The sequence below is a fragment of the Sciurus carolinensis genome, chromosome 6 (assembly GCF_902686445.1).
Source record: "Sciurus carolinensis chromosome 6, mSciCar1.2, whole genome shotgun sequence".
NCBI classification, from domain to species: Eukaryota; Metazoa; Chordata; class Mammalia; order Rodentia; family Sciuridae; genus Sciurus; species Sciurus carolinensis.
In genome coordinates this window covers 62,234,368-62,378,546 of record NC_062218.1, presented here as the reverse complement: position 1 = coordinate 62,378,546, position 144,179 = coordinate 62,234,368, and the positions used below count along the sequence as shown (strand labels likewise).

Below are 144,179 nucleotides of genomic sequence, written 5' to 3'. Positions count from 1 at the left end.
GCTGCAGTTTTTCCCAAGAGGTTCATTCATCATCTCCCTTTCCCTCCACCATGTGTAGCTCCCCCTCCTCCTTGGCCAGCACTTCTGCTTATTTAGGGTTCTTGCCTTGGTGGAGTAACCCAGATCACTATCTCTGAGAGGTCTAAATCTTAGACTATGATGGTTCTTTTTTTTTTTTTTTTGGTGTGCAATCCTATGACTTGGTGGATTTGGTGATATCCTACTCACGAAAGGCAGTGCTGGTGCATGGTCACTGTACAAAACTCAGGTGCTTGGTTGCTCTCTGGCCCAGTGGCATTCAGGGGCAGCCTTCTGAGTGGTGAAGAACTCTCTGAGGCAGATGGCATGGTCTGGCTCCAGACCTCTAGGTGTCTGCTTGTGATTCTTACATGGAGCCTTGTCACTGATTCTGAACTCTGGCACCATGGAATCTTCTGGGTCACATAGTGTGGTAGGGCTGCCCTCACAAAATACCACAGACTGTTAGGTTTGAATAATCAAAGTGTGTTTTCTCATAGGTTTGGAGGCTGGACATCCAAGTCAAGGTGCTGGCAGAGCTGGTTTCTGGTATGAGCTCTCCATCTGACCTGTAGACTGCTGTCTTCTCCCTGGGTATCCACATGGCCTTTCCTCTTTGCATGAGTGTCTCTGGTATTTCTTTGTGTGTCCAAATTTCCTCTTCTTATGAGGGTAGGAGTCAATGGATTTGGGACCACTCTAGTGGCCTCATATTAATTAAATCACTTCTTAAAGATGTTAACTTCTAATATAGCCACATTCTGAGGTGCTGGGGCTTAGAACTTTAACATGTGAATTTCAGGGAGAGACCTGTGGCTCACAACACCTGCACAAAATGGGAAACCTTCTGACTCACTGCTGCATGAACTTGAGCAGTATTCACAAGTGTGGCAGGTGCAGTCTCCAAAATGGGAAGAGGTCTAGCAGATATTTTGCCATTTTCTGAGTGGTAGGAAGTGCCAAGTATGCTGATTTGTTTGTTCCTTGGAGGAGTGGCCTGGCATGTCCCCAAATACTGGACCCCTTGATTACTTGAGATTTCTGTCCTCCTCTGATGCATGTATGTCTGACTAGTGCATCCAGAGTACTGATGGCTTCTTGTCCCCATACACAGGTATGACTAAGATGCCAGCAGAACAGTGAAGCCACAAGACCTTGTATAGAGTATCCAGATGATCCAGATGCTGTTAAATGGTAGGGCAGGGCAGTGGAGGTATATTTCCATTTGTTCTAAGTGAGAGCAAACTGCTTTTGAATCTCCTATCTAGCAGGGGTTGAAAAGAATGCATTTCCCAATTCAATAACCTGGTACCAAGTGCCAGCGGCCATGAGGATATGTTGAAGTAAAAACACTCCATCATGAACAGTAGCCATGGCTGGGGTTAATACTTGGTTAAATTTAGAGTAGTGCACCATCAGCAGCATGTTCTGACTGGCTTTTTCTAGGGGACAGACTGGTGAACTAAAGGGGTCGTGCTGGGGACTGCCATCTCATCCTCCTTTAAGCCTTTGGGATGGCCCCAAACCCTGCTATTCCTCCTAATTTCTGATTTTCCTGTCAAAGGCAGAGGAGGGCAATTTCAAGGTTTTCATCTGGCTTTTCCTATAATGTGTCAGTCAGGAGATAGACACCACACATTATTTTAACAGAGACAACATAATGAAAAGAATTGCTAAGTAGTTTATTGACCTGGAAAGGCAAAGAGAGAGAACCGGAAGGTATCTCAGCGATAGAACCTGCGGCCAGCACACTTAGGGCTGGGGGACAAGGGAGGAAGTTGGGATTGTTGATAGCAGAAGCTTGGATAGGAGTAGAAACTCAGACCTCTGAAAGGGGTCTGAAAGGGGTCCTCCCAAGCTCAGAGGAGGAGCCCCCTGGGCTGTGAGGAAGCTGAGGAGGAGGAGACCCTGGCTGAGGGGTGCTGGTGCTTCTGGTGCCCACTATGAGATGTGTCCCCTGGTTACTGCAGCAAACTGCCAACGCCAAAGTGAGAAGTGACTGAGGTGATGCTGACAGAAGCGTGAAGCGAATGGGAAGCACGCATCTTCCTATCCCTCTAGCTTCCCCTGTTGGCAGAGTCAAATATAGAGGCAGCTGGCAAAGCAGAAATGTGGTTTGCAGAGCCTGAGTCCAAGCATCCCAAAGCAGAACATGCAAGCCTGTGTGGGGAGGTAGAAGAGGTGGCGATGGCTGAAGCTGAGAGACAATAGCTTAGTCACTAGCACGAGGCTCTTGTTTCAGAAGCCAGGCAACTGAGATGAGATTCTAGCAGTTCACAATCATCAAGAGGGTGCACTCAAGAGCTAGAGAAATGATTTTAGGGTAGGTCTGTTAATAAGCTGAATCTATAATACGACAGACTGGGACCCAGACTCCTTATCACCTGACTTCCAATGTCCTCTCTGTAACAGGGATGCCCTAGTGGTGTTGTGTCTCCAGGGTCATGGTCAACTCAGATCCTGTATCCAGTAACCCTTGGGAAGTCATATGGATGTTCTCCTTTCTCCAGTGCGCTATCACACTGGTAAATGGTGCTGTCATTTGGGGAAGGACTGGTGGAATTGGTACTGTGCAACCTGGACACTCCTTTACTTGATCCATTCTAGATCCGAGAATTTGTTCAGACGGAAACTGGCTGAGCCTCCATGACTGTCCACTGGAGTAGTTTGTGTCCATTTTCTGCTCATCTGATATTATTATTTTGGTACTGGGGATTGAACCCAGGTTCTCACTCATGCTAGGAAAGTACTCTACCACTGAGCTACACCCCCAGCTCTTTTTTGTTTTTTTCATTTTATTTTGACAAAGGGTCTTGTTAAGTTGCCCTGGTTGGCCTTTGAACTTGTGATCCTTCTGTCTCAGCCCTCCAAGTAGCTGGGATGACAGGTGTGGGCTACCACACATGGCTGCTCATCTACTTTTTTTTGTTGTTGTTGTGGTATTGGCTATTGAACCCAGGGTCTAGCACTGAGTTACATCCCCAGACCTGCACATCTACCTTTTTTTCTGTGTCTCACTCATTTATTTGTTTCTGGTTGGTTCTTTGTATATACACATAAAGTGAAATTTACTGTGGTTTATTTATACATACATACAGAATGATTTTGTTAAATTTATTACACCTTTCCTCCCCTTTCCTGTTCCTTCTCCTTGCCTCTCACTTTCCTTCTTCTACTCCACTGATCTTCTTTATATCTTTATGATATCTGATCACCCCCTCCCCTTATTTTGCTATAGCTTCCACATATGAGAGAAAATATTTGACCCTTGATTTTCTGAGTCTGTCATATTTCACTTAGAATGATGTTTTCCAGTTCCATCCATTTGCCAGCAAATGCCAAAATTTCATTTCTTCTTTATTTCCGAGAAAAACTCCATTGCGTATATATATGCCACAAGTCCTTAATTCATCCATCTACTGACAGGCATCTGGGATGATTCCACAATTTGGCTATCATGAATTTGCTGCTATAAACATTGATGTGGCTGTATCACTATAGTAGGCTGATTTTAATCCTTTTGGATAAATACTAAGGAGTGGGATAGCTAGGTCTTATTAAGGTGGTTCATTCTTAGTTTTTTGAGAAATTTCCATACTGCTTTTTAGCCTTCTCATCTACTTTTAATATCTCAAGATCATATGAATCAAGCAACACACTTGTTGGCTGACATTTCTTGGGAACACAATGGCAGCCCCAGCTTCTGTTGTGACCTTGCTACCCTTTATGATAACTATGCTCCACCCTTGCCTCCAATGGTTGAGTACACCATGACTTCTGCTCTCCTGGAACCTCATCCCCACTGACACTGGAGAACCCCATGATGGCTATCCTCTGTAGACTAGCATTGACAGTCTGAGATGCTAGATAGACTGCTGAGGCCATAGAACTCCTTCAATCTGTTTCCTATTCCAGTACATGACCAGAAAGAGTCATAATCAGGTCATCAATACCCTGCTTGTCAGAATGCCTGTATTTGAATCTTGGTTCTGCCCGGAACTTGCAGTATGACTTTGCACAAGTTACTTAGTATCTCTCTGTCTCTGTTTCTCTCCCTATAAAATGAAAATAAAAACAGTATTTTACATAAAAGGACAGTTGGCTACATTTAATGGGTTCATTCCTAAATTCTCGGAACAGAGCTTCACACTGTTAAAGTGTTTAAACACTTAAAGAATATTAGCTATTATCTTTCTTATTAAAGTAAGAAGCTAGCAAGATAACTAACCATTATTGTTCTGGAAATGATAAAAAGCAATTGGTCCTTGAAAAAAATAAGTAAAGTTAAATAATAGAAAATAAGAGACAAAATTGTTTGTGGATTATATAATTGACCACCTAGAAAAATCTAAATATATCGATAAAAAACTCTTCAAAATTAAAAAGAATTCAGTAAAATGCCTTAAGTCAATAGTTTGCTTAAAATTTACAATGCAAAATAATGGGGGAAAATCTTACAATAGTCGAAATACTTAAATAAGAAAAACTGCAAAACTTTAAAAGTAGCTAGACAAATGGAGGACTGTGCTTCTGGATGATAAATCTCACTATTTTAGAGAAAGTAATTGTTCCAAAATTAAACATTCACTACACAGTTCTAATCAAAATCCAAACATTATTTTAAAATTACAAATGAGTGTCCAGTTTGGGTGAATAAACAATGATAACGGTAAATGTTGAAATAATAATAACAGGATATCTATCACTACCAGATGTCAAAACATACTTATAAAATCAACATAGCTTCAATATTTATACTGGTGCATGAAGAGACAAAAGAAAGAAATTAGAAAAGCTTAAAATGTACATAAATAAATCTTACATATATATTTAAAAACTGGTATGTAGCAAAGCTTCCATCACATTGGAGTGGAAAATGTAGCTAATTCCATAAATAACTTTTCAGGGATGGGTTAACTACCTGAGAAATGGTTAAATGAGCTTCCCTCATTTCCTTGAGTTTCCCTACCTTAAAACTTACTCCAAAACAAATTCTCAACAGTTTAGTAATTAAGCACAGAAATATGAAATTGTAATTATGTTGGTCAGCTTTCTGTTGCTATGACAAAATACCTGAGAGAATAAATATACCAGGAGGAAAGATTTATTTTGGCCCACAGTTTCAGAGGTTTCATGGTCAGTTGGCTCTGTTGCTTTTGTGTCTGTGGCATCATGGTGGAGAGCATGTTTGCCTCATGGAGGCCAAGAAACAGAGAAAGGAAGGGGTCAGAGTCTCAATAGCTCCTTCAAGGGCACACCTGCAGCGTTCTGACTTCCTTCCACTAGACCCCACCTTCTACAGTTTCACCAGTTCCCAATAGTTAGCCCAGGCTGACATTGGAACCATTAACACATGAACCTTTGGGAAAGATATAAACAGTTAAGTATGAAAATGGCAAATAGAACACATGAACTACTCATAAAAGAAAAATATTAATAATACATACAATAAAACATGTGTAAGAATAAAAAGTGTGGGTGCTGGAGAGATAGCTCAGTTGGTAGACTGCTTGCCTTGCAAACACAAGGCCCTGGGTTCAATCCTCAGCACTGCCAAAAAAAAAAAAAAAAAAAAAAGAATAAATAAATAAATAAAAAGGGTAGACTGGAATATAGCTCGGGGGAGATGTGCAAGACCCTGGCTCAATTCTGTCACCAAACAGCAATAACAAAAAAAAGTGCAAATGAAAGCAATAGGACACTATTTTCATTTTTTTCTTTTTTGGTATTAAGTCAACAAAGGCTCATTTTAAAATTAAAATATCCATGGTGGTGAGGGTACTGGCAACACAGGCACTTTAAATACATAGGGGAAGGTTAGCTGCTATGTAATTTCTGATAAGTCTATGATCAAAAGCTTAGACAATGGAATATTATTCAGTCATAAAGAATAATAATATTATGGCATTTGCAGATAAATGGATGGAATTGGAAAATATCATGCTAAGTAAAATAACCCAATCCCAAAAAAGCCAAAGGTCGAATGTTTTCTCTGATAAGTGGATGATGATATATAATGGGGTGGGGGGTGGAGGGTGAGAGAAGAATGGAGGAAATTTAGATTACATAGAGGGAAATGAGAGGGAGGGGATATGAAAAATGGTGGAATGAGACAGACATCATTACCTTATGTACATGTATGATTACAGGAATGGTATGAATCTACATCATGCACAAACATAGAAGCGAAAAGATGTACCCCATTTGTGTACAATGAATCAAAATGCAGTCTGTAAAAATTTTAAAAAATTAAAAATAAGTAAATAAATAAATAACAATGAAGCATTAAAAAAAAGCCATTTCATACAATTCGCTGAAGGTATTTTTAGCTTGTTCATAGGTCTCCATGGGAATTTAATGAAAATTAATGACCCCGAAACCTTACACTTGTTTTGATTTGTTTCTGATTTTAGCAAATTCTTTTTTACACACACAAAAAGAAATTATGCCTTATGAAATTCATCCTAAAGAAATTAGCACAGTTACAGTCAAATACATAGGTAAAAAGATGTGTAACAGAATTTTTGTAATAGCAAAACAGCCTAATGTAGAGATATAATAGTTTCGTTAAGTAAGTTGTGATACATCCATGTGATGGCATGTTATACAGCTATTAAAAGTCAAATTTACTCTCTTAGAAAAGTATTTATGATAATTTTCTAAGTGTAAAAATAAAATATAGTGCATCAGTTTTTTAAAGCATATATATGCATGCAGTCATCCCACAGTATTCATAGGGGATTGGTTCCAGGACCCCTCTGGGTCCCCAAACCTGCAGATGCTCAAGAACTTTATTTAGAATGGTGTAGTCTTTACATAAAAACTATTACACTCTCCCATATACTTTATATCATCTCTAGATTACTTAAAATACCTAACACAGTGTAAATGGTATGTACATTGTTATTATATGGTATTGGTTAGGGAATACTGACAGGGATAAAACTGTACAAGTTCAGTGCAGGCACAATCATTATAACCTAACGACTTAGCATGTGATCCCCAGTTGACTGAATCCATGAATGTGTAACCTGTAGGCATGAAGGGCTGTTGTATATGGATAAATGTGCAAAGAAAAGAGACTAGATGGATATACAATGCTAACAGCGGTTACCCCGGATGTGATAGTTTTTTCATCACATTTTTTTGTTTTCCAAATTTTCTGCATTGTCATATCTCAGTTTTGTAATTTGAAAGGGGAAAAAAAGAGGGAGAAATAAAGAAAATCTAAGGGCTCCATGACTCAGCCAGCCTCTACTCTTATGTTCTGGGTTTAAGTTAACATAAATTTGGATAAACACAATATCAAGTAAGTAGTATAGCCCAATATTGTGGCAGTGCCTTATAATAAAGTATTTAAAATCATGAGATTCTAGATCACTTTAAAAAAAATTTTTTTAATGAAACAACTTTTAAAAATTATTTGTTCTAATTAGTTATTTGAAGTTGCTTTTCAGTATGATATATACTTGCTATTAAATTTATTTTGGACAGGCATGGTGGCACAGCTCTGTAGTCCCAGCCCAGGAGGTTGAGGTGGGAGAATCACTTGAACCCAGGAGTTCTAGACCAGCCTGGGTATCGTAGCAAGTCCCCATCTCAAAAATTAAATTAAATTAAATTTAAAAAGTGCATTTGGGGGCTGGGAATGTAGCTCAGTGGTAAATCATGTGCTTAGCGTGCTTGAGGTGCTGGCTTTGATCCTCAGCTCTGAAAAAATGTCTTTTTGGTGTTAATTGGATGACTTTTTGATTGCCCACCAAAGTTGATATTAAATTTTTATTTTATGTAGCCATAAGGAAAAAAACTGAGGACAACTACTTTTCCCCAACCAAATTCGTCCTAGTGCAAGATAAGCCCCAAGAAAGGTGATTTAAGGTTCTCTGCATCTCAATCCCATAAGTTCTCCGTCTCCATTTCCTTGGTTTTGGGTGACAACCTGAAGCTAGGCTAGCAAGCTCATACGTTCTCACCATATAAAGGCACACTCCTTACCAGGGTCTAGGGCTGGCAGTTGGAGCTGTTTTCTTAATAGTGTGAGTCTCTGGAAAACAATTTAAGCAGGCTGCAGTATTTCATCAGAACTGTTCAATATCAGTGACTGGAGGGCCTCAGTGATGGCACATCCATCATTCACAAGGCCATCTAAATTGAAGAAAGGAGACACTATAATCTCAGAATTTTTATTTAGGAAAAAGAGGAATCTTAAAACATACTTAAAGCAAGTACAGCAGAAGCTATCATTGCAGTCAGATTTTATCTTTCCTGGGTATGGAAAAGGCTCCATCAGTAAAAACAGATCTTCTACAATACAAAGGAAAGCAATAGATAACCAAACTGACTAATTTATTTTACTCAATGGAGTAAACAATGATGACTAATATTGTTTTAATCTATGCATCCAGTGAGACCCAGGACAGTGATATGTAAAAGCACTTAAACACACACTTATTATGGCCCAGGGCAGTCAAGAGCTGTTTTGAATTAGAAAGAGCTGGAAATATCCCCTTCAGAAAAGATCTGCCCACCAGTCCAACACTATAAATAGTCCTGAGTGAGCCCTGCTTGTTCCTGGGGTTGGCCCAAGGCCAAGCCTCCTCCTGGGGGACCTCTGCTTGGGAGGAATAAGGCAGAAGTGGAACCTGGTGTCTGCCTTGCTGCCTCCCCAATCACTGAGGCTTTCCCAGGAAAAACCTACTTGCTCTCTGTAAATATTTCATCTCCCCTTTTTCTTTTCTTCCTCTCTCCCTTCCTATCAAACACAGCACAACACATAAATAAATAAAATACCCAAACGCAAAAATAAATAAAGCAAATCTTTACTGGTCACTTTCTGGGTGTTGGTTACGAAGCGCGGGGCATGTATGGCCTCCCTGTGGGTAACTTAAGTTCCTGTTTCAGCAGTCCCGCAAAGCGATGGGCAAAACAATGCTTGATGGAGGAGCAGTTCTTAGTTTCTTACTGTTTTATCTAGTCCTCATGTGACACCTATGTGACGGGTGAGGGAAGCGAAGCCCAGAGGAGTGCAGTGACTGGGAGGGCCTGTGATTCTGTTATGAGACCCAGCCAAGGGACTCTTCCATTATGCAATGATCTGTCAGTTATGAGCAGCTCCAGCTTTTACTACCTGTATCTTTTACTCATATGATATACATACCCAAGTGCTCACCCAGAAATTGTGCCAACTTCTTTTAAATCACTGTAGTTTTCCAACATTCCCCTTCATTTTGACCCACCTGCTTCACATCCTGGAGACCAGGTGGCCCAATGGGTCAGCATGAGGTGCCTGTGGGGTCCAGGCTACAGACTTCACCATCAACACCTGTCAATCTTTATGAATGAAGGGGGTTGGGATATGCCATTTCAACACCTGCCACTTTGACATAAGGATTATTTTGAGTTAAAAGCAGGAAGAGCTCTCTGGTCTCCCTTTAGCTGCCTAAAACAGGGCATGAATTTCTTCTGTGAAGGTGGCATCAAATCTCTCCTGTACCAGGATGAGGAATATGACCCTCATCACTGGAGACAGAGAACTGGCACCAAGATTCATCTGTGAAAGTAAGCTCATTAAAATATCACCTTCCGTTAGTTCCCCCATATATTTCTGAATCATTTTCATACAATCCTTCCTCTTTGAAGGTCAAGCTTTCTCTCTCCTTTGTCAAGAAGCTCCTAGTAGAACACTTCTGGGAACCACCAAGCATGTAAAATTAAAAAAATCAAGATATTTTATATTCCTTTTCTTCTGTTAATCTGTGTTTTGTCTGTTAAATTTGCAGGTCTCCATTTACTAAACCCAAGAGGGTAGAGGAAAAGGTTTTCCCTTCCAGCAATACACCTACATCCACCCTTGGTCACAATGGAGAGATGACTGTAGCTTCTGTGTACTAGGAATAAAGTACTGTGCTAAGCACTTAAATCTCTTTCAAACTTTCCAACATCTCTATGTGGTAGCTACTATTTTCTCTGTTGTAGGAATAAGGAAACTGAGGTTGAGAGAGATTGCGTGACTTGTCTGAGGTCCTGCAGTTTACAAGAGGAGAGGCAGGGTTGCCAGTCAGGCGGTGACTCTAGCATGCTTGCTTTCTTCTCTGCAGTACCACAGTGCCTCCAATACAGGCGGTGGATTCACCCCCTACCTGAACCTATCCCTAGGCTGAGTAGTTCCTAAACTGAGTTGAGACCAGGAACGACTCAGCTCATGGCCTTTTCCTGCTCCTCCAGACAACCTTGCTCATCCCCACGTGGGCCTCTCTGGGCTCAGGTCTTAAGTCTACTTAGGAACTACCCAGTGTACGACAACATTGAACCAATGGTTCCCAAGCTTGTTTGGGCATGAAAAGCATTGGAGGAACTTCTGAAAATGCAAATTTCAAGGCCTGTAACCTCTGATGTATTAACAATGGCCAGGTACCACCAGGCACAATGGTGATTGGGGTGGGAGTGTAAAAGCCTTTTAAAACCTGACTGAACACAATTTAGCTGATCTCTTTCCCTAAAGATAGAAAGTAACCTATAAAAGCCTTTGAAAGACTTCTGTGGCTTTCAAAGAGTCAACTTTGGTACCCTGACACCTGAAAAATATCTGACTGTCCTACATTTAGGTGTTTGAAATGAACGTGTTCTTGGTCTGTGACACCTTTTATGATATGTTAGTACTTGGAAGGAGATTGAAATGGTACTAAGTGCATAGCTGCTACTAATGATGTAGTGCTGTTAGAAATCACACACACTTAATTAGCTAGTCCTCCAGAGGACTCTATCAAACTAGGTAATTAAACAATTTTAACAAATTTTAAAGATCAGTCATTTCAGAATGAATAAATTCTGGAGATCTATTGTACAGCATGGTGGCTATAGTTAATGTACATTTGAAATTGCTAAGAGAGCAGATCTTAAATGTTCTCATCACAAAAAATCAAGTATGTGAGAAGATGGCTGTGTTGATTGGCTTGATTGAATTATTTCACAATGTGTACACACATTAAAACATCACATCATATGCCACAAATATGTACAATTTTTATGTGTCAATTAAAAAACTAGAATTATTGAAGGCCTTGTTTCCCCCTTTAAATGTCTCTTGTTTTTTCAGCAAGGAAGTTAAGAGAGGCATCCTCTATTTTGGAATAATGCAACTGCCCTCAAAGCCAGATTTGCTGCTGCTTCTGATAAAGGTAATTCTGGTGATTCCTGGAATACTTTTTCAGAGACAAATGAATTCTCTAGGGTTTCTTTAAGTCTTTTTACTCAAAGTTTGGATGTTATGTTAACTTTTTCGATTTTGATCAGTCTGGGCCATGAATCACAGGCCATAAGGAGTAGAAACTGTTTATTCATAAGACAAGAGTGTCATTGGCACTTTGTGGTGGTATAAATGTCACGCTGTCTTCCATTTTGACTGTGATGCTTAGCAATGAAACTGAAGCCACCTGAATATGCAGAGAAGATGGAGATTACCTACCAATGTAGGTCTCTTCCAAATTACTTGTAGAAAAAAAAAATCACCTTCCTTTCTGTGGAAATCACACACACACACACACACACTCGGTCAGCAATCTTCAACTATCTGAAAAAAATAGGAAGCATCTGCTCTGCTTTCCCTCAACACCAAATAAGGGAGAGTGGGCACACATTGCAAGGGGAGGCATTAAAATTAGACTTTTTAGGAAGAGCTTGCCCAGAGGAGGGGTTGGGAAACACCAAGGATGCATGAGAAACAGAGTTTGTAGAATACAGTTGATTAAAAGATGAAGAAAAGAATGTGAATATTTTACACATTCAAAAATATTTGTTAAATTGCATGGAAAGACAGATAGCATTCATGTGAAAAGAACCAACACATTGACAAGAACACAGTTGCCTTTGTTGCAAGGACCCTGTGGGGTAGCAGCAACGCCTGTTTAAATTTCACCTTTGCCACTGATTTTGATGAGTTATTTAACCTCTCTCAAGCTTGATTTACACTTTGGTAAACTGGGAATAATAATACTCCCTGGAGTAGTTCCAATGCACATAAAGTACTTAATGCAACATAAGGCACTTTTCTTTTATATATATTATCCGTAGTTGTGGGTGTGGATTAGATATGACTGCTATCCTAAATAACCTGCATACATTTCTGTCTAGAGGCGGGGGAATGGATTGACTAATATTGAGATTCCACTGAGCTCTAAGATTCCACAGACCTGTGAAGAGACCTTAATGATTATTCAGTGTTAAGCAAAGGTAAAGCTAGGTTGTCTCCTAGATTGTCCAGAAGGGGGCTGAATAGGGAGACACTTGTGCATAGCTACGTAATCATATTAGATCACTTGACATTTTTGGATGAGCAATAAGTTGATAAATGAGGAGGGCTGGTCATTGTCATGGTTATTAATGAGAAAAACTACTGTCCTCATGGTAATGAATTTTGATGAGGGAAAAGAAATCACCTCTGGGCAAAACCTGCGAATGTGCAGTCACTAGCTGATCATTGCCTCTGCATTTTCCTGGGCTGGTGTCAAACAGGAGACTCAAGACTTAAACCTGGATAAGCATCATGTAAAGATGAGCCCTGCAGCCAAAGCATCTGGGAGTCCAGCTTGGGGCAGAACACGTCAGTGCCACAGCGCTCATTGTTGGGATGCCTTTCAGAAAGAGGCCTCCAGAGACAAATTAAAAGGGAAAAAACAAACATATGCCTGGTCTTGCAAGGTTTTCGTAGAAAAATCCTGCAAGTAAAAGCCCCACCTCTGACAGTCTTTTGGCATGAATTTCATGTGACTGGAAAAGGCGGTTAGATTTTCTGCCCATGGAAGGTCTCTGACATGTCTAGTCATGTGACTGAGGAAGAAGAGTGCAGCTTCCTTGTTGTTAAAGACAAGGAATAAACCTCTAGCTTTACCTGACACATATTCTAGTCAGGGGGAAAGGAATTCCATGATCAGTATCTCGAGTTTCTTGCCTTCAGGCAAATCTGGCTTCAGACTGGGCCAAATAGACAATGCTCAATTCTGCTTCTTGGTCATCTTCCCTGATGGCCCAATAAAAGTGGGTGCTCTGTCCGACCTCTCACAGTTGCTCTTTTCATTTCTGAGATTCACTTTATTGGAGAAATACCACCCAGGGAAATGAAGAGACTACAGTCTTTTTGATACCAGCCCAGGAACATGGGTTTCTTTAGAACTCAGGTTGAAAGCACAATATTGGGCTGGTGATATAGCTCAGTAGGTAGAGTGCTTGCCTTGCAAGCACAAGGTCCTGGGTTCAATCCCCAGCTCCACCAAAAAGAAAAAAAAAAAAGTAAAATATTTGTAGGTTTGTGGCATTGTCTTATCTCTTACCTCTACCCACGTGCCATAGGCCTCTCTTCCTTTTGCCAACTTGCCCACTTCCAGGCTTCTGTTTAATTCTGGGAAACCTGTTTAAGGAACGGATGACCCTTGAAGCAAATAATATACCAAATGTCTTGGGTAGGAGCTGTCTGAGAGTGGGCCAAAGTGACTCACGGACCTTTGGCTTGAGGAAACGATGGAGAGCAGAGGCAGGCTCTGCCTCCCTTCCAATGCCATTTTGATCCAAGAACATCAAGAACTTGGTAACTAGATATGCTTTTAGAAGAGAGCCCTTCTATTTTAGAAATGGATTTTCTAACTGCTTTTAAATCAGCATAGCTGTACACCAAGCAAATCAATGAAAAATACTCTGTGTGCCAATTTATGCAGGAGACACATAGCTCCTTCAGCAATTACCAAGGCCAAGAAGGTCATCACATTGCTCACAGGATTATCTTTTGGGTACTCATGTCCAGTTTGGGCTACAGCAGTGGTGGAGGAGGAATCTTTTCTGATACCTCCATGTTGATGTGATACTAAATGTAGGGGCGTTCATCCAAAACCACAGTTATTCATTTTCTTATTTTTCCACCCAACCTCTGTTCCACAACACACCCTATCTGTAATAGTGGCTCACTAGAGTAGTAGGATCTGTAATACTCATGCACATTTGTGTGTGTGTGTGTGTGTGTGTATGTGTGTGTGTGTATGTGGGGCTGTTGCTGGTGCATTGGTTTTCTAGGATTATTCTAGAAAACTACCATACACTTGGCTTAAAGCAAGAAACATTTATTTTCCCACAGTTCTGGGGGCTGGAAATCTGAAATCAAGGTGTCAAAGGCTGAACTCCTTCTGAAGGCTTTAGGGGTGGATGCTTCGTTGCTTCTTCTAGCTTCTAGAGTTTGCTGGCACTCCTTGGCTATCTTTGACTTGTAGATGCATTAATCCAACATCTGTCTCCCTCTGCACTTGGCACTATCCCCTGTCTCTGCGTTTGAATTTGCCTCTGAACATGACACCAATTATTGGATTTGGGCCTACCCATATTCAGTGTGACTTCATTTAAACTTGATTACATCTGCAAAACCCCAAATAAGGTCACACTCACAGGAGTTGGGACTTGAACGTTTCTTTTGGGGAGACATAATCCAACCCCTAGTAGGGATTTTCTGGCAATCATCTTTCATCCCTATTTCCATCTATGCTTTGTCTTGTGTTGCATGACAAGCCTGGGAATTACATCCCCTAGCATCCCTCAGTATCAGAGTTCTGCTTTACATTCTGCCAATAAGAAGAACTCATGCAACAAAGGAAGAAGAAAAATAAAATTGTTATTGCTCCTGTAGAAGCTATGGGCAAGCATGTAGGCTTTGATAAATGGCACATGTGAGACTTTGCAATACTCTTTGGGTACCCTCCCACAAATTGTCCCTATTGGTGTTTCAGGAAGCTGAGATCATCAGTGGTTATTTTCTGAAATTCCTACAATTCTAGACTTCTTGGAAACCAATAGCATATTTCCTTGACCTTTGCTTCCCCAGCCCTTCCAACAATTTTAGTATAGTTTCCAGTATTAAATTCTTTCATTAAAATACCTTGAATGGTTTCTGTTTTTCTGACCAAATCCTGGAAGATAGAGTGGAGGTTGTCATGTCCTCTGAGAGGGAAGTCTGAGAGTTTGACAGGTAGTTGAAACTCCAAACTGTTTGAAATTCCCCCCACAGATTACTGAGCATGGGGAAGTGCCTTGCCTTTTTTTAGTTGAGAACCACTTGCACGATGATTTTGGGCTTTTATAACATGTTCAACAGTGAAGCAGTATGAGATTTCTTGAGGGACTGATACACTTCATGAGGATTCATTACAGTAAAATTAATGAAAGCTGTTGCTCTTAGGTTACCGTGGAAACTGCAAAGACAAGAATATATGTTAGTTTTCCTGCTCCAAAACCTTCTCTGACTCCCTACTGCCTGATGAATTAAGTACTAACCCCCTCTCTGGTACTGAAGACCCCTGTAGTACAGCCACTAAAATTTGAGCTCTGAGCAGACAGGGACATTCACTGTTGCATCTCCATCACTTTTAACTGTGCCTGACACAGGGCAAGCTTTCAATAATGGTCGTTGAACGAATGAATGTACTGACATTTCTCAATGCCTTTCTCACCATTCGCCTATATTCTGATAGACTTGGCAAACCCATTGTTCCCCATTCCAACCATCTGGCCTTTGCCTTTGCTCTGCATTTGCCCATGTTGTCTCCCTTTTTTTTTTTTTTTTTTTTTTTTTTTGCGGTACTGGGGATTGACCTCAGGGCCTTGTGCTTGTGAGGCAAGCACTCTACCAGCTGAGCTATCTCCCCAGCCCTGTTGTCTCCCTTTGTAGCAATTTCTCTTACCCCTTCCTTTGTGGAAATCTTCACATCTTAAAAGAAACTACCCTCTTCATGAGCATTTCCTGGCTCACATCCTCCAATGGATGGGCTCTCTCCTTGCTTTGGGGGTTCATGCATGTTTTTAAAAAATTGATAACCTTATATTTTTGGAAGAATTTTAGGTTATCAGCAAAATCGAGTAGATTGTACAAGGAGTTTCCATATAGTCTCCTTCGTGTGCTGGTATTCACCTCCACCTTCACTGTGGCTGTGGTGTTGGATAGAATACAGGGAGAGAAGCAACCTGAAGGATGACCCCTACCGCACAGGCTTGAGTGTGGCTGTGGCTGAATCAGAGTCCAGGTGCTGAGGCCTGGGGATGACAAGGCAGCTTTTCTTCTATCAGTGTTAGCGGCTGTGTTTTTTTCTTCCCCTCCCACTTCCCACCTTTCTTCTCCTCCTCTTCTTTTCCTTCTTTGGTATCAAGGATATCCAGAAAAACAGCCAAAGGGTTGGGATGTAGCTTAGTCCCAAAGCACCTGCCTTGCATACATGAAGCCCTGGGTTCAATCCCCGGTTCCAAAAAAGAAAAGAAAAGGAAAGAAAGAAAGAAAGAAAAAGGCCCCAACCAAAAACAAAGAACAACAACAACAACAACAAAACCCTAACAAACAAACCCCCAAACCAATAAAACAAACAAAAAACCAGCTGAAAAGAAGCATTTTTTTTTTTTTTTTTTTTTTAAAGAGACATAGTCTCGCTGTGTTGCCCAGGCTGGCTTAGAATTGTTTCCTGGGCTCCAGTGATCTTTCTGCCTCAGTCTCTCGAGTAGCTGGGAACATACCTGACTGAAGCGAAATTTCATACAGCTCATTCTGTAGTCTCAAGATTGTTCTCAGTAAACAAAATGGCAGAAAAAGTTTGTCCCAAGGTCTTGCAAAAGTAAGTGAATCTGGCCTTTCAAAGTGTTGGGGTGTACACATACATGTGTTTTTCCATTGGGAGAAGGCCGGGTAGATATGTTTGGAGCAGAAAGCAAACCTGGAGCAATTGTGGGGCCAAGAACTGTGGCTAGGAGGAGCCTAGAACAGAGATTAAGGATGGGCAAGAGCCCTCCCCTGGTCCTATGTAGGGGTAATAAGGAGCTCTAGGCATGGGTTTCTGCCTGTGTGGGTAGGAAGGGACTAGGACCTCGCTTTCTCATTCCTGATCCAGTGCTCTTGATGACAATTCTCTACTTTATTTGTTTTAAGCCAGCAGAACCCTGAGATGTAAAGAGATGAAAGCGAGTTGCTTCCAGGTGTGCTGGGAGTGGAGGCTAGACCCCCATCCCCTTTCCCCGCTTTAGAGGATTCCTGCAAATACCAATCTCCTCCCAGAACAGCTTGAGAAACACAGCACGGATCTCATAGCCCATACCTTGAACTTGTTACTATAAATAAAACAGGAATGTTACCATGGCAACCTGTCTGTTGAAATTGCCCCTTACGGAGCAAATTAGCCAGGATCGATAGTGCTTCCTGAATGCAGAATTACTTTCCTTTTATAACAAAAGTTTGAACAAATGAAAGAATGAACCTCTCGGGGGAAACAAGGTCTGAGTCAATGCAATTACACTGTGAGCGGCAGCTCCTCTTCAGTGCCCATCGGAGGGTGTTCCTTAGTGGACATGGTCTCTAAGCTAGTGCTCTCTAGGCCGCTGTGTTATTTACTGCTCACTTCCGTGGCCTCTTCCCTGGCAGGCAGGCTCTTCCTGCTGCTCTGCATGTGTCATGAGAAAGGACACTTCTGTCTGTAACATCCTGCTTCCCCAGGCTCAGCTGTCATGGGCCGAGATGCTGTCTTCAGAGATGGACAGATTTTAAATGGCACTCCCTAAGCCGGCACGCAAAGGCAGACCTCAGAGCAGCTGTGGGCCCAGGGCTCACCCGGCTAGGTGCTTATTAGAAGCCATTAGTGAGCCCCTAAGCCAGGGATAGTCTGCCATTGTCCCCCAGGACAAAAGAACCATGAATTGCTTCCCCAGGCAAAAGCTGAGGAAGCTCAGGGAGGATGGATGGTAGTGCTCTGCTTGGCCGGGCTTTGAATAGGAAGAGTTGAGTAGCTTCTTTTCATTATCTAAGAGTCTATACAGAGTCCCAAATTGTCTTCCGACCGACCTGGTGCCTGTAACTCTGTGCCTCTGCAGAAGGGAGGGCTGGGCTTATAGCTCAGTGGTAGAGCACTTGCCTAGCACAGGTGAGGCCCTGGGTTTGATCCTCAGCACCACATATAAACAAATAAATAAAATAAAGATAAATTCCTTTAAAAAATGCTGAAGGGAATATCCTGGGAAGGGCAGTTATTGAAGCTAATTCCCACAAAGGTGCAAGGCTGGAGTCTTGTTGGGAGCAGAGGCAACTGTTGTAGTTTTGATCTTGAATGTTTCTCAGAAGCTCGTGTGTTAAAGGCTTGGTTCGCAGCTATGGTGCTGTTGGCAGGCAGTGCAGCTGCAGGAGGAGGGGCCTGGCCTTGAAGAATGTATCTTGTCTCTGGCCCCTAGTGTCTCTCTCCCTCTCTCTATTTTTCCCTCCCTGCTTCCTGGCTGCCAGGAGGCGAGCAGCTTGCTCCACCACGCACTCACCACCATAATGTTCTGCCTCACTGCAGGCCCAGAGACAATGGAGCCACCTGACCTGAAACCAAGAGCCAAAGTAAATCTTCCTTCTTTTATGTTGATTTTCTCAGGTATTTTCTCATGGATGGTGGATAGCTGACTAACACAGGAGCAGAGGGGTTTAATATTCACCATCAATGTCCCAGACCTTTTCCCTACATCCTCATTTAGTTCTTGCAACAATGAATCATATGAGGTCTTATTTATGGCTTTTGTTTTCCTCTCATGTCCTGTTTACTCTACCCAATAGTTACTGCCTCTGCCTCACTATAGAGGTGACACCGTGTTTTGGATTTTGACAAAGATAGGATTGTGTTCTGATTTCAGTTCTGTCACCATCTATGAACTGTGGGACTCTAAGTTATTCGGCCTTTTTCGAATCTGTTACTTGATTGAATCAGTTGTTTAATGATCTTCACGGACTGTCTCATCAGAAAAATTTGCCTTACATATTGTTTTGTAAATTTGCATTACCTATTTGTGTTGCATTTAAGAATTAAGTGGTGTTCATATCTGGTCTGAGTAACTTTATAAAGTTGTCGAAATTAGTCTTTAAATTACATTTCCTAGTTGGTAATAATAACAATCGGCTTATTTCAAATTTTAAAAGAATTTAAAAATTTCTAATTGTGATGTAAAGCAATAACATGAAAACTGGAAATAGGGTAGACATGATATGTGGGAGACAAAATGATGCCCAGAGAAGCAGATGGAGATAAAATCTGAGCTTGTCAGTGCTGAAGCTCTGGAGTAGGGCCTGTAACAAAGTACCACAAACCAGGCGGCTTAAACAACAGAAAGGAGGACAGGAGTTTGGGAGGGGTGTATCAGTAGGAGACTTTCCTTTGGATTGTGATAGACCAAAGACAGACTGAAGGTATGTACAATTCTCCTATCAGTTATAACTACAATGGTCCCTTAGTATTCATGGGGAATTGGTTCCAGGGCCCGCTGGATACCAAAAATCCACAAATGCTCAAGAGTTTTGTATAAAACAGTGTAGTATTTACATATAGCCTACACATTTCTTCCTGTATACTTTAAACCATCTCTAGATACTTATAATACTAATACAATGTCAATGCTATGTAAATACTTGCTATTGTATGGTTTAGGGAATGATGCAAGAAAAGAGTCTGTACATGTTCAATACGAATGCATTGGTTGTTAGAATACATTCAATTTGCACTTGGTTGAATCTGTGGATATAGAACTTGTGAGTACACTTCTGTGTATTTATTTTTCTCTTATTCAAGAGAGTATGTTACAATGCAAAGGAGTAGAAATAGGCGTAGAAATGTTGTGTTACAGGGATAACTTTGAATCCCCTCTAATTTTTTTGGGGGGGTATTAGGGATTGAACCCAGGGGTGCTTAGTCACTATTGAGCTGCATCCATAGTCATTTTTTTTATTTTTTATTTTATTTCGTTCTATTTTTTTATTCTATTTTTTAATGTTATAGTTTGGATCTTTTTAAAAAAATTGTTTTAATGATTTATACAAGAGCAGAATATATTTCGACTCGTAACAAATAAGCACAACTTTTCATTTCTCTGGTTGTGCATGATGTAGAATCACACCATTTGTATGATCACATATGTACATAGGGTAATAATATCCATCTCATCCCACCATCCTTACCACCCCTATGCTCCCTCCACTCACCTTATTCCTCTCTGCCCAGTCCAAAGTTCCTTCATTCCTCCCTAGCACCCCCCATTATGTGTCAGCATCCACATATCAGAGAAATCATTTGGTTTTTGGTTTTTCGAGATTGGCTTATCTCACTTAGCATAATATTCTCCAGCTCCATCCGTTTACCTGCAAATGTCATAATTTTATTCTTCTTTAAGGCTGAGTAATATTCCATTGTGTATATATACCACAGTTTCATTATCCATTCATCTATTGAAGGACACCTAGGTTGGTTCTACAGTTTAGCTGTTGTGAATTGAGCTACTATAAACATTGATGTGGCTGTGTCACTGTAGTATGCTGATTTTAAGTCCTTTAGGTATAAGCCAAAGAGTGTGATAGCTGGGTTGAATGCTGGTTCCATTCCAAGTTTTTTGAGGAATCTCCGTATGCTTTCCAGAGTGGTTGCACCAATTTGCAGTCCCACCAGCAATGTATGAGTATATACTTTTCCCCCACATCCTTGCCAACACTTATTGTTGCTTGTATTCTTGATAATTGCCATTCTACTGAAGTAAGATGAAATCTTAGAGTAGTGTTGATGTGCATTTCTTTAATTACTAGAGATGTTGAACATTTTTTCATATATTTGTTGATTGTATTTCTTCTTCTGTGAAGTGTTTGCTCAGTTCCTTAATCCACTTATTGATAGGGTTATTTGTTTTTTTTTTTTTTTTTTTTTTTGTTGTTCACTTATTTGATTTCTTTATATATCCTGGAGATTAGTGTTCTATCTGATGTGCATGTGGTAAAGATTTTCTCCCATTCTGTAGGCTCTCTCTTCCCATCATTGGTGTATCCCTGGCTGAGAAGAAGCTTTTTAGTTTGAATCCATCCCATTTATTGATTTTTGATTCTATTTTCTTGCATTTTAGGTATCTTGTTAAGGAAGTCAGGTCCCAAGCTGACATGATGAAGATTTGGGCCTACTTTTTATTTTAGTAGGTGCAGGGTCTCTGGTCTAATTCCTAGGTCCCCGATCTACTTTGAGTTGAGTTTCATTCAGGGTGAAGGATAGGGGTTTAATTTCATTTTGCTGCATATGAATTTCCAGCTTTCCCAGCACCATTTGTTGAAGAGGTTATATTTTCTCCAGTGAATGTTTTTGGCACCTTTGTCTAGTATGAGATAACTGTATTTATGTGGGTTTGTCTCTGAGTCTTCTATTCTGCCCTATTGGTCTACCTGTCTGTTTTGGTGCTAATACCATGCCGTTTTTGTTACTATTGCTCAGTTTAAGGTCTGGTATTGTGATGCCTCCTGCATCACTCTTCTTACTAAGGATAACTTTGGCTATTCTAGGTCTCTTATTCTTCCAAATGAATTTCATGATTGTTTTTTCTATTTCTATGAAGAAAGACATTGGGATTTTAAGTGGAATTTCATTAAATCTGTGTAACACTTTTGGTTGTATGGCCATTTTGACAATATTAATTCTGCCTATCCAAGAGTATGAGAGATCTTTCTATCTTTTAGGTCTTCTTTAATTTCTTTCTTTAGTGTTTTGTAGTTTTCATCGTAGAGGTCTTTTACCTCTTTTGTTAGATTGATTCCCAAGTAGTTTTTTTTTTTTTTTTTGAGTCTATTGTGAATGGGGTAGTTTTCCTAATTTTTCTTTTAGAGGATTCATCACTGATGTATAGAAATGCATTCAATTTATGGGTGTTGATTTTATAGCCTGCTACTTTCCTGAATTCATTTATTAGTTCTGGAAGTTTTCTGGTGGAATTTTTTGGATCCTCTAAAAATAGAATCATGTGGTCAGATAATAGTGATAGTCTGAGTTCTTTCTTTACTTACTCGTATACCTTTAATTTCTTTCTTCTTTCTAATTGCTCTCGCTAGAGTTTCAAGAACAATGTTGAATAAAAGTGGTAAAAGAGAGCACCCTTGCCTTGTTCCAGTTTTTAGAGGGAATGCTTTCAATTTTTCTCCATTTAGAACACCCTGGGCTTAGTATAGATGGGTTTTACAATGTTGAGGTATGTTTCTACTATCCCTATTTTTTCTATTGTTTTGAACATGAAAGGGTGCTATATTTTGTCAATTGCTTTTTATGCATCTATTGAGATGATCTCATGATTCTTATCTTTAAGTCTATTGGTATGATGAATTACGTTTATTGATTTCCATATGTTGAATCAACCTTACATCTCTGGGATGAATGCCACTTGATCATGGCACACTATCTTTTAAATATGTTTTTGTATGCTATTTGCCAGTATTTTATTAGGTTTTTTGCATCTATGTTGATCAGGGATATTAGTCTAAAGTGTTCTTTCCTTGATGTGTCTTTGTCTTGTTTTGGTATCAGGGTGATATTAACCTCATAGAATGAGTTTAGAAGGCTTCTCTCCTTTTCTATTTCATAGAATACTTTGAGGAGTATTGGTATTAGTTCTTCTTTGAAGGTCTTGTAGAACTTGGTTGAGAATCCATCTGGTCCTGGGCTTTTTGATTGGTAGGCTTTTGATGGCATCTTCTATTTCATTGCTTGAAATTGATCTTTTAAATTGTGTATGTCTTCCTCATTCCGTTTGGATAGATCATATGTCTGTAGAAATTTGTAGATGTCTTCAAGACTTTCTATTTTATTGAAGTATAAACTTTCAAAATAGTTTCTAATTATCTTCTGTGTTTCAATAGTGTCCATTATGATATTTTCTTTTTCATTATGAATTTTAGTAATTTGAGTTTTCTCTCTTTTTCTCTTCATTAGTGTGGCTAAGGGTTTATCAATTTTATTTTTTCAAAGAACCAACTTTTCATTTTGTGAGTTTTTAAAATTGTTTCTCTTGTTTCAATTTCATTGATTTCAGTTTTGTTTTTAATTATTTCCTGTCACCTACTACTTTTGGTGTTGATTTGCTCTTCTTTTTCTAGGGCTTTGAGATGTAATGTTAGGTCATTTATTTGTTGACTTAATTCTTTTAATGAATGAGCTCAATGTAATGAGCTTTCCTCTTAGCACTGCCTTTCTAGTGTCCCAGAGATTTTGATATGCTGTATTGGTGTTCCCATTTACCTCTAAGAATTTTTTTTATCTCCTCCCTGATATCTTCTGCTATTCATGCACAATTCAATAGCATACTATTTAGTCTCCAGGTGTTGGAATAGGATCTATTTCTTATTTTATCATTGATTTCTAATTTCATTCCATTATGATCTTATAGAATGAAGGGTAGTATCTCTATTTTTTTGTATTTGCTAAGAATTGCTTTGTGGCATAACATATGGTCTATTTTAGAGAAGGATCCATGTGCTGCCAAGAAAAAAAGTGTATTTGCTCAATGGTGGATGGAATATTCTATATATGTCTGTTAAGTCTAAATTATTGATTGTATTATTGAATTCTACAGTTTCTTTTAGTTTTTGTTTGGACCATCTATGCAGTGGTGAGAGAGGTGTGTTAAAGTCACCCAGTATTATTGTGTTGTGGTCTATTTGATTCTTGAAATAGAGAAGTGTTTGTTTGATGTACATAGATGCTCCGTTGTTTGGGGCATAAATATTTACAATTGTTCCATCTTGTTGATATGTAATTCCCTTAAGCAGTATGAAACGTCCTTCTTTATCCCTTCTGACTAACTTTGACTTGGAGTCCACTTTATCTGATATGAGGATGGAAACCCTGTCTTGTTTACATGATCCACGTGATATGTTTTTTCCCATCCTTTCACCTTCAGTCTGGATGTCTTTTCCTATGAGATGAGTCTCCTGAAGGTATCATATTGTTGGGTCTTTTTAAAAAAATCTAATCTACCAGTCTATGTCTTTTGATTGATGATTTTTATGCCATTAACATTCAGAGTTATTATTGAGATATCATTTGTATTCCTGGTCATTTTGATTTATTTTTGATTTTTAACTTGACTTGGTTTCTCCTTTGATTGACTTTTCCTTTAGTGTAGTTCCTCCTTTTGCTGATTTTCATTGTTGTTTTTCATTTCCTCCTCATGGAATATTTTGCTGAGAATGTTCTGTAGTGCAGGCTTTCTAATTGTATATTCTTTTAACTTTTGTTTATCATGGAAGGTTTTTTATTTCATCATCAAATCTGAAGCTTAATTTTGCTGGATATAAGATTCTTGGTTGGCAACCATTTTCTTTCAGAACTTGGTGTATGTTGTTCCAGGGCCTCCTAGAGTTGAGGGTCTGGTTTGAGAAATCTTCTGAGATCTGAATTGGTTTCCCCCTATACGTAATCTGATACTTTTCTCTTGTGGTCTTTAAAATTCTATCCTTGCTTTGGATTATGCAGAGGGGAGTGAGGGGAGCTGGGGGCAGTGTGGTTGGGAAGGATGGTACCCTATATACATGTATGAAAAAAAATTCTATTCTTATTTTGTATGCTAGGCATTTTCTTTATAATTTGCCTAGGTATGGATCTGTTGTAATTTTTTACATTTGGTGTCCTGTAAGCCTCTTATATTTGATTTTCCATTTCATTCTTCAGGTTTGGGAAAATTTCTGATATTATTTCACTAAAAAGATTGTGCCTTCCTTTGATTTGTATCCCTGTACCTTCCTCTATCCTGATAAATCTTAAATTTGGTCTTTTCATGTTATCCCATAATTCTTGGAGGTTCTGTTCATGGTTTTTAACCATCTCCACTCTGTGTTTACCTTTATTTTCAAGATTATGTGTTTTGTCTTCATTGTCTGTGATTCTGTCTTCCAAGTGATCTGGTCTGTTGGTGATGCTTTCTATTGAATTTTTAATTTCGTTTATTGTTTCCTTCATTTCAAGGATTTCTCTTTTGTTTATTTTTTTCAGAATCTCTATCTCTTTATTGAAGTAATCTTTTGCTACCAGCATTTGCTCTCTTATATCATCCTTTACTGTGCAGGTCATTTTAACTATGTACATTCTGAACTCTTTCTCTGTCACTTCTTCTACTGTCCTGTCAATGGATTCTATTATTGTAGCATCTTGGTTTATTTGGGTTGCTTTCTTCCTTTTTTTCATGTTGTTCACATGTCTTCTCCTCTAGCAGTGTGGATCAGAGGTATTACAGTTTCTACCCTATAGATTTATAGTGTCCCAGCAGGTTTCCAACCTCACCTTTAAGGGGGAGGTCAATATTAACAGCACCCAATGCAAACAATATGCAACCTTAAACCAAATAACTCGTATTAAGACATTTACAGTTTTGTCACAATAAACAGAAATGATGTGTTTGATTATTATCTACAATACAAACAGTAGGTTTGCAAAAGGGTCTACAGTTTCTAATGGATAAAGAAAGAACTGGGGAGGGGTGTAGGATGTGATGTTTAAAAGGTAGGAGGTGAGAAGAAAGAGGAATCAAAATAAGTTGGCTATTTTCAGGAGAAAAGAGAGAAGGAGACTCCAGGGAAACAGATAAGTGAGAGAAAAATACAGAAAGAGTAAAATAAAATGTAAAAATAAAAGAATGCACAACAAAACTGTAATATACTTTTCAGATATCCCAGTCCTCAGTAGCTTGATGCATGAAAAGTACTTGGTTTCAAAAATGTTGGGGATGTGAGAGTGTGAAACAAAAAAAGAAAAAAGAAAAAAGATCTTGAAGGAAAATTGAACAAGTGTTTCTGTTAGAGTTCAATATTTTCTCATCTGATAGGTGGGGTTGTTGGGAGTTTGCTGGTATCTCCATCCTCAGGATGGTTAAGGTTGGGAGGGTTAGTCTTGGAGGCAGAACTCCTGGAGGCAGGGTATAGCAATTGCTGGTCCTGTTGGAGGACTGCACCCCAGGAATCTCCTTTGGGGTCTGCTAGTGTGATGTAGGAGCCGGTCTTAGCCCCTTACATCACCTGTGGACCCCACAACTCCTGGCATTTAATTTAGTCTCTAACCTGCATCTCTCTTGCCCTCACCCTTTTAACTTCCCAATGAGGCACCTCTCTCTCCAGAGGTCCTGAGGGCTGACACTGGGGCCTGTGTGCCAGTCATGGAAAGCTGTTCTGTATTGGGCAGATCAGGACCAGGTGTTGACAACTGTGGGCCAGCCACGTAGCTGCAAGTGCTGGGTTAAGTTGGTGGCTAGGGGGATGTTGGGAGATTGGGGATTGGGGAGTTGGAGTGTCCTGTTGATTGCCAAACTGGCAGGACCAGGTGATTGTTGTATAATAGACTGGGGAGGGAGATGGGAACTGGGCTGGTGTCAGGTCCCAGAGAGTGCCAACCAAGTTGGCCCTGGAAGCCCAGTTGTGCTGAACTGACTGGCTGGACTAGCTAGGCTCAAGATGCCCTCGCACCCTCTTCCAGCCCACCAACCCTGTATAAGGCTCTCTCCTGCCTCTGCAGCAAGATGGTGGCTACTGGCACACCTAGCAGGGAGACCTCAGGTGTAATCAAGACTGCAGGGACCTTGGTGATGGTCTTCCAGGTCCTGGTTGTTGTCCTTAGATGGAAGCGGCCACATTCCTAGTTGGTGGCCGTGGTGGTGGCAAACCTGTAGGTACCTTGATGTTGGGCTTTCAGGTCCTGGTCAGTGCCCCAAGATGGAAGCTGCCCCAACTATACATGGTGATGGTGGCAGTGGAGGTAACCCAAGATGGCAGTGGAGGTGTCCCAAGATGGAGGCAACCACTTTCAGAGATGGGGCGGGGGGGGGGGGCGTGTGGTGGTATTGGGCTGCTTGTTCATAGATGTAGCACTGTGGTGGGCTGTGCTGTGGCAGGTGACTGCCTCCAGGACCTGTCTGGTGTCCCAGGGTGGAGGCTACCGCATCGAGGGGGCTATGGCTGGGGCTGGGGGAGCCACACATTGGTAGATGGGAGCCACAGCCTGGAAGGTTCTACGCTGATGCAGGAGGTCTTGTGCAGGCCTTATTAAGTTGCTCAGGGCCTCACTAAGTTGCTGCAGCTGGTTTTGAACTTGAGATCCTCCTGTCTTAGCCTCCTGAACTGCTGGATTATAAGCATGTGCCATCATGCCTGGCTGACTTTGCAGGATTCTTGGTAAGAGTGAGCAATGCAGGCCCGACAAGGACAGGGACCAAGATCAAGGGATAGTTAGCCTGACTAGTCTGGCTAAGGAAAGAATCCTTGTGTCAGTGTACTTTACCCAAATTGACTTGACTTTCCTTTATGCCCTTTCTGCTTTTCTTCCCTTGTCCTCTCTTTCTTCAGTAATCTGTAACTCTGATCTTTGACATACTTATTGACACTGAGCTGTCTGGAGGATAACAAATAAGCTAAGTAAGTAACCAACTATTCTTCCTTCCAGGAGTAAAAAAAATATTGACTTTAAAAAAGATAGTTATGAACATTTCCCTTCCTTCTTACAATCGCATATCAGCAAATTGCAAATAACCTTCAGGTCTTTCCAGAGTGGTCTTCCAGCACTTAGCTTATGGATGGTGTGTGACACTTACCTTGTGATGTCATGCTTGGCCCCTCCAGTGCTTATCTTCCCAACATGCTTATAAACACAAAGGTAGGGTCTTGTCTTTCACCTGCTAGGTGTGTAATTTTAGCCATGAATGGTGTTTGACACATGGCTAGCCACTCTACCAATGATCATTATTGAACTGACTCACAGAAAGTGACAGTTTGGATGGACCATATGTGTCCATGTTGAAGTTCATGACTGCCTTAACTGAATTTGAGGCCCTAGGAGGACACAAAGAAATGCACTTGCTGATCCTGCTATAGTTTATTGATTTTAAGAAACTAAAAATGAATGTTATCTTGCACTGGTAAAGTGCTAGCCAAAGACCAAAGTGAATAATTTTTTTTTAAAATGAGTTTTAACTTCTTTCATGGGAAGTTCTGCTTGATTTTAAATTAAATTAAATCAGAGGAAGACTCTAGGATTTTCCTTTCAGTGACTTGGACACTCCTTTGGAGAGGTTAACCTAAAGGAATTATTCTGCAGTGTTTTATTGAGGTGCGGTAGAAGGTTTTTCAAAAAGGAGTTGAATTGTTTGTGTATGTAACTTCATTTTGCCCCCATGGGTTCAGTACCTTGCAGGAGTTGCGATGGCCTCCAGGCTTCATGTTCCACAGCTATAATATGAAAAGAATGAACCTGATTTGATAAACCACCTTCTAGTGGTGACATGGGGAAACCAGTTTAAAGTTCCTTCGAACTTTGGAGTTGCTCTTTTCCTGACAGCACCTTGATTTTTAGGTTCTCGGTTCTTGATGTTTTTCAGTCTGTCAGGAGTTTGAAGTGCAATATCATAATTATAGACATTTCCTTCAGTGTTTCATGATAAGAAATGCATGGAAATGGTATGTTATTTTGGGAACATGGTTTGCATTCCAGAGACAGAGATGATAAAGCTGTCATGAGAGGGAACACACAGCAGTAAGGAGGGAGCACCCACAGGGAAAGGAAAGAGGCATATGAAGGAGACATAGCTGCTTTGTTGAAATGACTTCTTGAATCGCTTAATGTGACCATAATTGAAAAAGCTGAGAAGCATCATCTTACTACTGATGATGATGGTAGCAATAGGAGAAGAAATACCCTTACTTTTTTTGGGGGGCGATATTGATATTGAACTCAGGGGCACTTGACCACTGAGCCACATCCCCAGTCCTATTTTGTATTTTATTTAGAAATAGGGCCTCACTGAGTTGCTTAGTGCCTCACTTTTGCTGAAGCTGGCTTTAAACTGTCTCAGTCTCTGGAGCCGCTGGGATTATAGGTGTGCACCACCGCACCCGGCTAAGACTCTTATTTTGAGAAAAAGGTAACTATGTACAATATGCTGAATTTGCTAGTTGACATTGAAATGTTGTAGCTGTACATCAGTAGCTATGAATCCTCCCTCCATAGTGAAAGTTTCACAGGAAAATGTTTTTGATAAGCCCCAAATTCTCTAGTCTATAACCTTTTATTTCCAACAAAGCAACTACTTTTATAATACATTTTGGATTATGTGTGATTTCCTAAGAATTATAATTATTGGAATTATTGCATCATAATAGAATAGACTTCATCTCTCTGGATTAGCTACTAATGTGTGGCACCCAGTGCACAAGAAAAATGTGGGGCCCTTTGTTCAAAGAGTGGGATAAAAGTATTGTTAAAGGTATATATTAAAATTTAAAGCTTTTCCCTCTCTTCCCCATCTCTCTCTTGTCAGTGTTTTTTTTTTTTTAATTTGCTATTTAATGTCATCCTAAGTAAAGAAAGATTAAAAATTTAAATTGTTGGCATGAATTTTACAGTTCAGCTTTATGTAACGCAATGATGGATTTAAATGCAAATACAAGAGTATTTAATCCACTTGCAGAGACACCAAAATTACACAAACTATATTTCTTAACTCATATGTGCATATGTATTTTGTTCTTACCAGAACAATGGTAATGCTGCACAAAATGAACATGACTGTTCTCGCTTCTGGGTGTGTGCACATTCTACCAACTGTCTCCACCTTTGGCTTACTGATGAGTAAGGAAGGTCTGGAAGAAAAAGGAACCATGGATTGCAATATACATACACACATGTATATATGTTATATATAACTATGTATGCATGTATATATGTTATATATTACCATGTGCAATTATTTTCAGAGTAACTAGTTGACTAATTCAGGACATAACCCAAGTAAGGAAGGATGTGGATGAATGTGAGCTTGTATTTCTTAGAACTCCAGTGCCTTCAGATGACGTCTTGAGGCTGTGTCTCCACTGTAGATATAACTTACTCATCTTATACTCACTTTGAATGTTGCTGTACTCTCATGCATTGTGGGTCCATTAGAATTCTGTGCTAAAAGAACATTGGTAATGATTTGGTGAATGGGGTGGCAAGGAATGGTGGCAGACATACACAGTGTGTGCATGTTGAAAGCTCATGAAATACTTCATTACTCCATTGGATTCTTCTTATAAAACACAAGTTCAAAGAGAAAATTATGAATTGCAAGACAGTAACAGAAAAGCATTATAACAAACACTGGAACTTTTCGGAGTGACTGTATAGGTCACATGCCCATGAAGCTGGCCCTGATATCTTTTAAATGATGTTGAAATGTGTGCCAACACTGAATATAACAACAGCATTTATTGAACAGCTGTTAACTGTTTGGCCCTGTGCCAAACACTTTCGGATTTATTATCTTATAATGTATATAGTATCTGTGAGTGAAGTAACTTGTCCACATCACAGAGCAAGAAGATGGTGAATCTTAAATTTAAATCTTTCTACACTACAGCCTGCAGTCTGGAGTTCAAAGAAGGAACCTAGGAAATGTTAAGGGGGAAAAAAAATTCTAATTTGAATTATATAATTGAGATATGAAGAGGGGATCTTGGGGAACATTATCTCAGTCTTATTTGCCTCAGTTTTTCCATTTGTTCATTCACTTACTTGTCATTTTAAAAAACATTACAAAGTCAATTTATTTTTTAACCTGTTTTTAAAATTTATTTTTTCCCACATTTTTTTAAATTGGTGCAATATAGTTGTGTATACTAATGGGATTTGTTGTTAGGTTGTTGTACATGCACAAAATACACAATGTAACTATAATTTGTCCAATATTTTGCTTGTCATTTTTAAGTGCATATCATAAATTCAGGCAGTATAAATTATTGACAAACTGTTACCTGACTTCTATGGTCATCTCAGGATATTGGATCTAATGAATGTTGGCAGCAGTTGGGGATGGAATGGAAAAGGTTGTTGTGGCTATCTATTACAGTATTACAAGTCACCCTAAAACTTAGTGACTTAAAGTAATGATACTATAAATATGAATCTTGGGCAGAGCATGGTGGGGATAGATTATATGTGCTCCATTTAGTGTCATCTTGGCAAAACAAAGGCAAGGGCTAGTCTTTCTCACTCATATATACAGGAGGTGACAATGGCTATTTTTTGGGACCCTAGCTGGGACTGGTTATAATACCTACATATTTGATTTTCAGGAGAAAGTCACCTTTCCTCTGACTAAACTTGGCCCCAAAGGACATTTTCCCTTTCCTCTGAGTTGTAACTGATCCCCTAATATAGTAAAATTGATTAAAAAATACCTTAGAGGTATTTGAGCCTTAGGCTCATTATAGGGCTGTTCTGAAATTATTTCAATGATAAAATAGCCTCTCCAGTTTTCTTTAGATCTTGAGTGTAGTATTTCCATCATACCCTTTTACTTTTAATTTGTTTTCCTATTTAAAGTGGGTTCCTATATTTAGTTGGGTCTTATTTTGATTTTTTTTTTTTTTTTTTTTTTTTACTGAAACTAGGAAATCTCTGCTTTTAATTACAATGTTTAGACCATTTATATTTAATGAGACTATTCATATGGTTGGATTCAAATCTACCTTTTTTTACTCTTTTTTAACTTAAACTATTTTTGTTTTTTCTTTATTATTTATTTATTAATATTTATTTTTAATCTGTCTTCTTTGTTCTTTGTTCCTTTTTTCTGTCTTATTTTGGTTTACTTATTTTTTCATTTTGCCTGCTTTGTCAACTAATTAGCTGAAACTCTGTGTGTGTGTAATTTTGGGGGATAGTTTTAGTGTTCATAGTACACATAATTTCTATCTGAGATCTATTTTCATTCCACTTATAGTATAAGAACCTTACAATAGCATATTGCAGTTTCTCCCTTTCTGAGCTTTCGTTGTGCTGCATTTGTACTTTCCATAACTATCTTGCTACTAATTTATCATTAAATAGCAAATTATCTTTTAAAATGATTTATATAAGTAAAAAGTTTTATATTTACCCACATAGTTCTTTCTGGTATTATTCATTCCATAACATAGATCAGGTTTATATTTTGTCTGAAGAACTTTTTTTAACAATTCTTAAAATGCAGCTCTGCTTGCAAGTTTTTAAGATTTAGTTTTTGTATGTCTGGAAAATCTTTACCTTTAGTTTTAAAGAAAAGTATCCTTTATATATATATGTATATGTATATATGTATATATGTATATGAATATTCTTTATATATATGTATATATGTATATTATTTATATATATGTATATTTCCTTTTTATATTTTAAATGAAGTATAATTCACATACTACATACTTCACTCTTGTTGTCTTCTCCTTTTCTACTTCATCCCCCTTCTCCTCCAACTCATTCTTTTGAAATGTGTAATTCAATGATTTTATATGATTTGATATGATTTGAAACTTGCCTTTTAAACTTTTCTGTGTAATAAAATCTACCAGGGTATTATAATAAAATAATGTTTAGGGTTGTGTAAATATTGCCACAATTAGCTTCAGGACATTTTCGTCACCCAAAAAGAACACATGCACCCACTAGTAGTGACTTTCTTATTCCCTACAATCTCTCCCAGCACTAGGAAACCACCAATGTACAATCTGCCTCTGTAGATTTGTCCATTCTGGTAGTTTCATGTAAATGGAATCATCCAATAGATAGTCTTTAGTAACCAGCTTCTTTTCTGTGCATCAATGTGTTTTCTTCATGTTTCTTGTTCTTTGAGATTCTTAAATCTGTGGGCTTATAATTTTCATCATGTTTTGAAATATTTTGGCCATTGTTTCTCCAAATATATTTTTTTGCCCTTCCCTTCTTCTTTTAGGGACTCTAATTACTTATATAGTAAGCTGCTTGAAGTTCTTCCATGGCTTACTGGTTTTTCATTCATTTTTAGCCTTTTTCTATTACTTTATTCATTAATCTTTTCAACTGTAATGTCTAATCTGTTTTAGTTTTCATCCCTTGAAGTTCAATTATTTTTTATCTTTCTGGTCAATTTTTTTTCTCTAGCTTCTTGAATGTATTCCATATAGTTATAATTGGTTTAATATCTTTGTGTACTAATTCTCTGTGTCAGTTGTGGGTTAATATTTATTGTTTGATTTTTATCCTATTTTAAGCTGAATTTTCTCCTTTCTTTTTTGTGTCTGATAATTTTTGTTTGAATGTCAGACATTGTGTATTGGGTGCTAGGTTTTTTTTCATGTGTAGTTTTATGAAGATTACTGAGCTTTGTTCTGAGCTGTGGTTATTTGGAAACATTTTGATCTTTTCTTGCTTTTGAGGTATGTTAGGTGGGACCAGAACAATGTTTAGCTAGGGAAATTTTGCCCCATTTCTGAGACAAATCCCTTTTGAGAATTCCATCTGATATTGTGTGAACTCTGAAGTTTTCCAACTCTGTTTGTTGGAAACAGGAACTGTTTCCATTTCAGTGTGAGCACTCTTTCCTTCTATGCATTTTTTCTCTTGCTTCAAGGATTTTCTTCACATGCATGCACTTACCAGGATTCAGTTGAAAACTCAAGAAGGACTCTTCATAGTTATCTCCTATTTCTCTTTCCCCTCTCTCCCAGTTATTTTGGAAAGTGGGAATGGTGATTGGGAGAGGGATCTTTACTTTTTACTTTATAATGTATTTGCCTTCCTAAAATCCATAGTAAGCGTTGCAATGATTATTAAAAATGAACTTTTAAATGAAATAAGTTCAACTTGAAAGGACCTACTGAAACATGGAGACATATTAATTCTATTGACTCATTTTTCCTGTGTCTTGGCTGACATATAACCAATTTCACTCATCTTTTGTGTGAATCAAAGGTGCTGCAGAGTAACAGCATTTGCCCTTTGAGTCCATTTTCTTGAAAATGTGGTACTTCTGGATCTTGCTTATTTCCTGAGTTTGATGTTGGTCTTCACAAGTCTAGTAGATCAACATTTATAACAAGTGTGCTGGCCTATCCTCATATCTTCTAGGGTGTGATCTAAATCCCTGAAGCTTTTCTGCAGTCAGTCATTCTAGTAATTGACTCCCAAATTCTACTCCTATGAAATTGTAGAATGGTAAGGACAACTGTGTAGAGACTTACAATCAAGGAGATTATCACACTATTGTAACAGTGAAAAACTGGAAAGTTACAAATGTTTAATAATGAATTATTAAGTTGAATTTGGCACATAATTAAAATAGAATATTCTGTGGAATATTAAAATACTAGACACCAATAAGCATTAAAATGTTGACACATTCTTTAAGGTAGGAAAACAACTGTTTACATAAAATATGTACTGTGTAATTTCAATTTAAGAAATATAGATATGTATTAAAGAGTTTAAAAGATATACATAGCCAGGCATGGTGGCACATGCCTGTAATTTCAGTGACTCATGAGGGGCGGTAGGAGGATGACGAGTTTAAAACCAGCCTCAGCAACTTAGTGAGGCCCTGAGCAACTTGCAGACACTATCTCAAAATAAAATATAAAAAAGGGCTGGGAATGTTGCTCAGTGGTTAAGCACCCTGGATTCAATCCCCTGTGCCAATATATATATATATACACACACACATACATACATACACACACGCGAATGATAACCATGTTTATCTCTTGGTGGGTGTGGTGCACCCAGCTCATCTATTTAAAAAATTTACAGGAATTTATTGGTGTAATAAGAATTTTGGTTTGTATCACAGAATATAAATGGCCCCAAAATAAAGGACCAGTCTTGTTTTATGCATCTCCCTTTCTTCTGTTCCTTTATTATTTGTAGGGAAAGAACAGAAGACTCCTAAAATCTGCTCATTTCTCCACATAATTAGTGACTTTCTGATCCAGGGTTACTATGCTTCTACTATAAATCTTCTTTGTTTTTCAAAGGATGTTTGTGGTTGTCTCTTCCCATGTCCAGTTTTTATCCTTGGTTTTAAATTGCAGGTTGATGTAAAAGCACCCATTTTCTTCACCACACTTCCCTTGGCTTCCCTTTTTACTCCACAGCTCTATTGCCACCTCACAACAAGTCTAGCTCTGATTTTGCTAAATCTGAGCCCTGAGCTCAGGGCCCTGAGCCTCTGAGATGTGCCTAAACCCCTCCTCCACCCTGATGGGCTCCTTTAGTGCTTTTCTGACTTTGAGATATGGTAGTTGAAGGAGGACTCTGGGGAGAAGATCCAGCAGGAAGGTAGAGTGAATTATTCCCAGTTCTTTACTTTTTTCAGGTTATATGTTTGCATATCCATGTCTTTTGCCGTGTAATTCTGTGGTCCCTTCCAGTTGAGGAGGAGTGTATTTTCTGCCACGCTGAAGCTGGACTTGACCATGTGACTTGGGTCAAAGGGAGGCTAGAAGACGTGATGTGAGGAGGTTCACATGTGCTTTAACTGTTTGGCTTGGCTTCTTGGGCTTCTGCCATCTGCCATGTGAAGGACATGATAGCAGTTTCTCAAGTAGAATTCAGTACAGAAAGCTGAGAGACACTTGGAGCAGACCCAAACACAATTAAAACCATGCCCAGTAGACCCACAGGCCCAGGAGGGATAAAAACAAAAGTTTTAGTGAGCTACTGAGATTTTGAAATTGTTGGTTTTAGTTATGCTATTGGTTATATAGTTGTCAGTTATGAATTAAATACTGACTAATGCAGGTTAATCCCAGATTTTCAACTACCTTCTAATTGCTGAGGTCAGAGCAATGTAGTATCAATGAGATAAAGTGTTCAATTAAATATACAATATTTCTCTTTGAATCTTTTTACTCTCCCAGGTATTCCTTCCGTACCAGAATCGGTACCACCTTTTGCCTTTTGGTTCCATCCTCCAGGAAGGTGTAAATGTGTGTGCATATGTCAGTATTTCCTTGCAGAAAACACACATTTCTTTTCTATTATGGACTATGTGCTGTTGGTTCACATTATTTTCTTTCTATCTTTTTAGGGACTGGCCAGTACTTTAGACATATTGTTGGGAACTTTGAAAGCATAGTGGCTATAATTTAATTAAATCTGTGCACTATGGAGCCTGCTATATGGATTTGAATTCCAGATTTTCCACTTAGTAACTCTATGGTCTGTGGTGAGTCATTGAACTTCCCTTGCCTCAGTGTCCTCAAGTAAGAGAATCTTCCTCATAGACTTGTTATGAGGATTCAGTGAGTTAATTAATGTCAAATGCTTAGAACAGGGCTTGGCACATGATACTAGCCCAGTGTTTGCTTCTATTATATTGTTTTTCACAGGGTAGGGACTAAATGCTAAAACTTTCTTTTTGAAAAATGATTTGCATGTATCATGAGGTTTGGAAGAGGGAGAGGAAATAATACAACCACAGCTTGTGTTTCAGCAGAATAATAGTTTTCAACAGATGGCTCTGGGAAAGGGAAAATGATCAAATCAGGCGGATGGCCCTTCCACAGGCTAGGACAGGTTCTTCCCTCCAGCCTCAGAAATCAATGCACATCCAAAGACCATTCAGTGGGGCTGGGTGTTGCTGTAGAGCAGGGAAGGAGTCAGTGGATCTTGAGGTCATACTGGAAGCTGAGGGATTTCTTCTCTGCAGATGAGACTGGCTGGCAGGACCCACTTGGTCTTCTGATTCCTTCTCTTGCTCGTAGCTCTGCCTCTAGCCTGGTGCTGGTGTCTCTGAGGTGGGCAAGCTGACTCCAGTATGAGAAGGAACTTCCTTTGACTGGCCTGTACTCACCAGAGGCTAAAATTGGTGATGAGAAGTGGTTTGAGGTTCCAGGGGTAAAACAGGCGTGTGTGTGTGTGTGTGTGTGTGTGTGTGCGCATGTGCGCACATATGCACATATGCACATATGCAGCATGCATGTAGGGTTTGGAGGATTGTTGGACAGACAAATGGATGCAGTGGTGCTTATGAAATGGGCAGGGGAGCATCCAGGATAATTAGCTCCATGAGCCCCTGAATCCTTATTACATATTCTTTCTGTGAAGTTCATGAACAAATCATCCACTGAAACATAGACTTGGATCATGGGTTGTTATTCCCAATCTTTGCATGTTGACTTTTATAATGGAGTCGCCCTGCTGGATGCTTAGGCCATTTGGAGAATGAGTTCAGTCATTATCATTATTTTAGCATATGGGAAGAACTCCTGGATTCTCAGGGCCTTTAGCCTCTTGATGATCACAGATGTTTTTCCCTGTGGCGGATTATCCATGGCCACCCTTGGACTTGTTCCCCAGCTGTCTGCTTCCCTAGAGCCTAGACTGGCAATGGGAGCTTGTTAGGAGGGAACGAGGGTGCAGGGTGAGTGTGAGTAGAATTGCATGACTCCGTGTAGCAGGAAAGGACCTTCCAGAGCTAGAGAAAGATGACTTTTGTATGAACTCAAATTTTATCTTCTTTCCTTTTCCTGTTTATGAGGAATAAGAATTAATGGTATAATCTTACTCTATTATGTTGAAAGGACATAGGAGAAAGGAGAGTTAAAGAGGACAGGGTAAGTTTCAGTATTCACACTGGAACTTGAAGGGGAGGGGAGAGGGACGGAAGAGGAGGAGGAAGAAAAGGGGAAAAGGAAGGGAAGAAGAAGAAAGGGAAGGAAGAGAGAGAGAAAGAATCTCCACCATACTTGTCCTAAGAAGGCTCTGGTTGTGACCTCAGTGATCTGCCATCTTGGCAGTATGGGGGGGTGATGTAAGAATGGAGCTGGGCCCTGACTCCTTCACCAGCTGGGCCTCCCAGGTGACACTTGGCAGCCAACTTGGATCATTTGCATTTTCACAGCCAAAGGGCTTCACAAAATGTTCTCTGTAGATATTTAAGTTCCTGGATTCCAAAACATCTTCAGGGCATTCCTTAGCCCCTATTCTTCCATATTGCCATGGCTCCAACTTCACATTTCCTAATTATGAAGAGGGTGTTGTTGGGGATTAGAGGTCTGTAAGAATCACAGTAGTAACAATATCAGAATCAGTTCTTCCCTTCCTTTTCTCCTCCCTCCCTTTTTCTTCCTCTTTTTCTGTTCCTTCCTCCTCCCTTCTTCCCTTGCTTCCTTCTCTATCTCTTCCTTCCATCAAGCTTTTGAAGCATTCCAATTCCCAGAGGTAAGATAGAGCTTAATATCCAGGAACAGCACAGACCCCCGTGCCAGGCTTTGCCATCCAACTGCCAGATGCAGAAGGTGTTCCGAATAACAAATCTTCCATGTTAAAGTAATGCAATTGCCAGGGACATCTGTATATCCATTTTCTATTGCTGCTCTAGCAGATTAATTACCATAAATTTAGTGACAGTACTGATTTGTTTCTTGCAGGTCTAAGTCAGAAGTCTGAGTACACCATGGTCAGCTGGGTCCTCTGCTTAGTCTCCCAGGTGTCAACTCCTTTCTGGAAGCAGTGGGAATGAATCTGTTTCCAAGCTCATTCAAGCTGTGGCTAATTCAGTTGTGGTTGCAAGACTGAGGTCCTTAGTTCCTTGGTGACTGTCATCCAGTGCTGGTTATTTGCTCTTGAAGGCTGCCCTTTTTCCATCTCATACTTTCCATGTGGTCCCTACAGCAATGGCGAGTCAAGTTCTTTCATGATTCAAATCTCTTTGATTTTTTCCTTTCTGCTGAAGAAAATTTTCTTCTTGCAAGGGCTCATATGCTTAGACTGGGCCAAACTGGATAAGCCAGGATAATCTCATTTTAAGGTCACAGATTAATGATCTTCATTTTACCCTCCAAGTCCCTTTTGTGATTAATGTAACACATTCACAGATTCTAGGGGTTGGGTGTGAACATCTTGGAGACATTATTTGGCCTATCACACTCTAAATATTCCATCGATTGTCGTGGCATTCTGAGGGTGAGAAACTGTTGCAATCTTGGTTAGAGGGTCCCCCTCAGATTTTCTCTAGATTCTGTGCCGGGCTATGTAGAGAAAGCGAAGGAATCTGAAGTCAAGGCAGGGTGGGACATAAGGCACTTTCACCCTCCAAATGGGAATTGATGTCTTCTTCTGAAGCTCAGAACTTCAGAACTGGACAGGCTGTGGAGATCAGAATCTAACTCCTCCCTCATGATTAGGGACTACAGAGGCCTGGAAAGGTGATGTGACTTGGCCAAGGTCAACAGTCACATCAAAGAGTTCTGAAAGCAGCTGCTATATAAGCTGCTGAGGACTTTGCAGAATGTGGACATGATTCTGAGATCTTTGACCTTTTTTGCACATAACCTGCAAAGGCAGATGGCTCCACCAGACTGCACAGCCTTGAAGAATACATGACCCTGGCTCTCTTGGCTTAGAAATACAAATCTACAACATTATGGGTTGAACATGACTGGGACCTTTCTGCAACCTGAGGAAAGTTGGTTGTGATGGCCAGCAAGATACACTCCATCTTGTTCTTGTAATTTCTGCTTGGGAGTCACATAGCTGTGACCCCCAGGCTTATGAGAAGACACAGAGCCCACTGGATCCACTATTCTACCTCTGAGGAAGGAAACTTGGAGAGGAATTCCTCCCTTCTGCTTACTCCTCTCTGAGGGAAGCCAGGCAATCCACAGGCCAATGGCTCTATTCAGATCTGCAGGCAGCCAATGTGTTCCACTGGGAGATTGGTTCATTGTTCAGGGGCTTCATTCTCTTGCCAACTCTGCTCATGCTGGTCTCCTCTTTATCATAGTCTAGAGACATCTACCTCCAGGGGATTTACATAAGACAGAGCAAAGTGCTCTCAGGCTAAGAATATATCCACCCCCTTCCCTGGGCGATGTGCCTGGGAGGTGATGAAACTGACTCACTGTGTCTCTGACTCAATGAAAAGACGAATACATGAAAAAAAACTACTGGATTAATGGCAGGGGAAAAAAAAACCCAATATTTTTAGCACATGAGGGCAGAGTTAGCTGCTGCAAAGTCCTGGAAGATGGAAGTCTTAATTTTTTTTTTTAAAACTCCTTTTTTTTCTTGAAATTTTAGACATATTTCACAATGGGGGGCTTTCAAGAGACAAGTGAGGAGCAGAGAGGGTGGAAGACTCTGAAACAGGAAAATGCCCAGTGATAACTTTATCAACAGCAGTGCAGCTTGCTGGGAATTTGTCTATGAAGACCAGGCATGGCTGGTTTTCTCACAGACCAAAACCTTCATTTGATCCCTAGGGTGCATCTCCTCTGAGATAAGTGAAATGCTGGGTCCATAGCCCAGCACCCCCCACTTCTGTCTGGGCAGAAAGAAACACCAAAACCTGTGCTGCAGTTAAACCATGGGTGTGTGACAGCCCATGAAAGTACCTAGGGGTTTTCCATATTGGGTTCCCAGTTACCATCTTTACCATGGGAAGAAGCATGTCTATTCCCCGGAGCTCATTGCAGCAATGTCCCCTGTAGGTGCAGTGACCATTGGTTAGAAATTTCTTTAGTGGAGCTGCTGACACCACTGCTTCTAGAAAGATCTCCAGTGTTGCCTCAGTTTCCTTCTACCCAATGACTGATGCACAGGTCTAAATAGAACATATGAGAGTGTTCACATATATCTACTGATGGTTTGGTATGTATCAGTCAAAAGTTGCCATTTGAACAATTTGTTCCAGAGGAGAAACACTGCTTATAGACAAAAACAATGATTGTATGTCCAATACTCATTGTTACCCCTCTTCCTTGTGGATGGAATCAACCTCCAGTCATAGACATGAGGATTAATTTCAGGTAATATACATGATATTTGGGACCACTGGCTTTGTGGATCTCAGCTCCACCACTTACTATTACCTCTGGCAAGTTATTTAATCTCTCTGATCTCAGTTCCTCATCTCTAAGAGGGTATATTAGTACCTCCTTGATAGGCATCTTTGAAAGGTAAATGAGTTAATGTATATAAAACTCTATGATAGTAAGAACTGGTGCATATGAAGTGTTCTGTATATGTTAGCCATTATTATTATTATTGTGATTATGTGCCATCTCTGCTGCAGTTCAGGTATGGACATGTTACACATCACTGACCAATTAGACCTGAGAGGAAATCTGTTGGGGAACTTTCGGTTAATGAAAAGGAGGTCATAGACATTGTCCATTTTGACGGTTTGTGGTCTGGTCTTTATGTGATGCTTGAAATTGCAGAGGTAATTCCAGCTCTGGGACACTCTGACTTAGGATATTTTGTTAATTGGGATAATAAATTTGTCCTCATTGGTAAAGCTTTTTAGCACTTACAGTCAAAACCATCCTAACTGATGTACCTAGTAATGGCACAGAGAGCTTTGCTGGAGTTACAGCATTTAAGTTATGTGTGACATTAAATGTATTTGATAGTATTGTTAGGATGGTGCTTTGCTTTAAATTATTAAAAATTTTTGAATGCTAATACATTCCCATGGCAAAAACATCAAAAGTATGAAAAATCTTTTAGCAAAAAAATTTTCTTTCACATGGGTTATTTGTGTTCCCAATTTCCAGTCCCAGTAGCCAACTATCAACTGCTTTTAGCCTTTTGTTGGCCTTTTTAGGGATTTATTTTGAAAATAAATGTAAAATAAATATGAACAACAATACGAATGTAATGTTTTTCCTCTTCATAATATAATGTTAGGATGTACCTTGCTTTATTCACTTCGTATGTCTTAGTGAGCTTTCCATATCAATATATAAATAGATTTCTGTTTCTTTATACAGTTACAAAATACTCTGCTGAGTTTATTTAATCTGTCCCCTATTGATGGTTCTTTCTCATTTTTCTCTGTTGATTGCAGTGTTGCAATAAATAAATGACATACGTGCCATTTGTAGATATGCAAATATATCTGCAGGACAAATTCCCCAAAGTAGAGTTACTGGATCCAAGAGTACATACATTTATAATTTTGATAGCTATTACTAAATTGCCATCCATATGTGTCGTGCAAATTTATACTCCCACCAGCAAGGTACGAGAGTGCCTGCTTCCACAGCTTTGGCACCAGAATGTGCTATCAAATTTTGGGTTTTTGCCAATTTTATGGGGAAAATGGTATCTTAGGGTAGTTTTAATTTGCACGCATCTTATTATGAGTGAAATAGAGCATTTAAAAATATATTTAAGGATGATTTGTATATCCTTTGAATTGTCTGTTTGTAACATTGTCTGTTGTTTGAGGGTTATTGACTTTTTCTTCTCCACTTCTAAAGCTTTTCACATGTGAAGATTATTCTGTGTCTATGATGTTATAATTATGTTTCATAGTTTATCATTTGTCTTTTTTTATTATGGGGAGGCTTACTTTTGTCATGTAGAGGTTTAAAAATTCCTTTTACATAGTTGAATTTATCAACTTTTTTATGATTTCAAGATTGGGGAGAGTTAACAAATCCTCTGCATTCTGAGATTATGAAAAATTGTCCCATGCATTCACTTACTCCCTTTGTTGTTGTTTTTTTTTAAATTGAAAATTTGTCTCATTGGCATTTCCCATGGAACACGGAGAGACACAAGTCCAATATTAGTTCTTCCAAGATGGCAGCTTGCTGTGCCACCTCTCACTGTGTAATAGTCTGTTTTCTCCACCATGGTGGTATTTGTGTCCTTTTCTTGTACTTTTCTTTCTATTCTGATGCTTCATCTATTTATGAACCAGCACTCTGTTGTTTTAATTACTGAGTCTTTGTAGCATATTTTTATATCTTGTAAGCCTCCTTCCTTTGATCTTCTTTTTTAGAGCTTCCCTTGTGAATTTTGTTTGCTTATTTCTTAATATGAACTTCAGAATTCCTTTATCCAGTTTTAAAAAAGAATGATTTGCAGGATTCTTGAGATTATGGATGAAGTTAAAAATCAAAGTAGAAATATCAGCATATTTTTGATACAAGAAAGGAAAATGACATTGAGGCTTCTTGTTAAAAAATTATGGTATGCTTTCCCACTTGTTTATGTGTTCTGTTGTTTCCTTCTGGAATATTTAAGACAAATTTTTAGGTATTTGTCTTATACATTTACTGTTAAATTTATTCCTAAGAATTTTTTTTTTTTGCTAATGGAAATGGAATATTTCCTTTATAATCTTTTAACTTCTAACATTGATTTCTCTATATTAGCATTCTACCCCACAATATTACTGAATTTTCTTATTGTTCTTAGTAGTCTTTTAAAAAATTAATTTTCCTTGAGTTTTCTAGGTAAACAATAATATCATCTGTAAACAGGATTAGTTTTGTCTCTACCTTTCCATTTTTATACCTTAAAGTTCTCTCATGTGCATTTTATTGGTTAGAATACTAGTAAAAAATGACAAAAATAATAGGAGAGGGGCCAGGGATATAGTTTGGTGATAGAGTGCTTGCCCAGCATGTGTGAGGCCCTGGCTCCTCCAAAATAATAATGATAGGAGAATTGGATAAATTCACAATGGACAATTTTAACACATTTTTCTAAGTAACTGATAGAACAAGCACACAATGTATTAGTAAGCTGCATGATTGACAATCTTGATGTGACATGTATAGAACCTGTCACTCCATAACTCCAGAATGCATTCTTTTCAAGTGCATATGAAACATCTACTAAAATTGATTATATCCAGTAAATAAATCAAGTCTCAATAAACTTCAAAGGACAGAAGTAATATAGATTATGTTTTCTAATCACAATGAAACTTATCTAGAAACCAATAACAAAAGGGTAACTAGAAAATCCCTAAAAGATGTTTGGAGATTAAATCATATGCTTCTGAAAAAACCATGGATTGAAGAACTTAACAATGAAAACAAAAGAATGTTTTTACCCAAATGATAATTAAAATAAACCATACTAAAACATAATGCAGCTAAAATCATACTTAAGGAGAAATTTACATACAAATATATATATTTGGAGAGAAGGAAGACTGAAAAATAATCTTCTCAATCTACCTTAACGATAGGAAAATGATAGCAAATTGGGCCCAAGACATGCAGAAGGAAGAATGCACCAAAGTTATGAGTAGATTAACAAATATTTTAATCTTTTATAAAGATTGATAGAGTTGGTAAACCCTTAGCAAGATCAATCACAAGGAGAGAAAGCACGATGTTTTCCTAATGACATGAATTACACAGATTGAGATCAGGAATGAAAAGAAGATGAAACAATTATTATAGACATTCAACAGAGAGAAGGATATAATGAATTACTTTATGCCAATAAATTTGATGACTTGATTGACATTAGTAAATTCCTAGAAAAAATAATTTAGCAAAAATGACACAAAAGAAGTAGTAGTTCACAACCATCAAAGAAATTGAATTCATAAAGAAACACTTCCCAAAAAGACAACTAGAGGCCCAGACAACTTCATCAGCAGTTTCAGATTACTTTAAAAGAAAAAATTCAATACTCTTGCATAAAGTCTTCTAGAGAATAGAGAGAAGACAAACTTTCCAACTCATTTCATGACTGCAAAACCTGACAAGTTCTTTACCAAAAAGAAAAAAACTGTGAAATGCCCCAAATCTTAGGATTAAAAATCCTAATATTAGAAAATTAAATCCAGTGATACATAAAAAGGAAAATACATTGTGACTATATGTGATGTTGATTTTGCATCAAAAAAGCAGTGTACTTCATGTCATTAACGAAATAAAGGAGAAAGATTATACAATTATCTCAATAGGTAAGAAAAATAATCTGATATAATTCAACACTTCATTAATACTTATAATGAAAACTTTTCTAGAAAACTAAGAACAGAAGAGAATGTCTTTTATCAGACAAAAGTTATGTACAAAAACAACCAATATCACATTTGGTAGTGAAATAGTGAATGTTTTCATTCAGGAACTAGGAATGAGACAAATATGCCTATTAACATCACTTTTAGTACACATGGTAGTGGAGGTCCCAGGCAGTGTAAGAAGGTAATAAAAAATTTTTATACAGGTATAAATGGATTGGAACTCCTGTTATTTACTGACATCATAACTGTGTATATAGGAAACACAAAAGAATTTACAGACGATCCAATGGCATTTGTAAATGAATTTAGCGAGATCACTGGCTATAATGTTAATGTGGAAAAGCAAATTATAATAACTCTCAATTTCAGGACAAAAGATTTCAAAAATTAATTTAAAAAATTATGTCACTTACAATAACATCAAAACATATCAAATACTAGTAATCTAATGAAAGATATGTAAAAAGTTCCACAGTGAAAACTACAGAACATTGCTGACAGAAACTAATTAAAACCTAAGTAAATGAAGAGACAGGCTGTTTATGGACTAAATAACTCAGTTTAATAAAGATGTCAATTCTCTGTAAATTGATCTATAAAATTCAATGCAGTCTTATTCAAAATACCAGCAACTTTTCTGGTGGAAATTGACAAGCTGATTCTAAAGTTTATATGGAATTGCAAATGACCATCATCTTGAAGAAGAGGAAAGGTGGAAGACTTATTTTAATAGATTAAATATCTTATTTTAATTTTGGTTAAAATAAAAAAGGTAGTGTATTAGTGCAAGGATAATGTCCCTTCACTAAAGAAAAAAAAAGAAAATGGAATAGAGCTCAAAAACAGAGCTCAGAATCAGTACTGTATGAACACTTGATTTATAACAAAGGGGATGTTAGAGCAATAGGAAAAGATGGTGTTTTGAATAAATGGTACTGGGTCAATTAACCATTTAGAATAAAACCATCCCAACTCCTTCTTCACAGCATAAATAATTCCAGGTGGATTATAGATTGAATGTGAAAAGTAAAACAATCTTTTGGAAGATTGCAGTTGAGAGTATCCCCATAACCTTGGGTCAACAAAGATAAACACAACATAAAATGTACTAAACATAAAATAAAGATTGATAAATTGGACTATAACATTAGGCTCTTCTGCTCATCCAAAGACACTACTGAGATTTGGAAGGCAAGTCACATGGGGAGAGAGGATATGTGCAGGACACTTAGAGAAAGGTTTAGGATATAGAAAAATGTCCTCATATCAATGAGAAAAAAACAAAAAAAAACCAATCTAATTAAAAAAGGGAGCCAAGACCTTAAAAGAAACTTCACAAATTAGCATATTTAATGTCCACTAAATGTATGAAGAGTTTTTTAAGTCATGTTAGTGGTCTGGATGTTTAAATTAAAACCATAGTGGAATATCCCTGTACGCTGCCAGAAAGATTAACATTGCAAAGACTGATAAGACCAGGAGTGATCAAGGTTGTAAAAACACTGAATTCTCATAAGTTCCTGGTAGGAATTCAATTGATACCACACTTTGAGAAAGTTTTGCAATTTTTTTTTTTTTTTGGACTGGGGACTGAACCCAGGGGTGCTAACCACTGAGCAATATCCTCAACCTTTTTTTATTTTTTATTTTGAGACAGGGTCTTGCTAAGTTGCTTAAGGACCTCATTAAATTGATAAGGCTGGCCTTGAACTTGCAATCCTCCTACCTCAGCCTCCTGAGTTGCTGGGATTACAGGTGTGTGCCACCATGCCTGGCAAGTTTGGCAATTTCTAATGAAGTTAAATATACACATCTTAGGGCCTAGCCGTTCACTTCTGGATATCTAACCAACAGAAATGTCTACATATGTCCATTGAGAATGCCCATTGGAAAAGAATACTCATTGCTGCATTTAAAAAATAGCTCAAAACTGAAAACAATCCCAATGTTTTTCACCAGAAGAGGTGTAGTATGTATGAAAATATATTCATGCAATTGAATACAGGAGTTAAAAAATGAATCAACTGGAACTGCATGCTTCAACATGGGTAACCTCACAATTCCGTTTAAATAAAGTTCGAATGTGAACAAATCTAAATCATGGTGCTAGGTTAAACAAACATTTGATGTCTCCCTTGTGTGAGGTGCATGACTATAAAAGTGAATGAACTGTGCTTTAGAAGTTAGGGCAGTGTTCACCTTTGGGGAGAAGTGGGGTTTTGGGGGGCTTCTGGGTTGCTGACAATTTTAACTGAATTGTGGCCACTGGGATGTTTTTACTTAGATAATTTATTGAGCTTACTAATTATGTGCTTTTCTGCACATAGATAAAGAGTGAACATTTGTGAAGCACCCAGTGTGTACAGACAAGATCGTGGTGGGCCCCGTGTGCTCTCTTCTCTTTGCCCATTTGTTAACATGGCCTACGCTGGAGGGAGCCCATTATTATTAATTGGTTCAATGGGCAGCACAGTAAATGGGTGCGGCAAGGCTCTGCATGTCCATTCTGAGAGTGCAAAGTAGGGCTCAGTTGGGCTAAGACCAGATGTCACTTCACTTTGACTGGCAGAGTCCACTTGAGGACTTCCCAGTTTACTACAGTTTTTCTGTGCCACATTTAAATTTCCAAAAGATAATCGCATTGCTGATGAGCAGGAGGCCTTAGCTCCAAAGCTGAAGCGACTTTCCTTGACTTAGGTACCTGACTCTGCCATCTGGAAGTGGCAGTTGGCAGGGAACTAGAAAAAGGGCTCCCTGGCTTTTTAGCCTCTAGTGGTCTCATCAGTCTCCCTGATCGGAAGGTCAGGATGCTCTTGAGTTGGTGGGGGAAAGGTTAAATCTGAACTCATGGAGAATTGTGCTCTGACTGCACACTAACTCTACTTATTTTTTCAACAATAAAGTGATAAGAATGGTAATATATCTGTTCGTATTTGAGGCAGGCTTGTTTGCATAATTGAATTGTTAATGACATCAGTGCATTTGATAGCCTCCACTTCTATCCAGATGGAAGTTCCCATTATAAAGTTAAAGAGATAAAAACATTTCGATATGCAGAAGTGGTGAAATTGCAAGAAAATTTTTCTTTCAGCTATTGTTCTAATGTTTTTATCTATGTAATCAATAATAACAATAAACACAAGCCAACAGAACAAACCCTTTCTCCCCCAAACAAAGGAGTGTATGGATATTTGGACAAAAGGGAAAAGAAAAACACAGTCAAATTTAAATGTGACATTTGTATACTCTCATGCATCACTAACAGGAAAATAACTTCCCATTTATAAGTATGGAAGTGACTTTAGATCAAATTTCAGAACTCATCATCTTGTCAGACTTAGATGGGAAAAGCTGGCATTTCCTGCTGAAAATATTTCTTCTAGTTTATTTAACACATGGCCTCCAGCTAGTGGGAAGATTTTTGTTGTTATAACAAAGGTGGTTTCTGAGTTGATGGATAAATGTTTTAATTGCGGTCTGTTCTAAACCTGGCAGCCAAGTCAATGCTGTTGTTTGTTTCTTTGTGAAGTAATACACTTAAAGAATTTCCACACTTTATTCATTGCTAAGAAGTGAGTGTTTATCGAGCTTTGATGTGGGCACTGTATACCAGAGTCTACATACAGGAAACTGAATATAGTGGCTTGGAATTAGAAACTCTTCTGCTTAAAAAATAATGCTATACACAGTGTGAGGGTTCCAAGATAGTCCCCCCCACCAAAAAAAGGAAATTTAAGTCGATATGTAGCTGAGATGTGTTCTGTCCCAGATACTAGCTTGATTCCTTGTAAGTGGAAGCAGAGAGGCTTAGTGGAGGGGAGTAGAGTTGGTAGGGGCATGAGAAGGAAAAAAAACAAGGAGATGAGAAAAAGGAGGGAAGATGAAGGGGAAATAAGATGGGGAAAAGGAGAAGTAGGAGGAGGAAAGCAACAGGAGATGAAGAAGGAAAGTGTCCCTTTTGCTCTTTACTGTAGGACAGCACTAAGTGACATTTCTGGGGCAGCCTCCCTGTCCCCACTCCACTTGCCAATGCCTCTGCTCCAGCTTTCTAGGCTCCCAAGCACCCCTACCTTGCTGTAAGCTCCTGATGGAGATGCCACATCCAGATGTGCTCACCCCAGGAGGTATAGCTCAGCCCCCAAATTAGCATCTTTTTCATGTTTGTGAAATATATTGAATTCATTATTGAACACAGCTAGGTGTTTCGAGCAAAACCATTTGACCAAACAATCTCCAAGGTAAGAATGCCTGACAATCTTCATGAAATACTTTATTGAGTGTATTTTGTAGTGCAGGCTTTCTAGTTGTAAATTCTTTTAGTTTTTGTTTATCATGGAAGGTTTTTATTTCATTGTCAAATCTGCAGCTTAATTTTGCTAGGTGTAGTACTCTTGACTGGCATTCATTTTCTTTCAGAGTTTCCATTTGACCCAGTTATCCCACTCCTCAGTTTATACCCAAAGAACTTAAAATCAGCATACTATAGTGATGTTGCCACATCAATGTTTATAGCAGCTAAATTCACAATAGCCAAGCTATGGAACCAATCTAGGTGCCCTTCAACCCATAATGAATAAACAAAATGTGGTACATATACCATCCCCACAATGGACTATTACTCTGCCATGAAGAAGAATGAAATTATGGCATTTGCAGGTAACTGGATGGAACTGGAGAAGATCATGCTAAGTGAAATAAGCCAGTCCCCATAAAAATGAAGGCCAAATGTTCTCTCTGATATATAGATGCTAACCATAACAAGGAAGGATAGAGGGGAAGTATAGAAGTTGGACTAGACAAAGGGGAATGAAGGGAAGGGAGAAAAGATGGGAAAAAGATAGTAGGATGAATTGGACATAAATTTCCTATGCTCATGTATGAATACATGACCAGTTTAACTCCACATCATGTATAACCACAAGAATAAGATCCTAATTGAAATGGGTTGCACTCCATGTATGTATGATATGTCAAAATACACCTACTGTCATGTATATATTTAAAAACAATAAAAAAAGAATGATTGACAATCTTTTATTTTAAAATGTTTGAATTTTTAAGAGAAGCAGAAGAATCTGAAATTAGTAGACTGGAAGTTGGATAGGTTGGGGGTATAGTACAGTGGTGGAGTGTTTGCCTTGCATGCACAAAGCCCTGGGTTTGATTTCCAGCACCACCCGGAAAAAAAAAAAAAAAAAAAAAAGAAGGAAAGAAAAAGCGGGACATTCTGACGTTTTGGAATTTAGAGGTTAAGATTTTGGATCAGAGCAAAATCCTAGGAGAAGTCAGTCTTGCTCAAGACTCTGCCATGGTGATCTGGTTTCTAAGTGAGTTGTCTCCTAAAAGTACTTGTGTTAATGCAAGAATGTTCAGATGTTAAATGATTAGATCATGAGACCTGTAACCTAAATAGTGGGTTCATACATTTGATAGATTAATAATTTATATGGACTAACCTGGTGGTTACCGTGGATAGGCAGGGTGTGACTGGAGGAAGCCTGTCACTGGGGCGTGCCTCTGGGGACTCTCTCCTGTCCTCCTGGCTCCTCCCCATCTCTCTCTGCTTTCCAGCTGTCACGTGACCAGCAGCTTTCTTCTGCCTTGCCCTTCTGCCCTATCCTCTGCCTCACCTTGGGCCCCGTGTGATGAAGCTGGACTGCACCTCTGAAACCATGAGCCCAAATCACTTTTCCTCCTCTAAGTTGTTTTCGTCAGGTATTTTGATCACATCGATGCAAAGCTCACTAACGCACATGGTCAGCTCCTATAATCTGTCCTCACTTTTCAGTTTCTTCTCCTTTTTCATTTCTGAGTCCATGGAGTCTCTGAAAGCTTTGTGCAGAAGTGGGCCCCTGTGTACATTTCTCTTCGTAAGTTCGTTGTTGCGATTAGAAATGATTTGTGTATGTGCTTTCCATTATTGGTCCCAAGGTAAATACGAGGAAATTGAGCTACTTAGGGACCAAAACCATATCCTTATTAGTATAAGTAATATGGGCACATGATTTTTATAGGATGAGCCTGTTCTGTCCAATATAGAATATTTATCACCTGTGCCTATTGTGCACCAAAGTGGAGCTAATGTGACTGTGGAAATTGACTTCTAATTTTATTTAATTTTCCTTAATTTAAATTTAAAAATTGATAAAATTTGGTTGTTGTAAAACATGTGAGTATATTTGGAACAATGTGGATATGTAACTTGGGTCTACTTTTTAAACTATTTTGTGAAATCTAAATATAGATCAAGTATTTACCATGAAAACTTAATGTTTGAAGGCCAGGTTCCCTTTGCTCCAACTAAAGATAGCCCTGAAAAGCCATCTCAGCATCAGACCTTCTACCAGGGTCCCTGGAGTCTTCATTGATTCAACATTACACTTCTTATTTTCTTCTAGCCTGATCATGTATCTTTCTCTTTCCTTTCAAAAGTGGTAATTTCAAGAGTTTTTTCCTAACAGAATCCCTAGTCATTAATATCCCTTTCAGATATACTTCCTGAAAAATCCAACATGATAAAATATAATATTTTAAAATAATATAATAAACAGTTGGGTCCTGTGGGACCTCAAACATCTAGGGTCTCAAATATTCATCATGGCCAGCCAGTTGACCACTCATGGGTGCCTCACCTGAATGACCTTAACTGAGGGCTGTACGCGGCCTCAAGGGAAAGAATGGTCAGGGCACGGCAGGCCAGGTGGACCCAAGGCCTCTCCCTGAGCATCTGCAAATATATTATAGATAACATGTATCTATAGAGATATTCATAGCTATAACATATCTATAAAATGAGATCATGTTTCTGAGACTCAGGCACCAGATATGAAACTGAAAAATGGTTGAAGTCTTTCTCTGGGGCTAGGGAAAGGAGGGCAAGGTGTTGACCAGATAAATCAAACAGGGCCCGATGCCCTGCATGAAACACACGCAGGCAGGCGCAGAGGTTTCACTTAGGTACCCAGAGGACTTTGGGAAGACGAATCCTCCTGGCCGGCAGTTTTGAGCAATGTTCCTCACTGTCCATTTACATGGAGAGAGAGCAACCCGAGGAAAGAAGGTACACTGCTTCAGGGGAGTGCAGACTGTGTGGCCCGCGATTAGGGATCTGAAAGGAACAATGCCGAAGGGTGGAAGGCAGGAGGTTTGGAGAAGATAGACAAGCATTGACTTCTCAGAATGAGCAAAGTGTCTGAGAATATTTGTGTTCCAAGAGGCTGCTCACCATGCTGCAAAGTTTTTGTTGTTGTTGTTGTTGCTGTTGCTTTTGGGGCTTTTTTTTTTGGTGGTACTGATGTTTAAACCCAGGAGTGCTCTTCCACAGAGCTCAATCCTCCGTCCTTTATATTCTGAGACAGTTCTTGCTAAATTGCTTAGGACTTCACTAAGTTGCTGAGCCTGGCTTCAAATTTGCAATTCTCTCGCTCCAGTCTCCTGAGTAGCTGGGATTACAGGCATGTCCCCTGGTCAAAGGGGGTTCTTAATCAGATAAATTGATGCACTTTAATTCACAAAGATTACCATTTCTCAATGCCCAGTTTGACATTGCGAAACTCCAATACAGTGCCTGAAAAGGGTCAGCCTGTGGTAGGTTGTTTATTTTGAATTCTTCTTATCATATGGAGGGCAGTGATTTGTTCTCACTGAAATGTGCTGTTATCTTTGGTTTATATTTATTTTTATTATCTACAATATGTTTGCTACCATTAGTAGCTGAAGAGAAAGAAGGTTCACACGGCCTTGTGACTAGTTGCAGAAATAAAGACTATAACATTTACTCAGATTTCTTTTCCTGCTGTGATACATGTGTACATCTATACATCAATATATATAGATAAATAAACATAACTTTCCTTCCTCTCTATCTCATTATTATATATAGGACACATTAGCTTGTAAGTTGCAAAAATCAGTATGGGATGGAGATAGAGCTGGAGGAAAAATGGGCATCATCTAGAAATTCTTGGATTGTTACTGGGTGCACCAGTTTTTTTTTTTTAAATTTAAATTTTAATTTTTTTAGTTGTAGATGAACAAAATACCTTTATTTTATTTATTTATTTTTATGTGGTGCTAAGGATCAAACCCAGTGCCTCACATGTGCTAGGCAAGTGCTCTACCACTGAGTTACAACTGCAGCCCCTGTGTGCACCAGTTCTTGAGACTGGTTTTACTAAGGGAGAGTGTAAAGTAGTTGCGCATGGTAGGTATAACCATTCGAACACATGTTTTGGAATTGTAAACATGGAGAGTGGTACATATAAAGGTGGTGAAGAGTCACGGGGTGGACTGTAGTGAAGATTTATAGCTTTGTTGACTGCTTGGCATTTGAGGTTGGAAGAATCACCTCTGATCTTGGTGGGAGGTGGGATTCCAACTTCCATGCAGAAAATCAGATAGTTTCTTTCTTGACTGACAAAAACAAGGGTATTTGCTCCTGCCTAACTTAAATCAATCAGATGCCCACATTTTGGACTCTGAATCTGAAGTAAGTGGTGCAAAATTTTATTTTGCTGGGGGTTGAAATAGAATTCAGAGTTTAAAGGTGGCAGAGTTGGGGCTGGGGTTGTGTCTCAGGGATAGAGCGCTTGTCTAGCACGTGTGAAGCACTGGATTCAATTCTCAGCACCACATAAAAATAAACAAATAAACTAAAGGTATTGTGTCTATCTATTAAAAAAATAAAGAAAGGTGGCAGAGTCAGAGTGGTGGTGAACTTGGACTTCGCGTATGCAGGTGTGTTGATTGTGACAGCTCTACCTGAGCCAGGCTGTTCCTGTGGCGTGACACTGGTACCATTCTTGTTCCTCCACCTCTCTCTGTCTCTGCCTATTTCCTGAGCTTCCTTTCACTGCTTTTCTATCAATAGGTTTTCACCTATCAATAGGTGGTCATTCAATACCCGTCCAGCTGTTTCCGTTAGTGTGAGCTAGGTTGAGATTTTTATATGTACAGACTGTCTTTGACTTACTGTGGGGTTACATCCTGACCAACCCATCGAAAAATAAAAATATCATAAGTTGAAAATGAATTTATTGTACCTAACCTACTGAACATCAAGTTTGGCCTAGCCTACCTTAGACATGCTCAGAACACGTACATTATCCTATGGTTGGGCAAAATCATCTAACACATACCCTATTTTATAATAAGGCGTTTAATATATCTTCTACCTTATTGAATCATGTACTGAAAATATAAAGCAGAATGGTTGTATGGATACCAATTCAAAATTCAGAGTATGGCTTCTACTTAACATGACTCCTCTCATATCATCATGAAGTTGAAAAATCCTGCTGAGCCATAGTTAAGTTGGAGACTATGTGTGTATGTCTGTATTTTTATAACCAAAGACCTCTTTTCTTTTTCGGATGCATTTAGGAATTTATTTTGGTACTTTGTGTTCCAAAATGTCACAATGATGTGATTAAACAGAAGGCGTCTTAAAATGGACTGTTCTGAACCTCCAGCAAGGCATTTCTACCTGAACACATGCATCCTTTGGCTCTGGGAAGCATATTGACATCTTTTCTGTCCCCTATTGCCTCTTTATGGGAATTCTATTAATTGCATTGCTTCTACAGAGTGTTTCTCTTTTCTCTCACTTTTTTTTTTTTTTTTTGGGTCTCTTCATCTTAATGTTCTATATCCTGGTATATTTTTGAGAACTTAATCTTTCCACTCTTTCATTAATCTTAATTTTTTTTTTTTTTTTTTTTTAGCAGTGATAGTCTTACTTCTCCAAGACTTTTCTTCATCATGATGGTCTCTTTTCTATATTGATGTTTTGTGGGATGAAGCATCTTTTCATATGTCCCTAGAAGTACTAATTAGAGTTTTTAAATTTTTAATTATTTTTTGATTTATTTTTTTCTCCAAGATCATTTTTTTTTTCTTTTAATCCTCTTGGTCTTTCCATTTCACATTTGGGCTTCTCTCAACAGGCTGCTGATCTTTTTTTTTTTAATTTTTTTTACGTTTACATAGGGTAATGATGTTTATTTTATTTTTCCCCTCCCCCCCACCCCTCCCACCCCTCCCACCCCTCTTTTCCCTCTACACAGTCCTTCTTTCCTTCATTCTTACCGCTCTCCTTAGCCTAACTCTAAACCTAACCCTAAACCTAATGCTAGCCCGTCCCACCCCCCATTATATGTCCTCATCCGCTTATCAGCGAGATCATTCGTCCTTTAGTTTTTTGAGATTGGCTTATCTCACTTAGCATGATATTCTCCAATTTCGACCATTTGCCTACAAATGCCATAATTTTATCATTCTTCATTGCGGAGTAATATTCCATTGTATAAATATGCCACAGTTTCTTTATCCATTCATCAACTGAAGGGCATCTAGGTTGGTTCCACAATCTGGTTGTGGTGAATTGAGCAGCAATGAACATTGATGTGGCTGTATCTCTGTAGTATGCTGATTTTAAGTCCTTTGGGTCTTGAATGGAAGATGCAGCTGTTCCTTCCTCTGGCGGGTCGCTGAAGGTCAGAGAGGAGTTGGGTGTGGCAAACGGCAGTCGCACACTATAAGCCCTAGTTCCTCCCCAAAAACCCACTCTTATTTCTTGTTTTAAAATGTTTGTATTTGTTCTAATCGGTTACATGACAGTAGAATGCATTTGTACATTTTGATAGATCATACATAAATGGAGTATAATTTCTCATTTTTCTGATTGTACATATTGTAGGATCACGTGGGTCATGCAGTCATATATGTACATGAGGTAATAATGTCTGTTTCACTCTACTATCCTTCCTACCCCCATGCCCCTTCCCCCCCCTCACCCCCTCTATCTAATCTAAAGTACCTCTATTCTTCCCTAGCTCCCCCTTGTTGTGAATTAGCATCTGCATATCGGAGAAAATATATATGCCACATACATATTTCTTGAATTGACAAAGTCTCACCCTTATTCTGGGACTCTTCCTCCCCCAGACTCGAATGAAGTACCTGGCTGCCAGGTACTTTGTAAGCTGGGCTGTGAGAGGGAAACTCAGGAGGATCCTTCTGGATACAGACTGTTAGTGACCCTGCTGCTACCCTCATTCCCCACACTTGCCCTCTGTTGTTTTTCCTTTCTTCACTGTCTTCTCTGCTCGGCTCCCACTTCACACTCCTCCATCTGCTTTATGTGTTATAAGACACTGAAATCCTAAGTCTTCTGATGTGTCTGTCTTGGATTCTCTGTAGACAGAAGAGATCAGCCTGAGGGCGAAGTCACTTTAGAAGCCCTACATCCTTTGGGTTTTAAATAGCCCTTTAATGTGCTCAAAAGTAGACAGCCAGCCACGACTCATGACAGCTTCCCTAGACCATGCAATCCCCATGATCTATAGCTCTCTTTCTCATATGGTCCAACACAACCCTGGGACCACTGAGGAGGTTGGAGTAAATGCAACTGGAGAAGTAATCTGGAACTTCACTGGGTAGGGAGCTCTTGATCAGAATGCCAAGAAGACATCTCTACTGCTTGTCAAAGAACTAACAGAGAGGTATTCTGGGTGAGAGCTTGGACAGGGAAGCAGGTGAGTAGGATTGGGAACAGCAGTAGCAGTCTATTGAACTGTTGCTAAGACCTGAGTTGGTAGTGCAGGGGCATGAAAGAGGAGCTGAGCGATCCCCAGTGTGGGGCTCCAAGAGTGTATAAGGTGACATAAGACATGAGGTCTGTTAGAAACTTAAGCAAAAGTCCTGCTGATGAGAGCAAGTTTGAAGCAGAAAATAACCTCATCAGCAGTGTTGGTGGCACACACAGAGGACAGTGACAGATTGCACAGGTCCCCTCTCACATTTCTGGACTCCTGGAAGCAACAAGCCACATGGATGAATGAAAGTCACAGCTTGCCCATTAGTTTCAACTTCCTTCCCCAAGGACTTTCTGCTGGAGCTTACACACTGTGTATGTCACCTCTTTGTCCTGCCCTTCCCAGCCTGCTGTGTAAGAGACTGATAGGGCCGTAGAAGCACATCCCTGGAGAGAGACACCCTAGTTGTATCAATGGCTTTCACACATCAGAGATGGAGACCAAGCTGCTTGCCACAGTTCCATTCCTGATGTAGTGCCCTCTCACGGCCTCCTCTGCAGCCCAGGCAGGTCACTCAGCAGCAATAAACAGGGCTCGTGGCAAGTGCTGCAGCCCTGCTGGCCCTCTGCATGCTGAGCAGCCCTTTCCCACAGGCCTCCGGGTGTGCCTCGAGAGGGCAGCTGGAGTTTACCCCACTGAGCAGAGGAATCCTGTCCCCCCTAGAAGGTTTACACAGTTGCTCTTTCATTATTTCCTCCTGGCTCCTCCTTCGAGAACATTATTTAAAACAGGTGCTTTTTCCCCTCCTTATTGACTCCTGGTAGCAACCAACACCATTCAAAATCTGTCTCTCGGAATTCCCGAGGCATATTTGTGACGCCCTCAACCGTGGCTGTTTCCTGCTTTATCAGTGCCCTGTCCTTCTGTCTTTGCATCTGTCTGGGTGTCTCTCTGTCCACCATACATTTGATCAGCTGTCCCCAAGTTCTTACAGTCTCTGACTTTGAGAGAACAGCGTGTCACAACAGGTTCCTCCTGTGCTCGACAACAGAACATGAGGCTTATTCCCTCAAAAATGCACAAAAAGCTTTCAAAGTCCTCTAAATAAAAATACCCCATTACTATTTTCTTTGGACCAGAGGAGCTGTTTCTACCCAGAGTCCCCTCTTCCTTCAGGGCAAGCCCCGGATCAGGCAGGCAATCATTCATTTATGAAAATGAAAGATTCATGAGGGACTCTCTGGGCTGCCAGCAGAGTTTAGGCAGGTTCTGATCCTGCTTTAATTTAATTAAGCCCTGTTTATTTAATCAGCCCAGAGATATGTATCCTCGGGCAGGAATTTGCTGCCTGCTTCTAAGCAGTGTTTTTGTCTGTGGGAGGATGACAGCAGTAATCTACCCGGTAGTTTTAAAGAGTTTGGGGCCCAAGAGATGGCCTGGTGGTCTGGAGTCAGGCTAGGCACTGTGGGGACAGTGCATGCAGCAGCTGTGCCTATGTGTGTGTGTGTGTGTGCGCAGGTGTGAAGTGTGCACATGCATGTGCGTGTGTGTGTTCCCAAGGAGACTCCTGATGCTCAGAGCCCTAGAGTCTGGTTCTTGGGCAGGACAGTCAGAGAAGCCTGATCTGCCACTAGTCTGCATTCTTAGCCATCACAGGAGGAAAGAATTAGAGAAACAAGGTCACGCTGTTACTTAAGGACAGTGTTGCTCAGAGCATGCTCCACAAATCCTGTGGGTGCCAGTGAAGCACACAGAAGCCCAGGTCCCACACCCAGGCTTGCTGAATCACAGTCAAGTACGAACCACTGCATTCTCAAGTATTGTTAACCACAGGAGTATTTCAGGATGGAGGTGGGGCAGGCAGAGGACGATGATTGAAATCCACCTGGGGGAATCGTTATGGGGGGATCACTATGGTGGGAAGACATTTGGGCATCAAAGTGTTTTCCAGAGCCTCCAAAATTCCTCCATTTAGAGGACGGCCTCTGTCTTCCATGTCCAAGGGCAGATCTAAGGGGAACAGCTGTGGTGTGGCGGGGGTGAGCAGGATGGTGGTAGTAGGTGCCCAAGCCTTTGCCTGATGCACAGCACTCAGTGTGAGCTGTCCATCGGGGCCATTGACAGAGAGGCAGAGACCGGGTCCAGGCCAGACTGTCATAGACAACTGGAGAAACTGATGTTAGAGATCTTTCAAAGGAGGAATGCCAGGATTTGTTGACATTTTAAAGAAAATGGGAATGAAAGGAAAGAGAAGAGAAAGGAACTCCCAAATTCAGGGGGAAAAGTACATTTGGCTCTAATAATATGGACTCAGTTTTGGAGAGTCACTTCTTTTCTGAGCTCTCCTAATTCTGCTTTTTCAGACTCTGTTGTCTCTTCTTAAAAGAGCACCTCTGTTCATGTAGTTTTAAAAAACAGATAGCCCCATTTGTGCTGTTGATCAGTTCTCATCTGTTGTAGGATGGCAGTTCTGCATTTTTCTAAAGACTTCCTGGTCAGCTCCACTTTGAGATTCACCATAATTTCAAACCAGTCTTGTTGCAAACCAAATCACAACCTCTTCCTTTTATTGTGGCCAGGGCAAGCTCTGCAGCCAGGTCTTCTTATGTTCTGTGATCTCTTAACTGGAAGGACAAGGACCAGGGAAGAACAGGGACAATCACAGGCAATTTCTTGGATCCCGGGAAAGAGCCCCGAGGAGAGGTGATCCATCTAGACCTCTTCCTCTCATCACATAAGGCCTGTGTTCAGAGTGAGTGAGGATATACGTAATCACAATACTACACAGTCTTTGTGTGCATATATTTGTATGTTGGAAATGAACCAGAAACTTTCCCAGAATGAGTCTTGCTTAAATAATACTTAAGAGGCCCTGTTTTAGACTATCGTCAGTTGGCGGTTGTGGCCGTCAGCCTCCAAGATGATCCTCAAATCCTGGCCCTCCTGGTATTCATACTTCTGTATAGATACTTTCCCTAATGAACTGGGCAGACCTGTGTTGCCAAGTGGATATTGCAGGAAGAGTTGTGTGTGACCTGTGAGCCGAGGTCATGAGAGACTTGGCGGCTTCCGCCTTGTATCTGGGATGGCTCATTCTAGGAGAAGACTTGGAAGGAGAAGTCACAGGACAGTCAACCAGCGCTGTGGAGAGGTCCACATGATGAGAAGCTTGAAGCCTCCTGCCAACAGACAAGTGAGGGGTGAACCATCTTGGAATGGGTCCTCCAGCCCCTGAAAAGCCTTCAGATGACCGTAGCCCTGGCTAACTCCCTGACCGCAGTATAATGAGAGACCATGACAATGAGCTACCCAGCTCAGAATGTTCCTGTATTCCTAACCTACAGAAACTATGAGGGAATAAATGTTTATAATTTTATACTGTTTTAGAATAACTTGTTATGTAGCAATAGATAACTAAGACAATAATACTAACATAATATGCTAATGAAATCTGATATCTAAACCAAATCATAAAATGTTTCTGGATGTACAGTGTTATGTTTCTTTATATAACAAGAATGATCCTGTGTTTTTCTGATCTTTTTCTCAATCAGGACCTAATGCCCTCCCCTTCTTCTGAGTTCAGTGTGAGGACAGCTCATTTCATAGTCGAAGCCCCTGAGAGCAGAGGAGACGCGCCAGATTCATCTCCTGCTGGTTTGTAATGCAGTGTAGCTTAACGCCTTCCCTATAGCGCCCCCACCCAAGCTCCTCCTAGGTCTGAGAAGGATCATGGTAAAGCAGACAAATAGGAGTCATCCATTGTCCCAGCAGGTGAGCACTCCTTCTCCTTGCCTTATGTTTCTGAATAACTCTCATATTAATGGAGAGGAATGGGAGAGAATGCTGAAATTTGCTTTAAATTAAAAATCTTTTAAAAAATTGCAAATAATAATTATAAGTACTTATGGGATATGGCATGATGTTTTTGCCTGCTTAATTTTTTTTTTTTACAAAAATCACATCATCTTTCACATAACAATTTCACTTATGTTTGCTCTATAATTCCTCCCCCAAACATTCTTGTTTTAGTTGGCTTTGTGTCACTGTGACCAATAAACCCGATGGGAACAACTTAACAGAGGAAAAGTTTATTTTGGCTCAAGGTTTCAGAGGTTCAGCCCATGGTCGGCCAACTCCATATCTCTGGGCCTGAGGTGAGGAAGACTGTCATGGCGGAAGTGTGTGACAGAGGAAAGCAGCTCAGGACATGGCAACCAGGATTTGTTCACCAAAGACAAATTATAAACCCCAAAGGCACACCCCTAGTGACCTACCTTCTCCAGCCACATCCTACCCCCTACAGTTACCACCCGGTTAGTCCATAGCAGTGAATTCATCCACCGATTAGGTCCCAGCTCTCCCATGAGCTCTCAGGTGAGATGTGAACATCCTTGCACTGTTTCACACATGAGCTTTTGGGGGACACCTCATACCTAAGCCATAACAAATTGGGAAGCAGATGTAATGGGCTTCATTCTACAGATGAAGTTTCAACTGTCATTGGGATGCACTCAGGACAGAACTTGGACACAGTCTAATTCAATACTTTTTCTCTAGATTTACCCTGTCCAATATCATAGTGCTAGCCACATGTGACTAGCAAGCACATGAACTTATGGCATGTTTAAGCACTTGAACTCTCATATAACTCGTGTAATTTTGAACTTACCTGTGGCTAGTAACAACTTGAAATATGGTCAGTTTGAACTAGGATGTGCTATAAGTGTAAAATCCTCATGGTATTTAAAAGACTTAGTAAAAAAAAAAAGAACATAAATAATTTGTTAATTTTTAAAATTTTATTTTTACAGACTATGTTTTGATCCATTGCACAAAAATGGGGTACAACTTTTCATTTCTATGGTTACACTTGATGTAGAGTCACACCATTCATGAAATCATACATGTACATAGGGTAATGATGTCTGTCTAATTCCACTATCTTTCCTTCTCCTGCCCCTCCCCTCCATTTCCCTCTACACAATCCAAAGTTCCTCCATTCTTCTCTTGTCCCCCCTGCACCCCCTCATTATGTATCATCATCCACTTATCAGAGAAAACATCCAGCCTTTGGTTTTGGGGGATTAGCTTATCTCACTTAGCATGATGTTCTCCAACTCCATCCATTTACTTGCACATGTCATAATTTTATTCTTCTTTATGGCTGAATAATATTCCATTGTATATATATGCCACAGTTTCTTTATCCATTTATCTATTGAAGGGCCCCTAGGTTGGTAATTTTTATAGTGATTATATGTGATTGAAATATTTTGAATGTAAACTAAATATATTATTAACATTAATTTCTCTGTTTTCTTTTTACTTAAAAATTGCATATAGTTTTAAAATATAAACTAACATAATTATACATGTTTATGGGGTACAGTGTAACAATTTGGTACATGTATACAGTGAGCAATTCAGGGTAATTAGAATTCTATAACTTTAAACATTTATCCTTTCTTTGTATTTGGAGTCTATGAACTCCCCTTTTATAGTTCTTTATAAAGTATATAGTTGTAAGCTACAATCACTCTGCTGTGCTGTAGAACACTAGGACAGATTTTCCCTATCTAACTCTGTTTTGGTCTTCCACATTCAACCTCCTTCAATCCCCTTCCTCCCGCCTCTAATAATTACTTTTCTACTTTCTTCTTTTAGGAGGTCAACTTTTTTTTTTTAGCTTCTTCTATGAGTGAGAAAATACAGTATTTGTCTTTCTATGCCTGGCTTATTTCACTTAGCATAATGTCCTTGAGTTCCATCTGTTTACATTTTAAATGTGATGTGATTACCATATCAATTAAAATTATGTCTGTGACTTGCATTTGTGGTCCACTTTATATTTCTATTGGTCCTAAACCAAGGCTGATGTATTTTGAGACTCACAGCCTCAAGTTCCCCAAGTCAGTCTTCCAATCACCCCAGAACCCTTGGGAGATGAGAGATAAATCTGGCAGACTGCATAGCTGGTAACCACCTGTTTTTCATGTTTTGATATTTCAGGATGAAAGGGAAGAAACTGAGCACTGTGGTGGTGGACCCAGGGAGGGACCAGATGCTATCCAATATCCCAGGTGACTTTCTTTGAAGTGTGGTCTTGTGTCAAAAGGCTTTTCCAAGCTCATGTGGGTGTACAAAGCACTAAGGAAAGTTCAAACCACTGAGCCAGAAAATGTGGTTTTCCACGTCCAGACCAGGAGAGTATGTGGGCAAGATGCAGCACCTCCGGTACTGGGGAGCCCATGAGCAGGGCCACACAAGCTGGGAGAGGTTGACAGAAAGGGATAGACAAGGATGCCTGGGCAGAGTTAGCAATGAGAACCAGTGACTCACGCATGCTTCCATCTATTCATTCTTGTGGCAAATACTCACCATGTAATGGTCACTTTTTTGTTTAATGCATCCTTATTATCTACCAAGCATGGTCCTGAGTTTTAGGGATACAGTGGTAATCAAGGATAAAGATCTTAGATCTTATTTCTATGCTCTTAGATCTTGTTTTGTAGAGGCAATCGAGAACAAAATCATATAAGAAGGAAATAAATGTGATAATTTCGGGTTCTTTTGGGTTCTAGGTTGGCTCCTATCACAGACTCAAATAACAATGGTTTGAGGAAGGGCACACCCTCAGTGACCTAAAACTCCCAGTAATCCTACCTCCCAAAGGCTCCACCACCTACTGATAGTGCTATGGGTAGAGGAACAGGCCTCGAACACACGGGTCTTAGGGGAACTTTCCAAACTATAGCAAAGGGTAACAATAACTTTTCAGGAAGCTTGGCTGATCCCCTCTGTGTCTTATCCTGCAGAGGCATATTAGGGTGATTGGGTGAAGAGAGTTGGTGGTAAGTGTTGAGCAACTCATTAGCCAGTGTGTCTTGAGGGAACTAGTATTTGAACAGAGACCTGAGTGTTCCATAGAGTTCCTCGTGCGAAGCCTTCAAGGGACAGGCAGCAGCAGATGCAAAGAATCTGAAATAAGATTGGCTCTCATGTGCAATAGAAATAAAGTTTTCCAGGACAGCTGGCATGTCCTGAGCAGGAGGAGGTGGATACATGAAAAGGAAAAGGAGGAAAATGGGAAAGGGATGGGAGCTCTCCATTTCGGCACTGAAGAGACATCTTTATTAGACAGAGTGAAGAGCAGAATCCGTTTCCATCAGATAGTGTCCAGTGGTTGCCTCTGGAAAACTTTCAAATGAATTGCCCCAAACTAGAGCTTTGAAAGGGAACTTGGTATCAGATTCAAGAGGAGGTGCCTAGTGCCTGTCGAGTGAAATGCTGGGTTCCGGGAGTGGGAAGCCCAGTGCGTCGTGCCCAGTGGGGACTCTGTCATTGTCTTCATTGTTATGGTTGCAGTCAGTTGGTTTTGTCACTTTCGAGGCTTCAGCGCAGTCTCAGTGATGATATTGAACACTTTCTTTTCTTAACATACTAATTAATCATAAGTTTGTTTTTTCTTGTCTAACAGGTGATGTTCTGCAGGAGCACAAGCTGCCCACCATGGAACACTTAGGCCGTTGGGTAAAAACTCTGCCCTCTGCCTCCCTTTAGAAGGTAACTGTGGATACAACTTTAAATAGAAGTCAGAATTTTCTGAGTTTCTTTTCATGCCAACCTGGACATACCATGTTAAAAAAAGTTGTGGCTGGTAATTGCATCGTATTTGTTTTGTGAGTCTATCTGTGGCATGTTCTTTCCCCAGATAGCTCCAGGACTCTGCTGGGCATTGGGCTCTGGGGCCATTTTGCATGGTTACCCTTTCTACTCCTGGAGGATGGAGTTGGGGAGTGTGAACAGATGGCTTCCTTAACTCCAGTGTCACCGCAGTTGCCATCACCTACACCTTCATATCCACCCCACAGACCCCTTTGCACCTGTCCTTCCATCGAACATCTAATATCAAGTTTCATAGCAGAATGCAGAACTGCAGGCACAAAGATGAAGAAGACAGCGCATGCCCTTCAGGTCCTCCAAGTCGAGTAGGGGACAGTGCATGGATATTACAAAGAGGGCACTGGTGCCATGAGTAGGAAGGTGTGGGCAGGATGGTAGCCCAGAGGCAGCCCCTTGCCAGGACTGAAGGTGGAGGAAGTCTTCCTGCAGGAGATTGTGCCCGGATCAAATCTTGGAGAACAGAGGCGGGTCAGAGAAGCCTTTCCAAGGAGAGGGAACAGTGAGTGCAAAGATATATTGGGGTGGAGAATCTGGCAGGTTATGGGAACTGCAGTCTGTTTTAATACAGTCAGAGCAGAGAACACAGGAGTGGGGTGGAGGGTGGAGGGAAATGATGCCAAAAAGGTAGGCAGGAGCTGGATCACCGCGTCCTATAAGCCATGGTAATGAGTTTGGATCAAGGACCGTCCATAAGAGAATAGAAGGCAGAGAAGTGGCGATGGGATCCTGAGTCTTTGAAAGCTTCTTGCAGCTTCGGGGTGGAGGGTGGACTGAAGGAAGCAGGTTCACTGGAGGAAATAAGAGCGGTTGGTGGATGTTGAAGTGACCGCAGGACACAATGACAGCTCTGAAATTAGGTGGTGGTTGTGAAAGAGGGAGGAGAACAATCACAGACACTCAAGGACTTGGCAGGGGTTGGTGCTAGATTGAATGTGGAAGTGAGGGCGAAGGAGACTTCCGTCCAGGTGACAGGGGTGTCATAAGTTCTTGTGTGTGACACAGGAAGGAGGACGGCTCTTCGGGATCCCACTGAGTTCAGGTTCACTGTCTAAATCTTGGGTGAGAGCTCTGGGCAGAGGTGGGAGGATGAGGGTGAGCGTGGTTGTCCAGGGAGAGTGGAAAGAGGGAAGGGAGAAGGTGGCCTGTGCTGGTCCCCTGGGGAACCCATGTTTATCCAGGCAATGGAAGAGTAATTGAAAAGGAACCAAGGAGGAACGGCCAGAGAAGTAGCAGGAAAGCTGGAGTCCCGAAGGCAGGAACACAGGATTTCCAGGAGTTGCACACTGAAAAGTATGAATAGTGCCCACTGGATTTAATGATGAAGAAGTTGCTGACTCTCCTGCAGGCAGCCTTTCTGGTGGGGTGAGGGGTGAGTGGCATGTGAGGGAGCTGACACAGAGTGGAGGCGACTCTAAAAATCTGACTATGAGCCAGAGGCACTCGCCTATGTATTAGGCACCAATTATGCAACAGTGCTGTGCCAGGCACTTACTATAAAGAAATTTAAGACTCGCCTTCCAGTGTGCACAGTTTAGTAAATAAAACTCCAGAAATGCAGGGCCCACAGGCCCACTCTCCTGCGTTTGCTAAGAAATGGTGTAGTATAATAGTATAAAGTGCACGAATTTTGGAGTTCAAATAGATCTGGGTACAAATCTTAGCTCCGCTTCTTTCTGACTGTGACCTTGAACAAGTTATTAAGTCTTTTTAAGTCTCAGTTGTCTTGTCTGTAAAATGGGAATAATCATATCAACCATTCATATTTCTTGAGTGGATGTAGAATGAGATCTACTAACTTCATAAGGAAGGGGTTTTGTATTTTTTTGCTCAATATTGTATCCTCAGCACCAAGCATAGCATAATGCCTGGCCTAATACAGGAAGTCACTAGATATTTTTAAAATTTGTTGTAGTTATACATGACAGTAGAATGCATTTTGATACATCATGAATAAATGGAGTATAGCTTCTCGTTCTTCTGATTGTACATGCTGTAGAATTACACAGGTTGTGTAGTCATATATGCACATAGGGTCATAATGTCTGATTCATTCTATCATCCTTCCCACCCTCATACCCTCTCCCCTCTCTTCACTCCCCTCTGTCTAGTCCAAAATACCTCTATCCCTCCACATTGTGAATCAGCATCACATATCAGAGAAAACATTCAGCCTTTGCTTCTTTGGGACTTAGCTTATTTCTCTTAGTATGATATTCTCCAGTTCCATTCATTTACCAGCAAATGCCATAATTCCATTCTTCCTTAAGGTTGAGTAGTAGTCTATTGTGTATATATACCACATTTTCTTTATCCATTCATCTGTTGAAGGGCACCTAGGTTGGTTCCATAGTTTAGCTACTGTGAATTGAGCTGCTGTAAACATTGATGTGGCTGCGTCACTTTAGTATGCTGATTTTAAGTCTTTTGGCTATAAACCTAGGAGTGGGAAACCTGGGTCAAATGGTGGTTCCATTCCAAATTTTCTGTGGAATCTCCACACCACTTTCCATAGGTTACTAGATATTTGATGAATGAATAAAGGAGTGACTGAAGGTATGTGAAAATAATGGCATAGAGGGCAGCTCTATCGTGGACAGCACTGTTCCTAGACCTGTAAACAAAATGCTCAAGTCTGTGGTCACAGTAATTTAGTGTGGGTGTCCTCTCCTAAATACTTGGCTCATGACACAGCAAGTGGCTGAGGGGGAGGAGTCCCAGAGGGCAGCTCATGCCTAGCCAGGAGCAGGCCATGGAACACCCTTCGCAGGTGCCAGGTGGGTATGGAAAAGCCATGTTTATCACAACTGGTGTCCCATCATGCCACCTGAGTGAGCAGTTTCTGATTCTCAGTGGCTGGGGTCAGCTAAGAGAATCCTGCCTGTCCTCAGGTGCTGGCTCTTCCCTGTACTCAACTTTGATTCTCAAAGCAGCACAAAGATAAAAGCAAGAAGCTGAGGCAGTTCACCTCCTTGTTAACTCCTGCCTGAATAAAAAGAAAACACGTGAACATTTTCTCTTTGGAAAAGTAATACCTATTACTACAAAAATAAAATCTTAGAACAGCCCAAAGAAAAAATATTCACCCCTCAGAGATAAGTGATGAAGATGTTTTGGTGTGGTTTTGGTCAGTTCTTTTTTTTTCCTGTCTGGCTTTTAACATACTCTCTGCTTAGTTTCTTTGTGTTCTTGAACTTAGAGGAAAGTCAGAACTGCTCTTTCTGGAAGAATGTACTCTGTGACCAACAAAACCAGTGAGAGAGACACTTTGGGATATTAAGGAGAAGCCAGAGGCTTCTTAGTGTTAGTGGCTCTTTACCACATTGCAGGATGCTCCAGAGGAAGAGCCCCTGTCTCCTGGTGGGGCTCCCTGGAGCTTCTCTGCTCAGGAAGTGTCCAAGGCAGCCTGGTGAGGGGAAGGTGGGGGAGGGAGTTGCTCACAGGGCCTGTAGTCCAGGGATAGCCTCATCTTTCCTAGCTCCTGGGACAGTGGGGCATTCTGGGTAGGAAGGGATGATTTATTATCTCCTGTCCTGGGGCCTGATGTGGATGCTGAGGGAGAAAGGAGGCTGCTGTGCATACACCATGTGCAGAGGCCTCTAGACCCAGTGCACACACAGTCCTGGATTGGAGAAGAACTAATGATAATCTCGTCAGTCCCCTGAGTCTGCAGAGGCAGAAACAGGCACAGAAGAGGATGTGGCTGGCTGAAGGCTCACAGGTAGCCCACGGGAGCAGAGGAGAAATGCACAGATGCCTGCCTAACCCAGTGCTCTTCCCTACATCGAACAGATGCCTCGGTCTCTGTGCCTTCCACACGAATCACCTCTCCAAGTCCTGCATTTCCCATCTGGAAAACTGAGCTTGCCTGTGTCACATTTTCTTGGAAAAAAAAAAAAAAAAAAAAAAGAGATAGAATGTTTAAAACATGACCCATAAAAGAATATAAGATTTAGGGAATCTTTAGAAGACCTTGGTTTTGAATTTTAATCCTGTGAGATTTTGGCAATTCACTTTATCTAATTGTGCCTCAGTTAAGCCTCTGCAGTATGAGAGGAATGACCATAACCGCTGGCTGTCCTGAACGCCAACTATGGGCCAACGTGCTCCATGCTGAAATTATTTCATTAACAACCTTAAGAGGAAAGTATCATCATCCTATTTTAAAGATGAAGAAACTGAGGCTTGGAATTTAATTAGCTTGCCCAAGGTCAAAGCTAGGCTGTAGTAACTACCTCATAGGATTTAGTGTAACAATTGTATGAGCTATTAATGAGTGAGTTTTTCAACCATGAAACACATACATGCAAACATTTATTTGTTTTTCATTTTCAGTGTAAAATATATTGTATTTTTTAGGAAAAATTCCTGAATTCCAAGTTATCACTATTTGATTTTATTCACTAAATGTTATTTAAATTGCTATTGAACGTGAAGCACCATGTTAGGCACTGGATGGGAGGGCACAGTGCTGTTCCTTGGAGGTCAAAGGTTATCAGGAAACACAGATATCCAGGTAAAGATAGCTGTGGCGTTTATAAACTGACATCCAAGGGGAAGGTGAACCTGGGAAACTCGGGATGAGCTCAGTCTGGAACAGTGGTTTCTAGCCATGGCCTTGGCTGTGGCCAACCCCAGAGACTCTGCTTTATCAAGGAAGGGATGGGGTCCAGGCATCTTTTTTTGTTGTTTTATATTTTAAAATTCTGGGATTTTAATGGGTCACCAGGGCTGGGAAATGTTGATCTAGACCATTGAAAATACGTCCCTGAGGAGGTGACACCTTAGTGAGGGTTCATTCTAATTGCAGCTGATAGCTTTACCAGGTGAACGTTTCCCTGTTCTGACAGGGAAAGCTGGAGACCACCCTCTGGAAGCCCCCCAGGTGAGCTGCACCTCTTGAGAGAAACTTGGAGAGACTGCAGGCATGCCCACCCCAGCACTCCAAATCCGTGCCCCACATCATCAGAGGGAAGGCTTCCTAACCACCCAAAGGCCCTGCCTCTCCTCTGCTTAACCAGCTGCTACCCAGCTGGAACCAGGTGAGGACAGATGGAGAGTTCTTGGAGCTGTGACTTCGAAGACAGGTTCCCCCTGGTATGCATCAGGCTGTTGATAGGGGGCTGCTCCCCAGACAGACTTCATCACATGGTCCTCCTTCATGTCACTCACTCAGGCCTGGTGTCACAACCTTGAGAAACACATTCATCAACTGCTCATACAGTTCTCGTACCCTGTGAGGTAGACGCTGTCGCCCAGCTGTGAGACCTTGGGCAAAGAGTTTAAAATCTGAGCCTCAGGGCTGGGGAAATAGCTCAGTCGGTAGAGTGCTTGCCTTGCAAGCACAAAGCCCTGGGTTCCATCCCCAGCACCGCAAAAAAAAAAAAAATAAATAAATAATCTGAGCCTCAGTTTCTTCAACTATAAAATGGGATGATAATAGCATTGCTTTCATAAGGTTGTTTTCTAAGAGAGTCAATAAAGGACAGGCATGGTGGTGTACACCTGCAGTTCCAGCTACTTGAAAGACAGGCAGGAGGATCACTTGAGTCCAGGAGCGGGAGGCTAGGTTGGGCAACATGTTTCAAAGAAAGGAGTGAACAAGACAGAGAAACTCCCTTTGTTGTGGGTATGTGGGGTGGATGAAGGCTTATGACCACCTCGATGGCCAGCTCTGCCAGGTCACCTGTACTGTGCATGTAGCCTACGAAGTGAAGTGATGCCGGGCCAGATTGTCACTGGACTGTAGCCAAGAGGCTTGGTGGTGCTGAGCCCCAGGTGAGGAACATCTGCCTTGTTTTAGGCAGTGCCAGGTGCAGGCAGGACCACCCTAGGGAACAGCAGCTGTTCTTGGAGGCGGAATGGGAACCAACTGCTTGAATCCTGTGCCAAGAAAAAGATGGAGTCCAACGTGCCCACTCATTCCCCGCAAAATTCCAACTACTTAAGTCTCCACCTTCATAGCTGTGGTGTGAATAGAGAGCCAAGAGAATCCAGAAGTGTCCCGCTGGGGCAGATTCCTCTACCCAGAGACACATTATAAGAGGAGGCAGAGCATTCCAAATTGCCCCACTCCCCAAATTTTGCACATTAAACCCTGGAGTTTCAGAACTAAAAGTGCTTTAAAGATCATGTAAACCAACTTACTTATTTACAGAAGAGGAGGCAATCTAAGAAAGAGAGAAAAACTTGACAAAGGGGCAGAGTTGAGACAAGAGCAGGGCCACCTGGCTCCTGGTCCTGTGTTCATTTCCTGTCTGGGATGAGGCTGGCAGGCTGGTCCCAGGTCATGCTCTCAGGGCATGAACACCTCCAGCCAGGTCCATTCCCAGTGTCTGTGCCAGTGGGAATCTGCATTGCTCAACCCTGCCACTCCTTCCTTCTAGTTAAATATTTCATGAATGAATGAGGCAAGAGGCATCCAGGCTACATCTGCTCTGATTAATTGTAATGTTTAATTGTTAATCAGCATATAATCTTTAATATGCATCTGTCAAACAAACATCTATTCTTTAACATGTACTTGTCCTTGAGTAAATGCATAGCTGGAGCCAAATGGCCCTGCCCTATCCCCTTCCTATTGGATCTGATATCTTCCCATCCCAGTTCTGCAGTTATAGCTTGCTGTTTCTTCGATGACATATCTAGGACAATGCCATTCCCATTGGCTTAGCTCATGGCAGTAATTCCACCTGCCTAATGATGACCATATGGAAGTTTTTCTAATCATAAACTGTCAGAACTGGAAGGGATCTTATAGATAATCTGAGCCGGTGGTGGTTAAGATCCTCATTTCTTTAGGGGAGCTTTTTAATAAAATCTTATGTGGAATTCTAAAGGCGGAACTATTTGGAATGCAGCAAGGACTCTAGCCAGAGGTTTACCCATTTGACTTTCCTCTTGCTTTGCTTCTTCCCCATTTTCCAACTCCCTGAGATAAGGGCCCCATTTTACAAATGAGCAAAGTAAGTTCTAGAAGTGAAGTCACACAAGAGTAGACTTCTGAGCCTAGATTCTAGAGTTTGAGAATGAGTTGCTTACAAAATATGAGAGATGCTTTTTAGTTTCCATTGGTTAGACTTCTGATATTTTTGGCATTAAGCAAATGAATAAAATTAGACTTTTCTTAGGGAGTTAGTCTTTTAATTAGTCAAACATTTGTTAAGCACATGATCTTACCAGTTGCTTGAAAATTTCATGAGCTGAATGCAGACACAAGGAGAAGCAGCCTCTTGTGCTAATGAAAATCAGTGTGTCTTTAATTAATATTAGATTCCACTCCAGACACACCAAGTAATAGTGGCTGAAACAAGATGGCAGTGTGCTTCACGGTCATGATAAGAACTGGAGGTGGACAGTCTAGGGCTAGTTCCATAGAGTTCTCTGCCATACTAGGGTATGGCCCTTGACTTTCTGAAACTCCAGCCATCATCTCACCTGGACATCACAATGGAGAAAAGCATGAAGGAAAAGGGGGCTAAGAGTCTGGGCCAGCTAAATTTTAAGGATTTTCCAAACATTGGCTAAAGAAACTATTGCCTTGACTAGTTTCATGTCATCCCTGACTGTGCAGGAGGCTGGAATAGAGTCCATTCCAGGCAGCCATGTGCCCTGGGTTCTATTGTAATGGAAAGAGGGGAGAATGAGTGCTGGTGACTGCCACAGTGTGTGTCCCTTATGTTTATTTTCCTACTCTTTGTTTTTCTAAGCAGAGTTTGAGGGAGCCTAAAGTTATTCAGTGTGGTAAAGGGTGTGAAAGTGGGGGAAGGAAGGGGGGTGCTGTGTAATGTTGGGTCAAATGCAGTGTTGATGGTCCCATGATCTATGTCTATGTCAAGTGCTTACCAAATTTTGTGCTCCAAAGGCTCATATATCTTATCCCCCAGGCAAGGTGCCCTAGGCCAATTGTTTAATAATTGAAAAAGAATAATGTAACTTGGTGCAATAAAACCTAGATCCTGGTTTGGGGTAGAGGGGGTTATGGGAAAAATTATTAAGAAAACAAAACGAAACAGGAAAATTTATGAGAATATTTAGTACTGAATATTCAGGGCATGCCAAAGATCAAAAATACTTTGTACAAAAATGTGATTAAGCTAATGTGGGAAAAATGAAAGCCAATGTGAGGTTAGACTGTATGGAATAATATTGTTTCACTTTGGTATTAATGTGGACAGCTGCGGACAGTCAGGTTGTTTCAAATAATGAAAAATAGTTATTGAATTATATTATTGATAACAACAGCATTTCTTTTCAAGTTTAAGACCACGTTGTAAAGTGCTCGGGTCTTATCTCTATGCACAATGTAGGAAGTATGGACAGTTTTGTGGCTGCTAGAGCTCATCTGAGATAGGAATGTATTTAATAGACTGAATCAGTGCAGCTTTCTTCTGGGAAATTTCAATTTCATTGCAAGCAATTTACATAGGGAGTCACAGCTTGAATTCATAGCTCATATCTGGGTTGCTTTGGAGATAGCCTCTCTGTTGGAAAGGCAATTACAATCTGCAGGAGAAGCCTGTCTACCATTAGTCTCCAGTTTTAAACGTTGACAGGTGGAGATGGAGGTGGGGGCGGGGATGATTAATAAAGGGCTTTGTCTTTCTAGTCCTGGGAAGGAAAGGGATTTAAGCGTCACAATTTCCTAGTCTCCCGAGATTTCTTTTTCCTGAACATTTCAAGTTTTTGATCAAAATGAGAATAGAAGTCTTTCATAATTAGGGAGCTTTGTCCCATTACATATGGGGACAATGAAATGACCAAAGGGCACTCACTCAAAATTTTACTAAACCATGGAAAAAAAATCTAGTGAGACTGTAAAAATCACTTCTAGCCCCTGGGTGTGGATAACTTGGAAATCTATGCAGAGATTTGTGCTACACTCATTGTTCTTAGGGGAAATGTAACTGAACTCTGGCGATCCTTGGTGCCGCTGTGCCACAAAACAGTCCAGACAATAATGTTCTTGAGATGGTTTACCCCCCCCAACCTCCTAATATGGGAAAACTGTTGTGTCTGCAAATTAGATCATGGTTCAGCCAAACAAATGTGTATTTTCTGAGTGACTTATTCTCTGCAAGGCCCTGACATAGCCAGAGGCTTGTGCATTCAAATCAGAGGCCAGAGCTAAGACCTACCAGCATTTTCATCTAATTGACTTGGGCATGGGGACCCCTGATTCCTTCTCCTTTAATTGTCACCTTATATTCAGGGCTAAAAGGCTATAATTATTTGAAGTAGCTGAAATTTGAGTGACCCAGATAATTATCTCAGCAAGATGGGCTTAAAGTTTATTGACACAAATGCCAGTTTCATTAAAGGTTTGGTACAAAAGGCAAGTTCATGAGACAGCTGGTTGACCGAGGTGAATTGACAATGAACAGCACCAAAGACATGGGAATCACCAGGGACTTTGTAGTAATTACCATCATTTCCATAATACAGTTAGTGGAGGATTATGGGAGGCCAGAAAAACCTTTATAGTTAACCATACTTTGCTTTGCCCAAATTGAGACTAAGTTGCTTAGAATCAGACTTCTTCGTCCTCATTTCTCAATGGGAACCCCAGAGCACCATGGCTCAAACTCCACTCAGGCGAAGAAACATGGTTGATGAGTCAAAATGAATCCCTAGTCTTCCCTAGACTGTGGATAGACAAAGCCAACACAAGGACAATAGTAAATTTTGCACATGTATAGATTTTTTAAGTCTTGTCTTATTCTTTTCTTTCTTCTGCATGTTTAATGTATGACTAAAGAAAGCACAATAATTGCTTGTTATAAAGTTAAAAAAATTTTAAAACAATCATCAGAATTTAAACATGCACAATGAATCTTTCTATCCTGCATTTTAGTGTTTATTACTAATCATTAAATAGAATTCCACATGCAACTTAAACCAGAGATCACCATGGGAATGAAACACGTTTTTATACCACTTGCCAAATGCCGCATCCTATTGTTGGTTAACATAGAGTAGGCATGTTATGCTTCTCTAACTAGTCTTAAACTATTAGAAGCTGGTGCCTCTAGTAACAACAACATCGCACAATCTCAGTGGTTTTTTACAGCACAGTTTCTGTGGGTCAAGAATCCAGGCATGGATTTGCAAAACTGCAAAGAAAGGAAGAAATTTGGATCTCAAGTTTGATTTTAGAATGGCAGTTATTTCAGGGAGCAGATGTTCTGCTGAAGAGCTTTTGCCCTTGCCACAGAAAGTTGCAAACAAGCCTATCCAAAGATTCAGAGAAGCCAAATAAGCTACAGGCCAACTTGCTGCAACAAGGAGATTTAGCAAGCACTGGAGGAACTGGTTTCTGACCCCTGCCAGCAAGCTCTAACTGAGGAATTGGATTCTGTAACCAATGAACTACATGCAGTAGATATTCAAATTCAAAAATGCATGGAAGGCAACAAGAGTTTCTTCAGAAAAAAATCTATCCTAACATAGAAAGCGCTGTTAAGAGGATTCTGATGCTGGGGCAAGCAATGAATGTGATTCTTCACCTCCTGCTTGGAATAAAGATTTTCCTTGGTCTGGTAAAGTTATCTGCAAAATATCTTTAAACTGCAGACAGTTTGAATCTATTAATGTAACAGTGGCTTGAAAGGAGGCACTTTTTTTTATGTCTTCGGAATATGAAAAAAGTTTATGCTACCAGTTACCAGCATTATGTGCGAATGAATTTACACTTGTGATTTACGTTCATTGATCTCTCTTATGGAAGATCAATTAATGGTTGTAAAAGAATTAGGAATTTCAGCTACATGCTAAATGCTTCCAGTTCTGAGGAGTATGTGAAATGGGTTCATGCTGAAATAGTAAATAAAAACTCCAAGTTAAAGCTAATTTATGTGACTCCAGAGAAAATTGCAAAAGGCAAAATGTTTATGTCAAGGCTGGAGAAAGCCTATGAAGAAGATTTACTCAAATCGAGTGGATGTAGTTCACTGCTGTAGTCAGTGGGGACATGATTTCAGACCTGATCATAAGGCACGTGGTATCTTGCAGCAGTAGTTCCCTAACACATTGCTAATTGAACTGACTGCAGCTGCAACAAATCATGTTTTGAAAGATGCTTAGAAAATTTTGTGTGTTGAAAAGCATTTTACTTTTACAGCTTCATTTAATCGTCAAAATCTTTATTATGAGGTTCAGCAAAAGCCCTCAAACACTGAAAGTTTTATTGAGGATATAGTAAAGCTAATTAATGAAAGATACAGGGGCAATCAGGAATCATGCATTGTTTTTCCCAGAAAGACTCTGAAAAAGTAACTGTTAGTTTAGAGAAAGGGAATTCATGCAGGTCCATACCTGCCAATATGGAACCAGAATATGGGACAAAAGTTCACACAAAATGGCCAGCTAATGAATTTCAGGTAGTGGTGGCAATGGTTGCATCTGGTATGGGAATTGATAAGCCAGATATGAGGTTTGATATTCATCATTCAATGAGTAAATCCGTGGAAAATTATTACAAAGAGAGGGGATGTGTGGGTCGAGATGACATGAGAGCAGACTGCATTTTGTATTATGGCCTTGGAGTCATATTCAGAGTAAGTTTGATGGTGGTCATGGAAAATGTGGAACAATAGAAACTTTATGAGATACTGCTAAAACAAGCAGATGTTGCTGAGTATTGATAGCTCAGCATTTTGATGAAGTGTGGAACTCAGAAGCATGTAATAAAATGTGATAACTGCTGTAAAGACATTTCATTTGAAAATAATAATATAACAGAATACTGTAGAGATCTGATTAAGATCCTGAAATAGGTAGAACTGAATGAAAAACTCACTCCACTGAAACTGATTGAATCTTGGATGGGAAAAGATGCCCCAAAACAGAGAGGAGCAGGTGTGGTCGTTCCTGTACTTCCTTGGGAAGACCTAGAGAAAATCATCACACTCTTTCTTCTGTGGCAGTATCTTAAAGAAGACTATAGGGCTGGGGAGATAACTCAGTGGGTAGAGTGCTTGCCTTGCAAGTACAAGGCCCTGGGTTCGATCCCCAGTACCAAAAAAAAAAAAAAAAAAGACTATAGGTTTACAGTTTATGCTGCCATTTTGTACTTGAAGAGGACCTAAAGCTAATCTCTGAACAGCGAAGCACATGTTATTACCATGCAAGTGAAGAAGCACTCACAGAGCCATTTCAGGGTTGAGACAACATATCATTTTGAACAAGCTGATAAAAAGGGGGAAGAAAAAAATTCAGGTGACTTCCAGAGGTCTGCTAATATGCTTCAACAGTCTGGTTCTAAAAATACAGGGGCCAAAAAAACACAGGGGTGTGTTGACTGCGGCCAGGTCTCATTTGCAGGCCTGAATGAGGAAGGAGCCACTTCCGGGCTCGCAAGTCTTGTGTTTTCATTTCTCCTCCAGCACCCAGCACTATATTTTGCTCATGTAATTGGCACTTGTTAAGAACAAATGGGGATTTTAGACTTCCAGATACAGAAATTCTGGACAGGCTGCTACGTATGAGTGAGGCCACTCTCCTGCTCTTGAACACCTCTTCTAGGGATTAGGTATGGATAGAGGTCTGGGTGAACTGTAACCTGGTTTGTAAAAATGTGCCTGTACAGAACACATCTCTGGGTGAAAAGGTGTAAATAACAATGATAGTAACTCCTAGTTATTGAGCATTTAACATGTGTCCAGTATAGGACTGAGAAAATGATAAAGCAGAGACCTAGAAAGGTGAAGCACCTTGCCCAAGAATAATAAAGCTAGTAAAGGGTCCAGCTAGGAAATCTTTTTCTATTAATGGCAACATACATGTTCCAACCACCAAGCTTTACTGCCTATGATAGATGGCACTTTGGATAGGGCACCGAGCAGTTTAGCTCTGTGGGGAATGAGGCATACTGCTGCCTAAATCTCAGGTTGTTTCATCCAAGAGGAGGGTTAAAAAGGGATAAAAACTCACAGCAAGGTACTGTTTAAATTGCTTTTCTTTTTATGTAGGCCAATTTTTACAGCAAACAAGCAATAAATCAATTTCTAACCCCTAGCACAATTTAGCAGCTTTAAATGGGGAGAGGTGACAATGGTCATTCACAGTCATCAGCAGTGCCCGTGATAGGCAATGCGGTTGGTCTTCTGGGGTGGGAGGTCAGAAGGGCAGGATGCCACGGAGCAGAGCAGGAAGCCAGGTGCATGTGTGCAAGCACAGGCTAGGTTCTTTGTCAGATATCCTCTTAGCCTCCAGCCAGAGCAGATTTTATTCCCCAAGTCAGGTTATTATGCCCTTGTGACTTGGGGGTTTCAAGGTCTCAAACTATTAACATAATATGTAATCATATCACCCTGGGCAGATTTCTGTCCAGTGTCCTTTGTGACTTATTGCAAGGACAAATCAGAAACACATTTATCAGTCAGGACAAGCCAGCCACAAGCCATATTGACTACTAAAAATAACAGTTTGATGGTTCTGTATACTACATCCAAACCTACACAGACATATGCCCTTAAATACAGGTTCTAAGGAAATAGAAATCATTACACCATGATTTATCAAGGGAAGGAGGAAGGCATGGCTTTCTCCCAAAGTATTCATATCCAACATTTACTAGATAATGAGGTACACACCCAGGATTTACTGCATATCCTTCTGATGGTGTATTTCTATTACTTCTTATAATCTAGCACGTTTGATGGTCTCTTGAAACTTCTTTTTTTTTTTTTTTTTTGCAGTGCTGGGGATTGAACCCAGGGCCTTGTGCTTGCGAGGCAAGCACTCTACCAACTGAGCTATATCCCCAGGCCTCTTGAAACTTCTTAAACAGTGTCAGAATATGTTACTCATGGACCAAAAATACTATACCTCACTCCACATTTTCAATTCCCTCTCTCCTGACGGACACTGCTGTCCTGCTGCCTCCTCAATTGGGTACCATTGAGTCAAAGAGCAGGAATCACAGAGACTGACTTTTTCCTTTTCTGAGAGTCAGCATCTATGATGCCTTATAAATGTCTGGGTTTGTCAATGCTGTCTGAAACAAATATGTGGACATGCTGAAGGGAAGGATAGATTGTGCATACCCAGGCAGGTCAGTATCGAAGCAAGGTGATTTGTAGGATAGAATCTGAGAATAGCAAAAAAAAAAGTGACAGCTGAAAAAGAAGAGAAACATGAAAACATGCCTTTGAAGTGGTTCTCAATCTTGCTACACATTAGAATCATCTAAGTTGTTCTGAAAATTCTAATAGCCAGGTCACAACTTCTAACCAAGTAAATCAGAGTGTCTGAGGATATAACTAAGGCAAAAGTATTCACTAAAACTTCCCTACACTGATGACCTAACAGAAGAGGAGTTTCACCCATTTCTAGGTATAAACAAGGTATTACTTATCTGTCACTGAATAATAATATTGCCATAAACTCAATGACTTAAACAACACAATTATCTCACAGTTTGTGTGGGTCAGGAATTCAGGTATGAGTTAATGCGGGGGGGCTATGCTTCAAGGTTTTTCATGAGACTATAATCAATGTGTCACTAAAATTACAAGGCACATGAAAAGACAAGAAAACCCCAACACATTGTCAATAGATGGAACAATTAACAGAAAAGTCTCAGTGACGATCCAGATTTTGGAACAAACACAGGAACTTTAACATAACTATAGTCAATATGTTAAAGGATCAAGTGAAAAACACGAACAACATGCATGAACAGATGGGGATTGTCAGCAAAGAGAAGGAAATTAATGAAATGCTAAGAAATGCTAAGAAGAAATAAAAAATATCTGAAATAAAGAATTCCTTTTATAGGCTCATTAGTAGAATCAAGAGTTGGGAAAAGACTCAACTCAAAGATAGGGCAATAGGAATTATCTGTATTAAAATGCAGACAAAAGAATAAAAAAATAAAAAGAACACAGAATCTAAGATCTGTGGGACAACATCAAATGGAAGCATGGAGAACCCCAAGCAGAATAAACACCACACACATGCACAGACACAGACATGGACACTAGATTTGTTATGTCCAAACTTCTGAAAACCAAAGGCAGACAGAGAAGAAAAAAGCTTTACACACAGAGGAACAATGATAAGAGTACAACAGACTTATCATCAGGAACTATGTAAACCAGAAAACAGATGAGTGGTGGTAAAATGGTGACCAAAATAGCTGACAAGAACAACTTAGAGGAGGGAAAGTTTATTTGGGATTCAGAGTTCCAGAGATCTCAGTCCATAGAAGACTGACTTGATTACTCTGGCCCAAGATGAGTGTGGCAGAGGAAAGCTGCTCCCCTCAAGGCAAGCAAGCAGAGATTAAGAGACAGGAAGAGGCCATTGGGAGGAAGGACCGTTGCAGGGTATGCCCCCAGTGACCACCTCCTCCAGTCATGCCCCATCTGCCTACAGTTGGCACACAGTCAATCCGTTCAAACCAGGATGGACTGATTAGGTTACAGTTGTCATAATCTAATCATCCCACCTCTGAATATTCCTGCATATTTAACAGGAACTTTGAGGGATATCTTACATCCAAACTATAACAAGTGACATCTTAAATAACTGAGAAAAATTTTAACCCTGAACTCTAAAATCATGAAAAATACTTTTCATAGCTCAATACAAAATAAAAACGTAAGAAAAAGAAAGTCTGAAATAATTGATTGCTAGCACAATTGTATACAAAGAAATTCTGCAAGCAGTGCAAGATTCTGCAAGACTGTAAAGTAAAATTTGCAGCATTGCTTTATGGGACTTATAACATGTAAAAGTAAGATTATGGCACAAAATATGGGAGAGAGAAATTGGAAGGATATTATTGTAGGATTTTTTTAATATTGTGAAGTTGAGTAATAGCATTTGAATGTAAATTTTGATAAATAAAAACACATAGTACAAACTTGAGAAACAAATTTTTTTCAAAAGAGCTATAACTAAGATGTAAAATATGAAAATGAATGGAATTATAGGAAATACTGAACTGATCTAAAAGAAGGCATAGAAGGAGGAATATGGAAATAAAGAATAGATGGAATGAATAGAAAACAATAGAAAATGATCAGTTTAAGTCTAACCATAGAGATACAACTTTATCAACATGTGTCAGATAGAACTAAAGAAGGGGCAAGAGGGAAATTTATAGTATTAAATGCTTAATAAAAAGGTATCAGGAATTAAGTAGGTTCCCATCTTAAGAAATTAGGAAAAGCAAGATAAACTCAAATCAAGAAGGAAGTAAATAACAACAATCAATAAAATAAAAAAGCAGAAAAACAATGAAGAACAATCAATTAAATTCAAAACTGATTCTTTGAAAAGATTAAGAAAATGGATAAGCCTGTACTCAAAATGACAAAAATAAAAAGAGTAAAGACACAAATTACCTACATCTGGAGCAAAACAGGGATCATCAAGTATAGATGGCAACAAAAAGATAATAACAAAATATTATGTTGTTTCATTTGATAGCTTAGAAAAAATGGACAAATTCCTTAAAAGACAAATAATCAAATTCGACTCAAAGTGAAATAGAGAACCCAATGAGTCCATATAGATGAAGGAAATTTGAAGGAAAATTCTTGACACAGATGGTGTGGTAGGCAGTCCTTAAGATGCCCCCAATACTCCCCATCTCCTGATATTGCCAACATTGCATACTTTCTTCTCCTTGAGAATGTAAAGGCTTCTAGCTGGACTTCTTACACATAGAATATGGGAAACACGAAGGAATAGGCTATCACTTCTGAGATTAGGTTATAAAAACACTGGCTTCTGTTTTGTGTTGTCTCTACTCACTCTATGCAGGGCAAGCTGTAATGTTGGGAGCAGCCCAACATAGTATGAGTGAAGACCCACATAGTGAGATGAGAAAATGAGGCCCTCAGTTCAATAACCCCAAGGAAGAGAAGTCTATCAACAACCCTGCGGGTGAGCCTGCAAGTGGATCCTGAAGCTCCAGTCTGATTTTGAGATGTCTCTTTTCTGACTTACAACTTGACTACAACCTCATGAGAAATCTTCAGCCCAAACCACCCAGCTAAGCTGCTTTCAAATTCCTAAACCACAGAAACTGATAGTATTTTAAAGCATTTTTATTAATTAAAATATAACAATTGTACATATTGATTCGGTACAGTGTGATATTTTGATACATGTAATAATAATAGCAGAGTAATTGGCATATCTACCAACTCAAACATTTATCATTTCTTTGTCATAGGGACATTCAAAAGAGATATATAATTAATTGTTGTCAACCATAGTTACTCTACTGTGCTAGAGAAATTAGAAGTTATTCCTCCTTTCCAACAGCACTCCTATACCTTCCATCTTCTCTCCATCCCCACATCTGTCTCAGTTTTAGGTATTATTCAGGTACTGTTCAACTCTCTACTTCTATGTGATCAAATTTTTTAGCTTCCACAAATAAATCAGAATGTGTAGCATTGGATTTCACTTAATGTCCTCTGGGCTCATTCATGTTGTTGCAAATGAAAGAATGTCATTCTATTTTTTACTGCTAAATAGTGTTCCATTTCATCTGTCAATGAATTTTTAAATTGATTTCATATCTTGGCTATTATCAATGATGCTACAATGAACATGGAAGTGCAGATATTTTACCGATTTCACATCCTTTGGGTACACAAACAACTGTAGGATTGCTGGATCATATGGTAGTCCTATTTCTAGTTTTCTGAGTAGCCTTCATACTATTTTCCATAGTGGTTGAGCTAATTTATATTCCCCTTTTTCCAAATCCTTGTCAGCATTTCTGATGATGATGATGAGGATGATTTTGCTATTGAGTTGAGTTCCTTGTATATTTGGGATATTAATTCCTTGTTAGATGTGTAGTTTGTGAATATTTTCTCCCTTTTTGTGTAAATTCCACTTTCACTCTGTTGGTTATTTCCTTTGCCATGCAGAGGCTTTTTAGTTTGATGTGATCACATTTGTCAATTTTTGCTTTTATTTCCTGTACTTTTGTAGTTATATCCAGAAAAATATCTTTGTCCTTATAAATGTTCTAAATAATTTTAATCATGTTTACAAGTACTTTATTAGTTTTGGTTCTTTCATTAAGTCTTTGATCAATTTTGAGTTGAATTTTGTGTAAGGACAGAGATAAAGGTCTAGTTTCATTCTTTTGCATATGGATATCCAGTTTTTCTGACACTATTTATTGAATAAATTAGGACACATTTATAGCCAGCTGACAAAGGCACCAAGAACATACATGGGAGAAGGCTAATTTATTCAATAATAATTTGTGAATCTATTTCTGGGTTCTCCATGTTGTTTAATGGTCTTTGTGTCTGTTTTTATGCCAGCACTCTGCTGTTTGGGTTTATTATAGTTTTGTAGTATGTTTTGAAGTCAGGCATTATGTCTCTAGCTTTGTTTTCATTTTATTTTGCTCAGGATTTCTTTGGCTATTTGGAGTCTCAAATAGCCAAATATGAGTTTGGGGAGTTTTTTTTCTATTTCTGAATGCCATTAGTGTTTTGATAGGGATTACATTGAATCTGTAGATTGCTTTGGGTAATATAGACATCTTAACAATATTAATTGTTCCAATCCATGAACATGGGATGTATTCCCATTTGTGTGTGTGTGTGTGTGTGTGTGTGTGTGTGTGTGTGTACGTGCTGTGTGTTCTCTTCAAGTTTCCTCCTAAAGTTTTCACTGTAGAGGTCTTTCACCTGCTAGGTTAAATTTATTTCTGGGTTTTGTTTGTTTTTGTTTTTTTGTAGTTATTATGAATGAGATCGTTTTTCTTGATTTCTTTTTTCAGACGTTCATTGTTTTTTTCTTTTTTAATTTTTATAGATTGCATTTTGATTCATTGTATACAAAGGAATACAATTTTTCATTTCTCTGGTTGTACACAATGTAGAGTCACATGTTGGTATATAGAAATGCTATTGATTTTTGTATGTTGGTCCTATGTCCTGAAACTTTACTGAATTTGTTTATTCGTTCTAAAAGTTTATTGTTTTTTGGCAGAGTCTTTAGATTTTCTATATCTAAGATCATGTTGTCTGTAAACAGAAAGAGTTTGACTTACCTCTTTTACAATTTGGATGTCCTTTTTTTTTCTTCTCTTGCCTATTCTCTGGTTAGGACTTCCATGTTTGTTGTTTTAAGATGCTATCTTTTGAGGTAATATTTACTGCAGCAATTAAAATAGTGCCTCTAGTGAATTTTACCACTTAGAGAAAAAATAACACCAATTCTAAAGAAACTTTTCCAGGAAATAGAAAAGAACACTTCCCAAGTTATTTTATGAGGCTAGTAGTTTCTTGATAATAAAACTGTGAATAGACGTTATAGCATCAGAAAACTAAATCTCAGTGTACCTTATGAATGTAGACCCAGAAATCTTTTTTTAACTATATACATATTTATTTGTTTTAATTAGTTAAACATGACAGTATAATGCACTTTGATACTTCATATATAATGGAATTAATTTCTCATTCTTCTTATTATACATAATGTAGAAGTCTACTGGTCATATAATTATATATGTACATGAAAATCTTTAACAAAATATTTGCAAGTTGGATTCAGCAATATATAAAAAACACAATATATCTTAGCAAAATATAAAGTTATCCTGGGAATGTAAGGTTTCAAAATTCAGTTTCACCTTATTAATATACTAAAAGCAAGCAACTATTCTCTCTCTCTCTCTGGTACTAGGGATTGAACCCAGGGGCACTTTACACTTAGCTACATCACCAGTCCTTTTTAAAATTTTTATTTTGAGACAGCATCTTGCTAAGTTCCTTAGGACCTGAGTAAGTTGCTGAAACTGGCCTCAAACTTATGACTCTTCTGCCTCATCCTCCTGAGTTGCTGGGATTATAGGTGTGCACCACCATACCCAGCTTTTTCTCTCAATGCAGAAAAATCATTTGAAAAACATTCAATGTATCTTCATATTAACAGCTCTCAGAAAACTGGTAATGAAAGGTAAGGTTCCCAAATTTATTTTTTAAAAAAGCATTTACCAAAGATGCACAGCTATCCACATCATACCAGAGGGCCTAGCCCTCTTACAGATTGTAAGGGAAGAAATGAAATTATCTTTCTTCATAAACAACATGATTGCATATGCAGAAACTATCCCCTACCCATCAAAACACAATGAAGATGCTATTAGGTTTTACAAGTGAATTGAGCAAGATCACAGGATATAAAGTCAATATAGAAAACTCAACTGTATTTCTTTTTATTAGCAACAGACATTTGGAAACAGGAATCTAGAAAATAGAATCATTTATAGTGTATGAGACTTAAAATACCAGAGATAAATCTTATAAATATTAGCTGGGTTTTATGCTGAAAATTATAAAACTATGATGAGAGATAGCAAAGAAGATCTAAATAAAGGAAGAAGTATACCCTGCCCATAAATTTAAAAAAAACCAATATGGTTAAGATGTCAATTGTCCCTGAATTAGTCTCTATAATCAGTGCAGTTTTAATCAAAGTAACTGGCATTTTTATGGAAATTGTCAATATGATTCCACAGTTTATGTAGAAAAGCAAGGGACTTAAAATAACTGAAGTTATTTTTAAAAAAGAACAAAGTTGGAGCACTCGTAAGCTCTCCTTTCTAGATTTAATATAAAGATACAGTAATTGAGACAGCGTGGTCATGGTAACAGGATACATATAGAGATAACACAACCAAATAGCATGTATATCTGTGTTTGTGTGTGTGTGTGTGTGTGTGTGTATACACCTTTTCAAACTATGTACTTACAAAACTGGTTTTTAGTGGCTTCCATGGCAATGCAATGGAGAAAAAAAATTCTTTTTAATAAATGATGCTGGAAAAATTGGGGCTTCTATTGTTACAATATTGTGAAATACATATTTGATCTTTGTCCCTGTTTTTTGACTCAAACCTCCTAAAATTCTTGTAATTTCCAGAACATCTTTTGTCATCGTGGGGCTTTAGTCCCTGGTTCCTGGCACATGAGTTGTAAGAGCTTTGAAATCTCCCAAGTGATGATTGTCTTTTTGTATGATGAGATGAGATGACTGGTTGCTGGGGCCTCCTAGGTAGCTTCAGATTGGTGTCTAGTCACCAGAAAGACCAAAGCCTAATTAGAGCTTTAGAATTTTTATCCTCACTTCCTGACCGCCAGGGATCAGGAAACTGAATTCAGCCATTAATAGCAAAAGATTTAGTCAATCATGCTTACGTACTGAAACCTTCATAAAACCCTAAACGACAGGGTGCAGAGAGCTTCTAGACTGGTGAACATGTGGAGCTCTGGGAGGCTGGCCCACCTGGAGGATGCATGAGAGCCCAGCACCCCTTCCCCATTCTTTGCCCTATGTATCTCATCTATCTGGCTGTTCCTGAGGTGTGTTCATTGTAATAACCAGTAATTATTGTATAATTTTATTGTATAATACTTGTAAGTAAACTGGTTTCCTGAGTTCTCTGATTTGTTCTAATAAATCATCCAACCCAAAGAGAAAGTTGTGGGAGCCTCCGATTTGTAACTGGTTAGTCTGAAGTACCAGAGGTCTGGAACTTGTGATTGGCATGTGTATTGGGTAACAGTCTGGTGGGACGGAGTCCTTTATGTGCAGGGGTGATGTAACACTAGATAGTTAATATCAGAATGTAATTAATTACTGGATGCCTTGTTGGTACCTGGAGAGCTGGAGAATTGGTTGTTGATGTGGTTACTAGCAGGGTTCTGTGGGTAGAAAGAGATCACAGTGATTTCAAAAATGAATGCACACAAAAAATCTTCATCAATAATTACCTCATATAAAAAAATTCACTGGAATGACTACACAAAGAAATATAAAAACTCAACACTTTGAAAATCTTAGATGAAAACAGAAGAAATTCTTTGAGACTTTGGATTAGGCAAAGATTTGTAATGGAGACAAAAACCAATAAGCCATAAAAGACAACCTGAATAAAATAAACTCCACTATAAGGAAAAATTATGCTCTTTGAAAGACACTATTAAGAAAATGAAAAGAAAGCTGGGTGCAGTGGTGCCCACCTGTAATCCCAGCTACTCAGGAGGCTGAGGCAGGAGGGTGGTTAAGTTTGAGTTTAAGACCCTGTCTCAAAATAAATAAATAAAAAGGACTGGCATGTAGCTCAGTGGAAGAGCACTTACCTAGCATGCCCAAGATCTTGAGTTCAAGCCCTAGTACTGCCAAGAAATAAAAAGGAAAAAAAAAAAAAAAAGAGGAGAGTTATCCAGAATATCTAAAGAACCTTGAAAACTCAATCATAAGAAAACAAAAACACAATTTTTAAAAATAGGCAAGAAGTTTAATAGACACTTTACTAAAGAAGCTATATGGGTGGCAAATAAGTCCACAAAGAGATGCTCAGCATACTTAGTCATTAGGGAAATGGAAATTTAAATCACAAGAAAATTACCACTATTTGCATACAAGAATGGATGACATTTTTCAAAATCTGAAAATACCAAGTGTTGGCAAGGATGTAAAGCAACTGAAATCTCATACATTGCCACTTTGCTAGTACAACTTTGGGAAGCAGTTTGGCAGTTTCTTAGGAAGTTAAATATACACTTATTGTATAGCTCAGCAATCCTACTCCTAGGTATTTACCTAAAATAAATGTAGACATATGTCCACAAAAATCTTATACATAAATACTTACAGCAGCTTTATTCATATTTGTCCCAAACAAGAGACAACCCAAATGTTTGTAAACTGAATAGATAGAAAAGAATTGTGTTATAGTCTTAAAATTGAATACCACTCAGTTATGAAAGGGAATGAAATATTGATTTAAGTAAAACTTCAAGGACAAAAAGCAGATCAGCAAGTGTCCAGAACTGGGGGTAGGGAATGAAATGGTAACTACAGAGGGACCTGAGAGAATCTGGGGGGCCTTATGGAACTATTCTACATCTTGGTTGTGGTTGTAGTTGTACAAAGGTCTGTACATCTGTGAAGAATGCATTTTACTGTATGTAAATTATACCTCAATCTTCCTGACTTAAAAAAATCATGAAAAAGACTTGGAAAGTCAGTTGTGATATTATAACTTTCAGTTGATGTGGTTCTAATTGGTACAATAAGTAAAAAGAGGAAATAAGAGACTTTAAGACTATCACTGTTGGCAGATGATATAATTTTTCACATGGAAAGTAAAAAAAATGATCAAAGAAAAATCATTATGGTTAATAAGGGAGTTTAACAAGTTCATAGTTATAAAATCTATACACAAAAGTCAATTCCATTTTTATTTACCAGAAATTTTACTTTTCAAAGTTATCATTTATAAAGCTGCCAATTAAGATAGTCTATGAATAAATCCAACACAAGACATGGGTGATCTTCCTGGAGAAAATTTACACAAGGGGAGGGAAATGTCTGTCCCTCTCAGTAACCAAGGTGTTGCCCTGTTAGATGACTTATGAAATTATTAATAGGAAAATGATTATACTTTTGCTACAACTACATTGGGACAGACTGAAAGGATGAATCAGAACACACAGAAACTCACCTGGAATAATATGAAGAAGGTGTGGAACAGCAAAAAGGAAAATAACTTTGGGCACCTACCCAGGACCCAGGGCAGTTAACTCTTCATACCCACCAGAGCATTCTAGGTTCACTTTCCCTCTGGGTGTCCACACAGACACTGAGGAGTAGCATTGAAAATCAAAACAAAAACTTGGTCTAGTTTTTCCTTGTAATATCTTATTTATCATTAAATATTAAAATATCACAAAATACTTACATAGAAAAATGGAGTGATAACCCTTGTTCCCACCACCCAGCATTGCTAACACCTTACCATATTCTAGGAATGATTTCACTTTATTCTCTTTCTCATCAGGAGTTAATACCCACAGGGAAGAAAAGGTTAATTTTGTCATGGCAGGTAACAGGTAAGCTTGTTTGCCTTAACCTCTTTTCTTTTTGTGGTTATAATGGGAGGCAAAGATTCCATCCACACCCCAGAAATACTATGAAGCATGGTAACTTTAGCATGGAGTCAGAGATGCATTGCCTGGAGGATTCAGAGAAGAGGGGAAAGCTGATGTTTTTTTCTCCAACAGCCTCCTTAGGTGAGCAGGATGCTTCAGCAGGAAGACAAATGGCCTTGGATTTGGCCTACTGACCATGAGGACTGTAAACCCACGGGTACACCTGACTCCAGTGCTCACAGGTGAGCAGATTTCACCTACTTGGATCTCTTGGGATTCATGGTGTGTATCTCTACACCTATTTCTTGATTTTAGCTTGAGTGACTAATTAGGCATTGAAATATATGTGGGTGGTTAATCAAGGTCAAGTCACAAAGAGTAAAGGAGTGTTTGCAAAGTTTAAGGGTCTGCAATGTCTTTGGTTCAGACAGGGTTGGGAAAGGGAGCTAAGTAAATGACATGGCCTTCAGGCCCCAGGCTCAGGTCAAGGACAACAGACTCCAGGCACAAGTGAGTTTTCTGAGGGGACTTTTAGCCTTGTAGGGGCCAGCCATGACACTCACCTGTTTTAGTAGCTCTGTTCTTTTGTTGTTTAAGTGCTGACCTCTTATTTTTTATATATTTACCATATGGTTTAGCTGCATTTCTTTCTCATTTAGTTAAAAAAAAATTTTGGATGTAGGTCCAAAAACCTCATAAGGATGTTTAAACCTGTTTCACTGATCCAGGAAATGGTGCCTGGTAGAAACTAAAAATAGCCCAGAAAGGCTCAGGCTAGGCTTCAATGGCAGAATCCAAGGAGTTCGAAGGATTTCTAAAGTTGGCCAAAGGCTTTCCTGCTTTTCTATTTCAAGATCAGACACTTGAGAATCTTCAAAAATCTGAAGATCATTCCTTCCTTTTCTGGTATTGAAAAGTAGGAGAACCCTGGCTTAACTCTGGAGCAGATTGCAATTTATATTTTGGTCCTTCTGTCATGTGGTGATGATTGTATAATGAGGTGGTTAAGGGCATGGATGTTGGAGTCAGACAGCCTAGGTTCAAATCTCAACTCTATTACTGACCATGAGATCCTGGGCAGGTGAGTTAACCTTGCTCAGCCTCAGTTCCCTGGTCTGCAAAATCAGGGTTACTCTGAGGATTAAGTAACTTAACATGTTCACTTAACATAGGTAGTAGAACATAGTAAGGATTCAATAAGTAGTAGCTCTTACATTACTCTTTTTAATGTAAACCTAACCATCTCAGTTTTCAGTAAAGAATCAGTACTCTTGCTTGTGTGTATGGGGCCAATAAATTTTTGTAACTTCTGTGTCATAGTCTGCCATCTATTGACAAAACCCTGTTTCCTCATATTCTTGGGCAGGCACTAAGACCACATTTCCTAGCTCCCTTGTAGTTAGGGCCTGCCATGTGACTAAGTGCTGACCTGTAGAATGTGAACAGAAGAGAAAGGCACCATGTCCAGGCAGGCTCCATGGATACCTCTGGCAATATCCTCTTTCCATCTTTCATCCTCTTTCCCCTGGGATGGGGAACAATTATGGTGACCCTAGAAACTGTATTAGTCAGCTTTTTGTTGCTGTGACCAAAATGACTGACACAAGAACAACTTAGAATAAGAAAGATTTCTTTTGGTTCCATCTCAGAGGTCTCAGTTCATGGTCAACTGGGCCAGAAATGAGGCAGATCATGGTGGATGGGTGCTGGGGAAAAAAGTTGCTCAGTTCATGGCAGCCAGGAAACAGAGAAAGAGGAACCAGGGACAAAATACATGACCCCCGAGGGGACACCTCCAGTGACCTACTTCCTTCAGCCATACCCCACCTGCCTACAGTTATCACCCAGTAATCCATTCAAAATTTTAATCCAATGGATTAGTCTACTGATTAGGTTACAACTTTCACAATATAATTATTTTATCTGGGAACATTCCTACATCGTCTGTCACGTGAGCTTATTGGAGGACACCTCATATCCAAACCATAACAGAAACCCTTTGTTGAAGATGGAAGATGCCCTGCCATCCAGAGTTCTTGCATGACCATTAGGGTTGGGGTCAAGCGAACCTCCACTGAGAGGGAACACTCACTTGGACTGTGATAACCTTCTGTTGTGTTTCCACACTGTGTATTTTGTTATATGTTTTTACCAGGTGGTTGCAAGTGTTTTGTGCCTCCTTGATTATTTCCTTCTTTAATTAATACTTCTTTCTTGCTTCTCATTTCCTACTTAAAATTCCTGACTTAAGGTAAAAAAGAGCTAAAATAGAAAATTTCCTGTGAAAACCATTAACCAAAATCATCTGGAAGCTCCTACTGATTTTATGGAGTACTTCTGCTTCTCTCTTTTTCTCTCTCTTTCTAAGACCCAGGAATCTTGGGAATTATGTCTCACTAAGAGGATTTTGAGAGCGGAAGTGGGAAAGCTCAGATTACCTGGATTTCACTGTTCTTGACATCAGAGCCTTAACTGTAATGAGGAGGGTTCACCTGGCTCTGTTCTCTATTTAAATATATTTGAAAGTGTTTATGAAATGAAGAGAGGCTTAATTGAGAATAGCTTAAATCATTAATTGGAAGTTACACACAATTTGGTACATGTAGTTAATGGCAAGAACACACAGTGGGTGCTTGGTTGGGGCTCAGTGGGTTTCATCCCCAGAACCCCATAAAATAAATAAATAAAATAAAGGTATTGTGTCCACCTACAACCAAAAAAATTTTTTAAAAAAAGAACACGCAGTGGGTTTTGACATCAGTCTCCACTCCTGCTCACTATGGAATAGCAAGTCTCCCTTAAGAAACAAGACTGAAGCAAGTTTCTGCTCCAGAGTAGTCTGTGTCCTCCTCTGTAAGTTCCCTGCAGGTATCATCCCCAGGTCACTTGTGAGAATCTTACTTTATTTACTGAATCTTTTGTCTCCAAACAGCTCTGCCTTTCTCCCATGTGCCCGGCAAGGTGTTGGCTGCTTCCTTACCTTTTAGTAAAAATGGCTGACTGCTGATAAGAACAACTTGCTTACCAGAGCCCTCTGACTGACCTCTGTCTGCAACTGTGATAAAAAGGATGTTTTAAGCTTCCATGTTAGAAGAAAATGTTGCTTTTTGCTTGAAGTCTGCAACAATGTCCCACTCTTGGGCAGCGCTTTGACACTTCCTGTGTGAGTTGCCCCATTAACTCTTCTCCAGGGGCAGAGGCTGAATTGATCACACTCCGAGCTTTGTTTCTCATTGTGGGGTTTGGCAGCAAGCTGTGTTCTTAGACTCTGTTCTACAGTCTTACCAACTAATTAATGAGTCTGCAGTGAACTGGATGTTAGTGACTCCTGAAAATGCTATGTAGAAACCCAAATCCCAATGTGATGGTTGGGGAGATAATTAGGTCATGGGAGTTAAATCCTCATGAATCGAATTGGTGCCATTGTAGAAAAGGCCAGAGAGCTAGCTATCTCTCATTCCTCCATGTGAAAATACAAGAGTTTGGGTTTCTGAAAACCAGGAAGTGCCACCTCCCTGGACACTGGATCTGTTGGCACCTTGATTTTGGTGTTTCCCAGCCTCCGTAACTGTGAGAGACAAATGATCGCTGTTACCTGGTCTATGATAATTTGTTACAGCAGTCCTAACTGACCAAGGCAGCAAATATATTGTATAATAAAAGACATGACCACAAACCCAAACTCCTTTTTAGTCCCCTAACTCTCCCTGAGAGATCTGAGAACATTTCTGGCAACTGGAAAACAGTGTTAGAAGAGGTATTAAAGGGTTGCTGGAGGTTGGGGGAAATGACCCATCCAATCAAACTAGATGCTCTATAGCTCATAGATGTATAGATGGGTAACTAGAGCCTTTGATTGTCAGTGGATTGGCACTGATAGTTGAAAAACAGAACCATGGTTAAAGATACAGTCTTCCAGGATAGCTCACTTAATTCACACTGTAGATTAAAATATTACACAAAAGAAAAGAATTTTTATGAAGAAAAACTCTAAAATCTCATAGCCTTCCTAGTCCAAAAGCATTTTCTCAGGAAGAGAATTCCAGAATATGTTGCAAAACATAGAAGTGTCTAATTTTTAGATTCTTATTAGGAAAACTAATTCTGAAATTATAACAAGCAACAATTGATCAGGACAAGTAGTGAATAATTAATTGAAATTAAGTCTTAAATTAGAACTCCACTCAAGACAATCAGTCCTTCTTGTCTTGGAACTTTGGACTGTTTCAGCAGTTTTGTATTGTACCAAGTTGGATGTGATGTTTTCTTTAGGACCGTCCATGTAATGGGAAACAATTGTTAGTATCTGGGCATACATTTCCCTTAAGGTAAAAAAGGAATATAAATATTCATTTGGTTTTCTCAAATATCAAGGTTAATGTTACTGTCCCCATTTTGCATATGTAATTAGACAGGTTGAATAAGGTCATACATAGGTAGACAAGTTATATAAGGACTATTAAGAGGAAGTCATAGTACTCCAATGCAGGCCTGCCTGACTCTGAAACCCATTTTCACTATCAAAAGCTCTGATATCCGTGTTATATGTATTTATAAGTATATCAAAATGAAATTCACTATTATGTGTAAATACAATGTACTAATAAATACATTTTTTAAAAAATCCCTGATATTCTTCAGCTCCATCCATTTACCTGCAAATGCCATAATTTCATTCTTCTTTAAGGTTGAGTAATATTCCATTATGTATATGTACCACATTTTCTCTATCCATTCATCTGTTGAAGGGCACCTAGGTTGATTCCATAGTTTAGCTATTGTGAATTGAGCTGCTATAAACATTGATGTGGCTGCATCACTGTAATATGCTGATTTTAAGTCCTTTGGGTATAAATCGAGGAGTGGGATAGCTGGATCAAATGGTGGATCCATTCTGAGTTTTCTGAGAATCTCTGTACCACTTTCTATAATGGTTACACCAATTTGCATTCCTACCAGTAATGTATGAGTGTACCTTTTTCCCCACATCCTCACCAACATTTATTGTTGTTTGTATTCTTGATAATTGCCATTCTGACTGTGGTAAGATGAAATCTTAGAGTAGTTTTGATTTGCATTTCTTTAATTGCTAAAGATGTTGAACATTTTTTCATATATTTGTTGATTGATTGTATTTCTTCTTCTGTGAAGTGTCTGTTCAGTTCCTTAGCCCATTTATTGATTGCCAGTAAATGGATGGAGCTGGAGAATATCGTGCTAAGCGAAATAAGCCAATCCCAAAAAACCAAAGGCCAAATGCGAATGCTAGTTCACAATAAGGGGGGAGGGCTAGGGAAGAATAATATTACTTTAGATAAGGTAGAGGGGAGTGAAGGGAGGGGAGGGGGAAAGGGGGTAAGAAGTATAGGAGAGTGAATCAGACATTATTACCCTATGTACATATATAAATATGGGACTGTTGGGATTCTACATCATGTACAACCAGAAGAATGAGAAATTATACTGCATCTATATATGATGTATCAAAGTGCATACTACTGTCATGTATAACTAATTAAAACAAATTTTTTAAAAAACCCTGATACACATCACAGAATGTATTTATGTACTGAGTTCTCTTCCTACTAAGTGGGGATGATTTAAGAAGACAAATTATGCAAGAAGGATCACTCTAATGTCAACCAAAAATTCAAGTTCTACAACCGAACCTAGAATTTCTCGTTAAATAGTTCAGTTAAAATCTTGTTTCTTCTAAAGTTGAACTCCCTTTTGACCCAGGTTGAAAGATTTCTTTGAAATTAGAAGGGATGCAATTCATAGTGGTACGGAGAAAAGATCAGGTTTGAGTTTCCAGCACAGTCAACCGTCAAACTCTGCTCTGCTTCCTCTGTCCTCTAGTTAAGAGGTGGTCTGGTGTTGTTATATCCAAGAAACAACTGCTGAAATTATTTAGCATTGAATGCTTTGGCTTCTTCCTTAAGAAATTCAAGAGGTTTGGTGTAAGGCCAAGAATCTGCACTTTCCACACACATCCCAGGTGACCAGGGAAATTAAGTTTGTAAGTGCCTTAATTTTCCTTATTGTTATCATTTTCCTTTTTTGTTTTATCTCACACCCCCTTGAGGTTAAGGTTTCTTTTTTAAGTCACACTCTTGTGTTCTCCGTCCTTCTAGAGTTGCTTGCTGTTGTGTGATCTGGGCTTATAAAGGCTCCATGCTAAAGCCAGAAAAATAGGGGTAAGATCTCAAAGCCAAAGGCTCTAGAGGGAAGATGCCTCAGTCGGGACGGATAGAAGAGGTTGCTAAGTAAAATATGAGTGGTATCACATTCTTTTGGAGAAATATGGGCATATAGTCTAAGACAAACACAGAAGAGTGATGAACCTGAGAGAACCATGCCAGTAAGGTGAAATCCCAGAGCAGAGGCTCCTGGAAAATGCTAGGGGTACCAATAAGAGCTTTTAAGAAGCCACACGGGGATCAAATGCAGGAAGAAGTAAGGGCCAGGAGCAGATGATGTAATGTTGGCAGACAGCAGGGTGAGTAGCACTGCTCATTTCCTGTTTTTTCTTCCCTACTCCTTGAGGGACAAGGATCTCCAAGCTGAAAATTTGCAGAGTAAACACGCTGAGAGAAAATGTCATCCAAAGATTGGAGAGGGGTTGGGAAAGAAGATCAAATTGCATGAAGGGAGTGCAACTTTTAAGACCGGATAAATTACATCACGGAGCACCCTAAATCACTGGCTATCTTTAAAGCATATGGAGAAAGAGGGACCAAATGACTGGAGACAAGCAAATCTGGTTTTCCCTAAAGTTTGTTTCCAGAAACCACATTAGCTAACTGCAGTGTTAATCTCCTGCAAAATCTTAGAAGAGATAACAAGTTAGATAATTTGACAGAACTTAGAAAAGAGAGTGGCAATCACCAGAAGCCAGCATAGGATCTGTGGAAACATGTTACGTCAAAGCCTCCAACTTTCCTTTTTCTGTAATGTCATCCTATAGATTGGGGAATCTCGTGGACACAGAGTTCAGCAATATCAGATTCTGTTTCAGAGGATTTGCCTGGTAAATCACTCTAAGAATGAGGTCTGCTCAAGAGCCCAACCATTTGGATGACCTTTGTGCTTATCCTGATGATTTCTCTTGCTTCCTAACCTTCTTTTCCAACCACTCAAACTCACATCATTTTTGTGTATTCCATAGTGCAAGTTGCCATGGTGACAAGATTCCACCTGACTTCAGATCCAGGGACTGAGAATCTCTATCTTGTCTCCTTGATTTGCACAAGGCATTCAGCTCCCTGACTTTATAACTTCAGTTTCCGGTTCTGACTTCTCAAACACACTGTTCTCTAGTGTGCATTCTGATGTCTCAGCTCTCCTGATCCTTATACCTTACTCCAACAAGCTCTGGCAAAGGTCCTCAGGTTATCCTGAGGAGTTAATGTGAAAATGATTTAAAATTTTTGTTAAAGTTTTATAAAATACAATCAGAAAAATGAGAAATTATACACCACTTATGTGTGCTATAATTATGCATTCTACTGTCATGTGTAACTAATTAGAATAAATAAAATTTTTTTAAAAATTGTGCAATTTTTGTTACAAGCTCACTCTGCATCATGAATGTGATATGGCTACCAGCAAGTCAATGTCACCACCAGTTGTGCTAATAAAAAAGTATAGAGTACTAAGAGAGATATTAGAGAAGTAATGGTCCCACTGGTTAGGTAAGTGAGAAGAAATTCCGAATGCAACATAAACCTGAAGTAAATTGTGCAAGGACAGTTTTGTCACAGAAGGAACCGATGCTTGCAAATACTTTCTATGTACAGAGTATTTATTATGCAGGTTGCTGGTATCAATTGCAATAAGGAATGGTAAAAAGTGAATAATGTATGGAATTAATTCTGAATGTAGTTGGCTCTTCATGACTGTGGGTTCCATATCCACAGACCTAACTGACTGCAGATCAGAAATATTCACCAAAAAATTGTGTCTGTACTGAATATGTACACTTTTTTCTTGCATTATCCTCTAAACAATGCAACAACTATTTACACAGTATTTATATTGTATTAGGTATAAGTGATCTAGAGATGAGTTTAAAAGGGGAGTTATGTAGGTTATACATAAGCACCATGCCGTTTTATAGAAGGGACTTGGGCATCTGTGGATTTGGGTATCTGATAGGGCTTGGGGGTGCAGAAACCAAGAGATAATTGTATAAGAGAGACACTGATAAAAGAAGACATAGCCAGACAAGGCTAGTATTGTGTCTGCATATCATATCACAGGGCTGTCATTCAAAGGAACTAGGATATATAACCTGTGGGGAGAAGAATCAGAAACATGGTAATGCATCAAATATTTTGATTGGCTCTTCTGCAGGAGAGTGAGTTTCAATCCTACAAAGGGAAACGTGGGACCCAAGGGCAGAAGCTGCTATAGATCTGGGCTCTCCACATAAACACCTCTGACCTGTGGTGTCCCAGATGCCTTGGGAGGCAGTGAGTATTTGGCAGGGCTCTGGAGCAGGAGCTGGAGACCTGGCCAGGGGATGGGGGTGGTGCTTCTTTCTTGCATTCCCCTCCCACTCTAGTTCTCCATGCTTTGAAAGGAAGAGGTTCTGGGGATACCACATGGATGGAGACAGTTTTGGTGTCTGCGTACCCCTCTGTGTTGACAGTAGGGTGTCTTATGTGATCAGGGCCTGAGGGGCAGGAAAGGAGTGTCTATAAAGGAGTTGGTCCCTCTCTGAGCTCAAGTGCTTATGGGAGGCAATTCTTAGGATGATCCATTCTTACTTTGGACCCTTGGTACAAGGCTGCCTGGTGCCGGGGGGATGAGTGGCTGGCTCACCTCAGCCTTCACTCAAAGGAACGCAAACAATTGACTGGCAATGTCCAGTGAGAGAGGGAAGAGGAGAGAGCATAGGCGAGAGGACAGTCAGGGTTAAGAGGACTGTGGAAGAGAGAAGAGGGAGAAGGGGAGGGAAAAGGGCCTGTCTCCATGCTCTGGTCCTGCTTCGGCCTATTTGCTGGCATCCAAACACCAGCACTTTCTCCCATCCAAGTATTAACCAGGCCTCACCCTGCTTAGCTTTCGAGATCAGATGAGAATTGGGTGCGTGCAGGGGGTATGGCTATGGACTGAGTCTCACCAGTTTCTAAGTTGATGAGAGTCCAAAGTGAAGGAATATCTCAAAAGAGGGAATGCAATGGGTTTATTATACCATCCAGATGCCTCTTGGATCCTCTCAGCTAGCGGTGTCACCAGGAGGGGGAAAGGGACTTCTTGTAGCCAATGCAGTGGGTTTGCATCTTAACAAGGGCAAAGTCAATAAGCACAACCAGGAGGAAAAAGAGTGGAAAGAGCTTTATTACTTGGCAGCAAGCAAGGAGAGCACTGGAGATGACTCTCAGAACAGTGTTCTCCCCTTAAGCAAAGAAAGCATTGGCTTTTATTGGGAAAACTGACATATATCTTATAGGAAAAGCTCATCATCACATGTTCAAAAGAAAAGACAGGGCACATTTGCCCCTGGATAGAGAATTTAGCATTATAATCAGCAAAGTTTTCTCCAGTTCACCTAAAAAGAATGAGTCAGAATGACATAGTGATTTTGGCTGGTTCTTGTAAGTTTCTCCAAAGAGCCTTAGCTGAAATGAAAGAAAAATATCTCTGAAGACATAATATTATAGTCTTTTAAAGGGGTAGCAGCTTTCTCCCCACATGTGTAGGAACCAGTCCCTAGAAGTGCCACCCACCTACTGACACTGAGTTCTGAAGGCATACAGTGTAATGGCTGTGGCTGTGGCACTAGGCCCATGTGGACCTGGACTCATAGTCCAACTTTGCCATTTTCAAGAGGATAAATTATTCAATCTCCCTCTAAGCCTCAGTTTCCTCATCTATAAAATGTGGTAGTGCTAATATCTACCTTATTGACTTGTGGTAAGATTTGAGAAACAATGTTAAACACTTTGCCTAGAATCTAGAGTATAGTAAGAAATGGGGTAGTTTTCCTAATTTCTCTTTCAGTTGATTCTTCATTGGTGTACAGGAATGCAATTAATTTATGACTGTTAATATAATATTCTGCTATTTTTCTGAATTCATTTATGAGTTCTAGAAGTTTTATGGTGGAGTTTTTTAGATCTTCTAAATATAGAATCATGTTGTTGGCAAATAGGAATAATTTCAGTTCTTCTTTTCCTGTTTGTATCCCTTTAATTTCTTTCTTCTGATTGCTCCGAATAAGGGTTTCAAGGACTATGTTGCATAGAAGGGGTGAAAGAGGGCATCCTTGTCTTGTTCCAGTTTTTAGAGGGAATGCTTAAATTTTTCTCCAGTAGAATGATATTGGTCTTAGGTTTAACATATGTAGCTTTTACAATGTTGAGTTATATTCCTACTATCCCTAGTTTTTCTGGTGTTTTGACAGGAATGAATACTGTGTTTTGTCAAATGCTTTCTCAGCATCTATTGAGACTCAATATGTATTAGTTATAGTTGATGTTTATGACTGGTTGTATTTTCCCCAAAATTGTTGCTATGGGGTCTCCCATCCAATATGCTCTTCTTACAATGTGACTTTCGCTCATGGGGAGGAAGGATCTGTGTTCTCTTCTTGTGGAAGTGAGTAGTTATATTGCTGGCTGCCAAGCAAGACAGGCAGTTTTGTGGCAAATTCCTACATTAAGGCACAAAGTATCCTTTCTCTTATTTCAGATAAAACTTTTTAGAGAATCATATGAAGAACCAGACAGGATCTACAAGATCATGGAGTCATTCTTCAATTTTTCTTTTAGTTTCCCGTAGAAAACTTGGCTCATTATAACATTGAACTGAGTATGTCCAGCAGGGTTCCTGTCTGCTTTTTGCAACCTTGAACTGAACATGTCCAGAAATATTTTTGTCTGCCATTTTAACTCTTTACCACAAGCTCTCTGACTCTGTACTGAGTGTGCTCAGGAATGCACCCACTCCTGAAATGAATATGTATAGGCCCCAGAATAAAATCCCCATGTTTGGGAAGTTCACTGCTTTGCAGATAACTCTAGTGCTCTTCTTACTCTCTGTGGATGATGAATCTTTTTTCAATCTTTCATCTTTTGGACATGCCCATTGCCTTCACACTCATCAAGAACTGAACCTTTTGCATTTGGTTACAATGTGTCTAATGGGGAAGTGATGCTTCATGACTTCTGGGACTAGGTCATTAAAAAAGGACACATCTTCTGGGCATGGAAGAACATGCCTATAGTCCCAGCTACTTGGGAGACTGAGACAGGAGAATCACTCGAGACCAAGAATTTGCAACCAGCATGGGCAACTTAGTGAGATCCTATCTCAAAATAAAAAAGGTTTGGAAATGCAGATCAATGGCAGAGCACTTGCCTAGTATATGTGAAGCCCTTGTTCAATCCTGAGTACCAGGGAAAAAAAGGATACAGCTTCTGCTTGCTTCTCTTGAGTTACTCACTCTTGACACCTAGCCTCCATGCTGGGAGGAAGCACAAGCCAACCCACACACAGGGTCTTTTAAGAAGCACTAACTTGCCAGCCATATGAATGCACTGTGGTAGAAGTGGAACCATGTTCTAGTGAAGTTGCTCCAGCTGATGCTGAGTAGACAGAAATGAATCAGCCACACTGAGTCTGTTTATATTATAATTCATAAGCAAAATAGAGACTCACGGTCACTTTAAACCACAAGGTTTTGGGACCCTTTGTTATGCAGCAATGTTAACTGAAACAATATTACTTTTATTTCTATCTAAAAAATAGGACTTTGCCTTCTGCCCATATCACTTTCTAATCCTTATGATTAACACCAAGAAGAAAACCAGGTATAGTAGAAAATGCTGCTTCTTGCCAAATCTCCTGTGATTCTTCAGTTGTCAGTGGAAGATGGTCAAATGCCTCTATCAATTGATGTTATGAGATGTGGAGATTCAGGAAACTGAGGATTTATTCAAGGGACACAAGTCAACCAATCTCCTTTGGGAACAAATTGATTCCAGGACCTAATAGGGCCTAGTAGGATTCTTGAAGCTTGTGAGCAAAGTTCTCTTAGAGCACCTACACCAGTGTTATTCTTTTCCTTTCCTTGTTCCTTGGTTTCTGCCTTGGGTGTGAGAGACATGTGCAGGGGAGGAAAGATAATTTTCTCTTCTACCCTTCTTGAGTTTTTAACTGGAACTACCTGTAACACAAGACAGACTAACAAGAGAAAAGCAAACAGTTTATTAACTGGTATACTTTCTGTATACATGGGAGATAACCCAGAGAATGAACAAATTTCTAGAGCAAATCTCAAAGAGTTATCTTAATCTTGAGGTTAAATACTTTGTTCTCTGAATCAGAAAGGGTGTAGGGACAGACCCACTCAAAAGGAGATGGCAAGGAAAGCAAGGTAAAATTTTGTTATGCAGATTTAAATGGATGCTGTTTGTTGGTTAAAAGTAGTCATTTAGTCCTCTTCTTCCTGGTCCAGAAAGGGAGACAGACTTACAAATGGAGATTTCCTTTGTAGATGTAATTTTTTTTTTCCAAAAGGATGACTTTTCAGAACTATAGTAGTTTCTCAAAATAATAACTTCAAATGATCCTTATGCCAGAGAGGCATATTTTGGGGTAGCATATTCTGATCTCCTACACTTGTATTTTGAGGCAACATGTCCTGAATCCAATTCCATGAGTGACTTCTTTTTTTCTGCGTGACTTTATTCAGTCCTCCATGCCTCATTTATGGTTTCAGAGGATGTGGGGTAAGAGTAAAGAACAGAGTCTAATGGTGAACTGAGGAAGATTTTTAACCTTCTTAGGAAAGCAAACCAATTTACTATACCAATGATCTTGCACACATGTGTGTCCCTATGTTGGTCTATGTATCAGATGGAAGGGTTTGCGGAGCGGGGCTATTGGAACTAGAAGTTAAAGGAATTCTCCACTCTTCTTTCTGAGCACAGTAGTTGTTCAGAATCTCTTTTATTTAGCTCCACTGGAAAGTCACCCAGTATGATCACTCACAGTCTGAGAACTACTAGATCTGGGACAAGGTATCTTCTCCAGGGGTGAGTAAATAGGGCAGAGACCAAGTAAGCACTCTGTGTCTGTTTACCAAGACAAACTAGCCCTATTTTCATTCCTGCCCCATGAACTATATGTGATGAGCAGGTGAAAAGTCTCCATCTCTCTTGGGGCAGATATCCAAACCTGGGATGCTGGACTAGAGGTAGGGCAGACAGTTACTTGCTGCTTTCTGGAAAGGGGACGATATGCTGGAAGCACAACTTTCTCCTGTATCAAGTAGGAGATTTTACAGTCCTGAAAGCCTTATGCATCCTCAACTTGTGTGATTTCATTTCCTAAAGGGGAGCTCTGGATTCTACTCTAGGGTGCACTTTAGAGAAACAAGTGGAAAGCGGACTCGATGCTTTCCATATATTCCCCAGTGACGGTGGCATTGGAGCCCACTTTTGGAAATGTTAGAGTGTAGCTGAAGAGTGCTTTTAGTCTTCCACAGAAGGCAGCTGTAGGATTCTCAGTTGTCTTTCCAGGTCTGACCAGAATGAAGACTCGTCTGGCACCTTTACTACAAAGTGGTATTTGAAAAAGTTGTCATCAAGATACAGTTTATGGTGGGAGTTGTTTCTTTGGCTCCCCTGCTTAGTCTTCCTTGGAGAGGGGAAGAGCATATTTCCTTATAATATTAAGTTATTACAGAATAATTTCTAGCATGGTGCTAGCTGCTGTCACATACATAAGTTCTAAAAACCAAGAATCTTGTCCCTGAGAGGCATCCAGCTAGGTTGCTTACTAAAAGCAGAGCAAGTCAATGCTTTAAAAGTTGGTTCTTTGGTCTGTGAGCTGCATGAGGCAGTGTGGAGAAGTGGTCTCTCTATCATGTTGCTGACAGAGGAGGAAGATAACATGGGAAGCCACCATCAGGGAGATGGGACCATGAATCACGCCAACACCAGTGGGCTTGTTGGCAGTGAGGGCAGATGACCCAGTGTTCTGAGTGTCTGATGGCTTTCCTGGGGGAGAGGACAATGTCTGACCCTCTTTGCTAGGTTATAATGATCTCATTTTTTTGGCTTTTTATGGTTGGCTGTGAAAATAACCTTTCACCTCCAATGAATCACACTTAAACTATTCAAGGAGTATGGAGAGTAACATGATTAATGTGCCTCCTCTTAGACTTCCCATTAAGTGCAAGAGTCAAATTTGTGATACTCCACTGGAGGTAACTCTGCTTTTTGATCCCTGGACAGAACTGGTGGCCATTCAGACACCTTTGAGAAAGGGGAAAGGGAGAAAAGACAAGGAGAACCCTCTTTACCCCACCAGCAAGCTGCTAGTCTCCACTGCAGGTCAGAGTAAGCTTGAGCTCTGCTAAACCCCCTTCTTGGCCAGGGTCCACCATTCCTGGCTACCACAGGGGCTCAACTCTCCCAGGGAGAGAGATTGGGCTTGAGCGTGAGTGGAGGCTTCTTATCTGGCCCCCTCCAGGGCTCTTGGAACAACGCCAAGCTGCTTGTACCATGTGACTGGGAATGGCCCTGACTCAGGAGGCAGCAGACCAGATGAGAAGAAGGAGCTGGTGCTGTCAGCCATTGTCGAGAAAGAACAGAGGAGCCTGGGAGGAAGCTCTCCAGCCCCAAGAGGCCTGGGTGGGTTGCCTAGCAACAGTGCCCTATGCCTCTCTTCAAACGCCACTCACCACTCTGGCTGCTTGGGGCCTCTTGTCGGCTCCTACCCTCCAGCTTCTTCCCTCACAGCTGCCTTCCTTATGCCTTTTCAGCAATCTCCACCTGATTCACCTGATTAGAAATGCTCCCAGGGGTGAGGGATATGATTTAGGAAAGCTCAGGGCACATTTTACTCTGGACCATGGAACATCTTAGGGAGTTCTGCTCTGGATTGTTGTTCCTGAGGAGGATAGTGATGGCTGGGAACTCAGACCAGGGTCAAATTCCAGAACCCACGTTTATTACATGTGTAATATTGGACAGCCTTCTTAACCTCCGAATGTTTTATTTTCTCCATATGTAAGACAGAGAAAATCAAGGTAACTTCCTCATCACGGCATCTGGCCTTGAGCTCAGGATTGACATCAGATCCCACACACAAGTGGGGGACCCCATATTCCCACCTGCTTCTCTCTGCCTGTTTCTTCTCACACTTTCCAGTTCCCAGGGTCTCCTTCTGAGGGGCACTTTGGCTAGAAAGATGGGATTTCTCTCCGAATTGTATCCATTGAAGCAGGAGAAAAGTGAAAGAGAAATAATAAGGAACCCCCCCCCCCCAACTTTGCACAATGGGGCACTTTCCCTCAGTTCCTATATCTAGAAAGATGAATTTTCCTCTCTGAATTTTTTTTTTCTCTCTGAATTTTTAAAGGCTTCACCACAGCCTTTAATAGGACTGCCATGCCTGGCCTCTTATTAAAGGGCCATAAAGGAAAAAAGGAAATAGCCCCCGAATTCTCCTACATTCTCCAGCTTCCTGGGCCCCCTTTCCCAATGCTCTGGCTAGGAAGATAGGCTTCTTTCAGAATTTTGCTCTTTTTCTGCCCAGCACATTTCCTTGCTTTGGCTTGTTCTTGATTGAATCCCAGCAGATAATGACAGACACAAGAACCAGGAAACTCACCACAAATACATTGGTTGTTCAAGTTTCAACTTCCTTTCTAATCCACCTATTATGATTTCCTCTCATTTTTCAGAGTCCTCACGTGGTTGCTTTGTATCTTGTTCAGAGTTTTTAGTTGTAATCTGTAAGAAAGACAAGCTGCAGCAAGCTCCTGCCATCTTGCCTAAAACTGGAGGCCTCAAGTTGGAGCATTAAAAAAGTCTTTTTATCTCGAGATGATTTTAGGTTTACAAAAGTGACACAAATACAGAGAATCCTTGTATCCACTGACCCAGTTTTCATTTATACCAACAACTTACATAACCGTGTTGCATTAATCAGTACTGAGAAATTAACGTTGAATTAACCGTCTTAACTAAACTGTAGAGTTTATTTGGATTCCCCTGGTTTTCTCCTTAATGTCTTTTTTCTGTTCCAAGGTACTGCATTATGTTTAGGCATCATGTCTTCTTAGTCTCTCCTGAACTCTCAGGGTTCCTCAGTCTTTCTTTAACTTGCTTGACCTTGACACCTTCAAAGCATTGGATATTTCATAGAACCTCCTCAGTTTGGGCTTAGTGGGTGTGTTCTCACCCACATGGCAAGAGTGTAGATTTGAGGGGAGAATTCCACAGAGGGGAAGCAACCTTCCCCACCATGGTGTGGTGGACACGTGGTATCTACATGACTTGCTGCTGGTGTGACTGACCCTCGCCACTCTGTGAAGGTGATATTGGCCAAGTTCCTCCCCTAGGAAGTTACTGTACTTCTCCTTCCCCACTTTGTGAGAAGTGAGTCTCTAGGTTCAACTTAACACCCATGGGGAGGGAATTAGGCACCACCTCCTGGAAAACAGGGTATCAGAGAATGTGTGATCATTTGTGAGAATCACAGTAATTAATAACAATCGGGGAGAAATATTTTGAATTCATTTGCTCCTGCAACATTTCATGTACTTATTCGATCCTTTACTGATGTATTCTGCCTGCAGCAATTGTTACTGTGGTATTTTAATGCTGGTCTTCTATTTCACTCATTCCTTCTCTAGTTATTCACTAGAATTTTTCTGTAAGGAAGAGTTGTCCTTTATTTCCCATGCATGCATAGAATTCAATCACTTATGTCAGAATAAACCCGTGGATATTTATTTTTTTGGTTATAATCCAGTATTACCATTGTTTATTCTGTAGCTCAAGGTGTTCCAGCTTTGCCTGTTAAGAGTTTTTCTGGCTAGTTCCTATATCCTTTTGACAAGCTCTCATCATTTTTCTCCCACCCCAGAGTCAGCTATTTCTCCAAACAGCCTTGGGTTCTGGTTTTGGAGAAAGATATTTAGAAAGCAAGACAGGATCACTGAGCATGATTGTGACTTCTAGGATGTCACTGTTTCCTACATCCTCTCACTGAGCAGAGCTAAAAAATACATATTTGGAGGAAATACATGTTCTAACCCAAGTATGACCATAGAATTTGGTTCAGACCTCACCTATAATGAGATCTTGTTTAAGGTGCCACCATTTACTTCATTTGTGGTTGTTTGTATACCCAGCTTGTATTCTCTACCGTTCCATAAGCTCTTGGAGAGCAGAGTTCATGCCCTAGGCATTTTTATACCCCATCTGGTACCTAGGACATAATAGGAACTTAGGGAGTACTCCCTGTTTGCATAAATGGATTTTGGAAATCACAGGTCTCATGATAATCTCTCTTCCTTTACCTTTTTTCTTCCTACATCCCTTTTTCCTTCCCTTTCATCCTCCCTGCCCCCACCCTGCTTCTACAGTAAGAGATACAGGTGTTGATTTGAGAGATGACATTTAAAGTTATTAAAATAAAAAAGTTGTGCCATTTGAAGGGCGATCCCACTCATGGAGAACAGTGTGGTCCTTGACAATGCTGGAAGCATGAAGGGTTCCTACATTGTTAGTGAAGCAGCTGCTGTTTGGAGAACTCTGATTGGCTGCTTGGCAGGGGACAAGCTGTGCTTCTGTTTGAGGTTCCCATATTTAGCTCTCTCACAGATGCCCTAGGCTAGGGCTTCATCTGCCCAACCCCCCACAGGCCTGGTCCTGCTGCCTCGGGTTCCAGATTAACCTGCCACTCTCACACTAAATAATTTTGTGTTTTCATCAGACTACTCATTCTGTGCTGCCTGAACCTGGGGACTGTGATCATAATTTCATAACTCAGGAAAGCTGTCAACCTGTCTCAGCCTGGTTTTAGTTTCTGGTTTTCTCTAGGATTTTCCAGGTGGGAATTGAGATTGTTTCCAGTTTCTGGTTGTGATGTCCCTTCTTCCTCTTCTAGACACCAGCACCTCACCTGCCCTCTCCTGGCCCTGGCTTGGTGTTAGGAGGCAGATCCTCAATAGGCAAATGTCCAGCCAGTGCCCTGAGATGACTGTGCATGTGGGGTTTGGCCTGCTGGGAAGAAGTGTGACTGGAGCTGCCCCAGGTGACAATGTTGAGAACGATGCCCAACTCAGACAGGAGTTTTCTCCTCCTGGTGGTCTTACCTTCTGCCTGTGAGGACACAGAGCAGCCTGCAGTTCCCAAGTCCCTGATTTGGGTGTCAGAGCCTGCAAGTGCAGAATCAGTTACTGTTTGATCTGCTTGAAGTTGGCTTAGCAGCCGACAGGGAGCCAGCCAGGCAGAGTGACTCCTCGTGGGTATCACAGAATCCTTTGGGTTTCTGTAAACCACAACTTGGAATTTACTCTGGCTGTTTGCTATAGGGCTGTCTGTGAGAAGCTAAAGCACTACCCCTCCCCAGCACACTTACAACAAAGATCTCGAGGTGGAATAGGATTGGGGGAAAGTGAATTTTCCAGAGAAGCACAGGAGGAATTCAGAGTAAGAATGGGCCTGGGGAGATAAGGGTCAGATGTGACAAGGGGGTGAAGGAGGTATGAGCATCTCCCAGGACCTTGGGATCAGCGCTGGCGATGAGAGTCACGCCCAGAGCATCAGCATGACATGGCATCTTTGTCGCTCGCGTTCACACTCTCTCTCTTCCTCCCTTTTCCCTCCCACTCAAGAGGACTGCAGTACCCTGAATGTCACCAATGGAAACGGAGGGATTCTTCTGAATGCCACATGCCCCTCTAAGGTGCACAGCTGAAGTGTCCCTGGGAGCTTGTGAAACAGCCCGCCCTCCTCACCATTCCCACCCCAGGGACCCCGGGAGTTGTTTCCCAGGCAATCTCTCAGGAGCTCTGCAAAACACTGCTTGTGTTTGCTTCTTGTACTCCCAGGGCCTCCTGTCCCTCAGGCGCACCCAGCAGTTCCATCTGAGTTGATGGGAAGTAGCAGGCATCAGGAGCCTTTGGGATAGGCTGTGTTGCCTCAGGGCAGGGGCAGGTCTTAGGTTCCAGCAATTAACTCACTTAAAATGGCTCCAGTCTGGGCTTCCTCTCCTCTGACAGAAGAGGCCATTCCATGGTATTACTTTCTTTCGCATAATGTTTTCCCTGGGCCTGGCTCTCAGGCTGTTATCCTGAGAATAGACATGCAGCACCAGACCTCTACCCAGACTTAGCAAACTCCTGGAGGCTGGCAGGTGACTTTTTTTTTTTTTTTAAGGAAAATGCATTTGACAAGGTTCCAAGATACAAGATACCCCAGGAACTGCTGGGAAATTGCCTGATTGCCCTGGTGTTAGCCAGGGTAACCATGGATTCAGGGAAAAGGGAAGACAGCAAGAAATGAGGGAACAACTCTCTTAGTGGAACTTCTAGAGGAGAAAAATGTATTCTATCAAATGTTACAATTTTAAAAACATTACTCCTGTCGGTGGTTGAATATTTCTTTTTCCTGAATATCAACCATTGAACTTACTAGTTTTAATTTTTCTTTTTAGAAGGCTAATTGTCACGGCCTGCTAAGGCCGTGGTGCCCTCAGTGGCTTTTGAGACCCATGGCACTGCTCGACCTACTCTGAAGGATCCCAGATCTCTAAGCCTCTGGAGTTCTGTATCTTTTTTTTTTTTTTTTTTTTTTCTTTTTCCTTTATCTTCTTTATAGTTAGATTGTATATAAACTCTTAGGGATACCAGTGTACCTGTTTCTTGGACTGCTCATTTTCTTAGTTTATAGCTCCTTATCTGTCATGAGATATTGAACTGAATTTAAGCCTGTATGATTGCATTTAAGTAAAAAATGATTAGATAAAAATCCTAAGGAACACACACACACACACACAACTGTTAGAATTAATAAAAATTTCAGCAATGTCACATGAACCTAATTGAAATTTGATATACACACAAGAAACAATCCAAAAATAAAGTTAAGAAGACAATTCCATTCACAATAGCATTAAAAAGAATAAAAAAATAAAATACTCAGGATTAAACTTAACAAAAAAGTGCTAGATGTATGTGAAAAATTATAAATCATTGCTATGGTAAATCTAAGAAGATCTAAGTAAGAGAGATATTCCATGTTCATGAATTAGGAGAGTCAGTATTAATGTGGCAATTCTTCCCAAATTGATCTATAATTCCTACAAAGATTTCAGCTTCCCTTTTCCCTTTACTTATAAAAAGTGACAGGCTGACCCTAATATGTATAGGAAAAGTAAATTAGCTCAGTTGCTATTCTATTACTCTATTAGCATAAAAACAGAAGAGACCCAAATTAGGTAAAATGATTTTGAAAACAGAATAATAAAATTGGAAACCTTTCACTTTCCAATTTCAAAACTTGGAAATATAAAGCTACAATGATCAAGACAGTGTTATGTTAGCATAAAAGTAGGCATATGGGGATGGGGATATAGCTCAGTTGGTAGAGTGCTTGCCTCGCAAGCACAAGGCCCTGGGTTCAAATCCCCAGCACCGCGGGGAAAAAAAAAAAGTAAAAATAGGCATATAGATCAACACAACAGAAGTGAGGATCCAGAAATAAACTCTTATACGTAGAGCCAATTGATTTTGACAGTAATGCCAAGGGAATTAAATGGGGGAAAGGTCAGTATTTTTCAACAAATAGTACTGGGACAGTTGTATTTCCAAATGCAAAAAGGTGAAGTTAGATTCTTACCTCATATAACACACAAAAATTAACTCAAAATGGATTGGGGATTTAAATGTAGGTACCAGAACTATAAAAGTATTAGAAGAAACTATAGAAGAAAATCCTCAAGACCTTGAATTAGGCATAGATTTCTTGGTTATGACATGAAAAGGATGATCCATCAAAGATAATAATTGACAAATTGAACTTCATCAAAATGGAAAACTTTGTTCTTCGAAAGATACCCATTAAGAAAAGGAAAAGACAATTCATATACTCGGAGAATATTTGCAAATTGCATCTGATAAAAAATTATATCAAAAATACACAAAGAATTCTTTCAATTCACTAAGAAGGTAGACCAATTTAAAAATGGGGGAAGAGGTTTGGGCTAGGAAAGATAGTAGAGTGAAACAGACATTATTACCTCATGTACATACATAACAGCATGGCCCATGTGATCCTACAACATGTACAATCAGAAAAATGAGAAATTATACTCCATTTATGTATGATTTGTCAAAATGCTTAGTGCATTCTACTGTCATGTACAATTAATTAGAACAGATAAAAAATAAAAATGGGCAAAAGAGTCACATAAATGTTTCACTAAGATATATGAATGATTACTAGGAATAAGAAAATATGCTCAACATCTTTAGTCATTAGGGACATGCAAATTTCAACCACAGTGAAATAATACATTTAACACCCACTAGAATTTAACTAAATACAAATTCTGGAAAAGATGTGGAAAATGGGAACCCTCTATGAGCATGTGTAATAGTAGTATAGCTGCTTTGGAAAACCACCAGACAGTTTCTTAAACAGTGAAATTTAAGTATACCATACATCCCAGTGATTCTGTTCTTAGGTATTTACCCAAGAGAGATGAAAACATCTATTCACACAAAGACAAATGCACAAATGTTCACAGCAGCATTACTCCTAATAGCCCCAAAATAGAAACAAACCAAATGTCTATCAACTGAATTAATGGATAAATGAAATGTGGTATTCCATAGAATGGACTACTATTTATCCATTAAAGAAAGAAGATGAGGTACTGACACATGCTACAACATAGATGAACCTCACAATCATTATGCTATTTAAAGGAAACCAGGCACAAAATCTATGTATTATATGATTCCATTCATAGGAAATGCCCAGAAAAGTTAAATACGGAAACAGAAACTAGGAAAGTGGTAGGCTGGGACAGGGGCCAGAAAGATGAATGAATTGTAAATGGGCCTGAGAGTTCATGGATTATGGTGATGGCTATTCATCTCAGAGGGCTTCCTAAAAACCATTGAACCGTAACTCAAAATGGGCAAATTTGATAATATGCAAAATATAGCTCAATAAAGTTAACTGGGGAAGGATTATGGGGGTGGAAAGGATAAAGAGTGAAACAGACATTATTACCTCATGCACATATATGACTGCATGACCCATGTGATCCTACAACATGTACAATCAGAAAAATGAGCAATTATACTCCATTTATGACTTATCATACATAAATTATGTAGGATTTATCAAATTGCATAAATGCACTCTCTGGCATGTATAACTAGAACAATAACAACAAAAAAAGAGTAATTGAGTGCTAAGTGAGGGTTCCAGATATACTTTCTCAAGTAAAATACTTGAACTTCATTTGGGTGTTAAATTGTGAGGGTTTTCTGTTTTTGTCTGGGAGCGGAGGGTTCTGTTTTTTGTGTCTCGTTCACCTCCTTTCTGGCATATAGTAGACCTCAATGAACTCTTTGGGAGAAAGTCATCAATGAACTGTGGGGTGGCTAGCGTGCTTGCAGAGAAATGGTTAGTCTCCTCTTTAGTTCTCGGCTCTTGGGGTATTGGGGATGTTGGAGTTGCTGGTAAGTGTTCCCTGTGCCACCTCTGTTCCAGCCCTTCTGACCAACCTCCCCCTGCAAAGCCGGGGATTGTTCCACAAAGCCAGTTTTACAAAGTCAGTACCTTTTCATGCTGTTGTTCCATGTATGCTGTCAGGAGGGCAAAAATCTTGTCCCGTAACCCCTGGTGTTCCTCAAAGCCCCAGCAAGGCCATCTCATGTCTTCTGTAGCTCATCTCACTTGCTTTTACCCCTGAGGGGTCGTTGGGAAGCAGATCCTGAGAGTTGGGCTTCCAGCCAAGGCTCAAGAGGCTGAAAGGCGCAGCAGCCAGGTGTACGAAAGCGGATGGAGCCAGGCATCTGCAAACACGGGCCTCTGAGACAAACCGCAGGATGTGGTAGTCTGTGCAGGCCCGACGGTTATGCTTCTTGCCCTCTTCTGTTTATTTACTTTTCCTCCAATATCTGTTCCCTTCAATTGTAAAGTTGACAAAATAACAAAATGTGATCTTTTCAGATCTACAGAAATGCTATGCTACCCTTTTGTAAGCGGGGAAGGGAAAAGACAAAACAGATTGCATAGAAAGAGATCTAGTTTTGTGATGGATATGTTAATTTGATTCACTCTAATACCTTCTTAATATCTATGGGTATCCCATAATATTATGTTGTATACCTTAAATATAAGCAATAAAATTAATTTAAAAAATAAAATGAATGTATTTTAAAAAATCTTTGCCTTTTATTTAGTCATACCATGGAGACCATCTAGTCCAGCCCTGTGCATTTTACAGATAAGGAGATTGAGACTGAGCGGGGGCGGAGGGCTCACCAGATTAACACAGCTGGAGGGGCACAGGCGAGGTTCCAGCCTGTTTTAGTCTCTACAAAAGTCAGCCAGCTCAGACCACCAGAGCCAACACTATGTGGGAAGCACAGGCAGAGTGCCAAAGTGAAATGACTTTATTTCTATATCTGGGTAAAAATAATTCCCCAACTTGCAGACACCTAGAAGATTAGGGGCTCCAGGGTAAAAATAAAGCTTGCTTTCTGACAGAACAAATCTTGTCAGACGCTTCTAATTTCTCCTGCCTTGCAAGCTGGGCTTGGCTGTTTAGAGGAAGCAGCCTGCTCAGTGGGGGTGTCTGTTGGATGAGGCAGGACCCCTCTGCTGGTAGAGGTTCCTTTGGCATCTTTGACCTTTCCTATCCCCAGGGGGGAGTCCTGCCCTAGGAAATATGGTACAGGGAAATGGAAGTTAGAAGCGGCAGGGGCTGAGCCCAATGAAGGATTTCACTAGCCTTTATTTCCATTTATTTAATGCCAAGGATTTCCCTCCTAGCTTCCATCTCCTACCTAGAGGTATATCAATGAACCTTTCCAGTAGTCTCCAAACCCCTAAGCTGATGTCCCCCTTGGTGATAAAGACAGATTTCAGAGTAGTTTTCAACAGTGAACCCAACAGCCCAGCTCTGAGGGTAGAGAATGTTCTGACCCATTTCTTATTTAGCCAAGAGCAGAAATTAAGAGCCATGGTGACCTCCACTCTTAATTATCTTTACTTCATTTGGATGTGGATGAAAAAGCTTTTCCCTCGTCTTCTCTTTAACAGATAAGGGAGCATGTGCATTGTGTCAAAAGAGCAACTTACCGTGATTTCTAATCAAAGAGTTTTAGACAGCTGTGCTTCCGGCATGGTTGTGGATCCTTGGCCCATCTCCTGGATGAGCTTCAAAGGGGGTTGTCACCGTGTCTCTCCAACAAATTTTCATCATAGAGGAAACTGTTGGACCAGAGCATGTGGGTCCCTGAGATGCCCTCGGGGCTGGCCTATGCTAACTGCTCTATAGATGCTTGCTGTCTGGGGTTGAGCCAAAGCGAGACCCCTGTGAGGGAGGCCTGAGGAGCCAGGCAGTTGCTCCTGTGAAGCGTTATATGCCGGAAGCACAGGGTTCATTTTTTCACACTTTCTTCTCTTCACTCCCATGTCTCCTTCACCAAGTTTGAACCCTCACAAAATTTACATGTGGCCAATTTCATGGTCTCACCATTTAAAACCTCATTATTACCAAGTGTCCTCATGGCCTCCCCATCCAGGCTGACCTCTGCTGCTCAACTTACTTTTTCAAATGTTGCTTTTATTCCAACAGGTCACACGGCCTGGCCTGAGCCCTGGCTGGCATCTCACAAGTGTTCCTGAGTCCAGACTCTTATTGCTAGTGTGAGAAACACAAAGTCCAGTGGTCCATTTTCAGAATACAGTATTTAGTCCTAAATGTAAAATTGGGATATGGGAAAGGCAGCCAGAGGGGAAATAGAGCAGAATGGAAAGTTACAAGTAACTGACTCACACAATAGCTCCACAGCCTATGGACGTGACAGATCCAAAGTCCATGCCCCTGAACAGTCCCTTGACAAACAGGAGGTGGGGGAAGGGGTCAGCCTAACCAACAGAGATAGAAATCTGCTAAGAAATAGTAACTTAGGCAAAGAAGTAACAGCTGGGTATGTGTCAGAATGCATTCACGCCAAGAAGGATTTTCCCCTCAAAAGAACAAAGGGAAGTGGGAACGACTAAAGGTATATTTCTTTAAATAACCTAATAGGAGAAAGAAATACCTAGGCAACATTTGGGAAGACTGTGCACCCCACAGTACTCAGCCAGTGAGGAAGCGGGGAAGGGACCTTCCGTGCTAGGATAAAATACTGATTATAACCATTGTGGGGTTCCCTGGCCACTGGGCACCTATCTTGCCTGCAGAGACCTTTTGTCTCTCAGTCCACTCTTTGGGTGTCGACAGGTGAGCGTGTATCTCACGCCAGTTTTTGGGTCTGGCTTCAAACACCCCCTGCCCTCTACTTCGCCAAGCAGTCTAGTTCACACCAGGGATGGGGCCATGGCAGTGACAGTGGTGAAGGTGGTCCTAGCAGGGGCAATGACAGATTATTGAGCACCTACTATGTCCACCAATGTGGTGGAGATGTTAAGATAACTGTTTCTAGCTGGTCTGCCTGGGTTCAAATTCTGGTTCTGTTACACACCAGCTGCTGACCTTGACCAAGTTTCTTAATGTCTCAACGACTCAATTTCCCCCTTTATACACTGGAGGGGATACCTCATCAAGTTCATCTATATAACTGTACCTGGAATATATGAAGCACTACAGATAAGGTATTACTGTAGAGTAATTTATATTTATTATCTATAATCTTTAAAACAGTACAGAAAGGTGAGGATTCTTATTTCTACTTTACAGGTAAGGAAAATGAAGCTCAAAGAGATTGTTCAAGGTCCCACAGCTAATGTTTGATGGGACTGAAGTTTTCATTCTGGTTTACTTGCTTCAAATGTATCATGGGCTAAAAACTAGGACCAACCAAAAATGAGCTTTAATTTCCATAGCACATGTGGCTATTTCCACAAAGTTTAGTGTTGAATGATCGCTCAGTCTTCCATGCCTGTGTGCCTGTTTCTAAGCCTCCGAGGGCAGGGCATTTCTTCCATGCTGTGCAGTAGTGCAGTGATTGGCGGCTAGGCATCAGGACGCAGATATGTACCTGGGAGCCAAGGACACACATGGTTAACTACAGGCAGATGGCTGTGCATGGCAGGACACCCCACAGGCTTCTCCCCTACAGTACCTACAGAGTCTCCCTGTGGTCAAGGATCCCGTCAGGGCCTCTGAGACTTCCTTCCTCGCAGGGTCATATGAAATCTCTATAGCAGGGACATCAGGGCGTCAGGCCTGCCTGTCAGAGTTGTCATACCCTCTTGACCTCTCCCAGCTACCTGAAGATTCAGGCCTACTTGGTATTTCTTATAGATGTTGATCAGTCAGGTGCAGTCTCAAGGAGAAGGAGCTCAGGAAAGGGTCAGAAATAAAAGTTGTATTATATCCTGGCTTCCAGAAAGACAGAGAAGGGGTCACATGGGAAGGAGCACCATAGGAGTGGTGGGGAGCAGAGGGAAAACAAGGACCCATGGACCAGTGCCTTTTATCAGGGGGTCAGGGTGGAGTACAGGAGCAAAGGTGCGAGGAGAGTTCATCGGTGCATTTGTGTCCCTAGGTCATGGTCAGGGGAGTGTAAGAAGGGAAACTGAGGCAGGGTCACACTTATTACCCTGTGCACCTGTTTGCTGTGCAGGATGCTCAAGCATGTTTGTGGGAGTATGATAGCAGCCGGAAAATATGCTTTGAAAATTTACAGTACCTGGTGCCATGTTGCCTACCCAACACGTACAGATAACTGGTAATGTCAATACTTGAGTGCTACAGCAAGACTGTGTGAAGGGAAAGTAAGTTTCCCAGGGTCGATTCTCTTAGTAGGCCCAGTCAGGAGGGTCACCTCAGGGTTGTAAGATGGCTGCTGTACTTCTGGACATCACATCTGAGGAAGAATTTTGATAGCTTTTGTTATCACTCTAGGTATTCTCTCTATTCTTCATTCTTTGCCCAGGAAATTGATATATAAGAAGCTTGTCTTCAGGGTTTAGTTGGGTGAGGCCCACGGTGCTCCTCAACAGGAGACAGGCAGGGAGGAGAATGAGGTGAGGATATGGATTTCCTTGTCCCCTCTCTCTAGGGTTGCCTGGGCCTGGGGGCCACAGAGGTTCCAAGCAGCCCTTCTACGTAGTGCTCACCTCTGGGGCCAGTACCTGTCCTTCCCTTGAGTCCTTTGGGCCTAGGGACAGGAGCAGCTCTGCTGTTACTAACCTAGGGTTCTGCACTATCTTTTTGGTTTCCAGGCCTCTACACACCCATCCGTAAATAGTTTCTTTATTCTCTTGTGTTAGCCTAATTTGAATGTTCTCTCTGTATGCCGATGGGATTCGAGTGGTATAGGCCTCACAAGCTTCTTCCCTTTTACAGAAGCTTCCATTTGTGTTCACGGGTCACATCTAATCTCATGGTCTGCTCTAGTTGCAGAGGAGGCTGAAAAAGCAGAAATGTCTATAAAGGAATATAGTAAGGGAGGAGGAGATTGGGAATCGCTTGAATTAGCCCACCACGGTATCTGCCAACAACAGTAGAGATGTGAAAGAATTCAACAAACAAACAAAAAAAACTTCCAGGCCCAAGATAGACCCTCACCAAGCCCCAGTGTCTTGTGGGCTCAGCACTGACCTCTCACAATTCAGAGGCTGAGTACTCTGGTCAGATTTTGGGGCTAGAATGAACCTTACTGTTCACCTTATCAGGGCCCATTTATATGATTGCAGATCATTTGAGACAAGCCTGCTGTGTGGCCATCCATATATGACCAAACTTCACACACAGGAAGCTCACTATCCAGAGCTCCAGCCATTAGAAAGTACTCCCTCTCCAAGGGCCCAAATCTTTCACCCCACATATCACTCTGCCCTTGGGAGGGTCCCAGAAAAAACCCTTTCTCTTCATGTCCACCCTCACAGGTAAAGACCTGAAATCCCCTGCCTGGGCCTCTTCTTTTCCAGGTTATATATTCTGAGTTCCTATGACTTCTTCTGATTCCTGCAATATAAAGTCCTTTACAAAGAGTCCTCGGAGTGACTGCTTTTTCTTTTCTCTCTCTCTCTTTCTCTTTCTTTCTTTCTTTTCTTTCTTTTTTCATTTTAAAGATAAGTTTAAATCATTTCCTCCCAAGTATGTCAGTTTCAAATCAGAATTGTTGAATTCTTGCTGACTCATTTGTCACATCTCTGCCATCACTGCACAATGCTTCTGGCCTCAAGGGGTCCCACGCAATGGGAAGCAACAAGGACACTTCCCTGCCTGGAGCGCTCTGCATCTGCCCTTACAGCTGCCTACCCATGTGCTCCAGGCAGGGACCCGCAGTCTAATTCACACAGTGCTCCTGGTCTCTCTTGCCAAGGCCACTGAATGGAGGGAGTAGATTCAAGGAGAATAAGCAGTACCCAATTAACAGTGTGTGCGCTAGAGTGGCGGTAATGAGAAGACCTCTACTGCAGCGTGTCCTCCAGTCTCTTTGTTCAAATACATTAGAAACACCTCACACCGGCAAATTAAAAATTAACCCTTCCCGACTGACTGCTGATAGGCTGCTCCTGATTTGTTCCAAAGCACACAGCTAATAAATGCAGGAGCTGGACTCCAGGGCAGGATTTCTGACTCTACACCTGGTGCTCTCTCCCTTGCACAAAGCTGTGCTATTGTGCTTTCAATATATGTTTTATTCAGGAAACGTTTTAGGTCAGTCACTCATTTACTAAACATCTATTATATAGCAGACACTATTCTAGCTGCTGGAAATAAACACAAAGGCCCCTACCCCCACCCCAGGAGCTTGCAGTCTTGCAGGAAAGGTGAAAGTGGAGAAATAATTATAAGCAATATAGTGTGAGTCGTGATAGGGGTCAGTGGTGGGTGTGTCCTGAACACGGAAGAGGGTCCTGGGGTTAGAGACAACCAACAAAACAAATCATCCATTTTCATAATTATCTAGCATTCATTTAATCCCAGCTTTGTGAGGCACTGGAAATAGGCCAACTGCAAAGAGGGTGAGATGGGAGAAGGCAGCTTGGGAACATGATGGGGAGCCTAATGTAAAGGCTTTAGGTCAGACAAACCTATCCTCAGATCTTCTCTGCGTTGCCTCCTCTTCGTGTGGCAGTGGACGCCATGTTTGCTTCTTGCTGAAGTGAGGCTACTACTACATAGATTTGGTGGGAGAATGAAATTAGAAAGTGCAGGTAATGACTTGAGCACAGGGTCCAGCACACAGTAACTCTGATTGTGGCAGGCTTAGTGTTACACTGTGAATGCCAGGTTCTCTGATTGTAGTTGCCTCACTGGTTGACTTCAGGAATGAGGACTTTGCCCCAGACCTCCGCCTGCCCTTCATTGCAGTGGTCACAGGCTCTGAATTCACAGCATCTGAGAGCATCCGCTCACAATTCCCCTGAGAAGAGACTGATGCTGGGAGAACAGCTGCTTCCAAAAACTGTGATGTGCTTCCTCTTTCACTGGGGGCCTGCTGTTAATTAGGAAGACTGCATGCGTGAACACTTGGCTTTCATTTGCTTTTCTTTTTCAGTCTCTTAAAAAAAAAAAAAAAGCTCTTTTGATCAGCGTGATGAGTGAATGTGCAAGGTCTCGAGTCTTGCAAAGATGTGTTAAGAATATGAAGGAGGTGCTGCCTCCTTTGACACCTGCCTCTACGCAGTCTGAGGTGGAAGTTTAGAGCATTTCATCTTCTGTTTCCAGCTCCCAGATGGCCTGGATGACTCTTGCTTGCACTTGGGATGACTCTCTTACCTTCTGCTTCCACCTGGGCCTAGGCCTAACAAGTTTGTGCAAAACTTGAAAGGACAAGTTCATCTTTTCATCTCCAAAGCATGGATGAGCAATTGGGAAGTAACAGCCAGGAAAGATGCACTTCCCCAGGGTCTGAGCAGCCTGGGCTCACACGGTAGGTCTGGTGTTACCTCCCAGTCCTGAGATTTATCCCTGCTAATGATCACCTGGGTTGGCTTCCCTTGGGATAGCATAGGTGGAATATGAGTGGGGCTACTAAAGAATATGAAGGGTATAAGGAAATGGGGCATCCAGGTTCCAAATTACACCAATCATCTGTTATGATTATAGGAATTGAAAGTGGGTTTGTATGGCTAGTTTTTCCTCATGCAAATATCAAGGCAAGATTTAGCATTTTCTTGCATCTCTTAAAAATAAAACTCATTTCATAAGAACTTATTTAGATGTGTAGACTTCATTGATGGTTATTTCCATAATAAAAATCTGTATTGCATAGCACGTGGAATTTACTGAGAGAAAGATATATGTGTGTGTGTTTACATGTGTGCATGTGTATGTACAGAAAGAGGAAAGAAGAAAAGAAGGGGAAAAGGGAAACTTCCATCTGGGTCTGATTCCTCCAAGTCTTCTCAGTGTTCAGGCTTGTAGGCTCCTTCACTTTCCAGTGCTTCTCCCAGAAGTTCCTGTCATTCTTCCTTCATTCCTGTTTACATCACTGAGAACTTTCCAGAAGACCTCTCTATTTCTTTCTGTCTCATCTGGGCATTTAGGTCAGGCCCTGTTCCTACAGTTCACATCTCTGTCAACACTAGCTCAGCAGTGTCATGCACTGCTCCAACACAGGAGGGATCATAAATAACCAGTATTTGTTCTTATCACTAACAAAATGAAACGTGTGGGAGTTCTAAAGATATAGCAGTGTGAGGGGCTGGGCATGAGGGAGCCCTGTCCACCTCTCTCCCAGGCCTCAGTCTTGTACCTGGTGCCTTTGTGTTCCTCCGATCCCTCTTCCGCCCTTTCAGCTTCTCTCAGGACTATTTGCAAATGGTGCAGGAACCTTTCTTCTTTTCCCAGACCCAAGAGGTTTTCTTCATGGTTGCATTTAATTTGTAATGAAAATTTTGGAGAGTGCCTTCAGTTCACCAGGGAAAATCACCTAAAGGGATTCCAATTTGTCTCCCAAATAGACATAGAGTGACAGTGTCATAAATGTAATGGAACTAATCATAGTAAATTGACTTTTCTGGTATAAACAGTCTTTCCAAATGTGTTGGAGATCTTGTGCTGCACAGGGTCTTTCATGGAGTAAAACTAAACACGTGGCTCATCTAGTGTGCTCCTCTACCCTGTTTTGGCCACCAGTATGATGGTGTGATACTGACCTAGGCGATGGACCTGGTTGTAGGCAGGTATTAAAGAGACTGCTGTGTGGCAGGAAAACACTCATGTGGCCTTCCCACCTGCTAAGCACTGGCAAAGATGGTCTTCTGGGCCAAGTCCCCAGATTGGTGGCCCTTGAGGTCTCCAACTGAGACCGTGACCCATTACCAAGCTCTCCCAGAGCTGAGTGGGGATTTGGGGAAGGGACATGAGACATAGGTAGTTTGTTGATGAAAGTAATTGAACACCCACACTCTTTGGAAACATCAGCATGCAGACTGCCACAGCTGTGACCAAGAAAATTAAATGTGTGAATTAATCCATGCGAATTTAAGTTGAAACAACAGGGAATGTTGGCTGAAATTTTCTGCAAGACTTATACTTTGTTTTCCTTTGAAGAAAATGGAGACAAATCTAGTTTTTGATCAGCATGATAGACCCAAAGCATATGACCCACTCATTTCAGGAGTTTACTTGTAATTATTTATATTATTAACCATTTATATAATTATTTATAATTAATTATATATAATACTATGTATAAAATGTTACACAAATAGATATAAAAGACACCTCTATAATACAGTAACATATATACCATTATCTCAATCTATCAGTAACACTCTGCATTAAGGATACCCACCCTCTTCCCAGTTTTTCAGTAGGTGCCAAAAAGCAAGTTCATTATTCATATCAGAAGACAAAAATGAGAAAAGCTGGCAGACTAAGGACCAACCCCAGATTGCAGCTGCTTTGGGAAGAGAGGACAGAAGTATTGACTTCATGAAGGGTTAGCTGATTGTAGCTAAGCAACATATTTCCAACTCTCTTATCCCCTTATGGCTTTCTGAATTCCTCTCCCTGCACACACTGTGTTGTCACAGCTCTGCAGGGACTGCATGTCCACGCCCAGTGAAATGAAGCACTGAGGGCCTGGTGCCTGAGTTTGTGTCCTGCCAACCTCTCCACAGAATGGGCTAGCACCCCCACTGATTGGACCCTGCAATCTGAGCACAGGGCCCCTCTGGACCAGGAGGGCATCTATGGTGGACAATTTTGGGGAGATAGTATAGGGCCAGTACTTGTGAGGGGCTCCCTTTGTGTCACTACAAAGCAGGATTGCTCTCCCCATGTGACTTCCCTTCTCTGGGGCTGTTTTTCCTTGTGGGGTTAATTATACCAACCTGAATCTCAGGGAGTGTGAGTTAATTGCCAAACACTTTACAATTACCAGGAGCCCACGAGGTGCTTCACCACCATAAAGCATTACATCTAATTATTGTTCATAATCATAAAGGTTCAGAAGCACCGAGGGCTCCCATGGCAACCTTAACACACACACACTCTCTCTCTCTCTCTCTCTCTCTCTCTCTCTCTCTCTCTCTCACACACACACACACACACACACACTCACACACACACAGAGATTTTTTTATTGCAACTCGTAAACCTGCCATATTATTGAGCAAATATTTATTTTTATAAGCTTAGTTAAGTAAGTAGTGCTGGAGGATGATTCTTCTTCTAAATGCCTCAGACACACCCACTCCTCAGGCTGATGACTTACACAAGGCACCTGAATGTGAACCAGTGCATTTACTGGATCTGCAGTAGCAACATCTTTATCTGATAGACGTCATGAGGACATGAAGTATGACTATATTTTTGGTTTGTCAGTAAGAATGGGCCAGGGTGATTGAGAGTATTTTATAAATATAGCAGAAGCATATCCCTAAATAAGCAATAAAAGAGAACCTGAACCACGGATCAATTGAAAGGCTGATTTACAGGGAGATGATGGGATGTGTACCAGAATAAAAGCACAAGGCTATGAGACAAGTTTATCCATTTGACTAAATGAACTGCTGACAGGTTCAGTACAAAAGCAGTTTTATATATAAATATTCATGCATAGCAACAGCAGCATCAATGCAAAGAAATCTACCTTATTCATACAGAAGTAATTGAAAGAGTGTGTGTCTAGCCTGGGGCATTTGCAATATGAAGTGTCCTAAAGGAGCTGGTTTTCTATTGTCTGGAGATCCTGCCTCTGCCAGAGATACCTTGTTAGGATGCTGGACTCTTTTCTTTTGGTGGGGAGTATATTGGTTCGTTCCCTAGTCTCTACCAAGGACTAGAGGTGGGACATGACTTTCCTCTGTTCTGTACACCTGGAGCCTAGAGTCAATTTCCACCTTGGAGAAGAGCACCTCTGACCACTGTGCTTGGCTTCCGTTTGGGGAGAGGAAGTGCTTTCAGTGAAGTCCTTGTGAGGTGGCCAGTGCCCTTGTTTACACCCCACTTGATCCCACAGGGTGGAGTTGGGCAGGCAGCAAAGGAAGGGGCTATTTAAACAGGCAGTTAAATAGGCAGTTAAACTGGCTAGTTAAACAGGCAGTTGAGACAAGGGAGGAAAAGCTAATAAAGAAAAGGGAAGGACCCCAGTGGTCTTGTTAAGGTGCATCCCTGAGGTGCTGGTCCTTGGAGACTGTGTTAGATGACCAGGCCATGTGACCAAGTCATTCAACGACATGTGGTAGGTACATTCTGCACACACTGTCCAGGGAGGGTCTTCAAAAGAAATAATAATAATAATAATAAATAGCAAGCCCACCATTCAGTTACTCACAGATGGGGTATGGATGTAGGGGTCAGGAGATTCAGATGGAAAAAGACCTCAGAAAGCTACAAAGAAGTGATAAACAAATAACATAGAATTGATCAAGGGTAGGTTGTCATGGAGCTGCAGGATCAACAGTGAGGGCCGGGGTGCAGAGAAGAGCTCCCCACAGAAAAGAGCCACCAAGTGTGTATCAGCAGAGTCTGCTCACACCTGGGCTGGACTTTGGGAATTATTTCACCTCACTAGGCCTCTGTTTCCTCGTTGGCAGAATGAGGGACAAGAATAGTGTATATCTTGGGAGGTAATTAAAGAATTAAATGAGATATTGGGTATCTCACTTACATTGACTTTGGCAAAGTAGGAATATTAGCCACATACCTGACATACAGTGTATGGTCCCTAAATGTTAATGATCATTAATGCTAACCAATAAGTATGTGGGGAGGGACATAAATGGCTAATGAGACAATACATGGTCATTAAGATTAAGAGTAAGACCCTCTAATAAGAGTGTTGAGTATATAGTTTTATAGTTTGGACTCAGATTAAGAATCTGGGTTTATATCCTGCCTGCCTCTTGCTAGATGTATTTGGCAAGTTATTTCCCTCTTTGAGCTTTAGTTTGTCCATTCATAAATAGAGGTGATTGCATTAATATCTACCACATAGGATTGTTATAGTTCACGTATAAAACACTTGGAACAGTGTCTGGCACATAGTAGTGCTGAATAGTGGCTATTCTTATTGATATTAGTATGTTAAAGATTTGCATATAACAGTGAATGTACTCTTTAGTGCTAAGTAAAAACCACTACTGGTTATTTACTGTAAAAACCAAGAATTTAACCCTAAAGATTTTCTGACAAAGTAATCCAAGTCATGACCAAATGCCTGAGGGATGCTCATGGGAATAAAGGATATGGTTGAAATCAGGAGTTCATGTACACTACTTTCTGACATGATAACACCTAGAGTATCTGTCACAATTAGCTCATGTTCCAAGTGAAATCATGATTCCAAAATGAATACCAGAAGATAAAACACCAATGTTCACCATGCAATAAAAATTCAGGAACACATGGTAATAGTTGAGACCAGCAATAATAGAGCCAAATAACAAAAGTAGACTGGGAGTCTCGTTGGGTGGTTCTACTTCAAGTCAGCCAAGGGAACTCCATCATCCTCACCAATGGTGATGAAAGTCACAACCACGAGCATGGTTAGCGGTGCTGGGGTACATGTTTGGCACCCATTAGTAAGCCATCATAGGGCTTATACATTATAAAGTCCTTGATTTCGTTTTTATTTCATCAGGAATACAATACATAGGTTCCAAGGCCTGGAGGAAAGTAATAGAGTGTTTTTGTTCCTTTGTTTTTTGTTTTGGTACTGGGGGAATGAACCCAGGAGCACTTTATAATTGAGCTACACCCCCAGTCTTTATTTTTATTTTTTGTTTTGAGACAGGATCTTGCTAATTTGCTTACGGCCTTGCTCAGTTGCTAAGACTGGTCTCAAACTTGGAATCCTCCTGCCTAGTCTTGCAAGTTGCTGGAATGACAGGGGTGCACCACTGCACACAGCTGGGATGTGTGTTCTCTGCAAATGCAGAAACCAAGCCTCGGGTGATGAGGAGCCAATGTGGATTGTCCAGCAGGCTCCAGCCTCCTCTTCCAAGTAGATTGTATGTGAACACAATAGAACTGTTCCAACCTGGAGGGAAAGTTGGAGAAAACATTGTTAGGACTTGCATGAAAGAGGAGACATCATTCATCTGTTAATTCACCCATCCATTTATTCAACAAATATTTTTTGAGTATTTTTACATGCCAAACTCTGTACTGGCCTCTGGGTTATAGCAGTGAACAAGACAGATATGGCCCCTGGGCTGTTCCAGGCCACAGTGGTATAGTTGGTAGGTGTTATAATAGGGCAAGTGGGAACATAGACCATTTCTGAAAAGAGAAGATTTTGAGCTGCCTAAGGTGGCTGAAAAGTCAAATTCTCTGCAGAAAGGGAGACCAACCATCCCAAAGTGGCGTTTGTCTCAAGTAGTATCTATAAATTTTGCTGAAGTCAGGTGAAATTCTCTAAACCACAAGGCTAACTGATCCCTTTTCTAAGCACAAGTCCACTGAGTGATGCTAACTCCAGTCACAGATTCACCTTCCTTCTGTCATGGGCTCCTGGGGCTTGGGTGGGACAATGCAGAGGAAGTCACAAGTGCAGCCGCAGGACAGGGCCTGAATTGAACAAAGGCTATAAAGTCAGTTCCACACTACAGATCTCTGCAAGGAACATACCACAGTACAGAGTGGTAGAAAGATGGCTGACATTTAAAAGAAGATTTCAATTTAATATATGTGGAGAGTCTCAAAGACATATATGAAAGGTTTTGAAACACATAATGAAATCCATGATAAATGGGTCTCCCACTCCATCTATCACCTCATGCCACAATTCTTTGTCCAATTATCTTCCAGGAAACGTGGAAACTAGGGCTGCTAGAAATGCAATGGTGCCTGGCACACTAAGTCATTTTTCTTCCAAAAAGCCTTGGGACCATCATTTTTGCACACTCTTTACACCCTCTTCCCACATCTGATGGAGATTCCTCAGATACACCCTCTGGAGTTTTGTCATCTACTATGCCTAAAGACATTTGTTGGTTGGATATATTAAATTCAAGTAGGCCAATAGCATTTTCTCCATTTTACAGAAAGAATTCTGTGTGTATGCATGCATTGCTGGGATTGAATCCAGGGCCTCCCGCATTATGGGCAAGGGCTCTGCCACTGTGCTCTACCACCAACCCACAGAAAGAATTCTCTAAAGTCAGTATGTGAATCTCTGTAGCAACTGAAGGAAGAGGTGGGGGGAGAAAGAGGATAACTGATAGCTCTAAAGGAAAATAGCACAGAAAGAACTAAGATTCATAATTCACACAGATTAAATTACTCATTAACTGCTTGGTCTAAAGCACCACGCTATTGCCTCATATTTAAGCATCTCTTAAATAAGATTAATTTTTAGAATGACAGGTAATGCCACTCACAAGGGGAAAATAACTATTTACTATCATCCTAGATTACATACTAAAAGGCATTTCATTGCAATTTAATTTGGTGAGTCAGAATCTTCACCCAGAGATCAGTTATCACTATACTGGTGCGATGCTCGTTAATGAAAGGAAATGAGGAAGAAGCAAAGAGGATGGGGAGGATGAAACCCAGTGGAGACCCCTGGGTTTGGGGTTGGCCCCTTCTCTGGAGGCACTATCTGGGCTGCACTCAGAGACTGTGCTGGAGACGAGGCAGTCCTTTAACAAGGTATTTGAGCAACAGTGTTGAACCATGCAACACTTTCCTTTTATGTTCTTGATTTTTAATTTGAATCTCATGTATTTTCTGATTGCAAAATAAACACATGGTAGTCACTGAAAATAATTAAAAGCATTTTTAAAGGCATAAATGAATATATGGTAACTTTGAAAATCCTACACATGAACACCTCGCTTTGTCTGATGAGTTTATACCTATAATATTTCCAAATGTTAGAGAACAACGTTTGATGGGAAATATAAAGGCCCTAGGGTGCGAGCATCTTGTGGTGTTCAAGGATGATCAGGGAGACCAGTATTCCTGGAGCAGGAGGTAGAAAGTTAGAAGAGAATGTCAAAGATAATAGGTGCTTATAGATCAGAGTAAAGAGTTAGGGTTTTACTCTGAGTGAGGTAGAAGCAACTGAAGTACATTCATCAGAAGAGAGGCATAGTTTTCTAAAAGGATTTGGCTTCTTGGAAGTGGGGGAGGTTAGCAAAAGGGTGGATACAGGAAGCCATTTCATTAATCCAGATAAGAGATGATGATGATGATGGCTCAGAAAAGGCAGAAGTGGTAGAGGTAGTTTAAAAAAAAAGAGATCTAATTCTGAGTGTAATATGAAGGTAATACCTAAAGAATTATTGATAAATTGCTTATGGGGTATAAGGAAGAGAGGAGCAAGGATAATCCTTTTGTTTTCGTTATGAGCAACAGGAAGGATGGAGACCCTATTTACTGCAAAGTGGAAGAACAGAGGAAATCAGATTCAAGTCAGGATAGCAGGAACTTGGCCTTGGATTTGAGATGTCACTTAGACATCCAAGGGGTGGCATCAAGGGGGCAACTGAATTTAAGACTTGGATTCATTTGGAATTATGAAAAGTCCAAGTATTCATTCAGGAAAGAGGAATGCATTTCTGTCTAAGAGCACCTTTGAGGATCAGTTTTCTGGGTTTCTGCTAAATTAGGAAAAGTGTTGATTTAAATAATCAAGAGCTTCAAAGAAATGGCATATGCCACTGGTATGTCTCTAAAGATGGAAATTAGAAACATCCTGCAGAGAAATCCTCTACCATCTATTAATTACTATCAGAAAAGCAAGCAAGACAGTGGAACAATTTGGTTAAAGAACTCACTTTTTTTTTTCTGGTATTTTTCACTTTGCAAAAGTGTTTTCACACATCTCACCTGATCCTCACATAGACGGGAGCTGGAGGAAGGAGAGCCATTTTTTTTCACAGGCAAGGAAACTGGGACTAGGTCAAGGTCATAGTCACATGAATATAGAAGCTGACACTCAACACAAATTTTTTGACTCCAAATTCCAGATCTTTCAACTTTATCTTTTTTTTTTTTTTCCTAAAGGCAGGCTTTGCTTTTTCAAAAAGGTTGCTTACAATTGAATGCTTCTCAGGAGAAGAATCCTGTTTAAGGGGCTTTCCATGAGTATAGTATGTAATGCTTAGCGCCTCCCCATCAGTTGGTTGCTGTTGTTACCCTCACTGTATGGATAAGGAAACTGACACAGAAAGGGTAAGCAACTTGCCCAAAGTCACAACAAGAAAGTGAAGGACTGAGGATTAAAACTAAGCATTTGACTTTAGAACTTGTGTTCTTAATTATTACATTTAAAAAAATTAAACTTGTTCTAATTAGTTGTATATGACAGTAGAGCGCATTTATAGATTTTTTTTTTTGTGGTACTGGGGATTGAACTCAGGGCCTTGTGCTTGCAAGGCAAGCACTCTACCAGCTGAGCTATCTCCCTAGCCCATATTTATATATTTTGATAAATCATAAATGAAGTATGATTTCTCTATGACATTTTTAAAATTCATCTTCTACATATACAGCCTTTAGATTGACTTGATAAGATGACTCATGTTGATTGGTGCTGACCATAGTCTAGAACTCTGATAATTCTGGTCACTTGAAAGGAGTTTTATTGAGTAGCTTTGAAGAGTAGCACATAGCATTAGTTACTATGAGTTAGGCATAAAAGAAGTTGAGATGTGGTGTCTTCATTTGAAGAGGTTACATTGCCAGCTAATGTGCCATCCATCACCTATCCTGTCTGGCAGCTCTACTGTGATTCTGAGCAGTAGGGGGAAACATGGTCTAGTAGACTGTATTCTTATGCAACAAATGTTCTCTCTCACTTCCACCTTGGCAAAAGTTCACTTCCCTATTCATGTTGGGACTTGATATGTGACTTGCTTTGGTCACTGGCAAATATAATACAAGTAGAGGCTCTGTGTTAGTCTGAAATGTTTGTCTTTGTCTTTTGCAGTTCTTCTGTCTACCATGAGAATAACATGCAACCCCACCTCCCTCATTAGACAATGCTTTTGCAGCCTAAATCCAGAATGAGAGACCCAGGAAGGAGGCCTAACTCTGATCTGCCAGCATGCCTTGCTGACTCCTGTGAGTTCAGCTGAACCCAACTGAGCCACACCTCAGACCCATGAATAAGAACAATATATTTGGTTTTTTCAAGATGGCGGACTAGAAGGCGGCTGCATTTCACGTTGCTCCAGGATGCAAGATTCAAAAGAGGAGATAGTGAGAGACTTGGGACCAACTCAAAGCCAGCAGGTGAGTCTCTCCCGTTGGGGAGGCATCCCGGATGGGGCAGTAGCCCCGGAACGCAGGGAACTTTGTGAAGTAGAGTTGCTCGGCAAGACGCCCCTCCCCCCACAGGAGCGGTAAACATGGACAACTGGGATCTTCGTAGAGGAGGCGGCTCAGCACAGCGCTTGAACTGGGAGCAACCACTGGGGCTCCGGGCGGCTGCCTGAGGAGGAGCTGCGTGGCGAGCTGTTTGAACTCAGAACGACCGCTCCTGAACACCACGGGGGCTGCCCGGAGGAAGAGGAGAAGCACAGCGGGTCGCTTGGTCTAGGAGTGACTGCATCAGAGACACAGGTGGTTGCCAGAGGAGGAGGCGAGTGGTGAGTTGATGGACTAAAAGCCACCGCTCCTGAACACTGGTGGCCTGCCTGGAGGAGCAGCACGGTGGGTCACTTGGTCTCGGAGCCACCACTCCTGAACACCTGGGGGGCTACCCCGAGGAGGAGGAGGAACAGGGCGGATCACTTGGACTCAGAGTGACTGCCTAGGGCTATGGGTGGTTGGTGGGAGGAGGAGACGCAAAGTGAGTTGCTTGGACTCCTAGTGACTGCGTCAGAACACCGGGAGGCTGTCCGGAGGAGGAGGTGTGTGGTGGGTCTCTGGGTCTCGGAGCTATTGTATGGGGCTCCAGGTGGTGGCTCAGAGGAGGGGCCGCATAGCCAGGCGATTAGGTGCAGAGCAGGGTCCCAGGAGCTAGGTGGCTTCTTGCTGGAAGAGCCGCACAGAGACACGCCTAGGGGTGGAGCGAAGTTTCCAGGACTGTGGGCAGAGTCTCTGGGAGAGGCAGTCTAAGGAGACTCTCCTGCGAAGGGTGAGGCTCCCAGGCCCAGGAGGTAGGTCCGGGCCCCTGGGAACGTTGCAGAGGAAGACAGCCCAGCCCAGGCGGTAGTTGTAGAGTGAGGGGAACCTTTAGGAGGGGAACGGACCAGAGAGATCTCCCCACTGGGTTAGTCTTCACTGCCGGGTGAGGTTTTCCCACAAGGATGGTAAAACCAGAGACACAGGCACAAACAGGCCTTGCCTCAGCCCGCAGCCTAGTTCCCCGTTGGATGACCATTGGTCAACAAGTGGAGGCACCTCTGCCCACTAGCAGGGAATATACCCCACCTGAGGGTCACCACCCCTAGAGAGGCAGCTTCTTTGTGGAGCTCCACATTATCAACTTCCTCCAAGACTTCAGGCTACTGAAGGATAAGAGGGGATATACTAGCAATCTTCAGGGACATTATAAGTCAATAGAGGAAATCTGCAATATCTTAATGACCCACTGATTCTTGAACAATATGAGAAAACAAGGGAAGAAAATGCCCCAAACAAATCTAGATGTTACATCAATAAAATCCAGCGACAGCATGGCAGAAGAAATGACAGAAAGGGAGTTCAGAATGTACATAATTAAAATGATCAGAGAAGCAAACGATGAGACGAAAGAGCAAATGCAGGCATTGAATGATGAGATGAAAGAGCAAATGCAGGCATTGAATGATCGCACCAATCGACAGTTAACAGAGCAAATTCAGGAAGCAAAAGATCATTTCAATAAAGAGTTAGAGATATTGAAAAAAAAACAAACAGAAATCCTTGAAATGAAGGAAACAATAAACCAAATTAAGAACTCCATAGAAAGCATAACCAATAGGATAGAACACCTGGAAGACAGAACTTCCGATATTGAAGACAAAATATTTAACCTCGAAAACAAAGTTGAACAAACAGAGAAGATGGTAAGAAATCATGAACAGAATCTGCAAGAACTATGGGATATCATGAAAAGGCCAAATTTAGGAATTATTGGGATTGAGGAAGGCTTAGAGAAACAAACCAAAGGAATGAACAATCTATTCAATGAAATAATATCAGAAATTTCCCAAATCTGAAGAATGAAATGGAAAATCAAGTCCAAGAGGCTTATAGGACTCCAAATACACAAAATTACAACAGACCCACACCAAGGCACATTATAATGAAGATACCTAACATACAAAATAAAGACAGAATTTTAAAGGCTGTGAGAGAAAAGAACCAAATTACATTCAGGGGGAAACCAATATGGATATCAGCAGATTTTTCAATCCAGACCCTAAAAGCTAGAAGGGCCTGGAACAACATTTTTCAAGCTCTGAAAGAGAATGGATGCCAACCAAGAATCTTATACCCAGCAAAACTTACCTTCAAATTTGACGATGAAATAAAATCATTCCATGATAAACAAAAGCTAAAAGAATTTACAAAAAGAAAGCCAGCATTACAGAACATTCTCAGCAAAATATTTCATGAAGAAGAGATAAAAAACAAAGAAGCAAATCAGCAAAGGGAGAAATTATCCTAAAGGAACTGTCAAATAAAGGAGGAACCAAGATGTGTCAAAAAATAAATAAATAAATAAATAAAATTTTAAATATGAACCAAATGACCGGGAATACAAATCATATCTCAATAATAACCCTGAATGTTAATGGCCTGAATTCATCAATCAAAAGACACAGACTGGCAGATTGGATTAAAAAGAAAGGTCCAACAATATGTTGCCTGCAAGAGACTCACCTCATAGAAAGAGATACCCATAGACTAAAGGGGAAAGGATGGGGAAAAACATACCATGCACATGGACTCAGCAAAAAAGCTAGAGTATCCATCCTCATTTCAGATAATGTGGACTTCAAGCCAATGTTAGTCAGAAGGGATAAAGAAGGACATTTCATACTGCTTAAGGGAAGCATAAATCAGCAAGATATAACAATCATAAACATCTATGCCCCAAACAGTGGCTCATCCATGTATGTCAAACAAATCCTTCTCAATTTTAGAAACCAAATAGACCATAACACAATAATACTAGGTGATTTTAACATGCCTCTTTCACCACTGGACAGATCTTCCAAACCAAAATTGAACAAAGAAACCATAGATCTCAATAACACAATCAATAATTTAGACTTAACAGACATTTATAGAATATACCATCCAACCAGGAGCGAATACACTTTCTTCTCAGCAGCACATGGATCCTTCTCTACAATAGACCATATATTATGCCACAAAGCTAATGTCAGCAAATACATGGATTGAAGTTAGAAATAAATGAAAGAGTAAAAAACAGAAACTACTCCAACACCTGGAGATTAAACAATATGCTATTATATGATGAATGGATAACAGAAGATATTAGGAAGGAAATTAAAAAATTCTTAGAGGTAAATGAGAACAAAGAAACATCATATCAAAATCTCTGGGACACTATGAAAGCAGTACTTAGAGGAAAATTTATTTCATGGAGCGCATTTAATAAAAGAAGTAAAACTCAAAAAATAAATGACCTAACACTACAGCTCAAAGCCCTAGAAAAAGAAGAACAGACCAACACCAAAAGTAGTAGAAGACAGGAAATAGTCAAACTCAGAGATGAAATCAACGGTATTGAAAGAAAAGAAACAATACAAAAAATTGACAAAATAAATAGTTGGTTCTTCGAAAAAAAAAAAAATTGATAAACCTTTAGCCACACTAACAAAGAGAAGACGAGAGAAAACCCAAATCACTAAAATTTGGAATGAACAAGGAAATATCACAACAGACACGACTGAAATACAAAACATAATTAGAAGCTATTTTGAAAACCTATACTCCAACAAAATAGAAAATTTTGAAGACATCAACAGGTTTCTAGAGACATATGAATTGCCTAAACTGAACAAGGAGGACATACACAATTTAAATAGACCAATTTTAAGTAATGAAATAGAAGAAGTCATCAAAAGCCTACCAACAAAGAAAAGTCCAGGACCAGATGGGTTCTCAGCCGAGTTCTACAAAACCTTTAAAGAAGAGCTCATTCCGATACTTCTCAAAGTATTCCATAAAATAGAAGAGGAGGGAACCCTCCCAAACTCTTTCTATGAAGCCAGTATTACCCTGATACCTAAACCAGACAGAGACACATCGAGGAAAGAAAATTTCAGAACATCGACGCAAAAATTCTCAACAAAATTTTAGCAAATCGCATACAAAAACATATTAAAAAGATAGTGCACCATGATCAAGTGGGTTTCATCCCAGGGATGCAAGGTTGGTTCAACATCAGGAAATCAATAAATGTAATTCACCATATCAATAGACTTAAAGTCAAGAATCACATGATTATTTCAATAGATGCAGAGAAAGCATTTGATAAAATACAGCACCCCTTCATGCTCAAAACACTAGAAAAAATAGGGATAGTGGGAACATTCCTTAACATTGTAAAGGCCATCTATGCTAAACCCATGGCTAATATCATTCTAAATGGTGAAAAACTGAAAGCATTCCCCCTAAAATCTGGAACAAGGCAGGGATGCCCTCTTTCACCACTTCTATTCAATATCGTCCTTGAAAGTCTAGCCAGAGCAATTAGACAGACCAAAGAAATTAAAGGGATATGAATAGGAAAAGAAGAACTCAAACTATCCCTATTTGCTGATGATATGATTGTATACTTAGAGGAACCAGGAAATTCCACCAGAAAACTTTTAGATCTCATCAGTGAATTCAGTAAAGTAGCGGGATATAAGATCAATGCACATAAATCTAACCATTTTTATACATAAGCGATGAATCTTCAGAAAGAGAAATTAGGAAAACTACCCCATTCACAATAGCTTCGAAAAAAATAAAATACTTGGGAATCAATCTCACAAAAGAGGTGAAAGACCTCTACAATGAGAACTACAGAACACTAAAGAAAGAAATTCAAGAAAACCTTAGAAGATGGAAAGATCTCCCATGTTCTTGGATAGGCAGAATTAATATTGTCAAAATGGCCATACTACCAAAAGTGATATACAGATTCAATGCAATTCCAATTAAAATCCCAATGATGTACCTTACAGAAATAGAGCAAGCAATTATGAAATTCATCTGGAAGAATAAGAAACCCAGAATAGCTAAAGCAATCCTTGGCAGAAAGAGTGAAGCAGGGGGTATTGCAATACCAGATCTTCAACTCTACTACAAAGCAATAGTAACAAAAACGGCATGGTATTGGTACCAAAATAGAAAGGTGGATCAATGGTACAGAATAGAGGACACGGACACAAACCCGAATAAATACAATTTTCTCATACTGGACAAAGATGCAAAAATATGCAATGGAGAAAAGATAGCCTCTTCAACAAATGGTGCTGGGAGAATTGGAAATCCATATGCAACAGAATGAAACTAAACCCATATCTCTCACCATGCACGAAACTAAACTCAAAATGGATTAAGGACCTCGGAATCAGATCAGAGACCTTGCATCTTATAGAAGAAAAAGTAGGTCCAGAGCTTCAACATGTCGGCTTAGGACCAGACTTCCTCAACAGGACTCCCATAGCACAAGAAATAAAAGCAAGAATCAATAACTGGGATAGATTCAAACTAAAAAGCTTTCTCTCAGCAAAGGAAACTATCAGCAATGTGAAGAAAGAGCCTACAGAGTGGGAGAAAATCTTTGCCAATCATACTTCAGATAGAGCACTAATCTCCAAAATCTATAAAGAACTCAAAAAACTCTACACCAAGAATGCAAATAATCCAATCGACAAATGGGCTAAGGAAATGAATAGACACTTCACAGAAGAAGATCTACAAGCAATCAACAAACATATGGAAAAATGCTCAACATCTCTAGTAATAAGAGAAATGCAAATCAAAACCACCCTAAGATTCCATCTCACCCCAATTAGAATGGCGATTATCAAGAATACAAGCAACAACAGGTGTTGGCGAGGATGTGGGGAAAAAGGTACACTCATACATTGCTGGTGGGGCTGCAAATTAGGGCAGCCACTCTGGAAAGCAGTGTGGAGACTCCTTAGAAAATTTGGAATTGAACCACTATTTGACCCAGCTATCCCACTCCTTGGCCTATACCCAAAGGACTTAAAATCAGCATATTACAGAGATACAGTCACATCAATGTTCATAGCTGCTCAGTTCACAATAGCCAGATTGTGGAACCAACCTAGATGTCCTTCAATTGATGAATGGATAAAGAAAATGTGGTATATATATACAATGGAATATTACTCAGTCATAAAGAATGATAAAATTATGGCATTTGCAGGCAAATGGATGAAACTGGAGAATATCATGCTAAGTGAGATAAGCCAATCTCAAAAAACCAAGGTCGAATGATCTCGCTGATAAGTGGATGATGACACATAATGGGGGGGTGGGAGGGGTTAGTGTTAGGGTTAGAGTTAGGGTTAGGGAGGGGGGCAAGAATGGAGGAAGGAAGGACTGTATAGAGGGAAAAGAGGGGTGGGAGGGGTGGGGGGAAGGGAAAAAAATAACAGAATGAATCAAACAACGTTACCCTATGTAAATTTATGATTACACAAATGGTATGCCTCTACGCCATGTACAAACAGAGAAACAACATGTATCCCATTTGTTTACAATAAAAAAAAAAAAACAATATATTTGTGTTTAAGCCACTGAAGCTTTTTGGAGTTGTATGTTATACAGTCGCATTAGAGAAATAGCTGATTGATCCATATGGGAAATGTAGATTGAAAATTCACAAATATGGTTTGAAAATTTGTCATCACCCATAGTAATAAATTGATGGTGATATCTATCTGTGAGACAGAAATAAATTAGTTCATTGCAGCTCCAGTTAATAGCCACATCTTTCCACTGGACACCATGCTTTGAAACAAGTATTTCAAGAGAAAACCAAGGGCTTATCCATCGCCTACACACATACACACACACAAATAAGACAACTGCCACAGGATAAGTCCCGTCTAAGAGAAAATGCACCAAAGCCCTGGTGAAAAGGACCGACTCAAGCAGACACATTCTAAGTCATACACACATAACCCAACCTTTCTTGGCTACATCTGATTGGACCAGAGACAGACACATTACATGATACCAGCCTGGTTTAAATTAAAAAAAAAAAAAATTAGTTCAGCCTATCAAGTCCCTCTGAAATTTGGAATGAGATGTACGAAAACTTAAAGGGCTCTATAAGTAGTAACACAGAGAAAAACAGAGCAGAGACAGAAAAGGCACAATTCCTTAAGACAGACTAGACAGCTGTAGAAGGAAGATTCATGAACAGCTTCTGTAGAGGCCCCCAGTGCTGCCCTAGTTCTAGAACTGCCTTTTAGCTCCCTTGTCCCTGAAGCTTGACTCCCAAGCACTTCTTGTTCTGGGAAGTTCCTGAGATGCTCTCTCCTTTATTGCTCAATGTACAATCTCCCGGTTGAGCTCCAGATTTCTTCCCCAAGCTAACCTAGGAATATTCTGCTCCTTACACATCCACCCTAGCAAACTCCCTGGTTCCTCCTCCCACTCATCTCCATTTTTCTGAGAAAGGAAAGGCAGCAGCATTTCTTGCATTATTTGGGTGATCTGTGATATTGTGATACACAGATGAAATACAAAAAGAATCAGTTGAAATAACCATAACCAAGAATGTTACTTTCAGAGTTTTGCATACTGTTGATTAGCACACTCAGCCACAGAACCAAGTTCAGGGTTCTAGCAGACACCTTAGAGAAGATGTGAGGACATGGCACCCTCGAAGAGGAAGTTGAAGAGCATGGAGGGTGGAGAGGGACACCAGGCTTTGGGGAAATACTGTGCCCTAGGATAAAAAGAGCATTACCAACATTTTTGCATTCAGAGGGGATATTCTAATTTCTTCTAAAAGTGATACAAGCAGATGGGGTTCTTAATAGGCCCCATTTTGGAACCTGTATCTCATCATTCTTAAAAGCAAAATGAGTCATTCGTTTTTCTCATCATCCTTGAACAATAAAATGAGAAGTTTTTGTTCTCTTGTACATTCTATTCTATACACCTAACATGAGGTCAGGTGGCCTTGTGGATGATACGAAAGAATGGAGGCCACAGTTATGACTTGGGAGACATCAGTATCTGGTGTTCCTCTCCCTGGTCCACCAGATGTAGGCAGATGAGCCCCCTCCATGGACAGTGTGTACGGCACCCAGGCCTGAGCATTGAAAACACAAGGGATTATCACTCCAGTGTGTTTATATGAAAGACAAGACTCTACTTATAATGATGAAACAAACTGGTTGATTCCTTTATCAAACATAACTAGATAAACAAAAAATGTTGCATACATAGCATAATTATATACATACAAGAAAGGCTTGGGAAGATCTCAAGGGCATTAGGCTGAGTGAAAAAAAAGTCTCATAGTAGGAAGGATAGTAGAGTGAAACAGACATTATTACCTCATGTTTACATATGACTGCATGACTGATGTGATCCTACAATAGGTACAAACAGAAAAAAAAATTACATTCCATTTATATATGATCTATCAAAATGTATAAATGCATTCTACTGTCATGTACAACTAATTAAAACAAATTAAAAAAATAAAAAAGTCATATATCATGATTCCATTTATATAGCCTTCTTGAAATGATTAAATTATAGTGATGGAGAATAAATTGCCCAGGTTTCCAAACGGTGGGAGACTGGGGAAGGAACTGAATGTGACTCTAAAGGGATGGCAGGAAAGGATATCCTTGTAGGATGGAATTGTTCTGTGTCTTTATTGCAGCAATAGTTACATAGATCTATGTGCTGATAAATAGAACCATACACTGACATTGTTCCGATGTCATTTTCCTGGATTTGATATTGCACTATAGTTATGTAAGATGCTTCCATTAGGGAAAACTGGGTGACCTCTTTGTACTATCTTTGTAATGTCTAGGAAAGGAACCAGGGGGTGGGAGGCAGGGGGTGGAGCAGTGCTGGGGAGGGATATTGACCAAGTTACATTGTTATATTATGTGCATGCACAAGTATGCAACAACAAATCCTATCATTATGTACAATTATAATGTACCAATAAATACATGAAAAGGAAAAAAAGACAAAATTACAACAAATTAAAAAAAAATTTAAAAAGAACAGAGCATATACTGAACAGAGTATATAAGAGAGTGAAGAGGCAAACCCCAGGCTGGGAAAATTGTCAGCAATACATTTATCTCAAAGGATTCCTATCCAAATACATAAAGAATTCCTGCAAATCAATTTGAAAAACACAAATCAATAAAAATGGGCAAAAAAAATAAAGGATACCCAAATTCCCAATGGGTATTAAAAAAGGTGTTCAATATCATTAGTCATCAGGAAGATGCAAATTAGAACCATAATGAGATATCATTGCATACCCATCAGAAAGGTTAAAATTAAAAAGACCAGTGATATCATGTTTGATGAGGGTACAGAGCAATTACAATTTCCACCTATTGCACGTGGAAGTGTAAATTGGATCTGCTACATAGGAATACTCTGGAGTTTGACTTCCCTAGGAAGATGAGACTGTTAGAAATGTTTTAGGAAGTTCATTTGGGACCAACACTTAAAAAGGAAAGGAGAGGAGAGGAAAGGAAGAGAAGGAAGGAGGACTGGCAGAGGGAAATCTGATGTACAGTACAGTCTCAGGAAGGGCATCAGCGGTCCACCAAAGGAGCACCAAAGCTAGGATGGCCAATCAGAGCTGTTCTGAGTTGGGGGTGAGGGGACTTGGTTTTATACCTCAGTCCTGATCAGCCATTAGAGGTGGACTGTCATAGAAGGAAGAAATGATCTGGGGTGGGGCCCCACTCCTTGATCAAGGTGATTCCTGGAGAGGGCGGCCATGCAGGCTGGTTTCCTGCCCCCTCAGCCACTCCCTCTTCTGGTGTCAGTGGTTTATCACATGGTATGACCCAGACTCCCCTTTCTAAAGGAGCCCTGTCCCTGGTTACCATGCTCTTCTCAGGCTCAGACTGCTATACTTGTCCTTTTGCCACCAAACTTGGGCATAAGAATATGAAGAGGAATCTGCATATTAATTATATTCCTTCCTGCCTTCCCCGATGACCTGGTAAATTGTTCTTGCCAGTAATGGTTTCTTTTCCTGCCAGCTGGTCTCTTGACAGAAGGAACGTAAAACTCCCCAGCAGCAGCATAGTTCCAAGGCACTCTTGCTGTGTTCTCTAGGAGAAATATTCCTATTCTGGAACCAGGACCTCCAAACCCACAGAGCCCAGTGCTACAGAGGTGGGAAACCAGAAATCTCTCGAACATCACCAGGAGTCATGTTTGGTGAGGTCTATTCTCCCCTCATTCCTTGGCTCCTGGACCAGTATATTCAATCTATTGAGGACACAGTATCACATAAAGGTTGTTGACTTAGAGTCACCACCACATCCTTGCAAGGCACCACTTCCAGCTGTGTGTTTGACAGGTCGTTCCATCTCTATCAGTCTGGCTTATATGGTATTGAATATAACTAGTAGATCCCAGTCATGTGCCCACTCACACAGACCCTTTGCTTTAAAGTGGTGGCTCACTCTGAAAACTCCTGGGTAATGAATTTGGGCTTAGGTTTTGTGGGCAGGAGAAACAAATCCATATCCAAATATGTATCTGTTACTGTCAAAATGAAACATGGCCTTCATTCCATCTGTTGAATGGCAGGGGCCCAATGTAAATCAACTTTCCACAAAGCGACTGGCTAACCCACTTGAAGGATAATGCCATTTTAAGGACTTATCTCTGTTGCTGGAAATTTGAACATTCAGTAACAGCAATAGCAGGAGTAGCATTTATAATTGGAAGGCACACCATCAGTACCATTCATGGTCTCCATCCCACCGCTGTGATTACTCCATTTAGGTGCCTGGCCATTTTCATGATTCTGCCATGGCTGGTGGGAGGGGCCGGTCAAGTCATTTTGCTCTCTCTGGCTTTTTTATGGTTCTTACAATGGTGGGCCCTCACTAATAGGGGTTAATGGCAATGCTAAGAGCTTCACGCTTTGTGTTCACTCCCATGTGTTCATAGCTCTACCCAAGACTTCCCTGCTCCTGATCTTCTTCTCTCTCCTTCCAAATCTTTGACCAGCTGACTAAACCATTTTGCCAGTGCTTAATTGTATCCTATCCTCTGGTCATTTCTCCTGTCATAGAAAGCAGGTGACCAGATTCACCGACCAAGGCTCTGCTCAGTGAGAGGACCTCCCCTCATCACTGTCCTCAAGTTCACCTGTGAATGTGAGCTGTTGACCAGTCTGGCATTAGACTCATCCCAACCAATCCACAGGGACTGAACTTAGGTTGTTCCCTCCTCTGTCATCTGTCATCTGGTCATAAAGGATCTCTTGTGTGGCCATGGGGACTGAGAGAGAAGCAATTCCTTCAGCTGAAGCAATTCTCAAAGAAGGCTAACAGCTGGCATCAGCTCTACAGATGGGGAGAATGTTTTAAAGGAGAATCTGTGGGACACATTACAGTGTCCACCAAAAGTAGCAATTTAATGTAAACATGTGTCTACCCTAGGTCCTAGATAGTTCACTTATAGGTATATATGGAAAGGAAATGAGTGCATTTGTGCACAAAAAATGCACAAAAACTTTCATAACTTTATTTGTAAAAGCCCCAAACTGAAAATTACACAAATGTTCATTAATAGAATAGATGAATAAGTTAGGAGTATAGTCATGCAACAGAATATGAAACTGCAACATGAAAGAGCTAACACTCACAAGCCTAATAATGTGTAAAAATCTTTCAGACATTTTGTTGAGTTAAAAAAAGGCAGAACCAAAGGAGTGCATACTGTCTGATTTAATTTATACCCTTTATCAAGGACAGGCAAAACTGACATAGTATTAGAAGTAAGAACTGTGTTTACTTCCCGCAGGGTTGGTGAGATTGCTGGCAGCTTTCTGGGATGGTGGAGATGTTTGTTGTCTTGAACTGGATATTGGTCACATGGAGATATAGATGTAAAATTTCATTAAACTATGCACAAAAGATTTATATACTTTACACATTAATTTAAAAAATGTTATACCTCAGTTTAAGAAACAATAGCATCTACAACTGAAAATAAAATTAGTATACAATTTTTAAAAAGGCCTCCTATATAGTTCCTTAATTTGTGATACTTCTGCTTTGACCCTCTCTGCCATTTTTAAGAGGAAAGTTTTAGGATATAAATACCATACAGATTCCACTTTGCTAATGATAAGTTACTTGAAGCCACAGTGTTGTGAACTTTCCTGACCTGATTTTTTTGAGGGATGGGGAGTTGAGGAATTTCTGCTTAACTCTGTCCTTTCTTTTGACAGCAGCTTCTTCTCTCTGATCTTCCTGCAATAATTTCCATTTCTGGAGCAAACTGCATCCTGTAAAACATACATATGCTCCAGTTCTCTTTCCTCCACCCCTAAATCTTCTCTTGGAGCTGATGTTCCTCTACCTTCTATATTGGAAGCATTTGATGTCACTATTTCTTAGCTATTTTCAAACACCCTGTCACTTTCCTTTCCCCATCCCCCACGGCTTTCTGTGTGCATGTGGTTTAGCAGGACTCAGTAATCAGATATTTAAAGGGACTCAGTAATCAAATATATAAAGGTATAAGCATCTTTAAAAACAGTCTCTACACAAAACTAACCCCTTTAACACCATGATGTGAGTTATACATAGACTTGTTCTGTTGATGAACATGCCTGGCATATTCAGTATTGGGGTGTACAGAAGTGTCATGGGATCATTTTATTCAAGTTATGAATCATCTCCTTCATCTATAAAATAGAGAAATGATAGTAATAGGGTTACCATTGGAATTATGTCAGTAGATGCAAAATACTTAAACAGTTTCAGAAAACGGTGTTACCTGCAGACAATTCTGATCAGAATCATGATGTTCAATGAGCATGTGCACAATACATCTGTGAAAACCAACAGCAGGAAAAAGTCTCATGTGCAAATAACACACCTCACTTGGGAAGGGCAAGTCCCAAACAGGAAATGATCTCCTATTGTTAACAGGAAAAGCAGAGAGTGATTTAAATTACGTAGGGAGAATTTTTTTTAAGATTGAGTTGAATTAATTATTAAAGATGTACGTTATGAGTAGGCAGGATAATATCAAGGAGTTCTAAATTATTTACACTTTATTGCTCTTCTCAGTCTGTGGGCGTCTGACATGGCTCATCTTCTGCTGGGGGATTCTGTAGAGTGTTCTTAGCTCAGAACATTTTCTGATAATGCATTTCCCCAGGATGATCTTGAAGCATCTTACTAATTTAAAATAATCAGAATTCCTCGAATTTCCTATCACAAAGATTCTGCTTTTAGAAATACCTTCTTTTGTGTTGCAGAATATATCTTCTATTTTAAGATGTTTGAAAGGGAAAAGATGTTTCCAAGGACTGTGTTAGTTCTGAATGTACAATCAACTCTGCCATTTCTGAAAATCTTGATGTAAATGGTAAAGGGAATATTTGGAAGGTCTTACCTTCCAGGTGCACCTTATGGCTTCCTCAACTGGTGCCTTGAAATTGCACACGGTTCAAATATGCCCACATTCTGGATTGTGTTCATTAAGGTTCAGCAACATTGTGTCATGCCTACACATCTCCTGGGCCAGATGCATGTGAATGGGAAGGCGATCAAGATGTTCCCATGGTATCAGCTGCACAAATACCAGAAGGAGAGGAATATTTACAAACAACTATGAAGAGAATTTTGATGAGAATTTACTGACTAACCTGAAATTTTTTCCTCTTTATCTTTACCTATAAGCAGAATATCAGAAAAAAAGTCCTATGCCAAATTCATTGTAGTGGGTATCTCTTGAGCATCCCAGACTTGCTATTTGAGATCCATCCTAACTCTGCCAGGTCTTCCCTGACGATGAATGACTATGTCAGGTGTCTATGATAGGTTCTAGAAGAATTCAGAATCTAGTAAATCTACCATTTTCAATATTAAAATATGCCTAAGACTGTAGAGCTCTGGCTGTAAGAACTAGCTCAAAGTTAGTGTTAGGGGTGGGTGTCAGGAGACGGAAGTAGACAATTATACAAGTTTTTCTTTGACCACCATTCCCCATGTTTTAGTCAGCTATTTTGCTACTGTGACTAAATGATCTGACCAGTACAATTGTAAGAAGAGAAAAGATTTATTTGAGGGCTCACAGTTTCAGAGGTCTTAGTCCATAGAAGGCCAGCTCCATTCCTTGGGGCTTGAGGTAAGGCTGAACATCATGGCAGGAGAGAGTGGCAGAGGGAAGGAGCTCACATCACAGTGATCAGAAAGCAGAGAGACTCCACTTGCCAGATGCGAATATAGGTACATCAAAGCCACAACCCAATTTCCACCTCCTCCAGTCACACCTTACCTGCCTCCAGTTACCACTCAGTTAATCCCACCAGGGATTAATTCACTGATTATATTAAGACTTTAAAAACCTAATCATTTCTCCTCTGAACCTTCTCACATTGTCTCACACATGAGCATTTGGGGGACACCTCACATCCAAACCATAAAACCCCAATAAATACATTTCTACTCTAAGAATCTCTATCTCTAACTTGACTTCATTGACAGCCTTTGGATTAAAGAAGAAAGTAAAAATTGTGGGGACATGATCAAAAACCTCAGTCAGGGACCATCTATAGCACTTATTTATTTTCTTTTTGTAATCTTACCATTGTCTCTGGATATCTGACTTCTACCTGACATTTTTATAAGCTACTGTGATTCTAATGGGGTCTTTAGATTATTAGAAGATACAAGAGGAGAGGCAAAAAGTTCTGATTGCTAACTCTGGTGTGCCTGAGAAGGTCTGTGCATCCAGGAACACTGTTCCTTCCTGTTAGGGGGTTTGAACAGGCAAGCAGCACCTGACAGTGGCTCTGCTGGGGCAGATTTCAGTATTGGTTGGGAAGGGACCCCTTCTCCAGAAAGCCCAGAGACCAGAAGACGTTAGACATGAAAATGGCCTTAGACAGCCTGTCTGATCCAGTTCTTATATTCCTACTCTAATATTTGTGTCTTCATTCAAACTAGTGGCCATACCAAAATGCTATAAAATAGTTAACTTATAAATAATAATTTATTTCTCACAGTTTTGAAGGTTGGGAAGTCCAAGATCCAGGGGACAGCAAAACCAGAGTATGCTTTCTGGTTCATAGATTGCAACTTCTTGCTGTGTCCGCTCAGGGCAGAAGGGGTAAGGCAGCTCTCTGGGGTCTAATCCTGTTCATGAAAGCCCACCTCTTAATACTATCAACTTTGTTGATACTATCAAGATGGCAGCATTTTGATTTTGGAGAGACACAAACATTCACTTTGTTTGGCATTAATTTTCAGTCTCTCAGAGAAATTCTTATTCAAATGAATGAAATCAGAAGAACATCTCCAAACTAATTAGTGTGGACTTTTTTAGTGTTCCTCTAAATTCTAGATGTACTCCCCTTGCCCTCGTCCCCACAACTCCTGCTCCCTACAGGAAGATCACCGAGGGCCACCTGCCTCCCATTTTCCCTGTCCTCTCCTCATTATTGGCTCACATCTCTGAACATTGTCCAGATCCTCTGCATTTCTTCCCACAGGATCTCTGATCATCACTAATTCTACATTCTGGACAATTCCTGGCTGTCTGCTCTCATTCTTTTCGGGAACAGTGGATGAGGCCTTGCCAGGACCCAGGTCCTCAGCTGCTGTTGGCCAACAAACTGGCAACCCCTAAACTCCACTGAAGGCCTAGTCACTCTTTTTTTTTTTTAATATTTTTTCAGTTGTAGATGGACATAATACCTTTATTTTATTTATTCATTTTTTATGCAGTGCTGAGAATCAAATCCAGTGCCTCACCCATGCCAGGCAAGTGCTTCTACCACTGAGCCACAACCCCAGACTGGTCTATTTGATCTTAAACCTCAGTTTCCCCTCCCCTCAGAGACCTTGGGAAGTCTCTGTGTAACTTTACCTCCATTCCTTGATGGTGTACTGGATACGTAGTGGCAGTCTCTAGCAAGATACCCATGTTTTTCTTTCCCCTCCTACTAGAAAGTACCCTTTTTCCTTCAGCAGAGATCTATTGGCCACTTTCAGTTCCCTCCTCCCTTCCCTTATTTCCATTCTACAGTTGCTTGTGTGCAAGTGCAGGAGGGGGTCCTGGGGAGGGGAGGCCTGGGGAAAAAGTCTGCAAAGCCTGGGCTAAAGGATCACTATTCCTGGCTTGATTAGTGAGTCCCCAGGAGAAAGAGCTTGAGCAGATGAGGAGCCACAGTTCCCTTCTTTGGTTTGGTTCCATCTCATCTAAAAACTATCTTTGCATGCCATTGACACCCAGGGCTGTGCTCTGCCCCCAGAGACCAATAGCAGTAGGTCTCCATTACTGTTGGCCATGATAATAGCTGACATATGCTGACCACTCACGATGTGTAAGCTTGGTACCACGAGTATTTTATTTAATCCGTACTCTGCAGCAATTCTGAGAGGTGGGTCCTATAATTCTCCCCACTTCACAGATGAGGACTCCAAAGTCTAGGGAGGACCAGGGCTCTGGTGCAACTCCATTCTGATGCCTGATCTGGAGTGCTTGCCTCAGCTCCAAGCTGAAAACTGAGACTGCCCTGCCAGCTTCTCTTACTTGTCAGATTATTTGGGAAGTGGCAGCAGTTATCTCAGTGGCAGGGACACTGAGTAAATCAGCATTGACGGGCACTGTCAGGATAGCAATGCATTCTGCCCCTGTCAGGCTGATCCTTGTCCTCCATGTGAGAGCTCTGACCCCATCACTCTGGGCCATCGTCTGGCCTGCCCTCGTGACAGCCCTTCATGCTGTTCTTCTCTTTTCCCACAGGGAGCAGACCTCAGGATGGGCATCGTGTGTGTCTATTTATTTGGAGTGGCTTGTTTGCGTTCAGTGTTGAGGGTGTTTATTTTCTCCAGACAGAAGCAGATACAGCTTTTTGCCTCATGTCTTTTTGGAGGTGTGGTACTGCTCTTCTCTGCTGTGCAAATGACGGACTCATGGGGCTCATCCTGGCTGGGGCTGTCTCTGTTTCCATTCCCTTTCGATGACCATCCTCCCTGCTTTCAAAGGCCCTCAGGCACATTCCCTTTCCCTAAAAGATTGTAAC

At 40.4% G+C, this 144,179-nt stretch overlaps 1 pseudogene; it reads left to right on the top strand.

Moving 5' to 3' along the window:
- Window positions 1–58,972: 58,972 nt before the first annotated feature.
- LOC124986324 (ATP-dependent DNA helicase Q1-like) lies at window positions 58,973–112,969 on the top strand (annotated as a pseudogene).
- The last annotated feature ends 31,210 nt before the right edge of the window (window positions 112,970–144,179 follow it).